General features: G+C 44.2%; 2 protein-coding genes across 2 annotated transcripts in view; both read left to right on the forward strand.

Moving 5' to 3' along the window:
• Positions 1-2960: 2960 nt before the first annotated feature.
• Positions 2961-105580, forward strand: LOC135506529 (glycine receptor subunit alpha-3-like). The gene is made up of 9 exons (XM_064925888.1): positions 2961-3138; positions 54459-54589; positions 56925-56992; positions 64856-65079; positions 69317-69399; positions 75117-75254; positions 96756-96970; positions 100310-100456; positions 105196-105580. The coding sequence occupies exons 1-9, from the start codon at positions 3068-3070 to the stop codon at positions 105514-105516; spliced, it is 1398 nt and encodes a 465-aa protein (XP_064781960.1). The 5' UTR covers positions 2961-3067; the 3' UTR covers positions 105517-105580.
• Positions 105581-110622: 5042 nt separating this feature from the next.
• Positions 110623-120000, forward strand: part of LOC135506982 (15-hydroxyprostaglandin dehydrogenase [NAD(+)]-like) — a 46291-nt gene continuing 36913 nt past the window's right edge. The window contains exons 1-4 of the mRNA XM_064926427.1: positions 110623-110953; positions 111150-111273; positions 112582-112688; positions 113093-113189. Coding sequence (XP_064782499.1) covers positions 110861-110953; positions 111150-111273; positions 112582-112688; positions 113093-113189 — 421 coding nt within the window. The 5' untranslated portion in view covers positions 110623-110860. The remainder of the gene's footprint in view (positions 110954-111149; positions 111274-112581; positions 112689-113092; positions 113190-120000) is intronic.

A 120000-nucleotide genomic window follows, 5' to 3' on the forward strand; every position in this document is an offset into this window, starting at 1 on the left:
ATGCCCATTATTTTGGAATGAGATGTCCGACAAGCAGGTGTCCACATACTCTTGGCCATGTAGGGTATATCTGTGCTATAGACAACATACACAAATGTAGGATCTTAATTTGAGTCCATTTACTGCAGCAGGAAAATAATCATGGCGCAACAGGAAATGTGAATTAAAATGTGGATTATAATTAATGGACATTTGTGTAGGGGTTGAAACATTTTTTGATAGGGCAAATCAAGTCTGACATTTAATAGTGTAAATTACAAACTTTAGAAGTATTTTGAAACCTTGAATGCACTACAAGTTTGTATACCCTGAGGTGCAGGAAATTTCCCAGCAACAAAAGAGTGATCAAATTAAGATCCTACATCTGTAAATACAATGACATCATCTTGTTATTCCTATTCCATTGTCTATCATGTCAATAAACACAGAAGACATTGTAGCATTGTCTTGAAAAGCCCTATAGGAATAAAAACAAGGCTAATAATAACAATTCCATTATTTATGAATCACTCCATATACTTTAGATTCCAGACCCGCTGAACTACAACCATGTCCCACCGACACCTCCAATATAAACCTCTCCATAATATTCTGCCACAGCACACTGGGGGGAGATTTATAATGGCTGGCCACAAAACCACAATTGAGCAATTGATCTTTTCCACAGCTACGATACAGTAGCCATAATCTCTGTCATATGGAGCCCCTCCACTATGTCATGCTTGGCTTTCATCCCGTAGATGAAGAAATATTTGTCATAATACGATCAGCAGCTTGCCTGTTTACTGTGAAGCTGAGATATACAGTGTATTCTGTTTAATGGTGGATGTGACTGGGGGAAGTCGTTTGGCTGCCTGTGTGTAGAATATCGTTCATCACCTGCCTAACAACCTCTAGTCCAGTTGATGGGAGTGTCTGTTAATTCATGCACATGCATATCGTCTTGGCCACGAGGCCAGACTCAACATAAGGAGGTATAATCCACCAGATGAATCCTATTGGTTAAGCAAACGGAAGCATCATCATCCCAGGGAGGGATGCCTGAGAGATGGCAGTTGGTTAATATGCACAATCAAAGATAAGGACGCTGCTCTGTAGAAAGGGTTGCTGTAGATACATTTGTCGAGTTATAATATGGGTTCCTCGTTCGAAGGTGACTGAACCAGATGTCTGGACAGCTTCACAGTGTCATTCTATTCAAAACGATGTGTTCATTTGCACTTACAATGGTAGATTTCAATACTTCTGTGAGACTTTCGAAGGTACTTGTTATTACTCCGGGCAATTTCCATATTTCGCATTTTGTGGGTCTCCGGCAATGAAAGCCAAGTCTATACTCCACTCTGACCACACTCTTCAATCATCATCCAGGGCTTACAGACTATCACTCTCAAGCTCCTCTCTAGTCCCTCTAGTCTCCCTGATGCCACTTAGGTCTGATATGTCCTCCTTATCCTGGCTCTCCTAAATTACATTTTACCAGCAAGGCCATAAGAGTTGTCCAAACTCATACTACACTTTATATAAAGATATGAGTCCCAAGCTCTATTCCTAAATCCACACTAGCAAACCAATTCAAATGAAGCACTGTTTCTGTCATGCATTCTAGTGTGAATATGGGAACATAGTCCCTGATATGACTCTATTACAGGGACAGAGACAGAGACAGAGACAGGGACAGGGACAGTGACAGGGACTGATCAGTCATGGATCACTGGCCTTGCTGAACATCTCTCTCTCACCGAGGAAGGATGGGGAAATTATCAGAGGGTAAATTGACAAGCGGCTGTAGATCAGTATGGATAATAAGATACCAGACCACCCCCTCCTTGTCTCTCATCCTCTCCACCTATCCACAGCATCCATAACATCCCAACCCCTCTCTCTCTCACCTTCTTCATCTGTCATACCCTCTCACCCACCCACCCACGCAGACTTTCAAACTTCTCATCGTCTCTCGTTCTCTCACCCCAAGCTCTTAGCCTGACTGAGAATGTTGACAGTGGCAGACATGGCCTGGCGATGAACTTAGCATCCATAAGAGCTCTCTCTTTCTCACTGTGCGTCAGAAGACGAACATCTGCAGATACCGGCATCAACCTCACACTCACTAGGGTATTCTGGGGGGCGTTTTGAGTTCTGAAGCTATGTGGCATATGCCAGTTTGAGTCACCAGGCACTCTAGGGAGGCAAGTGGTTAAAGGGAACTGTGAAACTGAGTTTATTAGGGTTTATAAATCAACCTCCTCCAAAGAAGAGCTTCTCGTTTTCCCTTAAAGATGCACTCTGGGATCTTAAGAGCAAATTCGTAACAGATAGCATTCTATGTTGTTGTTTCGTAATATAATAGTAAATAGTCACCTGTAAACTATGGCTGCTATAGCTTACACATGAGGCTGATCTGGACAGCAACTCGACAAGTAACATCTAATAAATGACAACAAATTGGATACATATTACAGGATCGTGCTGTAATATGTCAATGAGAGAGAGAGAGAGAGAGAGAGAGAGAGAGAGAGAGAGAGAGAGACCATGCAGTAATGATGTTCCACATCAGTGCTTGTCGAATTGAAGCTATAGCGTGGCTCTGCTGGAACATTTATAGGAGCGAGTGGAATAATTCGCTGTCAGTCACCCGTGCAGCGCGCGTCTGGGGCGGGCTCTCTCTGTGCCCCCGCTCTCCTCTGTGCCCCCGCTCTCCAAGACCACTGAGATGTCTGTGAATGTGTCAAGAATATGTACAGCTGCCGAGCGCTACCCCGCATTACTGGTGTTCCTACTTTAGAGTCGTATTTCAGAATTGACTATGCTCTCTTGTTGATGTCGTTGCTAGGTCGGTAAAAACCTGTCCAGTTATGAGTAGTGAAGTCGATTAGTAATATGTGGGATTCCGAAACTGTTATGCGTTTGCGTTTACCGTGCGCCACGAGCCTGCCGCGTGTTGGATTGTGTCGACATCAGTTGGAGCACTGTCCACGGTGCTGAAAGTCAAGAGTCTTACCCTAAGTGGCGAACAGAGGCAGCTGAGGCGTTCCCGGGTATATGTATATGCAACTCAAATCTTGAGATGACGCGGAAAAGGCTGCAATCTGTAGCTGTATGGGGATTCTTCGCGTGGGAAATAGCTGTGTTGCTAAGGTAAGGGAGTTCGGCAGCAGCCAACATTACGCGGCTTGATTTACTCACACTGATTGTTGTAGTTCCCGAACTGTTTGATTCATGTTAGGTGCTTTGATTGCGCCAATGACTTGAGTGGTTCGCAAATAGGCTATATGACCCTAAAACACTGGAAACGTTTAATGCGGAGTGGATTTTCCTCTCAAATTTGAGGATTAGGCTACAGGCACATAGATATAAGAATCACAACAAGTACAAAAGCCTCTAAGAGAGTCACCTATGCATGATGTCTTATCTCGACAAACACACGTGGTGATCCTTCCGCGAGGGATTTTGGCCATTGCCCAACAAATCAGTCAGAAACGGTACGATCATGATGCACGCGCCCTTTAGTATTCGTGAGAAGTGAATTACCTTTCTGTCTGAATTAAATGTAGACCCTGTAAACTGTCTGCGTATTTCTCAAATCCCCGTTTCCCAGGAATTCGATCGGCATGCTCAGTGTGCTGATCTGATCTTGACGAGGATTTCTCTTCTTACTCTCTCAGTAACAGGTTCCGTCATCGAGAAATCTCATGGAACAGATTTCTGGGCCGAGATCAAAGAAAAAGCCGCTTGAATTATCCAAAGAAATTGCATGCAATCCGAATGAGCAGAATTATCTCTAAATATGTAACACCTTAAATGATTGACAGTTAATTAACGATTAGACACAATGGCCTACTGTGAAAGTGAAGGTATTTGTAGATCAAGTTATAACATAAGCTTTTTCACATAGAAGCAATCTTTATAGTGCAATTATGGTCCCAGCCAACCTCTGTCGTTTGTCATGGAATACAACATGCTGGAGAGGCTGGTGTTTTGGATTTGGTCAAATATTAAGGCTTTAATAGTAAAGCTCTCTCTCTCTCACTCACTCACTCACTCACTCTCACTCACTCACTCACTCACTCACTCACTCACTCACTCACTCACTCACACATAAGCACATATGTCCAAGAAACATGATATGAAACATTGATAGATAACAAAACCTTTTTTTCATGTTGATACAACTCAAGCACATACCCAAATCCACTTACCATCTAGAGAGCAGGTTACACATGATCACCTACACATGTCTGATCCACATATGTTTGCTCAAGCCAAGTGCAGTGTTCAGATGTCCGTTTGGTTCATGTGTAACAAGTTTAATTGACATTATGTCAGGCTTGACAAACAGCTATGCTACAGAGCAAACCATCGGGCCCACTCATCTTTACAAAACACACGGCATGTTGCAATATCTTATTCGTTGTAAGCTGGCTGGACTCCCCTTTCAATAGCTACTCTCTCCCTCTAAGGATATCTCTAGCCCGCCCACTTCAATACTCTCTTCCCACTTCAATACTCTCTCCGGCTCTCATTCCTTCCCTGAGTCCTTCTCAACTAAGCACAGTACAACTCCACAGAGGTAATGCAATTGCTACAAAGTCTAATCCCACTCAAGCCGTGCATCACCCCCACCAACACAAGTCTTCTCATTCAAAGACCCAGTACATGCACCGTCGATCATCCTCCATTATTTAACGACGCAACGCATTATTCTCGTGTGATGTGTCTGTGATAGTAATGGTCCTCTGCTGGCATCCCCCTGTATTGAATTATTGATATCATGGCTGTGTCCCGAAACGCACCGTAAGCGGTCAAAAGTGGGACACTATTTAGGCTATCGGGTACCATTTGGGATACAGGCCATGCCTGTTGCCATGTCCCTGACTGGCACACACTGCAATGTGTATTGGTTTAGTGTCAGCTCAGAGTCCAAGGAGACTGGAGAGTTTTCTATAGGGTTTATCTATGGTCTGGGTCCCAGATGGCACCCTATTCTACTACATTGTGCACTACTTTTGGGCCCTGGTCAAAAGTAGTGCACTATGCAGGGAATGGAGTGCCATTTGGGACCCAGCCCATAGATAAACCCTATAGAATTCCGAGGATATATAGGTCAGATGCTTATTCTAGGTTGAGGGGTCTAGGCTTTAAACACTGTTCTCCCTCATCTTCAATACTCTGGGCATGCATGGCAGCAAGTCCATGTTTGAGGTTTGTCACTTCACTTGAATGGCGAAAGGGACTCTTTGCACACTGTGTAGGGCAAGCTGAGTACTTGCAAATTAAAGATTTATGGAAAAGTCTGTCTATGTTTTGCTGGCCAGATAGATCTTCATCAAGGGAGACATTTCACTTGGGTACCTAGCCTACTGTTTGCAAAGCTTGCACTGTGCCGGGCATTGTGGTCCGTGAAGGGGGCTAGCTTCCCTCTAGAGCAGACCCTTGTCCTGTACTATGGCAATGTGGAGCAACATGAGCAAACGGTCAGAAACCATTGAAGCGGCATCAGACAGGGTTGTAGAGTTGGTGGCAAGGGGCATGGTGAAGAGGGTAGGGTAAGCCCTGGTAGGCAACATACCAGGGCTGGGAGAGGAGAGAGAGGTGACCTGGCGGGCAGCACTGCCAGGAGAAGTAGTGGATTCCATTTTTAGCACTCAAATCAAGTTGTATTTGTCACATGCGCCGAATACAACAGGTACAACCCAATACAACCTTACTGTGAAATGCTTACTTACAAGAAAGGGATGTTTTTCCTGCTTCTCAAAGTTGAATGACCTCCATTTGGGCTTTTATAGGATCTGTTTTTTGAATCCATGTCATTGCTGGACTGCTTACAAAATGGCAGTCTGAGGGAGAGGATATTGCAGACAGACTGGAGTTTTGGGAGGGGGATTTTTGGAAAGCAGAGCTTTTAATATTTCACTGTAGATTTCATGCCTGGACTCATTCGTGTCCCCCTGCGGACGTTTAGGCAGGCAGTCACTATATTTTGGGGAGTAACTCATGTACACCAGGGTTTCCTTAACCTCTCCTGGAGTCAGCCGACTCCCAGCCCGTTCCATTATTCCATTTATTCCACAACTGGAACCTGATTCAACTAATCAAGGGCTACCAGTACTGAAGCACATCAAATAAGTATAGCTACATGGCTGTGTGTTCCCGAAGAGAGGTTTGGGGAACACTGATAAACACTAACTGATAGGCTTCTTCAGCCCAGCCTAGTGAGTCATTAACTTAGGACAAGGAGTCTAAATCACTGATAAACGCAAACAGCTAGACTTCTTCAGCCCAGCCTAGTGTGTCATTAACTTAGGACAAGGAGTCTAAATCACTGATAAACGCAAACAGCTAGACTTCTTCAGCCCAGCCTAGTGTGTCATTAACTTAGGACAAGGAGTCTAAATCAATCAGCCCAGCCTAGTGTGTCATTAACTGGATAAATCAATAAACGCAAACAGCTAGACTTCTTCAGCCCAGCCTAGTGAGTCATTAACTTAGGACAAGGAGTCTAAATCACTGATAAACGCAAACAGCTAGACTTCTTCAGCCCAGCCTCATGAGTCATTAACTTAGAACAAAGAGTCTTAATCTCCAAATCCTCTGTTGGACAATCTGACATGATTGTCACCAGAACCCATGTAGTGTGTGCATCTACTGTGTGTCCTTCCGCCCTCACTGGGACACACACATTCGTTTGTTTGTATCCTCCAATCCATCCCCCTGGGTTTAGTTTAACATGCTCTATTTTACGTGCACTGCTGTTCTGTACGTGCTTGCTCTGTGGGGATTACTAAATGATCTTTGAGGTAAACAGCGAGTGTTCCCACGCCCCACCGGGCATTACCGTGCCAACCAGTGGGCGACACACGCAGGCGGTCTACACCACGCAGAGAGAGCGAGCACACTGGAGGAAACCTATTTAAACTGTCATAAATAGTAATGATGATATGCTCGTTCATCCTAAACGATTTACAGTTCAACACCTGGTCATATTTATACATGTGTCCAATGCAGGAATCAGACATCATAGGGAGAGCACACTGGAGGGAGCCTGTTCAATCTGTAATCTGATAATATCATATAATATGGTTGTTTTGCAGATGTTTTTTTACGCAAAAGTGATTAACAGTTGAACATGTAATTATGTTTAGTGTCCCATGCAGGAAATCAAACCAAATACCAGCTATGGAATTGCAAACGAACACCATGCTCAGCCAAACATACTGAGGTCACTAAGAAGCACCTTCTTGACTGCTGTCACTCAACTTCATCTCTCTCCTTTTACTATTCAGCACAGACAGTTAAGGTCCTGTGTCGAGAGGGAGATGTGCTGCTGTTAGTGGTGGGGGTGTTTTGAGAGGTCAGGTTTCTGTAGTGCGGAACTCTCTCTCTCTCTCTCTCTGTCTCTCTCTCTCTCTCTCTCTCTGTCACAGAGCTTTGACCAATGGTAATATTGTACAGTAATGTGTTGTTGGCTGGAAGATACCTTTAACCATTTAACCCCTATTTGGTGTAAAATTCTAAGTGTAAATGTCAGAACAACCCTTGGGGACTCTGGAATTGGTGTCAATTATCTGGAATCTCTTTGGCTACGTTTACACAGGCAGCACAATTCTGGCCTTTTCTTCACTATCGCTGACCAGCTAGCAAGTGTCTTCGCTGATACTTTCAACCTCTCCCTGACCCAGTCTGTGATACCTGCATGTTTCAAGCAGACCACCATAGACCCTGTGCCCGAGAACGCCAAGGTAACCTGTCTAAATGACTACTGCCCCATAGGACCCACATCTGTAGCCGTGAAATGCTTTGAAAGGCTGGTCATGGCTCACATCAACACCATCATCCTGGACCCACTCCAATTCACATACCACCCCAACAGGTCCACAGATGATGCTCTCTCTATTGCACTCCATACTGCCCTTTCCCACCTTGACCAAATGAACCTATGTGAGAAGACTGTTCATTGACTACAGCTCACTGTTCAATCACTAAGATAAGGACCCTGGGACCGAACACCTCCCCCTGCAACTGGATCCTGGACTTCCTGACAGGCCGCCCCCAGGTGCTGAGAGTAGGCAAACGCCTCCGCCACGCTGACCCTCAACACGGGGGCCCGCCTAGCTCCCTGCCGTCTATCACCTCTATACCAGGCGGTGTCAGAAAGAGGCCCGAAAAATTGTCGAAGACTCCAGCCACCCAAGTCATAGACTGTTCTCTCTTCAACCACACTGCAAGTGGTACCGATGCACCAAGTCTGGAACCAACAGAACCCTGAACAGCTTCTACCCCCAAGCCATAAGACTGATAAATAGTTTAATAGTTAACCAAATAGCTACCTGGACTAACTTTTTTGACTCATCACATACACTGCTGCTACTGCTTATTATCTATCCTGTTGCCTCGTCACTTTACCCCTACCTAAATGTACATATCTATCTCAATTACCTCGTACCCTACACATCAACTTGGTACTGGTACCCCGTGTATATATAGCCAAGTTATTGTTACTCATTGTGGATTTATCCCTCGTGTTATTATTTGTTCTATTATGCTTGACATTTTTCTCGCTGCATTGTTAAGACGGGCCTGTAAGTAAGCATTTCACTGTTAGTCTATTAACCTATGTGAGATGTAACAAAATGTGACTTGATTTAATTTGGTGTTTTTGACCAATCCGATCAGGTACTGATGTGGAAAGATCTGAAGTGATTGGTCAAAAGACCATTAAGTGGAAAAAAACATCAGAATTGGTCTGTCTCTGTAAAAACAGCCTTAGTTCATTAGCCTCCATCCCAAATGACAACCTTTTCACTATAGTGACCTACTTTTGATCAGAGCCCTATGTCAAAAGTAGTTCACTATAAGAACGAATAGGGTGTCATTTGGGACATGGACTTTTTCCTCTAGTGTATTTACAGGCGCGTATCAATCCAATGTGGAAGAATACAAGATGTGACAATAAAGCTGGATGTTGTGATAGTGCTCACCACTTTTCCCCAAAACATAGATTGCCTTAGGATGGAAATTGGTTTTGAATGGTGTGCACTCGTGTGTGTCTGACTTGGTCATGTCTTCCAGAGCTTGCGGTCTCTCTGGCCCCTGCACTTTATTTGTTGTCATGAATGTGGCCACACTGGCTTGCTGACTCATATAACCCTGGTTGTGTCTTACACACACAAACACATACACACACTCACACACAGAGTGACTCAACCCTCTGTATCAGGGCGATTGAGTGAGTGGCCTGTGACGAGGTGCTGGACAGGCCTGACAGGGTCTTCAGTAAGCAATAAGGCATGAGAACCTGGGGATTATCATGTGATAACTCCCGAGGTGAAGCCCTTAGATGGGAGTTACAGCCCTTAGATGGGAGTTACAGCCCTTAGGAGGGGGTTACAGCCCTTAGATGGGAGTTACAGCCCTTAGATGGGAGTTACAGCCCTTAGATGGGAGTTAAAACCCTTAGATGGGAGTTACAGCCCTTAGATGGGAGTTACAGCCCTTAGATGGGAGTTACAGCCCTTAGATGGGAGTTACAGCCCTTAGGAGGGAGTTACAGCCCTTAGGAGGGAGTTACAGCCCTTAGATGGGAGTTACAGCCCTTAGATGGGAGTTACAGCCCTTAGATGGGAGTTACAGCCCTTAGATGGGAGTTACAGCCCTTAGGAGGGAGTTACAGCCCTTAGATGGGAGTTACAGCCCTTAGGAGGGAGTTACAGCCCTTAGATGGGAGTTACAGCCCTTAGGAGGGAGTTACAGCCCTTAGATGGGAGTTACAGCCCTTAGATGGGAGTTACAGCCCTTAGATGGGAGTTACAGCCCTTAGATGGGAGTTACAGCCCTTAGGAGGGAGTTACAGCCCTTAGATGGGAGTTACAGCCCTTAGATGGGAGTTACAGCCCTTAGGATGGGAGTTACAGCCCTTAGATGGGAGTGGCCCTTAGGAGTTACAGCCCTTAGATGGGAGTTACAGCCCAGCCCTTAGATGGGAGTTACAGCCCTTACAGCCCTTAGATGGGAGTTACAGCCCTTAGATGGGAGTTAGGAGTTACAGCCCTTAGATGGGAGTTACAGCCCTTAGGAGGGAGTTACAGCCCTTAGGAGGGAGTTACAGCTCTTAGATGGGAGTTAGTTAGGAGGGAGTTACAGCCCTTAGAGGGAGTTACAGGATGGGAGTTACAGCCCAGCCCTTAGGGAGGAGTTACAGCCCTTAGGAGGGAGTTTACAGCCCTTAGATAGGAGTTACATCCCTTATATGGGAGTTGTAGACCTTAGGAGGGAGTTACAGCTCTTAGATGGGAGGTACAGCCCTTAGGAGGGAGTTGCAGCCCTTAGGAGAGAGTTACAGCCCTTAGGAGGGAGTTACAGCCCTTAGATGGGAGTTACAGCCCTTAGGAGGGAGTTACAGCCCTTAGGAGGGAGTTACAGCCCTTAGGAGGGAGTTACAGCCCTTAGGAGGGAGTTACAGCCCTTAGATGGGAGTTACAGCCCTTAGATGGGAGTTACAGCCCTTAGATGGGAGTTATAGCCCTTAGATGGGAGTTACAGCCCTTAGGAGGGAGTTACAGCCCTTAGATGGGAGTTACAGCCCTTAGATTGGAGTTATAGCCCTTAGATGGGAGTTACAGCCGTTAGGAGGGAGTTACAGCCCTTAGATGGGAGTTACAGCCCTTAGGAGGGAGTTACAGCCCTTAGATGGGAGTTACAGCCCTTAGGAGGGAGTTACAGACCTTAGGAGGGAGTAACAGCTCTTAGATGGGAGTTACAGCCCTTAGGAGGGATTTACAGTCCTTGGAGGGAGTTACAGCCCTTAGGAGGGAGTTACAGCCCTTAGATGGGAGTTACAGCCCTTAGATTGGAGTTACAGCCCTTAGATGGGAGTTACAGCCCTTAGAAGGGAGTTACAGCCCTTAGGAGGGAGTTACAGCCCTTAGGAGGGAGTTACAGCCCTTAGGAGGGAGTTACAGCCCTTAGGAGGGAGTTACAGCCCTTAGGAGGGAGTTACAGCCCTTCGGAGGGAGTTACAGCCCTTCGGAGGGAGTTACAGACCTTAGGAGGGAGTTACAGCCCTTAGGAGGGAGTTACAGCCCTTAGGAGGGAGTTACAGCCCTTAGGAGGGAGTTACAGCCCTTAGGAGGGAGTTATCACACAATAATTCCTTGTTTTTTGGGCCTTATTGCTTTTATAAAATGAACAACATGTTTTCCGAAATGTGGTTATATTGAGTAAATTTGTAAATTAATCTTTCCTCCAAGCAAAAGTCAGTGGTTGGTTTTAGATTGTGAAGTTGTCAGCCAAATGGGCTGGTTGTTAATTCTATATATTCTATTTGCAGTGGGTAGCGATGCTAAACAAATCACTGGCATGCAGCTATAGAAGGGTTAGCTGACAACATCACTGATGCGTGTGCTTCAATGTGGCGGAAGGCCGTGTGTTGTTGTGATTCTGGATGGCCAGATAGCTAGCGACAATGACAAGAAGCTGCCATGTGTGGAGTTGTAGGTGGTTCGTTTTCAGCTAGTTTTATATTTTTCTTTGTTACCATGACTTCTTTTGAAGTGTTTTGACAGATGTCATGTCCATGCTAATATACCCAAAATTTGCTGGCTAGCTAACCAACAACTGTAATGATGTATTTGAGAACCGACAAGTGCTCATTGTGCAAATGTATTTATGTTTTCAATAAACATCGGAGACAAAATCTAGTTTACACGTTTCAAGTTTTAATGTCACAAGTACAGTGAAATGCCTTTATTTCAAGCTCCAGACCCAACAATGCAGTGATCAATATCAATGTAGCACTAAAAATAACAAGGGAGAACAAAAACAAGAAATAAGGACACAGAAAGTAAGAAGCTATATACATTTACAATATGCTGGGTCACAAGAGTGGTAGAGGTAGATACTGTAGGTATAAGGGTAAGGTGACTAGGCATCAGGATATATGAGTGTGTGTGTGTGTGTGTGTGTGTAGTCAGTATAAAGCCTGTTATGTGTGTGTTGGAATGTCAGTGAGTGTGTAGAGTCCTGTGCTTGTGCATATAGACAGTGCAAAAATGTAATAAACCAATCTAAGGCGAACCGTCTGTTTTGCCCCATAGTTGCGCTACGCGTCAGTTTTGTTGCTAAGCAACCATGTTATCTATGCATGCTAGCTGCTTCTCCTTTGCTAGCTAGCTAGCCCACTAAATCACACCAAGCAGCTGAAATGACAGCCAACTATGTGCACTTCCAATTCTTTGGATATATCCATTAATGATCCTGATAAATGAATTGGCGTGGATCGGAGAAGCTGTCAGCCTCCTCACGTTCATATGCATGGCACAGTGGAGATCACAAAAAAGGTCAGGCAGACAGCAAGGTTCAGACAAATCCCAACTATTGCAAACCAAATGCTAGCCTGGTAGCATGGTGAAATATTGTCTAGACACTTTTTTTCCACGGGTGATGAAGCTTATAAATTGACGGCTGAGGGAAAGTGGATGTGCATTGATCAATCTAATGGAACTGTTAACAGGCATTACCTGGATAATTTGGGGAATGTGGTGCTATAACTCCCTGCTATCAACCAATCGGCTTCCAGGATCCAAACAAACCGTTTAAAAATATGTCATAGCAGCTCACATGGTCACTGTGGAGGTCCAGGAGACACGCTCTGGAAGATAGATATCTGCCTGCTAGAACTTCCAACCATGTCCCAGGAGATACGCTCTGGAAGATAGATATCTGCCTGCTAGAACTACCAAACATGTCCCATGAGATAAGCTCTGGAAGATAGATATCTGCCTGCTAGAACTTCCAACCATGTCCCATGAGATAAGCTCTGGAAGATAGATATCTGCCTGCTAGAACTTCCAACCATGTCCCAGGAGATAAGCTCTGGAAGATAGATATCTGCCTGCTAGAACTTCCAACCATGTCCCAGGAGATAAGCTCTGGAAGATAGATATCTGCCTGCTAGAACTTCCAACCATGTCCCAGGAGATAAGCTCTGGAAGATAACTATCTGCCTGCTAGAACTACCAACACTCACAAAGCCTGATAGTGGCTCTTCTAAAGCACTGTTATAAAGGAGGTTTGAAGATGTGGTTATGATCTAAGCTCTGGTAGATATTCGCCTGCTGCCATAGAACTAACAACACTTTTAACACAGTCTGGCTGGTGTCCCAGTGGACGCTCTAATCTAAAGTACTTGTATGCAGCTGAATGGTTTTCTTTGAGATACATGTGACTGTGATGTAAGGTTCTGGATATGAGAGGGAAAAGAGCAACGGTCTGCTTGATGGCTCGTTTCACTGACTTGGCCTGTATTAACATTAGATGGTTTACAAGAGGCACTATGGATTTTTCCCTTGTTGCATATCTACACCAGCTAGCTACTGAACATCACCTTGAGCCTGCCTGTCTGAGTCAATTGGACATATCCCTCTTCCTACCTGAGCTTTAACTCTGAGATATACAGATAGCTAAGTAACTATACATCTGCATGGTACTTGATGTATGAGTGGATACGACAGTATAAACGTCTTCTCACCCCCCCCCCTACATAATGCTAGGGCCGATGTGAAACCACATCTGTGCCCTCTCTCTCTCCAGATAGGGCGACTCACTGGCTGCTCGCTGGAGCGGAATGTTCGGGGGTGCAGGGCAAGGGGCATGAGGCATGAGGCGGGCATCTACCCTACCCGCCTGGGCACAGATAACTGCTCATTTATTGTCTTGGTCTATTCCCTATATAGTACACTTATTTTGACCAGGGCCCAGCCATAGTTCCTCTGCTCCATTATACTGTAGCTATACTTCCAGGTGTGCTTGGGGACAATTCTATAACGTATTTTTATGTCTCGCGCTAACTCATAGTTTCTATGCTTCGGCAGCGGCTCTGCCATTCTAACTCTACTTGAATGTGTGCTTTGGGACAATTCCGTTATATGTTTTTCAGTGTCTGATGTGCCCTGCTCAGGGACATATCCATTATGTTTTACCATTGACTACATTAGCACATAGTAGCCGTACGCTTGACGCCGCTGGCTCTCTGACTCTCAGTAAGAACTCTCTCTGCGAAGGGAGAGAGGAGAATCTGGGGGTCTTAAATTCGATCCGCTCCCTTCCTCCCCCCTCCGTCGGCCTTGTGTCACTGGCTTGCATTTTAACAGACATATTAAGGAGGGGAAGTGTTGAGTTATTGATGATGTTTGCTGGACGCGTCGCTCGTTGCCCAAACGCTCTTTTCTTCTCTTTTCTCTCTCTTTCCCCCATCTCTCTGTATGGGCACTCTGTCCCCCCTTTCTCTCTGTCTCTCCCTTTCTCTGTCTTTTTTGCTGGGTTAAAATCTTCAGAGCTGCCTCTGGAAATCAGAGCCAAAGCAGAAGCAGCTAGCTGGCCTAGTAAGCTGCTTAAAACTCTGTTTATTTAAGTTATCTCAGAGCTATGGAGGATCTGGAGCAGAAACATTCAGGCCTGATTTCACTGTATGGCAGCACTAGCTAACTAATGCTAATGCTATGCACGCACACACGCACGCACGCACGCACGCACACATATATGCATTCGGAAAGTATTCAGACCACTTGACTTTTCCACTTTTTGTTACTTTCCAGCCTTATTCTAAAATGGGGGGGGGGGATAATCGATCGACACGCAATACCCCATAATGACAAAGCAAGAAAAGTTTTTTGATTATTAAAAAAATAAGAATAAAAACAGAAATACCTTATTTACGTAATTATTCATACCCTTTTCTATGAGACTCAAAATTGAGCTCAGGTGCATCCTGTTTCCATTGATCATCCTTGAGATGTTTCTACGACTTGATTGGAGACCACCTGTGGTCAATTCAATTGATTGGACATGATTAGGAAAGGCACACACCTGTCTATATAAGGTCCCACAGTTGACAGTGCATGTCACAGCAAAAACCAAGCCATGAGGTCAAAATAATTGTCCGTAGAGCTCCGAGACAGGATTGTTTTGAGACTCAGACCTGGGGAAGTGTACCAAAAAATGTCTGCAGCATTGAAGGTCCCCAAGAGACCAGAAAATAGCTGTGGAGTGAAGCTCCCCATCCAACCTGACAGAGGTAGAGAGGATCTGCAGAGAAGAATGGGAGAAACTCCCCAAATACTGGTGTGCCAAGCTTGTAGCATCATACCCAAGAAGGCTGTAATCACTGCCAAAGGTGCTTCAACAAAGTACTGAGTAAAGGGTCTGAATACTTATGTAAATATGATATTTCAGTTTCTAAAAACCTGTTTTTGGTTTGTCATTATTCCATTTTTCAGAATAAGGCTGTAAAACCTAACAAAATATGAAAAAAGTCAAGGGATCTGAATACTTTTCAGAATGCTGTGTGTGTGTGTGTGTGTGTGTGTGTGTGTGTGTGTGTGTGTGTGTGTGTGTGTGTGTGTGTGTGTGTGTGTGTGTGTGTGTGTGTGTGTGTGTGTGTGTGTGTATCTGAAATTGTAATGATGCAAAACTCCACCTTTTCTTCTAGAATTATGATGAAACACTCTTTTCATGCAATAAACATTATGTTCTTAAGATAATAGGATGCATGATGGTTTTGATATAGAGGTTAATAATGCCTTAGCTCACTTAAACCCAACTCACCCGTGTAGAATGTGGAGACAAATATAGGAACAATGTTAATATTAAGTCGAAGAAAGCCCCTCTTTTGACAGAGGATATGTTTTTGTGTTGACAGTGATTCAACCCCTCTGTGTTCTGTAGATAACCAAGTGGTAGAGTGAATAGCCCAGTGTTCAGTGGCCTACTGAGTTGACTGAGTGAGCACATCAAGAGTGAGTCAGGGTCAGGCATGGCTGCACTGAACACACACACACACACACACACACACACATACACACATACATACATACATACATACATACATACATACTGTCACGTTCTGACCTTTATTTCCTTTGTTTTGTCATTATTTAATATGGTCAGGGCGTGAGTTGGGGTGGGCAGTCTGTTTGTTTTTCTATGATTTGGGGATTTCTATGTTTCGGCCTAGTATGTTTCTCAATCAGAGGCAGGTGTCATTAGTTGTCTCTGATTGAGAATCATACTTAGGTAGCCTGAGTTTCACTGTTTGTTTGTGGGTGTTTTGTTTCCGTGTCTGTGTTTTTCACCACACGGTACTGTTTTGGTTTTCGTTCGTTTTCACATTTATTGTTTTTGTATTCAGTTGTGTTCATGTTAAGTATTTCTTATTAAAAGAACCATGGACACTTACCACGCCGCATTTTGGTCCTCCGATCCTTCTCTCCTCTCCTCTTCAGACGAAGAGGAGGAAAGCCCTAACATAAACATCCACCAACCAAGGACCAAGCGGCGTCAGCAGGAGCAGCGCAAGGAGGAATGGACATGGGAGGACGAGTTGGACGGTAAAGGACCCTGGGCACAGCCAGGAGAATATCGCCGCCCCAAAGAAGAGCTGGAGGCGGTAAAGGCGGAAAGGCGCTGGTATGAGGAGGCAGCACAGCGGCGCGGATGGAAGCCCGAGAGTCAGCCCCAAAAATATATTGGGGGGTGGAACAGGAAGTGTGGTGAAGCCAGGTAGGAGACCTGCGGCAACTTTCTGGGCAAGAGAGACCGGGCAGGCACCGTGTTATGCTGTGGAGCGCACGGTGTCCCCAGTGCGGGTGCATAGCCCGGTGCGGTACATACCAGCTCCTTGCATCGGCCGGGCGAGAGTGAGCATCGAGCCAGGTGCCATGAAGCAGGCTCTACGCATCTGGTCTCCAGTGCATCTCCTTGGGCCGGCGTACATGGCACCAGCCTTACGCATGGTGTCCCCGGTTCGCCAGCACAGCCCAGTGTGGGCTATTCCACCTTGCCGCACTGGTAGGGCGACCGGGAGCATTCAACCAGGTGAAGTTGGAAAGGCTCAGTGCTCAAGAGCTCCAGTGCGCCTGCACGGTCCGGTCTATCCAGTACCACCTCCACGCACCAGCCCTACGGTGGCAGCCCCCCGCACCAGGCTGTCTCTCCGTCTCAACCCTACAGGTGCTCCCACCTGTCCGGCGCTGCCAGAGCTTCCTCCCCTCAGTCCAGAGGCGCCAGAGCTCCTCCGTCCAGTGCTGCCAGAGCCTTCCTCCTCTCCAGCGCTGCCGGGGTGTCTCCAGTATGCCCAGCGCCCTCTGAGCTGGCCCTCTGCCCAGCGCCGCCTGAGCTGCCCGTCTGTCCAGAGCTGCTAGAGTCTCCCGTCTGTCCAGAGCTGCTAGAGTCTCCCGTCTGTCCAGAGCTGCTAGAGTCTCCCGTCTGTCCAGAGCTGCTAGAGACTTCCGTCTGTCCAGAGCCGCCAGAGCCGACAGTCAGCATGGAGCCGCCAGAGCCGACAGTCAGCATGGAGCCGCCAGAGCCGACAGTCAGCATGGAGCCGCCAGAGCCGCCAGTCAGCATGGAGCCGCCAGAGCCGCCAGTCAGCCAAGATCTGCCAGAGCCGCCATTCAGCCAGGATCTGCCAGAGCCGCCATTCAGCCAGGATCTGCCAGAGCCGCCAGTCAGCCAGGATCTGCCAGAGCCTCCAGTCAGCCAGGATCTGGCAGAGTCGTCAACCAGTCCGGAGCTAACCCTCAGTCCGGAGCTGCCCCTCAGTCCGGAGCTGCCCCTCAGTCCCGAGATGCCCCTCAGTCCTGAGCTGCCCCTCAGTCCAGTGGGGTCATTTAGAAGGGTCGCTGTGTTTAGGAGGCCACGGAGGCGGACAATGAGGCGGAGAAAGACTGTGTTGAAGTGGGGTCCACGTCCCACGCCAGAGCCGCCACCACGGACAGGCACCCACCCAGACCCTCCCCTATAGGTTAAGGTTTTGCGGCCGGAGTCCGCACCTTTGTGGAGGGGGGTACTGTCATGTTCTGACCTTTATTTCCTTTGTTTTGTCATTATTTAGTATGGTCAGGGCGTGAGTTGGGGTGGGCAGTCTATGTTTGTTTTTCTATGATTTGGGGATTTCTATGTTTCGGCCAGTATGGTTCTCAATCAGTGGCAGGTGTCATTAGTTGTCTCTGATTGAGAATCATACTTAGGTAGCCTGGGTTTCACTGTTTGTTTGTGGGTGTTTGTTTCCGTGTCTGTTTTTTTCACCACACTGTACTGTTTTGGTTTTCGTTCGTTTTCACGTTTATTGTTTTTGTATTCAGTTGTGTTCATGTTAAGTATTTCTTATTAAAAGAACCATGGACACTTACCACGCCGCATATTGGTCCTCCGATCCTTCTCGCCTCTCCTCTTCAGACGAAGAGGAGGAAAGCCCTTACACATACATTTTACATTTACATTTACGTCATTTAGCAGACGCTCTTATCCAGAGCGACTTACAAATTGGTGAATTCACCTTCTGACATCCAGTGGAACAGCCACTTTACAATAGTGCATCTAAATCATTAAGGGGGAGGGGGGGGAGAAGGATTACATCCATCCTAGGTATTCCTTGAAGAGGTGGGGTTTCAGGTGTCAGGAAGGTGGTGATTGACTCCGCTGTCCTGGCTTCGTGAGGGAGTTTGTTCCACATTGGGGGGCCAGAGCAGCAAACAGTTTTGACTGGGCTGAGCGGGAACTGTACTTCCTCAGTGGTAGGGAGGCGAGCAGGCCAGAGGTGGATGAACGCAGTGCCCTTGCAGGGCCTGATCAGAGCCTGGAGGTACTGTGGTGCAGTTACAGCTCCGTAGGCAAGCACCATGGTCTTGTAGCGGATGAAGCCTCAACTGGAAGCCAGTGGAGAGAGCGGAGAGCGGGGTGACAATTGGGAAGGTTGAACACCAGACGGGCTGCGGCGTTCTGGATGAGTTGTAGGGGTTTAATGGCACCAGGGAGCCCAGCCAACAGCATTGCAGTAATCCAGACGGGAGATGACAAGTGCCTGGAGAGGACCTGCGCCAGCTTCCTGTGTGAGGCAGGGTGCTCATGGGATGAGCTCCATGAACCTACAGGAACGGGCCACCGCCATGATGTTGGTTGAGAACCAGGGCTGTTGTCCAGGATCACGCCAAGGTTCTTAGCGCTCTGGGAGGAGGACACAATGGGTTGTCAACCGTGATGGCGAGATCATGGAACGGGCAGTCCTTCCCCGGGAGGAAGAGCAGGCCTGTCTTGCCGAGGTTCAGCTTGAGGTGGTGATCCGTCATCCACACTGATATGTCTGCCAGACATGCAGAGATGCGACGCCACCTGGTCATCAGAAGGGGGAAAGGAGAAGATTAATTGTGTGTCGTCTATAGCAATGATAGGAGAGACCATGTCCATGACAGAGCCAAGTGACTTGGTGTAGAATAGGAGAGGGCCTAGAACAGAGCCCTGGGGGACACCAGTGGTGAGGGCCAGGAGACAGATTCTCGCCACGCCACCTGGTAGGAGCGACCTGTCAGGTAGGACGTCCAAGCGTGGGCCGCGCCGGAGATGCCCAACTCGGAGAGGGTGGAGAGGAGGATCTGATGGTTCACAGTATCTGTAGATAATGAAGTGAAGGCAGCCGATAGGTCTAGAAGGATGAGAGCAGAGGAGAGAGAGTTAGCTTTATCAGTGCGGAGCGCCTCCGTGATACAGAGAAGAGCAGTCTCAGTTGAATGACTAGTCTTGAAACCTGACTGATTTGGATCAAGAAGGTCATTCTGAGAGAGATAGCGGGAGAGCTGGCCAAGGACGGCACGTTCAAGAGTTTTAGAGAGAAAAGAAAGAAGGGATACTGGTCTGTAGTTGTTGACATCGGAGGGATCGAGTGTTTGTTTTTTCAGAAGGGGTGCAACTTAGTCTCTTGAAGACGGAAGGGACGTAGTTGGCCAGGGATGAGTTGATGAGCGATGAGGTAAGGGAGAAGGTCTCCGGAAATGGTCTGGAGAAGAGAGGAGGGGTCATAGGGTCAAGCGGGCAGGTCGTTGGGACAATATGAGATTTCATCTGGAGAGAGAGGGGAGAAAGAGGTCAGAGCACAGGGTAGGGCAGTGTGTGAGCAGAACCAGCTGTGTCGTTTGACTTAGCAAACGAGGATCGGATGTCGTCGACCTTCTTTTCAAAATGGTTGACGGCGGAGGTCATCTGCAGAGAGGGAGGAGGGGGTTAAGGATTCAGGAGGGAGGAGAAGGTGGCAAAGAGCTTCCTAGGGTTAGAGGCAGATGCTTGGAATTTAGAGTGGTAGAAAGTGGCTTTAGGAGAGACAGAGGAGGAAAATGTAGAGAGGAGGAAGTGAAAGGATGCCAGGTCCAACCAGGGAGGCGAGCTCCTCCATTTCCGCTCGGCTGCCCGGAGCTCTGTTCTGTGAGCTCGCAATGAGTCGTCGAGACGGAGCGGGAGGGGAGGACCGAGCCGGCCTGGAGGATAGGGGACATAGAGAGTCAAAGGATGCAGAAAGGGAAGAGAGGAGGGTTGAGGAGGCAGAATCAGGAGATAGGTTGGAGAAGGTATGAGCAGAGGGATGAGATGATAGGATGGAAGAGGAGAGAGTTCTCCAGCGGGGGAGAGAGACCGAAGGTTGGGACGGCGCGATACCATCCGAGTAGGGGCAGTGTGGGAAGTGTTGGATGAGAGCGAGAGGGAAAAGGATACAAGGTAGTGGTCGGAGACTTGGAGGGGAGTTGCAATGAGGTTAGTGGAAGAACAGCATCTGGTAAAGATGAGGTCAGTGCGTATTGCCTGCCTTGAGAGTAGGGGGGAAGGTGAGAGGGTGAGGTCAAAAGAGGAGAGGAGTGGAAAGAAGGAGGCAGAGAGGAATGAGTCAAAGGTAGACGTGGGGAGGTTGACCCCAGGACTGTGAGAGGTGAGCCGTCCTCAGGAAAGGAGCTTATCAAGGCATCAAGCTCATTGTGAACTCTCCGAGGGAACCTGGAGGGCGATAAATGATAAGGATGTTAAGCTTGAAAGGGCTGGTAACTGTGACAGCATGGAATTCAAAGGAGGCGATAGACAGATGGGTAAGGGGAGAGAGAGAGAATGACCACTTGGGAGAGATGAGGATCCCGGTCCACCACCCCACTGACCAGAAGCTCTCGGGTGTGCGAGAACACGTGGGCGGACGAAGGCTGTCATTAGCAGTGTTATCTGTGGTGATCCATGTTTCCGTCGTGCCAAGAAGTTGAGGGACTGAGTCCATAGGCGAGATGAACTCTGCCTTGTTGGCCGCAGATCCCCAGTTCCAGAGGCTTGGGGTCGTGCCGCTGGGAGCACCAGTTAGGGTGGCCGCGGCCAGCGCGCCTGGAGCGTTTGTATGGTCTGTCCAGAGAGGAGAGAACAGGGATAGATCACTAGTTGACAGGCTACAGAAGAGGCTACGCTAATGCAAAGGAGATTGGAATGACAAGTGGACTACACGTCTCGAATGTTCAGAAAGTTAAGCTTACGTAGCAAGAATCTTATTGACTAAAATGATTGAAATGATTCAGTACTGCTGGAGTAGGCTAGCTGGTAGTGGCTGCGATGTTGACACTACACTAATCATGTCGTTCCGTCGAGTGTAATAGTTTCTACAGTGCTGCTATTCTGGGGCTAGCTGGCTAGCTAGCAGGTTGATTGCAGACGTTACCTTAAAAGAACGACAATAGCTGGAGCTAACCTAGAAAATCGCTCTAGGCTGCACAATTGTCTTAGATACAAAGACGGCTATGTTGGCTACGATCAAACAAATCAAACCGTTGTACTGTAAGTTTCTACAGTGCTGCTATTCGGGGCCAGCTGGCTAGCACGTTAAAAGAACGACAATACTGGCCAGCTAACCTAGAAAATCGGACTACACAATTGTCTTAGATACAAAGTTTGTGGAGCTGGCTATTGTTCAAACCGTTGTACTTAATGAAGTTTGTGATACTACCTGTGGAGCGGCGGAATGTTGACCGGGTAGTTGAAGTTCAATTTTGGTAGAGGTTGGCTATGTTGACTAGCTAGCAGCATCTCCTACGTTAAGGACGACAAATAGCCAACCTCGGTAAATTAAGATAATCACTCTAAGTCTACACACTCTAAACTACACAATTATCTTGGATACGAAGACAGCGAAGACAACTATGTAGCTTGACACTACGCTTTTCAGTTGAGTGTAATAGTTTCTTTCTACAGTGCTGGTGGACAGTGGATGTTAGCTAGCTGCTTAGCTTATGCTGGGCAGATACAGGACGTTCATGATAATATGCAATTATCTTTGATACAAGGACACTATGTAGCTAGCTAAGAAGAAATTGCTAAGATTAGACAAATCAAAATCGTACTATAATGAAATGTAATGAAAAGTTATACTACCTACATACCGAAGTGTAGATACATACTCCAACCCAACCGGAAGTGCCCGATACCTATTGTCCTACATACATACATACATACATACATACATACATACATACATACATACATACATACATACACTGGTACATACATACACACATACACACTGGGCTTTGTCATATGGCACACTGCCAAAACATTCCCAAGCAGACCTTTATTTCACCCTTTAGCTTTTAGAAATCGAGTGAACTGGACACTGAAGCAGTTATCCTGACAGCTTGTTATATGAATCCTACAAAGATACTAGAAAACAATGGAAACTAACCCAACCTGGGTAGTTTTTATTTTCTACTTACTTCCATACAACTGCATGACCTGAGGAGGTAGGGTCAGTGAGCGACTGAGCAAGCAAGCGAAAGGGCCAGACGGTTAGCCCAAAATAATCATGTCGTGCCACTCCGCAGGCATCTCTTTACCCATGGCTGTGCCTGTGACTCTGCCATTTGAGCGAATCCCAAACAGCTGGGCTGCAGCCTGTCGCGTTCTCTTGTGAGGCAGGCCAGTCCGGTGTCACCCCCGTTGAGTTGTCATCCCCTTCGTCCGTAACCCTCCGTGACACGCAGGGGTGACACAGGGGGCAAGGGGGAATGATGCAAGGTCAATAGGTCATCGGGCACCGCTGGCCATGCTGACATGTTGCCTGAGGGGTTGGAGGGTCGGCCCAGTGTCAGCCTAGTGTCGACTCAGCGTGTGTCTCCGTCTTATTGTATGTGTGTCTTTGTGTGTGTGTGTGTGTGACAGGCATGACCCTCATTGTAATGTCCTTGTGGGAACAAGAGTACAAATGACACTCCGGAGAGGAGAACACGTCGCAGAAGATGAGAAATGCCAGCGAAGGCCCGCTGTTTTGTCACTAGTCATTGTAATCAGACAAGGGAGAGGCCTGGCTGGAGCTCAGGGAAAGAGAAAGCAGTATTTTACCACCACAATACGACGTCAAATACTATTTGTCTCTCAGACTGGATATCTCTTTGGCCTGTTGAATGATATGATATAAGAATTCTTAGATATATAGAAACAATTATCACATAATCCCAAATATTTTCCCCACCATAATATGCATTATACCCTGCTGGAGCAGATCTGAAGGGTTTCTTCTTCGGTGGTTGAGGCGGCAGGCAAAACTGGTGTTATATCGTAAAGGTGAATCACGCTGTGCATTTGACAGGCACTGAAAACAAGGCGGATAAATCCCAAGAGGAGTTTAGTGTGAGCCTGCTTCATATGCAGGCGGATGAGAAGGAAGCAAGGATCTGGAGGGAGGCTTTAAATATACCTGGTAACAATTAGACTTCACAAGGAATCATTTTTTTGACTATGTATCACTTAGGCTAGAGAGACTAGAGCATCGCTATGGCAATAAGACTCGGGGGTGGTTTGTATTCTTGTGGCTTTATGTTTATTAAAGAAATTCATCAATAGCCGTGAGTCATTTCTGAGACAAATTGCTCATCATGTGGGTTGACTGAAAATAAATAAACTCACTGAGAGAGTTCTCCATGCACAAATTAAGTTTACTCAAGTCATTATTGTGAGTTTTTGTCAACATAAATGCTGCAGTTGTTGCTCTTTGGGGTCCTCGAGCTACGCAGTGATTTATTTTACGTTTCAATATGAACTTAATGTTACTGTAGAGACTAGTAGGAATGAAATATAACAACTTATTCGCAACTTAGTTGGTTTGTGATAGATATATTTTTGTAATGATTCCTTGAAAATACACCATGCAAATCATTTGGTATAAGCTACACAAAAAGTCATGCTAGCCCTAATACTGTACATGTATTGTAACTACACTATTATAAGTCATCATAGTCTAGCACTTGTTGTCATGCGCTCAAATCCCCTCAAAAGCACACAGCTGAAGTCAATTCCCCCCTCTAGGGTGTGAACAAAGACCCCGTACTGGAGGAATCTTTCTTCAACAAGTCGGATGGCACGGATTTACACCAGACACCCGACAAGGCCCACATCCCCATCATTCGCAGGAGGAAAAGACGGAGGTATCGTGGACGACGGTCTGGGTGCCTTGTAAGGATCCATTGCAGAGAGGGTAATCTACCATTACCATCGGTCCAATTAGCCAACTTACAATCAATCGATAATAAAATAGACAAACTACAAGCACGTATATCATATCAATGGGACATTAAAAATATATTGTGTTTCACGGAGTCGTGGCTGAATGACGACATGATTAACATACAGCTGCCGGGTTTTAAGCTTATTCGGGCAGGATAGAAGAGCGGAGTAACAAAACTCTCCGTCGTCTGAGGAGGAGTAGGAAGGATCGGACCAATATGCAGCATGGTAAGTGTCCATGTTAATTTATTAGACTGAACACACAAAACAAAATAACAAAGTGAAAGGAAGAAACAAAACAGTTCTGTCAGGTGAATACACAAAACAGAAAACAACTACCCACAACTCAAGGGCGAAACCAGGCTGCCTAAGTATGGTTCTCAATCAGAGACAACGATTGACAGCTGCCTCTGATTGGGAACCATACCAGGCCAAACACATAGAAATACAAACATAGAACAAAACATAGAATGCCCACCCCAACTCACGCCCTGACCAACCTAAAATAGAGACATAAAAAAGGAACTAACGTCAGGACGTGACAAGCGGCCTCTGGTAAGACAAGGGGAGGCGGCCTATGCATATTTGTAAACAATAGCTGGTGCACAAAATCTAAGAAAGTCTCAAGGTTTTACTCGCCTAAGGTAGAGTATCTCATGATAAGCTGTAGACTGCACTATTTACCAGGAGAGTTTACATCTACATTTTTTGTAGCTGTCTATATACCACCGCAGACCGATACTGGCACTAAGACCGCACTCAATGAGCTGTATAAGGCCATAAGCAAACCGGAAAACAATCATACAGAGGCGGAGCTCCTAGTGGCCGGGGACTTTAATGCAGGGAAACTCAAATCAGTTTTACCTAATTTCTATCATTATGTTAAATGTGCAACCATTGGGAAAAAAACTCTAGATTGCCTTTACTCCACACACAGAGACATGTGCAAAGCTCTCCCCCTGTCACGCCCTGGTCGTAGTATATTGTGTTTGTCTTTATTTATTTGGTCAGGCCGGGGTGTGACTTGGGTTTATTGTGGTGTGTTTTGTCTTGGGGTGTTGTTAGGTGTTGGGGGTGTGGCTTAGTGGGGGTATCTAGCATAGTCTATGGCTGTCTGGAGTGGTTCTCAATCAGAGGCAGGTGTTTATCGTTGTCTCTGATTGGGAACCATATTTAGGCAGCCATATTCTTTGAGTATTTCGTGGGTGATTGTTCCTGTCTCTGTGCTTATTGTCTCCAGATAAGCTGTATAGGTTTTCACACATTTATTGTTTCGTTTAGTTATTTCATGTCGAGTTCATTTTATTAAAGAACATGAATAACCACCACGCTGCATTTTGGTCCGCTTCTCTTCCACCAGACGAAAGCCGTTACACCCCCTCCCTCCATTCGGCAAATCTGACCATAATTCTATCCTCCTGATTCCTGCTTACAAGAAAACCAGTGACTCGGTCAATAAGAAAGTGGTCAGATGAAGCAGAGGCTAAGTTACAGGACTGTTTTGCTAACACAGACTGGAATATGTTCCGGAAAACATCTGATGGCATTGAGGAGTACACCACATCAGTCACTGGCTTCATCAATAAGTGCATTGAGGATGTCGTCCCCACAGTAACCGTACATACATACCCCAACCAGAAGCCATGGATTACAGGCAACATCCACAATGAGCTAAAGGTAGAGCTGCCCCTTCAAGGAGCTGGACTCTGACCCGGAAGCCTATAAGAAATCTCGCTATGCCCTCCGACTAACCATCAAACAAGCAAAGTGTCAATACAGGACTAAGATTGAATCGTACTACACCGGCTCCGACGCTCGTCGGATGTGACAGGGCCTGCAAACTATTACAGACTACAAAGGGAAGCAAACCTACCAGATGACCGAAATTACTTCTATGCTCGTTTCGATGCCGGGACGTGTACTCCGAGCATGCACTGACCAACTGGCAAGTGTCTTCACTGCCATTTTCAACCTGTCCCTGAAATACCAACATGTTTCAAGCAGATCACCGTAGTCCCTGTGCCCAAGAGTACTAAGGTAACCTGCCTAAATGACTATCGACCAGTAGCACTCACGTCTGTAGTAGAGGTCGACCGATTATGATTTTTCAACACCGATACCGATTATTGGAGGACCAAAAAAGTCGATACTGATTAATCGGCCAATTTTTATTTATTTATTTGTAATAATCACAATTACAACAATACTGAATGAACACTTATTTTAACTTAATATAATACATAAATAAAATCAATTCAGCCTCAAGTAAATAATGAAACATGTTCAATTTGGTTTAAATAATGCAAAAACGTGTTGGAGAAGAAAGTAAAAGTGCAATTTGTGCTATGTAAGAAAGCTAACGTTTCAGTTCCTTGCTCAGAACATGAGAACATATGAAAGCTGGTGGTTCCTTTTAACATGAGTCTTCCCAGGTAAGAAGTTTTAGGTTGTAGTTATTATAGGAATTATAGGACTATTTCCCTCTATACCATTTGTATTTCATTAACCTTTGACTATTGGATGTTCTTATAGGCATTTTAGTATTGCCAGTGTAACAGTATAGCTTCCGTCCCTCTCCTCGCTCCTCCCTGGGCTCGAACCAGCAACACAACAGCTACCATTGAAGCAGTGTTACCCATGCAGAGCAAGGGAAACAACTACTAGAAGGCTCAGAGCGAGTGACATTTGAAACACTATTAGCGCGCGCTAACTAGCTAGCCATTTCACTTCAGTTACACCAGCCTCATCTCGGGAGTTGATAGGCTTGAAGTCATAAACAGCGCAATGCTTGACGCACAATGAAGAGCTGCTGGCAAAACGCACGAAAGTGCTGTTTGAATGAATGTTTAATCGCCTGCTTCTGCCTACCACCGCTCAGTCAGATACTTAGATACTTGAATGCGTGTATGCCCAGTCAGATTATATGCAACGCAGGACACACTAGATAATTTCTAGTAATATCATCAACCATGTGTTGTTAACTAGTGATTATGATTGATTGTTTTTTATAAGATAAGTTTAATGCTAGCTAGCAACTTACCTTGGCTTACTGCATTTGAGTAACAGACAGTCTCCTTGTGGAGTGCAACGAGAGAGAGGCAGGTCGTTATTGCGTTGGACTAATTAACTGCAAGATTGAATCCCCCGAGCCGACAAGGGGAAAATCTGTCGATCTGCCCCTGAACAAGGCAGTAACCCACCGTTCATAGGCCGTCATTGAAAATAAGAATGTGTTCTTAACTGACTTGCCTAGTTAAATAAAGGTATAAAAATATATATATATATATATATATATATATATATATATATATATATATATATATATATTATTTTTTTTATTTTTTTTAATCGGCAAATCGGCGCCCAAAAATACTGATTTCCGATTGTTATGAAAACTTGAAATCAGCCCTAATTAAGCGTCCATTCCGATTAATCGGTCGACCACTAGTCTGTAGCCATGAAGTGCTTTGAAAGGCTGGTCAAGGCTCACATCAATACCATTATCCCAGAAACCCTAGACCCACTCCAATTTGCATACCGCCCCAACAGATCCACAGATGATGCAATCTTGATTGCACTCAACACTGCCCTTTCTCACCTGGGCAAAAGGAACACCTATGTGAGAATGCTAGTTATTGACTACAGTGCAGCGTTCAACACCATAGTGCCCTCAAAGCTCATCACTAAGCTAATGACCCTGGGACTAAACGCCTCCCTCTGCAACTGGATCCTGGACTTCCTGGCGGGCCTTCCACAGGTGGTAAGGGTTGGTAACAACACATCCACTACGCTGATCCTCAACATGGGAGCCCCTCAGGGGTGCGTGCTCAGTCGCCTCCTGTACTCCCTGTTCACTCATGACTGCATGGCCAGGCACGACTCCAACACCATCATTAAGTTTGCCAATGACACAACAGTGGTAGGCCTGATCACCGACAACGATGAGCCAGCCTATAGGGAGAAGGTCAAAGACCTAGTCATGTGGTGCCAGGACAACAACCTCTCCCTCAACGTGATCAAGAAAAAGGAGATGATTGTGGACTTCAGGAAAAGGAGGACTGAGCACGCCCCCATTCTCATCGACGGGGCTGTAGTGGAATAGGTTGAGAGCTTCAAGTTCCTTGGTGTCCACATCACCAACAAACTATCATGGTCCAAACATGACAGTCGTGAACCGGGCACAACAAAACCTATTCCAACCTCAGAAGACTGAAAATATTTGGCAAGGGTCCTCAGATCCTCAAAAGGTTCTACAGCTGCACCATTGAGAGCATCCTGACTGGGTGCATCACTGCCTGGTGTGGCAACTGCTTGGGCCTCCAACCGCAAGGCACTGCAGAGGGTAATGCGAACGGCCCAGTGCATCACTGGGGCCAAGTTTCCTGCCATCCAGGACCTCTATACCAGGTGGTGTCAGAGGAAGGCCCTAAAAATCGACTCCAGCCACCCAAGTCATAGACTGGTCTCTCTGCTACCACACGGCAAGCGGTACCGGAGCGCCAAGTCGAGGTTCTAAAAGCTTCTTAACAGCTTCTACCCCCAAGCCATAAGACTCCTGAAGAGCTACCTACATGTACATATTACCTAAATTACCTCAACTAACCACATTGACTCTGTACCGGTACCCCCTGTATATAGCCTCGCTTGTTATTTTACTGCAGCTGTTAAATTATTATTATTATTATTTTTTACTTCTTAAAGCATTGTCAGTTAAGGGCTTGTAAGTAAGCATTTCACTGTAAGGTTTACACCTGTTGTATTCAGCTCATATGACATATAAAAACCTTTGATTTGATTTAGTGATAGCGCTGACGTCATCCATGTATTCATATGGAAAACTCCTGATGGCACTTTAAATATTTACATTTGAAGCGTGCCATATTGTTGAAGGTGCCATATTGTTGACTAGCAAAGGATCATGGTCGATGTAGTTGTTTTCATCCAGCCTGAGATACACATGCAAAGAGCGTGCATGAGGGCCCGTGTGACAACAAATGTAGCAGTCAGAATGGATCACTATTTAATTAAATATCTCGACTTGTAGCGAACTTAAAAATAAATCAAACTTTGTAATAGTCGAACTTGATCAAAATAAACACGTTTTAGAGCACAAAACGGCTGTCTAAAAAATATTGTTTGGCCGTTCTGGCGATCGTAATTTACACATGCTTTCTAGGGCAGACCCGGACTTTTGGCCCTGCTAGGTTGCTACACAGTAGCCGACAAGCAGAGCTTGTGACTTCATACTCCAGACCGTACACTGGGGGCCTGGTCTGAATGGATAGTTCAGAGCGTCTTCTCTTTTCTACAACCTGTAGGGAACACAATATATGTAGGTTTCTCACTCATTTGTGGCACACATTGAGATATGGGGGAGGGGTTGGGCAGGGTATATGCTAGTTAAATACTGTAGTATTTACTATAGTTAAAAAAACATTCATGTTCATGACATAACTGTAGTATTTACTGGAGGTTTTTTTGGTGGATAATACTGTAGTATTTACTAGAATATGATACAGTAAGTATTACACATGATCGAAGGATACTACAATGTGCAGTATAGTATTCTACAGTATACTAGTAGTACTGTAGTATTCTATAGTAAACTGTAGTATTTTTTTCATGTGGGAGGTTAGACATACAATGCCTTTTATTACCAGCTGTGTTCTGAAGAGGACAGATTATGGAGAAACCATCCACTAAGAGAGGTACTACAGTAGAGACAGCACGTAACACATGTCCCCCTCACTCTCTTTCTCACTATGAAAGATCTTTCTGACATCAGACATCATGGACATTTCACACAAATTTACTCAATACAGTACATCTGAAGAGATTCTCTCTCACTCTTTCTCTCTGCCTCTCTATCGCTCTCTCATCACCAAACAGCCCAACGGAAGACTTGTCACAGTACCAAGGCAATGGACTCTAGTCTATGTTTGTCTTCAGCCCTGGTACGATTAGATCTGTGTTTTCTGCCTCAGATGGTTGATGTGAGGCTAACGTGCTGTAGAAGAGGATATTAAATTGTCAGAGATATGATGGCAGAGTTGTGCTCTATATCGATGTCCCAGGGAGCCCATCAGTCCTGGCTGGTGGATTGATTGCTCGACTGGCTGAGGTTGGTATTGATGTTGTGGAGCCCCAGTCACACACACACACACACACACACACACACACACACACACACACACACACACACACACACACACACACACACACACACACACACACACACACACACACACACACACACACAATCAGTCTATTGTGCAGACAGATATATTTCAGACAGATATGGAAGCATTAAGTAAATGGATTAAATGAAGTGTGTGTGAGTGTTTGTGATAGGTTGGGCTATGCTATGTTTGAGTGTGTGCACTACTGGTTTTGAAACCGGGTTGTCTGTGAGCCACACTATGTGAGCCTGTTGACCTAAAGCCAGGGAATTCATTGGGGAAGCTAACACAACTCTTCAGGTCTCAGTCAAGTCTGCATGACTTGAAGGAATCCCTTATGTTACATGTGCACTTGTGAAGATATATTGCACAGTTGGAGGCTCTCAGGGTGTGTGAAGATGTATTGCTGAGTTGGAGGCTCTCAGGGGGTGTGAAGGTGTATTGCTGGTTGGAGGCTCTTAGGATGTGTGAAGATGCATTGCGGAGTTGGAGGATCTCAAGGTGTGTGAAGATGTATTGCAGAGTTGGAGGCTCTCAGGGTGTGTGAAGATGTATTGCTGAGTTGGAGGCTCTCAGGGGGTGTGAAGATGTATTGCTGAGTTGGAGGATCTCAGGGTGTGTGAAGATGTATTGCAGAGTTGGCGGCTCTCAGGGTTTGAATATATATTGCTGAGTTGGAGGCTCACAGGGTGTGTGAAGATGTATTGCTGAGTTGGAGGCTCTCAAGGTGTATGAAGATGTATTGCTGAGTTGGAGGCTCTCAGGGTGTGTGAAGATGTATTGCAGAGTTGGCGGCTCTCAGGGTTTGAATATATATTGCTGAGTTGGAGGCTCACAGGGTGTGTGAAGATGTATTGCTGAGTTGGAGGCTCTCAGGGTGTGTGAAGATGTATTGCTGAGTCGGAGGCTCTCAGGGTGTGTGAAGATCTATTGCAGAGTTGGAGGCTCTCAGGGTGTGTGAAGATGTATTGCAGAGTTGGAGGCTCAGGGTGTGTGAAGATGTATTGCAGAGTTGGAGGCTCTCAGGGTGTGTGATGATCTTTTGCAGAGTTGGAGGCTCTCATGGTGTGTGAAGATGTATTGCAGAGTTGGAGGCTCACAGGGTGTGTGAAGATGTATTGCAGAGTTGGAGGTTCTCAGGGTGTGTGAAGATGTATTGCTAAGTTGGGGGGTCTCAGGGTGTGTGAAGATGTATTGCTAAGTTGGAGGGTCTCAGGGTGTGTGAAGATGTATTGCTAAGTTGGAGGCTCTCAGGGTTTGAAGATGTATTGCTGAGTTGGAGGCTCTCAGGGTGTGTATGGATTACGTGTGTGCGTGTGTGACCCTTCAAAAAAGCTAAATATTGATTTCCTGAAAACAATTGAAGCTTGGCCCTGTCCTTCCTATGTACAGTACTACCATCCAATAACTCCCCTAAGCAACCTGATCAGTGTGTCACGTTCTGACCTTAGTTCCTTTTTTATGTCTTTGTGTTAGGTTGGCCAGGGCGTGAGTTGGGGTGGGTAGTCTATGTTCTTTTTTCTATGTTGTTATATTTCTATGTGTTTGCCCTAGTATGGTTCTCAATCAGAGGCAGGTGTCGTTCGTTGTCTCTGATTGAGAATCATACTTAGGTAGCCTGTTTTCCCCATTTTGGTTGTGGGTGTTTAATTTCTGTTTAGTGTCTGTTCACTTGGCAGAACTGTTTAGTTTTCTCTTCGTTATTATTTTGTGTAGTGTTGAGTTTGTTCAATTAAAACATGACGAACACTTACCACGCTGCATTTTGGTCCTCCTCTCCTTCCACCAACGAGAAGCGTTACACAGTGGCTAATGCTGTTAGGAGTCAAAATGACATGGATCAAAATGAACATAAGACGTAATCAAGCCTCAAGGGGATCAAAAAAAGTGTTTATACAAAGGTCTCGTTGGGTCCATCAATCCCAAGTCATCGCCATATGCATGTCAACTTTACAGCAATACATCAAACATCTGGCCAGGAGGATTCACGCAGTCATTGTAATAGCCAGTCAAGGGAAGAGAATAAGAGACTGGAGGCCACACACAGGGAGGTGTTTCTGTGTGTGTGTGTGTGTGTGTGTGTGTGTGTGTGTGTGTGTGTGTGTGTGTGTGTGTGTGTGTGTGTGTGTGTGTGTGTGTGTGTGTGTGTGTGTGTGTGTGTGTGTGTGTGTGTGTGTGTGTGTGTGTGTGTGTGTGCGTGTGTGTAATTCACGCAGACAGAACATGCAATTGTCCAATAGTGGGGGTTTAATCGTTACATTTTAACCTGTAATTTTAGTGACTGATAGCCCTTTGTTTTGGAATCAATGCTAAATTCAAGATGTTGAGCTGAGAGATTTTGTAAAGCACGAGCAGTCTTGTGTTTAAAAGAAATCAACTAAGCGGAGTAGAGGGATGCATCTGGATTTGCCCTATAGGCAATGCCAATATCAGGGTTGGGTTCAATTCAAATTTAATTGGACATTTAAATTCAATTAAGGAATTCACTCGTGAAGTCGAGAATTTATTTGAATTCAATTTGAATTTCAACTATGTTTAAGTTATGAAATTGGAAATGAATTGTAACTAGACAGTTTGGACTGTTTGAATTGAAATTGAAAAAACATTACATCTTCGGAATTTAATTGAATTGGGAATTCAGTATTTGTACATTTCCTAGTTAATGCAATTCATGCATTGGAATTGGAATTTGTGAAATTGTTGGGGAAAATATAACAAATTGGGAATTTAATAATTGAAATTTAGCTAACATTGAAATTGAGAGGAATTTAATGATCTGAATTCAATGACTACCTGGAATATGAATTAAATTAAATGTCATTTACAGGGAAAGGGAAAGGGAATTGAATAAGATTTGAATTTGTGCAATTAACCCTTGCCAATATACCTTTGGTATGAGAAGTAAAACTTAAGTAGTGCCTTCCAGATGATATAAGATATTGGGCATTGTTAGTGCTACTCTCTTGTGTGAACATAATATACAGCTATTGACATTCCATCAGACACAGACAAAGACCCAGACAGTAAACAGGAAATGGGAGAATGTATTGCTGTCTGAAACCCATATCGCATATTACGTTTGCACACTATACAACCTCAGTTATAACCTATTTGTGTGTAGTGAATGGCTTTTCTATTTGGCATTGACTGTGTGTGTGTGTGTGTGTGTGTGTGTGTGTGTGTGTGTGTGTGTGTGTGTGTGTGTGTGTGTGTGTGTGTGTGTGTGTGTGTGTGTGTGTGTGTGTGTGTGTGTGTGTGTGTGTGTGTGTGTGTGTGTGTGTGTGTGCGTGCACCTAACACTGACAGCCCACTTACCATCAACAGTGACAGGTGATTGTAATAGGTCTTGAGTTAGCCAGCCTAGCAGGCTATCACTACATGTATTTTGTGGTTGTGAGCAATTTATTTTCTCCCATTAGCAAGCTGTCAGCTTAGTGAATTCTGCTCCATTATCTTGGTGAAATGAGATCTGTTACTGAAGAGGTGATGTCAGTGGTCGAAGTCGACGCTGAGGGGAGAACAGAGGGTTGTTGCTGAGGGTTGATGCTTTCCCAGGTCCATATTTCCTAATCCCTCTACCATTGTTTTTTGGTTACACGATGGTTTCACTCATAAGCCTAGCATCCTGTACTTTTCTTGTAGTATGTGTACTTGAGACTGAAGTAATCAACCCCTTTGTTATGGCAAGCATAAATAAGTCCAGGATAAAAAATGTGCTTAACAAATCACATAATAAGTTGCATGGACTCACTCTGTGTGCAATAATAGTGTTTAACATCATTTTTTGATTGACTACCTCATCTCTGTACAAACATACAATCATCTGTAAGATCCCTCAGCCGAGTAGAGAATTTCAAACACAGATTCAAAGACCAGGCCGGTTTTACAATTCATCTCATAGAAGGGCACATATTGGTAAGTGGGTAAAAAAAGCAGACATTCAATATCACTTTGAACATGGTAAAGTTATTAATAACTTTTCAGATGGTGTATCAATATACCCAGTCACTACAAAGATACAGTCCTTCCTAACTCAGTTGCCAGAGAGGAAGGAAACCGCTCAGGAATTTCACCATGAGGCCAGTTGTGACTTACAGAGTTGAATGGTTGTGATAGGATGTAACAACATTGTATTTACTCCACAGTACTAACCTAATTGACAGAGTGAAAAGATATTCCAAAACATGCATTCTGTTTGCAACAAGGCACTAAAGTAATACTGCAACATATGTGGCAAAGCAATTAACTTCTTGTCCTGACTACAAACTGTTATTTTTAGGGCAAATCCAATACAAAACATTACTGAGTATCATTCTCCATATTTTCAAGCATAGTGCTGCATCATGTTATGGGTATGCTTGTAAACGTTAAGGACTGAGGAGTTTTTCAAGATAAAAAATAAATGGAATGGAGCTAAGCACAGGCAAATCATATAGGAAAACCTGGTTTGGTCTGCTTTCAACCAGACACTGAGAGATGAATTCACCTTTCAGCAGGACAATAATCTAAAACACAAGGCCAAATCTACACTCAGTTGCTTACCAAGAAGACAGTGAATGTTCCTTGAGTGGCCAAGTTACAGTTTTGTCTTAAATCTGCTTGAAATTCTACAGCAAGACCTGAAATGGTTGTCTAGGAATGTTCAACAACCAATTTGAGAGAGCTTGAAGAATTTTGAAAAGAATAATGGGCAAGTGTTGCACAATCCAGGTGTGAAAATCTCTTAGAGACTTACCCAGAAAGACACAGCTGTAATCACTGCCAAAAGTGCTTCTACAAAGTATGTAATCGCTGCTAAAGGTGCTTTTACAAAGTATTGACTCAGGGTTGTGAATACTTATGTAAATAATACATTTTGTATTTCATTTTCAATAAATTATGAAAAATATCTAAAAACACGTTTTCACTTTGTCATTACAGGGTATTGTGTGTCAATCGGTGAGAGAAAACAACAACAATTTGATTCATTTTGAACTCCGGCTGTAGCATAACAAAATGTGGATTAACTCAAGGGGTGTGAATACTCTCTGAAGGCACTGCAAATCTACACCAAGCATCTACATTTGGCGGATTTATGATTTTGACGCTTTCTCCTGTGACAACCTGACCCCCTGCGCAGTGCCCAAACAGAGAGAGCGATATGGATTAAGCTTCATTTGACAGATCACATCAACGACACAGCATGGGCTTCAGAAGTCTTACTTTCAACCAAAACAGAGCTCATCCAATGGGAGGTGATGATTTATTCACTGTTATGTATTTTTAATGTCCGTCCTCTATTGTTTTGTTTGTTCCATATAGTGCTGAGCTGTGCTGCTCTGTCCTATTTACTAGTGTCATAGAGAATCATACTACATACTATATGAGAGAAGAGTAGAGAACATTGTGATCAAATCCAATCAAATTGTATTTGTCACATGCGCTGAATACAACAGGTACAACCTTACCGTGAAATGCTTACTTACAAACCCTAACCAATAATGCAGTTTTAAGTTTAAAAAAAGAGTTCAGAGAAAAATTACTAAATTAAGATACTTTTTTAAACCTAACACAATAAAATAACAATAACAAGTTTGTATGTAGTACCTGTCAAATGTTTGGACACACCTACTCATTCAAGGGTTTTTCTTTATTTTTACTATTTTCTACATTGTAGAATAATAGAGAAGACATCAAAACTATGAAATAGAAAACATATGGAATCCTGTCGTTACAAAAAAAAGTTTTGAACAGATCAAAATCTATGTTATATTTTAGAATATTCAAAGTAGCCACCCTTTGCCTTGATGACAGCTTTGAATATGGAGATGGGAGAACCTTCCAGAAGGTCAACCATCTCTGCAGCACTCCACCAATCAGGCCTTTATGGTAGAGTGGCCAGACGGAAGCCACTCCTCAGTAAAAGGCACATGACAGCCCGCTTGGAGTTTGCCAAAAGGCAAATATTCTCTGGTCTGAGGAAACAGAGACTGAACTCTTTGGCCTGAATGCCAAGGTTCACGTCTGGAGGAAACCTGGCACCATCCCTATGGTGATGGTGGTGGTAGCATCATGCTGTGGGGATGTTTTCAGCGACGGGGACTGGGAGACTAGTCAGGATCGAGGGAAAAATTTACGGAGTGAAGTACAGAGAGATCCTTTCTGAAAATCTGCTCCAGAGCGCTCAGGACCTCAGACTGGGGCGACGGTTCACCTTCCAACAGGACAACAACCCTAAGCACACAGCCAAGACCACGCAGGAGTGGCTTCGGGACAAGTCTCTGAATGTTCTTGAGTGGCCCAGCCAGAACCCGGACTTGAACCTGATCTAACATCTCTGGAGAGACCTGAAAATAGCTGTGCAGCGACGCTCAACATCCAACCTGACAGAGCTTGAGAGGATCTGCAGAGGAAAATGGGAGAATCTCCCCAAATACACGTGTGCCAAGCTTGTAGCGTCATACCCAATAAGACTCGAAGGCTGTAATCGCTGCCTAAGGTGCTTCAACAAAGTACTGAGTGAAGGGTCTGAAAACTTATGTAAAATTATAAATTATAAAAACCTGTTTTTTCTTTGTCAATGTGGGGTATTGTGCTTAGATTGATGAGGGGGAAAAACTATTAATTCTATTTAAAAATAAAGCTGTAATGTAACAAAATGTGGAAAAAGTCAAAGGGTCTGAATACTTTCCGAATGCACCGTATATGTGTTTACGTGTGTATGCGTTTTGCCTGATACTACTGGGTGTCCACAGTGCTGGCAAAGAAAGCAAATCAAGTTACACGTGTGTGATGCGACATCTGTTTTTCCCACATCTTCCCCCTTGTATTAAAGGAAATGACGAGCAATAATATGAACTGTAGATCCATGAAAACATAGCAACAAAAGGGAGCTATTGTTCATGTTAATTGCAAAGGAGGCAGGCTGCGCTGTTGGATATTCAGTTGGACTTTTGCATCTGCTCTAATTACTCCAGGGACCCGAGGGCACACACTGTACACACACTGTACACACACCAATGACTGGATGTCGGATGTGTTCCTTGTGTCTCCCAGCTTGGCTCTGTCTTTATTTATCTGTTCACTATACTGTAGCCAAGAATGCTGCTATGCTGCTGCTGCTCCAGCTCTTTCTTCATTGTGTTGTCAAGACTGCTGCTACTGCTCCAGGTCTGTCGGCATTAGAAGTCAAGACTGTTGCTACTGCTACTGCTCTATCTACATTATGTAGTCAAGACTGCTGCTACTGCTCCAGGTCTGTCTGCATTAGAAGTCAAGACTGTTGCTACTGCTACTGCTCTATCTACATTATGTAGTCAAGACTGCTGCTACTGCTCTATGTCTATCTGCATTAGTAGTCAAGACTGCTGATACCGCTACTGCTCCAGCTCTGTCTACTTTATGTAGTCAAGACTGCTGATACTGCTACTGCTCCAGCTCTATCTACTTTATGTAGTCAAGACTGCTGATACTGCTACTGCTCCAGCTCTATCTACTTTATGTAGTCAAGACTGCTGATACTGCTACTGCTCCAGCTCTATCTACATCATGTAGTCAAGACTGCTGCTATGCTGCTACTGCTCCAGGTCTATCTATATTATGAGTCAAGATTGCTGCTACTGCTCCAGGTCTATCTTCATTATGTAGTCAAGACTGCTGCTACTGCTCCAGGTCTATCTATATTATGTAGTCAAGACTGCTGCTACTGCTCCAGGTCTATCTACATTATGTAGTTAATACTGCTGCTACTGCTCCAGGTCTATCTATATTATGAGTCAAGATTGCTGCTACTGCTCCAGGTCTATCTTCATTATGTAGTCAAGACTGCTGCTACTGCTCCAGGTCTATCTATATTATGAGTCAAGATTGCTGCTATTGCTCCAGGTCTATCTTCATTATGTAGTCAAGACTGCTGCTACTGCTCCAGGTCTATCTATATTATGTAGTCAAGATTGCTGCTATTGCTCCAGGTCTATCTATATTATGTAGTCAAGACTGCTGCTACTGCTCCAGGTCTATCTACATTATGTATCTTCACTCTTTGGACACTGTGTTAACAACCCTCCAGATGAGCTTCAATGCCATACAACTCTCCTTCAGTGGCCTCCAACTGCTCTTAAATACAAGTAAAACTAAATGCATGCTCTTCAACCGATCGCTGCCTGCACCTGCCCGCCCGTCCAGCATCACTACTCTGGATGGTTCTGATTTAGAATATGTGGACAACTACAAATACCTAGATGTCTGGTTAGACTGTAAACTGTCATTCCAGACTCACATCAAACATCTCCAATCCAAACTTAAATCTAGAATTGGCTGCCTATTTCGCAACAAAGCATCATTCACTCATGCTGCCAAACATAACCTCGTAAAACTGACCATCCTACCGATCCTCGACTTCGGCGATGTCATTTACAAAATAGCCTCCAATACCCTACTCAATAAATTGGATGAAGTCTATCACAGTGCCATCCGTTTTGTCACCAAAGCCCCATATACTACCAACCACTGCGACCTGTAAGCTCTCGTTGGCTGGTCCTCGCTTCATACTCGTCGCCAAACCCACTGGCTCCAGGTCATCAACAAGATCCTGCTAGTTAAAGTCCCCCCTTATCTCAGCTCGCTGGTCACCATAGCAGCACCAACTAGGTATATCAGGTATATCTCTCTGGTCACCCCCAAACCAATTGAGTTGAGTTGAGTTTATTTTTATTTTTACAGGGACAGTGCACATTAATCAACGTTTCAGTAAAAGTGCCGGTTTTAGCCAGCCGGCTAATTTTCAACCGCAGTCCCTGGGCAGGTTATTAAAAACAATTACAATATAGACAATAGCAACATAGAACAAGCAAGACATAGCAACATAGGACAAGCAAGACGTAGCATACAGACAGAGCAACATAGAGCAAAAAGCAGCAAGACAACATTCATAAAAGCAACAAAGTGTTTCCACACCTCACAAGCTACAGACAACAAACAACATGGAAAGCGGCAACACACAGCTAGGGACCATGTTCACAAATCTGATTGACCTTTAGCCATGTCTTCAAGCATTTTGTGAAAGTGTGATATGTGGTGCAGTTATGTGTGTCTGATGGCAGTGTATTCCAGACATGGGAAGCTCTCACAGAGAATGCAGATTTACTAAAGGTGCTTTTCCTTAGGGGAACTATACAGTCACCTCTCATGGCAGACCTTATGGATCTGCTGCCATATGTCTGGGTTTTCTGTTTAACAAAAATATTGAGTGGAGGGGGAGCCAGGCCATTAAGGATCTTGAATAAGAGACATGCGTCGGTGTATTGCACAAGATTTTCCCAACTCAAGAGCTCATGCTTTCTAAGGATGTGACAATGATGATGCTATTGGGCTTCCTATCAAGCACTTTGAGAGCCTGTTTGTAGACAGACTGAATAGGTTTTAATGTTGTACAGCAAGCTTGGGCCCAACTAGTCAAGCAGTATGTTAAGTGGGGGAGTATCATAGAGTTGAAGTACAGTTTTGCTACCTCTGTAGTCAAACAATTTCGTATAAATCGGAAATTAGCTAGGTTGAATTTAGTTATTTGAATTACCTTTTTCACATGCTTTTTAAAAGAGAGGTTGGAATCAAGTATGATGCCAAGGTACTTAAAATCGGATACCACCTGGAGCTTCTCCCCTGACACATCTACATCTGGCTCAGTAGCATCTGTTGCCCTCTTTGTGAAGAACATGCAAACAGTTTTTTTCACATTGAGATGCAAACACGAGTCACTGAGCCACTTTGTAACCTGGACCATTACAGTAGTGAGTTCTTGTGCAGCTTGTTGTTTGCTCTTTGCATGCACATATATCACTGTATCATCTGCGTACATTTGAACTTCAGACCCAGTACAGACAGAAGGCAGATCATTAATGGACAGGCTGAACAGGATTCCTCCTTTGGCCGCCTTTCCTTCCAGTTCTCTGCTGCCAATGACTGGAACGAACTACAAAAATCTCTGAACTGGAAACACTTATCTCCCTCACTAGCTTTAAGCACCAGCTGTCAGAGCAGCTCACAGATTACTGCACCTGTACATAGCCCATCTATAATTTAGCCCAAACAACTACCCCTCCCCTACTGTATTTATTTATTTATTTAGCTCCTTTGCACCCCATTATTTCTATTTCCACTTTGCACATTCTTCCACTGCAAATCTACCATTCCAGTGTTTTACTTGCTCTATTGTATTTATTTTGCCACAATGGCCTTTTTTTGCCTTTACCTCCCTTATCTTACCTCATTTGCTCACATTGTATATAGGCTTATTTTTCTACTGTATTATTGACTGTATGTTTGTTTTACTCCATGTGTAACTGTGTTGTTGTATGTGTCGAACTGCTTTGCTTTATCTTGGCCAGATCGCAATTGTAAATGAGAACTTGTTCTCAACTTGCCTACCTGGTGAAATAAAGGTGAAATAAATAAATGTAGTCAAGACTGCTACTGCTCCAGCTCTATCTTCATTATCTAGTCAAGACTGCTGTTATGCTGCTGCTGCTCCAGGTCTGTCTTCATTATGTAGTCAAGACTGCTGCTACTGCTCCAGGTCTATCTTCATTATGTAGTCAAGACTGCTGCTGCTGCTCCAGGTCTATCTGCAATATGTAGTCAAGACTGCTGCTGCTGCTCCAGGTCTATCTGCAATATGTAGTCAAGACTGCTGCTGCTGCTCCAGGTCTATCTGCAATATGTAGTCAAGACTACTGCTACTGCTCCAGGTCTATCTACATTATCTAGTCAAGACTGCTGTTATGCTGCTGCTGCTCCAGGTCTGTCTTCATTATGTAGTCAAGACTACTGCTACTGCTCCAGGTCTATCTACATTATGTATTCAAGACTGCTGCTACTGCTCCAGGTCTATCTGCAATATGTAGTCAAGACTGCTGCTACTGCTCCAGGTCTATCTGCATTATGTAGTCAAGATTGCTGCTACTGTTCCAGGTCTATCTACATTATGTAGTTAACACTGCTGCTACTGCTCCAGGTCTATCTGCATCATGTATTCAAGACTGCTGCTACTGCTTCAGGTCTATCTATAATATGTAGTCACGGCTGCTGCTACTGCTCAAGGTCTATCTACATTATGTAGTCAAGACTGCTGCTACTGCTCCAGGTCTATCTTCATTATGTAGTCAAGACTGCTGCTACTGCTCAAGGTCTATCTTCATTATGTAGTCAAGACTGCTGCTACTGCTCCAGGTCTATCTTCATTATGTAGTCAAGACTGCTGCTACTGCTCCAGGTCTATCTTCATTATGTAGTCAAGACTGCTGCTACTGCTCCAGGTCTATCTGCATCATGTATTCAAGACTGCTGCTACTGCTCCAGGTCTATCTTCATTATGTAGTTAATACTGCTGCTACTGCTCCAGGTCTATCTGCATTATGTAGTTAATACTGCTGCTACTGCTCCAGGTCTATCTGCATTATGTATTCAAGACTGCTGCTCCTGCTCAAGGTCTATCTTCATTATGTAGTCAAGACTACTGCTACTGCTCCAGGTCTATCTGCATTATGTATTCAAGACTGCTGCTACTGCTCCAGGTCTATCTGCAGTATGTAGTCAAGACTGCTGCTACTGCTCCAGCTCTATCTACATTATGTAGTCAAGACTGCTGCTACTGCTCCAGGTCTATCTGCATTATGTAGTCAAGACTGCTGCTACTGCTCCAGCTCTATCTGCATTATGTAGTCAAGCCTGCTGCTACTGCTCCAGCTCTATCTACATTATGTAATCAAGACTGCTGCTACTGCTCCAGGTCTATCTACATTATGTAGTCAAGACTGCTGCTACTGCTCCAGGTCTATCTGCATTATGTAGTCAAGACTGCTGCTACTGCTCCAGGTCTATCTGCAGTATGTAGTCAAGACTGCTGCTACTGCTCCAGGTCTATCTGCATTATGTAGTCAAGACTGCTGCTACTGCTCCAGGTCTATCTGCATTATGTAGTCAAGACTGCTGCTACTGCTCCAGGTCTATCTTCATTACTAAGCTTAGCACTCAAGTGTACAGTGTAATACTGTATGAGAATCTGCATGTAAGATGGAGATTGATGGAGCACATTTCCTCTGGGCATAGTTTCCCCAAACCATATCTACATTTGAACCTGATGCTTTACAAACATACATATGAATAAGGTTGTCCATGATGTGAATTTGATGCCATATAAACTGCTCTGGATTTGTTCCCTCAATCCAAAATGGTCGCCGCTGTTACTTCCAGCATTGTCGCATCCTGCACAGAGAAGCTTGGAGAATGATAGCGCTTGTTATTGTTATGTCTTCCACCTACAGTACACGTGCATATGGCACCTGTCTTATCTAACCGACCTGCCTGGTGAACGCCTTGCTCCTGATTCAAAGGGATTGTTTTTCTACCCTCCTCCCTTCATCCCTCCTTTCTCCCCTATGCACGCCCAGTGACCACTTTTAATGGCTTGGCTAATGAGAACTGACTGGACATGTGTTTGACTGCAACCAAGTGACCTGTAACGTAAAGAGAGGGTTCTCTCTCTCTCTCTCTCTCTCTCTCTCTCGCTCTCTCTCTCTCTCTCTCGCTCTCTCTCTCTCTCTCTCTCTCTCTCTCTCTCTCGCTCTCTCTCTCGCTCTCTCTCTCTCACTCTCTCTCTCTCTCTCTCTCTCTCTCTCTCTCTCTCTGTGTGTGTGTGTGTGTGTGTATGTGTGTGTGTGTGTGTGGGAGTGAAGCCAGTGAAATGAATGTGACTGTTTGGTTCTGGGTTCCCAGCCTGGGACACTGACAAAGTGGAGTGCTCCTGGCTTCCCATTATGGGTCATCAGGCGGTTACACAGTTGCATGGTATTTCGGCAGAGAGGTGTCATTAAGGGAAAACGTCCCCGTTGGGACAGAGAGACCCCATCCTGAAGCCTTATTCTTTCAGTTTTTACCCCCAATTCCTTTCGACCCACTGACATTCTGGTGTTATAGTGCCTTGGTGATGGAATGTCATTTCAGCAGTTCTCTGCAAGGCATTTCTGACATGGATCACATTTACAACTAGCGCCATGCAGAGAGATGAAACGCTGTGTGTGTGCTCATGCTAGAGCTGGGCGATATGGCCTAAAAATCATACCTAAATTTGTTCAAACTTGTGGACGATTCACAATATATATCTCAGTTTGTTTACTGTAATTCTCGAAATAAGCTTTGTTGCACAACGAAAGGTCAAATACATTGCATTTCAAACAGTCAGCAAAAAGCTAATGAAGTCATGGCTTGTGAAATTATACCTAGGCTAAATATAAGCCTTCTACAACTATAACACCTTGCTAACAAGGCAGAGCAGTTGAATTATTATGAAGACACCCTTCTGTCCGTCTCTAACTGTTTGAACAGCGCTAGCCTGTCCACTTTGTTCAGATGTTCAAATCAAGTGGCCTACCTTACTACTCAGAATGAAAAGGAGTTGCCAAATCCTACAATGTGATTTTCTGGATTTCTTTTTCTCATTTTGTCTGTCATAGTTGAAGTGTACCTATGATGAAAATTACAGGCCTCTCTCATATTTTTAAGTGGGAGAACTTGCACAATTGGTGGCTGACTAAATACTTTTTTGCCCCACTGTATAGAGTAATGACCCTGGTGGTGACAAAACCTTTTCAGTCAAGCAGACAATATGACAGTTCCATAAAGTAACTGCAAAACACATATGGATGGATTGATTATACTGTATAAAGTATATGGTAAGAATGTGCAGGGTTCCGTGATTGCAGATCTATTTCATGGTACTTTAGAGACGCCGTAAAAGAACCATATGGCTTATAGGCCAAGATGTACTTGTGAAATAATGTTATTTTTTTCCCCAACACATAACCCGTCATCATCATCACCATCTCCGTTATGGATACAGTATGTATAACGCCACTGACACTGACAGCATGTTTCGGGAATGACGGAATGAGATTCTCGCCACGCATATAAAGGGATGGGAATGCCAGTCCAGTTGAGAGCATGGGCATGGAATACAAAAGGCAAAGAAAAGAGAAGGTTGCAAAGTAATGCTCCGTGGCATTCTGGCTGCATCGTCTCTCTCGTTGGGCTCAGAAATAATGAGTCGAAATGAAGAGGGAGGGAGGCAGAGCACGGCGTTCACAAGTTATTTTACCTTTATTTTCAAAAAAATCTTTATTTTCTGCCTCGCTTTCAATAGCTTGGCTTCTCATCTAGCTGTGTCCTTTTCCTTCATGCTCCATGCTTCATGTATTGGATTGGGCGATATACAGTACGTTGTTCTATATGGTAGGTCTTACCTCTTCTTTTCTACAGCAATCCTTTGTTCACATCGTGAACATTTGCAGACTAACATAAGAAACATAGGTGGCTCAGGATCTAAAAACACTTCCTCTTCTCCACTGTCCTCCAGTCATTCCTCTGCTGTTGTTTAATTGATGACGTATCATGCTTTTGGAGCCGATTCATTAAAAACACCGCTATCGTTTCATCCAGAAGGCTTGGCAAACATCAGCGGATGGATGGTGGTTACCGTGGTATCCCTCTACAGGTGAAGGGGACAGGGTTTGGTTACTAAGCAACTGTCACTGATTGCAAAGACGCTGCTGGCGTTTGTGAAGCCTCACGAGTCACGACACAGACAGACAGGATGGATATGTATCGGTTGGTATCGGAGGTGTGCAAACAAACTGGTTCGTTCTCTCTCTCTCTCTCTCTCTCTCTCTCTCTCGGACAGAGAGAACTGTGACTCTGTAACACCCCCTCTCACAGGTGGGAAATTATACATCACAGCTGTGCTTGAACGACACACACCCACACACTCTGTTACCAACCCTGTGTCGGCATTTACACCTTCGAACCCGTTTCCCTCTCACAGATCCCAACGGAACCATAGAGCAACTTTGAAGCCGTAGTTCCATAAATGCCAGTGACATATCAGGCCTAAAGTCTCTAATGGTAAAGCACAGCCCATATAATTCATTATACGGTTACAGCCTGTTTTCAGCATGTGAGCTACAGCTTGTCCTCATCCCCTTGTAATGGAACAGGACATCATGTCAGCCTATGGGTGATGTGGAACCAGCTATCGTGCCCCTGTAGTCCACTGGGGAGGCTGTCCGAGAGGGTGAAAGGAGGCACACACCAAGGTATATATATGCTATGACAGGCTATACAATATTGCCATCTCATACTCACACATACAGGTCCCAATGAACAAGACAGAGAATGAAACACGGATGGTATGCTAGCAATACGCTGCACAGGGGAGACAGAAAGGAGTTTGTGCAGAGCGATTGACTGTGGGCATCGGTGGTCGTAGGCTACTTCCCTTGGCAATGACAACACAATGAGACTAAGGCCTGGAAGGGTTCCTGGCTCTCTAGCCTGTTGTCATGCCACTGGGTTACGGGGACATTTCACTGTTACAGAACAGATAGTGCTTTAGTGTTCTAGGCTTTTGTTTCGTGGTTTGATGGTTCATTGTTCTCAAGTATGACACCGGCACCTCCTGCTGACAAGTACTTCTGTTTTCCTAGAATATAGTATTGTCCATAGGGTCACGTAAAGTTGAAGCGCTGCTTATTCTCTACAGGCCTCAAATGAATGCAGAACGAGACGCAACACATGAGCCGTGTGTAATCATAAACTGTGAGAATTTTATGCTATGCATTTGCGTTTTGAACGATAGAAACAACAGACAATGGGTGTATTGTCCGGGTAGATAGAACTGAAATGAATACAACGGTTTGTGGTTTTCGTGTTTTAGAGGGGATGCTTTGATGTCTCGAACAACAAGAGGCACCGCCGGTACACACACATATACACACAGACACACCCGCGTGCACACACACACACACACAAAACCACATACAGTACACACACATGAATTGTGTCAAAATGATCAACAACGTTCATCAGACGTTCCATCACTGTTTACACCTTTCAGAACAACAGCAGCAATCAATGTCATTTGTTTACCGACGACGTGGAAAAGCTGGAGGGGAGAGGTATGATGAATAATTGAACAGCAATTACACCTCACATGTGGCATTTGTATTTCAAGCTGTAGACATCAGCCATTTTGTAGATTTACAAGGTGTGTGTGTGTGTGTTTTGTTTTGTTTGTTTGTACGTGCAAGAGTTTGTGGCACAAGATGCTACATTATTCAATATTGTAAGTGCAATTCTGTCTGGCCTATTGGTCACTGTTGGGATGCAGGGTGTATAGCTATCTGTCAGTTAAACCCTCATCCTCCTCCATCTCTTCCCTCTCCCACTATCTATCAGTTAAACCCTCATCCTCCTCCATCTCTTCCCTCTCCCATCCTCTTCCTCTCTCTCTCATAGCTGGGCTGCACGCTGTTGCTATCAGTTAATCTCACTTAGCTGTCCGCTAGACCGTTCCTCCACGTCCCTCCCCCTCCCTCCCCGATCTCCCCCATCTCCCCACTCCTGAACGCTTCAGCTCGTCTGACTCGCATCCCCATCAGCCAGCCTCTCTGCCACGCCTCCAAGCAGCTGGGGAGGAGAGAGGGATGGAGGGAGGAACTGGAAGGTGGGAGAACAAAGAGATGAAAAGGGAGAGAAAGAGGAGAGGGAGGGAGGAAGGAGGGAGGGGGCAGGGAAGAAAAGAGGGATGTGGAAGTTGGGATGGAGGGAGAGAGGTAGAGAGACAGAGAAAGAGAGAGAGGGAGGGAGGAGGAAGTAAGTGAAAGAAGGTGGGAAGAGGGGAGGAAAGGCAGGGAAGCACTCTCAATCTCTCATCCTGTGCCTCCTCTATTTCCCTCCCTCTCTCTCTGTCAGTGTGACACACTTTTTTATCCCCGTTAGGGAGCCATAGCGTCTGGATGTAACCTTGACACCCGGGGGGGGGGGAGAGAGAGACCCAAATGTGTGTGCATAAGAATATTGGCCTGCGTATTTTTTTTGCTTGTTTACTATGCTTCCGCCAATGTGTAGTGGACTGCAAGCTTCAGACTAACAAGGACTTTGAACTGAATATTATTTCCAATTATGGAGCGCCTTTGAGCCAGAAGGGTTCATTTAAGTCATTCTGCTACTGTTCTATATCCAGTCTGTGACTGTTCTCTATCCAATCTGTGACTGTTCAATAACCAAACTGGGGCTGTTCTTTATCCATTCTGTGTGACTGTTCTATATTATGAGACACACTGAGAAGAATCCCATGAGGATTGCTGTGTTTTAAACAGTTCTCTTACTCGGTCTGTTCAACCGGCTGGTTTGGTTCACAAAAGCATAGCCGACACCGGCGACCTACCACTCCGCTCTGTCGACCACCGCGGTTGCAGCTGGACGTTCCAGCAGCCAGGACAGGGTTGCCATGACGACTGTCCCAACTATCTCTATGGCTCGCCTCGTCTGCCCGCTGCTGGAAGTTTTTTTTCCCAGAGTGCTCCTTGTTTGTTTGGGAGATGGCAGATGGACTGAAACGTTGGCTCTAGACTACACTGTGGAAGGATGGATGGAAGGATAGAGGGACACTGGCCTGACAACGATCTCCCTGGAGGATTATGAATCACAGCAGAGCTTTTCTTTGGGTGAGACGAGGGCACTATGGGACCCTGAGGAGAGGCTTGAGCCTGTCATGGTGCCCAGTGAGGGACCCCGGGTCCCTGACACCAGAGCTCCTCAAAACACCCTGTCTGTCACTGTCATGGAGCTCCACGAGTGAGACCCCAGTCAAGGAGGTTACTTGCTGCCTCAGGAGACCTTGTCAGTAGTCTCTCTATCGCCATCATCAGGGCGTCAGATGCGTCCAGCCCAAACCCCCATGTCAGACATATTGTAGCTCTCTCAGCATTACTCAGTATACATTTTCCCTCAGTATCTTCAGCCACAAGGGATAAATATGCAAATTCCGCATATCCTCATAGGTAACACTGGTGGCTGAGTAATGTGAAAGTATTTAGGAATTTCTCCTGTATTCAGCGTAAAGACAGTCTCCTATCACTGGGTTATTCAGAGAGCAGAGATCTTATGTCAAACTAGGAGGAGATTCACCATGTAGTGCTGACGTGGGGTTGTACAGTAGGCAGTGACCTCAATGTTTATATGTTCAATTTAATTGATGTTAGTTTGTACCCTCCAGGACAATTGTTTGTGTGTACTGTTGTTAAGTCTTTCTGTGTATAAGGATAGGTTCTGGCAGATATCATGTCTCTGTCCTCCTTCAAGAGTCTTTCAAAGTCTTTCAGCTTTCCCCCTGCAGCCACTAACTCCAGCACGAAGTCAAGTTGTGACAAGTTGGACTTACAATGGCTCGTGGTGGGGCTGGTTTGAGATGGGGCTGGAATAAAGATATTGGATTGGGATCAAACGTAGGGGAATATCATAGCTGGAGGTTAAAGGGATAATTCAGGCGACATCTATATTTGGGGGCAATTACCCTTTACCTTAAGATGTGTCTGAAGGCCCATAGTGGGACAATCCACAATATTCCATTGTTGCCGTCTGCCACCGGCGAAGGATCTGTTCATGTTTTCTTCACTGCGAGAACTCCAGAATATTCCAATGCTCCATCAAGCCACGGGTGAGTTTATTCACAGCTGGTAATCAATCCGCATCTGAGTGCCCAGTGGAATACAATACAGTGTAATACAACTTTATTGTCCATGTTACAGCAAACAGAAAGAGATGCGGCTGGGAGTCAACATAAGGTAATCGTTCCAGTTACGAGTGACAAAATTCCAGCGATTATTTCAGCAGTCTGAACGATAAAAATCCCTGCAAATTCCACCAGCTACCAAACTTAGTTTAACGTTGTTTTTTTAGGAAGTTTCAGCTTGCAATGCAGCTTTGCTAACATCGGTGCCGGTGTTTACATTCATGAATTTTCACAATGCTAATTATGCTAGCTCCTGGCTGTGGCAGATGTCCACAATGCTAATTATGCTAGCTCCTGGCTGTGGCAGATGTTCACAATGGATTGTTGTGGATTCTATCATTATAGGGCTGTAGACACCTCTTAAGGTAAGGGTTATTCCACCCAAATATCAATTTTGCCTGAACTATCCATTCAATGGTTGTTTCCTTGATAAAACATGATGTAATCTAGCCTGGGTGCCAGTCTGCATTTCTGCTCTCTTGATAATTAGAAACAAGGAGCCAGGCAATATGTAATCAGTACAACTGGAACGGACAGAAAGAGTGAAGTAAGATCATGTGGACGAGGTACTATATATCCATACGTCACTGAGCCGATCCTTGCTGAGGTAAGTGGGTTGGGGGCTCTCGGGCCTCGGCTAGGGCACAGCTCTGGACACTCGGAATGGAGTAATGCTATAATACTGGAACATTTCGTTCTGCTTTCTCTCCCTCCCCACACATACAACCAGGTCTCACACACACACGTGCAAAAAGACACATGAACGTATCCACACACGCATACTCCAGGGCTCTTCTATTTTTTTTTATTTGTAAGTTTAATTTTGTAAGTTTTAGATTCCGTCTCTCACAGTTGAAGTGTACCTATGATAAAAATTACAGACCTCTACATGCTTTGTAAGTAGGAAAAAACCTTCAAAATCGGCAGTGTATCAAATACTTGTTCTCCCCACTGTATATCTCTGTATGCATGTATATATATTCTACTTACTTGTTATTTTCTTAACTTGACTTTTGATTATTAACGTAATTGACATTTGTACTGCACTGTTGAGGGAGCTTGCAAGTTAGCTTTTCACTGCACCGTTTATACCTGCTGTAAACTGTGTATGTGATGAAACAAGCAAAGTGTCAATACAGGATTAAGATTGAATCCAGCCGCGAGCTGCCCAGTGACACGAGATAGATGCCTTTTTATGCTCGATTCGAGGCAAGCAACACTGAAGCATGCATGAGAGCACCAGCTATTCTGGACTACTGTGTGATAACTCTCTCTGTAGCCAATATGAGCAAGACCTTTAAACAGGTCAACATTCACAAAGGCGCAGGGACAAACGGATTACAAGGACTTGTAGGCAAAGCAAGCGCAGACCAACTGGCAAGTGTCTTCACTGATGTTTTCAACCTCTCCCTGACCGAGTCTGTTATACCTTTCAAGCAGACCACCATTGTCTCTGTGTTCAAGAAAGTGAAGGTAACATGCCTAAATCATAGCACTCACATCAGTAGCTATGAAGTGCTTTAAAAGGCTTTTTTTGGTCATGGCTCACATCAACAGGATCCTCCCGGATCCCCTAGACCCATTCTAATTCGCATATCGCCCCAACAGATCCACAGATGATGCAATCTCAATCACACTCCACACTGCCCTTTCCCACGTGGACAAAAGGAACACCTATGTGAGAATGCTGTTCATTGACTACAGCTCAGCATTCAACACCATAGCGCCCACAAAGCTCATCACTAAGCTAATGACCATGGGACTAAACACCTCCCTCTGCAACTGGATCCTGGACTTCCTGACGGTCCGCCCCCAGGTGGTAAGTGTAGGCAACAACGCGTCTGTTTTGCTGATCCTCAAAACTGGAGCCGCTCAGGGGTGTGTGCTTAGTCCCCCCTGTTCATCCACGACTGCGTGGCCAAATGCGACTCCAACACCATCATTAAGTTTGCTGACGACACCACAGTGGTAGGCCTGATCACCGACAACGATGAGACAGCCTATAGGGAGGAGATCAGAAACCTGGCAGTGTGGTGCCAGGACAACAACCTCTCCGTCAATGTGAGCAAGACAAAGGAGCTGATTGTGGACTACATAACTATAGGAAAAGGCTGTAGTGGAGCGGGTTGAGAGTTTCAAGTTCCTTGGTGTCCACATCACCAACAAACTATCATGGTCCTAACACACCAAGACAGTCATGAAGAGGGCACGACAACATCTTCTCCCCCTCTGGAGACTAAAAAGATTTGGCATGGGTCCCCAGATCCTCAAAAAGTTATACAGTTATGCACCATCGAGAGCATCCTGACCGGTTGCATCACCGCCTGGCATGGTAACAAGGCGCTACAGAGGGTAGTGCGTATGGCCCAGGACATCACTGGGGCCAAGCTTCCTGACATCCAGGACCAAAATACTAGGCGGTGTCAGAGGAAATCACCAAAAATTGTCAGACTCCAGTCACCCAAGTCATAGACTGTTTTCTCTGCGACCAAAAGGCTCCTTAACAGCTTATAAAACCTGCTGAACAATTAACCAAATGGCCACCGGATTATTTACATTGACCCCCCCCCATTTGTTTTTACACTGCTGCTACTCGCTGTTTATTATAGTCACTTCACCCTACCTCCATGTACAAATTACCTCGACTAACCTGTACCCTGCACATTGACTCGGTACCGGTACCCCTTATGTATAGCTTTGTTATTGTTATTTTATTGTGTTACTTTTTATTATTTTATATTGTAGTTTATATGGTAAATATTTTCTTAACTCTTTCTTGAACTGCACTGTTGGTTAAGGGCTTGTAAGTAAGCATTTCACGGTAAGGTCTACACACGTTGTATTTGGCGCAGGTGACAAATAAAGTTTGATTTGATAAACTTTGATTTAAATAATATCAATATTGGAGTATGTGGAATATGAAAACAATAGCATTTTGGGAATGTTTTCTGTGGCTTATTATTAGAGCTGTAAATGTCCCTACTTTGTGCCCTAATTTTTCCCTGACCCCATGACCGGACCAGGAAAACAACTATTTTTAATTTCATGGCATATAAGTGCTCATGTACACTATAACTGGTAACTGAGCACAAATTATATTTCAGAATTGAGGCCATGTGAAATTGACCAATCACGTTGCGTTGCCGTACTGTTCCGTATGTGTGGTTCTTTTGAGTTCATTAAGGATGGCAACGTTTTGTTTGTTCCAAATGTTCCAAATGTTTCCCCTTTTCATATTGTATATTCAGCCGGGGGAAAATGTTGTTCTTCTTGACCTAAATCCCCTTTGGTAATTATTGTTTTCATTTTCAACCAGCTTGTTTTTGTTTTGTCCACGGCATGAGACAGCATGGCATTATGCCCACTGCTGGTTTCTAACACTGAAATGAGTCAATCTAGATGTCTCTGTGAAGTCGGACAGTGTAAGATTTCACACCACTTACATCCTACTTAGTCACAAGGAAACTATGTTATGTGGTCATGCAATTTGAAAATGAATGTTTGATATTTTTAAACTATTTTACTGCCACTTTCATTGTCTGTATTTGTATCCGATGAGAAGGTCTGGTTACACAGGCAGCCCGATTCTGATCTTTTTCTGCTAATTGGTCTTTTGATCAATCACGTCAGATCTTTTTCAGAGCTGATTTAATTGGTCAAAAGACCAATTAGTGGAGAAAAAAAAGATCCGAATCAGGTTGCCTGTGTCGACGCAGCCTTAGTGCAAGGCAGGAACATAACCTGTTCACCCTGGGGGTCTCCAATAACCAGGTTTAAAGCACATCAGATTTTTACCACTTTCCAGGAAAAAACTGCTTGCCTTGTCCCAGGTGTAAGGGCTTAAAGAGAGCACCGGTAGCACCGTCTAACATGAAATCCATTGGGGGAGCGAGAGGCAACTACATGCTGTCTGCTTAAAGCAAAGGGGGTGGAGTCACAACAGGATACATGTACGGGTACCGCTGGTAGCTACCGAACCAACACGTGCAAATAGGGGATGAAATAAGAAACGGAGACTGTCTGTATTGTGGCTCACATTAATTAATCATTCCTACACGGGCCTAGCTCACTTACGAGAAGACTTTATATTCTTCTACTACCTGTAATTTTCCTTAGAAGAGAGAAAGAGCGAGAAGATCCCAGGCTTTGATGTTTTAATTAGTCATTTGGCTATCGGGGCTCGCAGTCCCTCCCTCTAGCAGGATTTTACTTTCCCTGCCAACGTGGGTTGACAGCTGTGAATAAATACTTGATGGAGGATGTTTGTGCTGGCATTGTGATGGGCTCGGGAGGAAGAGAATCTTGGAGTTTAATCACTGTTTATGTTTTGGTCCTCTCGTTGTCAACAGTTTTTTTTTTTTGCCAAAACTCTGTCTAAAAAGACAAGATGAGGGTTGTGTATGCCGTTTGCTCTGGGCTATAGCACAACGTACTTGAGCATATTTGATGAGTTACCCAGGCATTCTCTCAGGGATTGGGGTTTAGCAATAGAGGGCACAACGTTAGACAACGGGTCCCAATCCAATGCATGGTAAATAAGTGTGTCCTCCCTGAGCTTCTCTCTGGATAATGAATAAGGACTTTCAGTGGATGGGATGTCTAGGATGCCGTATCAAATGTATTTTTTACCTTCTAGGTTTTTGTGCCTTTGGGAAATTCATATCGACAGCTATTTATATTTCAGCCATGTTCAAATATTTAGTATGGAGCGTTATTGGTGCCACTAAAGACCCCTGTTATATTCAGCTGTTGTATCTAAATTAACAGATTGAGGTTTGCTATAATATAGAGCCTTTTATTGTATTGATACAGTGAAAGTCCTGCGAGAGGAACTATAATTAACACACACATTCAATATTAGATGGTTCCTATATCTGTCTGGTCAGCCACTCTGTCTTTCTCTCTCTCTCTCCATCTGTCCCTCACTATCTCTTTCTCTCTCCATCTCTCTCTCTCTCTCTCTCTCTCTCTCTCTCTCTCTCTCCCCCTCTCTCTGCCCCTCTCCTTCTCTCTCTGGGAATCTAAATACATTTCTTCAGCCTCCGCTACTTCGGCCACAAAAGAGAAGTCCTGAATATGCATTATGATGTCAGGGGACATTAGTGTTAGTGTGTACATTAATGGCCTGGGTTACCTCTGCTGCACATTTCACTAAAGTCTGTATTTTGTCTGTGTGCCTCTTCTCTCTCTCTCTCTCTCTCTCTCTCTCTCTCTCTCTCTCTCTCTCTCTCTCTCTCTCTCTCTCTCTCTCTCTCTCTCTCTCTCTCTCTCTCTCTCTCTTTCTCTCTCTCTTTCTCTCTCTTTCTCTCTCTTTCTCTCGCTCTCTCTTCTTTTAGTCTGGTGGCGTCTAAAGAGCCAGAGAGTCCTCGGGGGAGAGCAGTGCATCCTCCGTCACCCTCCGACTTCTTGGACAAACTCATGGGGAGAACCTCTGGCTACGATGCCAGAATTAGACCCAACTTTAAAGGTACAGTATGGGCCTACAGTTTGTTTCTGGCCAAAAGTAGAACTGGCAGTTACAAGTTAAATTCAGGCCAAACATTAAATGTAACTTTCCTCTTTACCCAATGAGCAAGTCAGTTCATCCTCGGTTCATCGACTGATGTGACGTATTTACATGAATATCCACAATAATACTTTCCAGAATAAAAAGTTCCCATTTCATCCCCAAAATCCTTTCGTTATGTACCGTCTTACAAGTAACATCCAACATCACAACGTCAGGTGGCTGTTAGCTGCTGACTGAGGCCGCAGTGAACAGCTCCTAAAATGGATTCAGAACAGACGGTGTTTACTCTCCCGTTTAGCCAAGAGGTCCCCTCGGTTCTACTGTTTACCATACTGCTGGCCAGGCCCAGGGACCGACTGCCTCCAGCCCTGGCCCTGTCCCTCGTGGCAGAGGCCTGGCATTGGAATGGGAGTTAACAGAATGGTCTGTCTGGAAGGAAAAGACACGTTCGGTTTCTGTTTGTCACTTTTTAGCTTGGCAAACACAGGGAGTAGAAGGCCGTCCACGAAAGCTTGCCATCACACTCTGTTCTGAGCTGTCCTGATTGACATCATGTAGGCCATGTTCAATACAATGAGTAAAGAAAGTGTCCATGATAGGATGCTTGTGATAAGGCCATGGTCTAGAGAAGGGTTTGTTAGCCAATCAAATTGCGATTCAGCTGAAAAATAGGACCATCCACAGGTTATGTGATCTATCAGTTCTGTTTGCCACATGTGGCCACATCCATCCACACATTTGAGCAGGAAGGGGAAATGGGATGGAGTGGTCAGTGGAGTGTTCAGTTGGACCAGCAGAGAGAAACACACACACACACACAGCAAAGTGAAAAACCCACACACTCCCTTATCTCTTCTTTTGTCATCATTGTCGATGACAGTGTCACAGAACGCAGAAAGCCACGGGAATACGGATCACCCGGCTCTGCTTGACAACTAGACTCCTAGGAAAAAAACATACCTGTCATGTATGATTTGACATGCACTAACCACTTACTGACATCACTGTACATGCTGCTCTAAGTGTATTGCTGTTTCTATTGTAGTGTAGAAAGCATGGCCACAGTTTGTATGCTGGTCACATACAGTAATGCAACAGTGAAAGGACTTTGTCCTTAAGACATGCCAATCATCTTGAATGGAAAAAAGTGAAATTATGAAATGAAAATGACTGCTAATGTCGTAAAAGCACATCATGTTGTCAGATGTCATTGATACAGACGTAGGATCTTAATTTGAGTCCGTTTGCGACAGCAGAGAAATAATCCTGCAGCAACAGGAAATGTGAATTATTTCGTGGATTTATAATTCATGGACATTTGTGCAGAGACATTCTTCTTAAGGGAAAATCAAGTTTGACATTTTGGCAACACTTCACTTGACACCCAGCGTCATAACATGTTGTCACATGGTCATAACCATATGATAATATGTCATAACAGCTGACATAACTTGTCATAACACTGTCATGACACATACTGTATATTTAGACCTGTTGTGACATGTATTGCATTGTATGTCTGGTTAAGACACCTACATGATGTGTCAAAACCCACAAAACCTACAACACAAAAACATTCCATTACACCATAGTTTGTTGTATAACATTTTCTGAAATGTAATATTGAATTATCATTGTAATTGCGTACAAATTGATGTCGGACATGCGCCTACCACAATGCTCTGTTGCTGATGAGGTGGGATAAATGCAGGAGCAGGACAAGACACCCTCCTTTTGACTGATGACTTTTCGCAGTCCAAGTAAAGTGACACAGGAGAAAGTTATTCCAAGTATGATGGGGAAAAAAGCATGACTGAAAAAAATGAATTACAACAGCAACAAAGGACTTAAGAAAGAAACTTTCAAACGAAAGGAAACTTCTTGGCAGAGACAAAACACATTTGGAGAGAACTACAAGTTTTACATTTCCTGCATTGTGGGAAAGTTTTCCTGCAACAGCTGATCAAATTAAGATCCCACATCTGTAGGTTAGCATATATTTTGTTTTGAGGGGAAAAACAGATCATTTATCAAGAATGGGAAGTAGATGAAGATATATAATGCCTCCAGGGCTACAAGGCTGTGCAGGATCTATTCTATTACATCATGTATAAGGCCATCGTGGCATGGATTGATGGAACCACAGTTTTTAATATTCATGGGGGGGGTTTAAGTGAAGAGCCATGTTTCTCAAAGACATTGAATAATCCCTGTATATGTGTTTCTATGCTTACATGTTTTAAACTACTTTGAAGCTATATCATATTTCCTAATGCTATTTTCCTCTGTCTAGGTCCTCCTGTGAACGTATCATGCAACATATTCATCAACAGCTTTGGCTCCATAGCTGAGACTACAATGGTACGTATATATTCATATATTCATATAAATACATTTACTGCCTTCATTCCAGTCAATGTCAAACACATTTATTTGAAAGCCAATGAATTCCAAAGGGTAGCATTGCCAAACGATGACAAACTACGTGACAGGGTGGGGGTAGTGTGTGTGTAACATGGGGTAGTGTGTGTTTCGCGTGCCAGCGGGTTACCAGCTCACTTTGTCTCACACACAAACACACACACACACACACACTGATAATGTGGACGAGGAAGCATCATAACGCAGCGTGTTTCCCGGAAAAGCATCTCTCAGACCTCTTCTCCACTCTCTCCTGGGGAGAATCTCTTAAGTAAGAATCCATTTCCCTTCCTCTCCCACTGAACGGATGAATTGAACAAGCACCATTAAGCTATTAGTGAGGGTACTTTACTGAAACAATAAACATCCCCCTGAAGAAGATATCGTTTTCTAAGAGGGTGTTTCCTATTTGAATGAGATCATGAACGTGCCTGATGGAGAGGTTGTTCCTTAAAGAGGAAGGTGTTATTTTAACCTGCGTCTGGGACGTGGATCAGAGATGAAGTTGATGGGTTTGGATGGGGAATGGAGTTAAAGGACTAGACAATGGATCCCCTGGAGCAAGGCTTTGAATGTCTACTGAAAGGCACAGACACAATGGCATAGGCACACATGCACACACTCTCACACACACACCACACACAGTGGATGTGAAGAGGGGACATCTGCGTCAGTCTGCCAGCGTTAACTTTGCAGTGACGCGTCCACTTGTCACTCACTCACACACTCACACACTCACTCACACACACACACACACACACACACACACACACACAAAGCCCTGTCGCCTGCCTCCCCGTCCCGATCTGAATAAGTCGTAGCCTCAGGGAGCTGACACACAGGCTTACAAGTCATTACCAGTGATGAGACAAGCAGGACACACACACACACACACACCACTGCGAGGCTTCCTGCTTTATAGATACCCAAACAGCAGGCACCTCACAAATCATTCAGCAATTACAGAACTACCTTAGGAACCACAGACCCAGTGGTGGTTGTAGAAGTAGAGATCTCCCTATCTTTCCCTCAAGATGAAATAATCAATACACCCAAATGGAATGTGGTCAGTGAAGCTGGACGTAAAGATGATTTAAAAGACAAATTGGCTTGGTGGTTCTTGGGCTCTGGGACGTTTCTTATGAGTCGATGTAGATGGAAATGTTTTTACTACGACCCATAAAGGATTAAAATTGTCTCACTGGCTTTGACTCTGTTTTGCAAGTCTATAATGAGAAGTGACATGCATATGAGTGATTTAGTTTTTATAATGTGGTGTTTGTATGAGTACCCCTTCATGGGGTGTACAAAGGTGCCAAATGATGATGAAGTCATCTGAAGCTCGGTGAGAAAACAGAAGTGAACACAAATTCTTCCATTTCTTAGCATTAGGCATCATTTGGGATTAATGGAGTGATGTGATAAGTTTGATGGTGAACGAGGACGATGTGGAGGTCTCCAATATATTTGAACAGGGATAGCATGGAACTGCAAGATATGGAAAGAGTGAGAAAATGGAGGGACTTCAGAGTCCAGTGTAGCTGTGGGGGTAGAGGGGATGTGCAGTGAAGGACAGAGGGGCCATACTGGAGAGAAAGGAAAACAATTGAGAGAGAAAAAGACAGGAGAGGGGGATCATTCTCCTCCGTATGTCACCGCTGGTTTAGAGAGGCTCAGGGGCAGCAGCAGCCCGACTCCCACCATCACCATCTGTCCTCCTCCACACACAGGGAGATGATGTAACATTGGTCGGAGGAGGGAGGGAGGGAGGGAGGGAGGGAGGGAGGGAGGGAGGGAGGGAGGGAATTTACTGAAGAGCACTAAGGCCTGACCCGCAAGGCGTTGCTCATGGCCCATCACAGGGAAAAGGTTTCATTCAGAGACAGACCGAGAGTGGGTGGGTTAAGTCTGTTTGAGTTACATGGAGAGAGTGGATTGGAGAATTCTGTTAGAGACTTACAAGGGAGACATACAAAGATGTGATGCATTCCTTTCTAGGTCTGATATGATTAGATTTGAAAAGGACTCTGACTCTGTGTGGCTCTGATTCCTTTCCAGCAAGCAGCAGACCAGACGACAAGCCTTTCTGACTGTGACATAACTTCTGATAGCGCAGTGCTGCTTTGACATGGGGATTGAACTGCTGTCAGTGATGGATGGAAACATTGTGTCATAGAGTACAAAGGAGGAGGCTACACACTGCCACGTCTTATTTACTATGGCGTGTGTGTGTGTGGTGTGTGTCCATCCTCCCCCTCTCATCTCAACCAATGAAGGTTGGTTTGACAGATCAGATCTGAGATTAAAGCTCAGTGGTCAATCCTATAGTACCAAGCTATAGTGACCACATTAAATATGGTGGTTGTGTTCATGTTGGACCACTGCATCATTCTAGGTAACATAATTCAAAAAATACAGACAGCAGACAGGTCAGACAGCAGACATGTTGGGGCTGAAAGGGTAATAAGTCAATCAGTTTAAGATCAGCCCCAACTGTTTATTAGGCTGCTTTGTTTTGAGGAGGGCGGGGTTTGTGAAAGGCATTTCTGTTGGTCAATTATGGAATAAAACCTAGTTTTACTCTGCCTCACTCAGCCTCTCCCCAGACTTTGTCACAGCCCCAAAAAAACATCAATATTTCCTGAGCTGTCTTATCTTCTAGATATACTGTAGGACAGTCACCCCGAAACCTTAGGTTTTTTAAAACTTTGTTTTGCCATTTCTGAATGTGTTACTTAATGTGTTTCTGTGGGCTATAGTAGTAAAGGAAATAGTAGAACCCCCCCCCCCCTCCAAAGGCTTAGGCTTTTAGAGGTTATTAGGAGCGTTCACCATGCAGCAACCACGCGGACAAAACACACACTGAGTGTACAAACATTAAGGACACCTACTCTTTCCATCAAGTAGACTGACCAGGTGAATACAGATTAAAGCTATTGATCCCTTATTGATGTCACTTGTTAAATCCACCAATCAGTATAGATGAAGGGGAGGAGACAGGTTAAAGAACAATTTATTTATTTTATTTGAGACATGGATTGTGTGCCATTCAGAGGGTGAATGGGCAAGACAAAAATGTTAAATGTCTTTGAACGGGGTACGGTAGTAGGTGCCAGACCTAGCGGTTTGAGTGTGTCAGGAATTGCAACGCTGCTGGGTTTTTTCACACTCAACAGTTTCCCGTGTGTATCAAGAATGGTCCACCACCCAAAGGACATCCAGCCAACTTGACACAACTGTGGGAAGCATTGGAGTCAACACGGGCCAGCATCCCTGTGGAACGCTTTTGGCACCTTGTAGAGTCAATGCCTCAACGTATTGAGGCTGTTCTGAGGGCAAAACTCAATTATAGGAAGCCATTTCTAATGTTTTGTACACTCAGTGTATATGATGTCATGCTACATAGGTCGAGGTTTGCATCATCAGTTGAGATCTGGAATCGACCACTTCTAGCAACATGTGCCCTAGCTTACAACCATGAAAGTATGGTTGGCTTGTTTGTTATGATAGGGCACATGTTTTCCCTGACCGTGTGACCTGACCTGGAAAAACTCCTGGCCCTAGTTAGGATTGATTTGCACTTTGACTTCTTTCCTTAAGTTAAGTGTTGTTAATTCAGGTCAGCAGGTCAATCTGTGAGTGCTGTGCCTTCCAGTCAGTCATCAAAGTCAGTGATGCAGTGACATAGGAGGCTTCCCAGGAGAGAGTTCCACTGTGTCCGGTGGTTCTTCCTGCTTATACCACAGATTACCCGTGCTCCACTAAACCCGTATGTGCTGCTGTGCCCACAGCCATGAGTCGTGGTCCTCACTGGGACACATACATGGAAAGGCGCTCACAACGATAGCAGAGGTATGTAGGGAGTTGTGGTTGAGGGGGTATTTGGTACCATGTTGAGATCTAAGTGTGTGTGTCCTCTGAGATCCGCCTGACCTGTGAGTAACATTTTTGTCCTTGTTTATTAAAGCGGCGGGAGTGGTATGGTACATGGTCACATGGTAGACTAGAGTCACGTGGTAGACTAGAGTGACATGGTCACATGCTGGACTAGAGTCACGTGGTAGACTAGAGTGACATGGTCACATGCTGGACTAGAGTCACGTGGTAGACTAGAGTCACGTGGTAGACTAGAGTGACATGGTCACATGGCAGACTAGAGTCACGTGGTAGACTAGAGTGACATGGGCACATGGTAGACTAGAGTCACATGGTCACATGGTAGACTAGAGTCACATGGTAGACTAGAGTGACATGGACATGGTAGACTGGAGTCACATGGTAGACTAGAGTGACATGGTCACATGGTAGACCAGAGTGACATGGTCACATGGTAAACTAGAGTCACATGGTAGACCAGAGTGACATGGTCGCATGGTAGACTAGAGCCAGAGTCACGTGGTAGACTAGAGTCACGTGGTAGACTAGAGCCATAGAGTCACGTGGTAGACTAGAGCCATAGAGTGACGTGGTAGACTAGAGTCACGTGGTAGACTAGAGTCACGTGGTAGACTAGAATCACGTGGTAGACCAGAGTCACGTGGTAGACTAGAGTCACATGGTAGACTAGAGTCACATGGTAGACTAGAGTCATAGAGTCACGTGGTAGACTAGAGTCACATGGTAGACTAGAGTCACATGGTAGACTAGAGCCACATGGTAGACTAGAGTCATGTGGTAGACTAGAGTCACGTGGTAGACTAGAGTCACATGGTAGACTAGAGTCATAGAGTCATGTGGTAGACTAGAGTCAGTCATGTGGTAGACTAGAGTCAGAGTCACGTGGAAGACTCGTCACATGGTAGACTAGAGTCACGTGGTAGACTAGAGCCATAGTCACGTGGAAGACTAGAGTCACGTGGTAGACTAGAGTCACATGGTAGACTAGAGCCATAGAGTGACGTGGTAGACTAGAGTCACGTGGTAGACTAGAGTCACGTGGTAGACTAGAGTCACAGAGTCATGTGGTAGACTAGAGTCAGTCATGTGGTAGACTAGAGTCAGTCATGTGGTAGACTAGAGTCAGAGTCACGTGGAAGACTCGTCACATGGTAGACTAGAGTCACAGAGTCACGTGGTAGACTAGTCACGTGGTAGACTAGTCACGTGGTAGACTAGTCACGTGGTAGACTAGTCACATGGTAGACTAGTCACATGGTAGACTAGAGTCACATGGTAGAAGGGGTCCGTATAGACTACAGTAGTAGACTACAGTATGTGTACCATAGGACCTCAAGGGGTCCGTATAGACTACATGTGTAAGGGGTCCATAGGATGTGTACCTCACCTCAAGGGGCCCGTATAGACTACAGTATGTGTACCATAGGACCTCAAGGGGCCCATATAGACTACAGTATGTGTACCATAGGACCTCAAGGGGCCCGTAGACTACAGTATGTCCATAGGACCTCAAGGGGCCCATAAGACTAAAGTATGTGTAGACCATGTGTACCATAGGACCTCAGTGTCCATAGTCAAGGGGTCCGTAGACTACAGTATGTGTACCATAGGACCTCAAGGGGTCCATAGGACCATCCTCAAGGGGTCCGTATAGACTACAGTATGTGTACCATAGGACCTCAAGGGGTCCGTATAGACTAGGACCTCAAGGGGTCCGTATAGACTAGTATGTGTACCATAGGACCTCAAGGGGTCCGTATAGACTACAGTATGTGTACCATAGGACCTCAAGGGGTCCGTATAGACTACAGTATGTGTACCATAGGACCTCAAGGGGTCCGTATAGACTACAGTATGTGTACCATAGGACCTCAAGGGGTCCGTATAGACTACAGTATGTGTACCATAGGACCTCAAGGGGTCCGTATAGACTACAGTATGTGTACCATAAGACCTCAAGGGGCCCGTATAGACTACAGTATGTGTACCATAGGACCTCAAGGGGCCCGTATAGACTACAGTATGTGTACCATAGGACCTCAAGGGGCCCGTATAGACTACAGTATGTGTACCATAGGACCTCAAGGGGCCCGTATAGACTACAGTATGTCTACCATAGGACCTCAAGGGGCCCATATAGACTACAGTATGTCTACCATAGGACCTCAAGGGGCCCATATAGACTACAGTATGTGTACCATAGGACCTCAAGTGGCCCATATAGACTACAGTATGTTAGTGTGTCTCTATAAGAAGGCTTAGAGATGGACTGAGTATTGCAGAAAAATGTGGGACGATCACCGCTGCTAGATATTTCCCAGATGGGTTGGAGGCCCTGTCCGCCTTCACAGATTAGAGAAAAAAGGATGTTTGAATAAGCGCCGAAATTGGACAGCTTTTCGCGAGCACCAATGTGAGGTGTGTTACCCTGTTCAGTCTGTCTGTGTCAGAGAGCAGGAGAGAGCAGGCTCAGTGCCATTATTCATGATCAGCTGCTGCTGAACGAATACACATTGTGGAACTACCGTTAGCAACTGATCTGGGATCAGCTCTCCCTAGCCGAGTCCTAACGTTAACCATTATGAAAACTAATAACTACACAGGCCCCTGGACCATGAACAAAACAAACACCGTCATGCCTAATCAAACCTATCCCAATTTTCCCAGCTGTCATTCTCAGTGGTCTGTCTGTCTTTTCAGCTCTGAATGAGCTCAAGTGAATAGATATTGTCATTCCCTTTAAAGTGATGAGTGCTAATGGTAATAGTGCACCATATGTTTGATAGCAGGAGAGCTGCTGTACTGACGTTGTCTCCGAACAGCAGATGCCTTCAGATGGGATATGCCAGTCCTTTTCTCTCCACTGCACTTTATGTAACATCTACTCTAAATGTTCAGGTAAAATCTAATAAAAGCAAATCAAAAAATGTCTTGCGTTTTCACCCGGCTGAGGTAGACAAGATATGTAATTACAGCTTGGTATTTGCTCAGCAACACTGGTAAAAAAGAAAAAAGGCAATTTAGATTGATGTATCCCCTAAAATGAAGTATGATTTTTTTATATATATATCACCTAGTTGAAAGTAAACAAAGGCTGAAACAGATGTTTATATTGTTGGAGCATTCATTAAAACATTTTTAACCTGAAGTGCCTTTAGGGCATGTCAATTTTGACAGGGCTTTTCCCCCTATGGAACATCAAATCTGTGCAGTACTATACATGAATTCAACTGGACAGGGCATGGACTATGGGGGATCGGACGTAGAGATGTAAGGGACATTTTTAAGAAGCAAATCCCTATAAAGCATCAGCTTCATTAGAAAGCCACGGTGGCGTGTGGCTAAGTGACCGTGACGACAGCACAGAGAACAGGGAAAGGAACTGATAGAATAGGGGAGTTGATCCCGGCAGCACCAGAGGCATCCGACGCATCTGCGCCCCTGGTCCCCACCATATGGGGACTTCATGGTCCTCTCTGCCTTGGTTCATTGATGTCAGCACTCTGAACATCAGCAGGAACCACCAGGACCTTAGAGGGGAGGATATAGTACTGACTTTGGGTCCCCAAAGTGTCACCACCATATGCGGACTTCGCGCCCCTGTAGGTGCCCCTATGCCTGGTTCAGTGGTGTCTGCTCCATGAGCATCCGCTGGGACCACGAGGACCCTAAACTCGGACCTCTGGGGGAATGTGATGAATGCAGAGGGGCAGGACACAGTACTGTAGCTCAGTGTACCATGTTAAACCCCTGCGGTCAACTGCAAATCACAACCTGTCACTAATTCCCTACTCCTCTTGCTCCCTCTCCCTTCTCCCTCTCCCCTCTCCCTTCCTCCCTCCCTCTCCCCTCTCCCTCGCTCCCTCTCCCCTCTCCCTCTCCCCTCTTCCTCCCTCCATCCACTAGGACTACAGAGTGAACATCTTCCTCCGTCAAAAGTGGAACGACCCCAGGTTAGCGTACACAGAGTACCCTGACGGTTCTCTGGACCTGGACCCCTCTATGTTGGACTCTATCTGGAAACCTGACTTGTTCTTCGCCAACGAGAAAGGGGCCCATTTCCACGAAGTCACCACAGACAACAAGCTGTTAAGAATATTCAAGAACGGCAACGTCCTCTATTCTATACGGTGAGTGTGTACAAGTATGGATCCCACTAACAACCTTTTCACATTATAATACCTAATTTAACCAAACTGGGCTCAGATAATTCCATCAACTATGGTGGATTCAATTCCAGGCTAGCTCAGTACAGCTTGGTTTGGCTCAGCTCAGTTTGGCTCAGTAGTGTGAAAAACCCTCAAGAGGTGTGGGCCTACGCATCATCAAATGACCATCTTACGTTGATACATCAATCACATAATCAGACTATAGGTCCGTTGAACGGCCCGTAACTCACACCGAGTCTTATCCCAGCTCGAAACATTCACTCCACGACACTCTTTAGAATAAAAGGTGCTATCTAGAATCTAAAAGGGTTCATCGGCTGTCCCCATAGGAGAACCCTTTGAACAATTTTTTGGGGTTCCAGGTAAAACCCTGTTGGTTCCATGTAGAACCCTATTGAGTTCTATGTAGAACATGGAACCCAAAAGAGTGCTACCTGGAGCCTGGAACTAAAAAGGGTTCTCCTATGAGGACAGTTGAAGAACTCTTTTGGAACCCTTTTTTTTGCCACACCCTCAATTAAGATGGGACACTTCTCATCTTCTGTCATTAAACATAAAGCCAGAACGGGGGGTGTCACAATGTTGTGTAAATCTCAAGGTGGAGCGGTGAATTGTTGAAAGCCTTGAGTCGACGGCATCAGTCGGGTTGAGTTATGGAGTTGTGTAGTGGCGGGGCCGTAGGAAAGCTGTGATGGAAGGCTGAGAGGATATGACACGACGGAGCGGAGGGATCCCATCGGCCATGGAGTCCGTCCGCCGCCTGGCGCCTCCGGGGTGGAGGACGTAATTAAAACATGTCCAATTTGCAACCGTCAGCCTTCTTAGTTTTGTCTCTATCCTTTTGCTCTATCTTTCATTCCCTCTCTCTCCATCCTTCTCATCTCTCGGCCTCTCTCTTTCTCTCCTCTCTTGTTTTTCCTCTCTCTCTTTCTTTTTCCTCTCTCTCTCTCTCCTCTCTTTCTCTCTCTCCTCACCAGCGATTTGCAGGACTACTGGTTCAACACTGAGCCAAGTGTACTTGACACTGGACAGGATTTGTCCAGGCACGATACATGTGAATGTACACTTAGGAAAAAAAGGGTTCCAAAAGGGTTCTTCGGCTGCCCCCATAGGAAAGCCTTTCTGGATCCAAGGAGAACTATTATGGGTTCCATGTTGAACCCTCTGTGTAAAGGGTTCTTCGGCTGCCCCCATAGGAAAGCCTTTTTGGATCCAAGGAGAACTATTATGGGTTCCATGTTGAACCCTCTGTGTAAAGGGTTCTTCGGCTGCCCCCATAGGAAAGCCTTTTTGGATCCAAGGAGAACTATTATGGGTTCCATGTTGAACCCTCTGTGTAAAGGTTCTTCGGCTGCCCCCATAGGAAAGCCTTTCTGGATCCAAGGAGAACTATTATGGGTTCCATGTTGAACCCTCTGTGTAAAGGGTTCTTCGGCTGCCCCCATAGGAAAGCCTGTTTGGATCCAAGGAGAACTATTATGGGTTCCATGTTGAACCCTCTGTGTAAAGGGTTCTTCGGCTGCCCCCATAGGAAAGCCTGTTTGGATCCAAGGAGAACTATTATGGGTTCCATGTTGAACCCTCTGTGTAAAGGGTTCTTCGGCTGCCCCCATAGGAAAGCCTTTCTGGATCCAAGGAGAACTATTATGGGTTCCATGTTGAACCCTCTGTGTAAAGGGTTCTTCGGCTGCCCCCATAGGAAAGCCTGTTTGGATCCAAGGAGAACTATTATGGGTTCCATGTTGAACCCTCTGTGTAAAGGGTTCTTCGGCTGCCCCCATAGGAAAGCCTTTCTGGATCCAAGGAGAACTATTATGGGTTCCATGTTGAACCCTCTGTGTAAAGGGTTCTTCGGCTGCCCCCATAGGAAAGCCTTTCTGGATCCAAGGAGAACTATTATGGGTTCCATGTTGAACCCTCTGTGTAAAGGGTTCTTCGGCTGCCCCCATAGGAAAGCCTGTTTGGATCCAAGGAGAACTATTATGGGTTCCATGTTGAACCCTCTGTGTAAAGGGTTCTTCGGCTGCCCCCATAGGAAAGCCTTTCTGGATCCAAGGAGAACTATTATGGGTTCCATGTTGAACCCTCTGTGTAAAGGGTTCTTCGGCTGCCCCCATAGGAAAGCCTTTCTGGATCCAAGGAGAACTATTATGGGTTCCATGTTGAACCCTCTGTGTAAAGGGTTCTTCGGCTGCCCCCATAGGAAAGCCTTTTGGATCCAAGGAGAACTATTATGGGTTCCATGTTGAACCCTCTGTGTAAAGGGTTCTTCGGCTGCCCCCATAGGAAAGCCTTTCTGGATCCAAGGAGAACTATTATGGGTTCCATGTTGAACCCTCTGTGTAAAGGGTTCTTCGGCTGCCCTCATAGGAAAGCCTGTTTGGATCCAAGGAGAACTATTATGGGTTCCATGTTGAACGCTCTGTGTAAAGGGTTCTTCGGCTGCCCCCATAGGAAAGCCTGTTTGGATCCAAGGAGAACTATTATGGGTTCCATGTTGAACCCTCTGTGTAAAGGGTTCTACATGTAACTCGAAAGGGTTCTACTTGGAACCAAAAAGGGTTCTTCAAAGGGTTCTTCTATGTGGACAGCTGAAGAACCATTTTAGATATCCCCTTTTTTCCCTAAGAGTGTAGGTTAGGCTGGACAATGTTAAATTACTGTTTAATGGATGCCCCGCCTCACTTTTCTCAACACCCCAATTTAAAAAAATACTTATAATCAGATGTGTTATTTTTTGGCTAATATATGCTGTTTATAATGCACTGTCCGCTCTTTTTTGAGGCTTTCCCAAGAGACCAAACCAACTCAGATCACTGGCTCAGATCATGTTCCAGCCTCGGATTGGACAGTGAAACACACACGCTGGCACCTGAAGTCGACGTGCAGATGTTTAATTCCTCTCTCACGCCTTCAAGGCTGAAGCCAGCGCAAATTCCTACTATTTATGTGTCCAGGTTAAATGTGGGACGTCCCTCATTATAAACAAACAGTTTCATGGTTATTGCATCGGAGATCAGGGCATTCATCAGCAAAGACGCAGTGCAAGCTGATAGTATTGTGGACAGCCAAATTGAAGTCAAAATGATTGATGAAATCAAAGTGTGTCAGCTGAATGGCGATTTATAACTTACTACTGGTAGTACCGGTAAAATGTAAGTACCGATAACACCACGACGGAATGCGTTTGAAGTGATGATGCGCCGTCAAGAACAGCTAGCACGTCGAACAAAGTGCATCGCCAGTGGCACGCACACACTTCGTGCAGATCAGCAGGTGGGGGGATATTTGTGGCAGCCAGACAGTCGAAGGAGGAGGCGGTGAGAAGTTACTGGGCTCGCATTTGGTCACGTTTGATCTATGTAGATTGATGCTTCTAATTGTGCATGTATGTATTGTTTTATGATGATGAAAGGTTATACTGTATGGCTGGATTGATGTATTTTATCCACTGCTACATTCATTTGGCAGACCTTACTCTATGAGAGGCCTAATGTGTATGACTATGTTGTCAACGCCTCGGCTATAGAGATGCATTCAGGTAATGAACTCATTATTGTGCATCAACATTTGAATTTGATTACAATTATTTACTGTTAATCATTCTTGAATTTACAATTAAGCAGATGAATGCACTGATAAAACATTCATACATTCATAACTTTATTTCTTTTCCATCATATTTGAATATGATAGAATATTGCATTCTATTATACATCCTATGTGAATAATGTTCATTAATGTTAATTTGTGTATTAGTAATGATAATCTGATAATCAGTCTGAAATTGAATATTGTGCATATTGTTCATGTCCATATAGCCAAGGACAATGTGGTAAAGTCTTGTAATTCCTTATCCTCCTGAATGATTATTCTTTTTTTATTTTTTTTGCTCGCTCGCCTCCCTTTTCTGGGGGGAAAATCCGTTCAACAGTGAATCAATTTTCTCTGGCCTTAGCAGAAAATCTGCTACCACCTAATGTGATGGGTACCTACATAACGGAATTCAAAACACATTCATAACCCATCCTTAACACATTCAGAACCCACACATTCATAAGGCACGTGATAATGCTGATGAATATGCAAAGTAGTTATGAATGCTTAATGTGTAGCCCCTTTCAAGTCAAACGATACCTATGCCTTATAGTTGGGATGTATACTCAAATGTTTTTATTTTCTATGGTCTGTTTTCCAGATTGACATTAACCCTCTCCTGTCCGATGGACCTGAAGAACTTCCCCATGGACGTGCAGACGTGTATCATGCAGCTAGAGAGCTGTGAGTACAGCACTATAGTATTACTGTAGTAGTACTGCAGTATAGCAGTATTTAGTATGTTATCCACCCATTATAGCCCTGTGACTGCAGTATCCATCGTGGATATGTGGAATAAAATGACAAAAGCCTGTTACGTAAGATGTTCAGATTGAATTTTTCATCTGACGGGCAGTAGGGAGCTTTTTATAGTTCCAATAAATAATGAGGTCACTGGTAAAATGATATGATAAGATTTGTGGTTGAGAGAGCGTGGGCATGTGTTTACCTGGGTAGGATAATAATGGCTTGTCATGCCAGTGTGGGTGGTATGTCCTCTTGTGACCACACAGATGCACGAATGTAAGCTCTCACTTATACACATACACACACACGCATATACACACACACACACACACACACACACACACACACACACACGCATATACACACACACACACACACACGCATATACACACACACGCACACACACACATTCTAACACACACACACACATTCTAACACACACACACACCACTGACCTAATACTCTAGGGTCTCTTCCTGCCTGGACTGTCTATATGGCCTTGTGGAATGGACTCATTCAGGCCAGTAGACCAGTCGTTATTGGTTATGAAGGCTGTTAGTGGAGGGTTATTAACATATATTTAGATATGCAAAAGTCTGCACTTCTAATAAGGGAGGACATGTATAAGCATATCAAGTGCCGGCTGAATATGTGCATATAAGGAGCATTTCAAGACCCAATCACTCCATCCATCAAGATGAGCCGCTTCAGTTTGTGAGTGGGGTTCCTACACAGCAGAAATCAATCCCTGTGGACCATCAATCGCTATGCGTTCCCCATCTCCCTACAGCACACTCCCCTATTAGCATTTACCACATGGAGGAAAGGAAGTGCTCCGTCACCTTGTTAAAGATGTGTGGACTTGAGGAGACACAGCACTGGATGTGTCCGCTGTCCACTAAAAGACGTAGCAAATTGGCAAATACTTACAATACTTAATACTTATTTTCCACCATAATTTGCAAATAAATTCACTAAAAATCCTACAATGTGATTTTCTGGATTTTTTTTCTCATTTTGTCTGTCATAGTTGAAGTGTACCTATGAGGACAATTACTGGCCTCTCATCTTTTTAAGTGGGAGAACTTGCACAATTGGTGGCTGACTAAATACTTTTTTGCCCCACTGTACATTTGCACAGGGGCCCGAGTTTGTCGCAAAATAATTCATGCCGATTGCTGCTGTGTCGCAGCTGCAGAGGCTTTTAGCCAGGACATCTATGTAGTACTTCCCTCGCTCTCTCGCTCTCTCTAGTCAAAACATGACTGTGACAACGCCAGTCACAAGATAACACTTTACTCCCACTGAGCTAGCAACAGTGGCGTGGACACACTGTACACACACTGTACCCCACGAAACTAAAGCCTGCTCTGCTCAGCCAGCCGCTGAACGGCTTGGATCAGATAGGCCAAGCACGTTAACCCACAGAAGATCATGTAGAAACACTTCAATCAGCAGGAATTGGAGTCAATGACTTGAGGAATATATTGAAGGAATACAGAGGGAGCACATATGATATAATATGAATGATGTATTAACAATCTGTATGATGTGCTATAACTTGGCCTGAACTTGAAGTGACTCTATTTTTAATAAGCAAGGTAGTGTGTTGAGGAAAGCGTATAATTTGACTTGGGTATAGGCAGAGGTTAACATACATGGTCAGATATGGAAGAAACTGCAGTGAGTGGGAAGTGAATCAATGTCCGGTAGCGAGTAGGAAACCCTCCTTTATGTCTCCCTTCATTACCTACAAATTAAATATGCTCAGAGGGGCGGCAGAGGGTGGATTCATTTATATTAATAGTAATGACCTTGCTAAATTACCCCCCCACCCCCCTCCCTCGGTCTCCTCTAACTTTCCTGTCTCCTCCCCGTCCTCTCTCTCCTCCCCCCTCTACACCTCTCTAACATGTGGAAAGAAGTACAAAATGGACACAGAGACGCGATAATTACATTGAGCTCCATCATTAATTGTTGTTATACATTTTTACACACCCTGTCCTTTCCAGTGCAGTTGCGGCCCGGGGGGATAGTTACCATGGCGCTGTACTGTTTAATGCTTGGGGAGGTCATTTGTCTTCTTTTTGTACGGCCCCGGGGTTATTTCATTATTTTATGTACCACAGTTGGTGAGGCCCTTCTGGCTGGCTTTAGCCATCTGAAATGTGAGTTCAAATGTGAAAAGGGAATGACGTTGATGGGTCGATGCCCGGTGTCTGGAATGGAGGGAAATAGATAGGCATGCCTATTTCATGTCATTTATGAAATCTTATCAATTATAATGACTGGTTATGATGGTCGGTCTGTTGGGATACTGTAGCATCTTTAGAGTGTATGCATGGCCAGTATTTAGCCTCTTAATGTCATCATTTATTGGACAGTGTGTAGAGCTTTTCCAGATGCTCCAAGTGTTTTACATAGGGGGAAACGCACCTCATCCACCACCTAAGGCATAAACTGCCATTCGAAAATCATCCATTAGTGCGAACCAATAGGAATGTAGGAGCAGAGGAAGCTCTTAGTCATGTTGTGACTACAGTACATTGACTCATACTGCGGAGTCTGCTTTGTCTACTTTCATCTCCCAATATTAACCGAAATGTCTGCACTGCCTAGTCCCCTGGGCTGGTGAACTGCATCATGGGATACGTCGGGTTAAAGATAAATAGCCTACATGCAGGGTGCAGATATATTCAAGATGCTTCTATATCCAGCTGCAGATATTTCATATAATTTCTCTTGATTATTTAACTCTTGTCGGTATCTTTCAGTGTCCTTACGTTCAAAGATATATTTTCCTACTGGAGACTGGATACTTATTTCATCTTGCACAATAGTGCATAGCTGTTAGCATGCCCGTTCCCTACAGCTATGGCACGATCATCGTAAGGAACGGACCTAAATGCAGCGTGGTATATGTTCATGGTGAAGTTTTTAATTAAAGAAAGCACTGAGCACTGAACACTGAATACAATAAACGAATAACGACCGTGAAGCTATAATGAGAACTGTGCTGACACAAGCAACTAACATAGACAATCACCCACAAACAAACAGTGAAACCCAGGCTACCTAAGTATGATTCTCAATCAGAGACAACTAATGACACCTGCCTCTGATTGAGAACCATACTCGGCCGAAACATAGAAATACCCAAAATCATAGAAAAACAAACATAGACTGCCCACCCCAACTCACGCCCTGACTATCCTAAATAATGATAAAACAAAGGAAATAAAGGTCTGAACGTGACAAGCTCGCTGATGGACACCATAGGAGATGTTAATGCTTCAAATGGAAAGAGGTCATTAGCATGACTAGTACTCAGTTAACTGGGACCTTATTCCGAGGAATAAACCAATAGATTCCTTTTTTTCCCCCATTTCAAGGTCCCAGTTTTACATGCCGTTCCTGAGATATTATCGTCGAGTCAACATGGTTTTAGAATCAGACCCAGTTTTAGTCACCCCATTATCTGTAAGGCCTCAGTCACACGTTCCATTCCTCCTCCTTTCACATCAGTCACTCCATTATCTGTAAGGCCTCAGTCACACGTTCCATTCCTCCTCCTTTCACGTCAGTCACTCCATTATCTGTAAGGCCTCAGTCACACGTTCCATTCCTCCTCCTTTCACGTCAGTCACTCCATTATCTGTAAGGCCTCAGTCACACGTTCCATCCCTCCTCCTTTCACGTCAGTCACTCCATTATCTGTAAGGCCTCAGTCACACGTTCCATTCCTCCTCCTTTCACGTCAGTCACTCCATTATCTGTAAGGCCTCAGTCACAGGTTCCATCCCTCCTCCTTTCACGTCAGTCACTCCATTATCTGTAAGGCCTCAGTCACACGTTCCATCCTGGGAAGTCATTGCCTGAATTACCCATTATTTAAAGGATAAACCATCATAATCCAAGGTTCCTTCCTGGATTGGCACTAAGTCACTCCATTATCTAAATAGTGGATTGGCCATTATCTAAATTCCATCCTCCTCCTTTCACGTCACTCCATTATCTGTAAGGCCTCAGTACTAAATAGTGGATTCCCTCCTTTCTCACTCCATAGTTTGGCATACTAAATAGTCATTGGTATACATTATCTGTATTCCCTCCCTCCTTTTTCAGGCCTCAGGGTTCCTCCCTCCTCCTTTCAGTCATACTAAATAGTCCATTCCATCCTAAATTGGTCAGTCACTCCATTATCTGTTGGCATACTAAATAGTGGATTGGTATACTAAATAGTCAGTCACTAAATAGTGGGTTGGCATACTAAATAGTGGATTCCTTTCACGTAAATAGTCACTCCATTATCTGTAAGGCCTCAGTCAATAGTGGATTCCATCCTCCTCCTTTCACGTCAGTCACTCCATTATCTGTATACTAAATCACACGATTCCATCCTAGTGGATTGGGAAGTCATTGGCATACTAAATAGTGGGTTGGCATACTAAATAGTGGGTTGGCATACTAAATAGTGGGTTGGCATACTAAATAGTGGGTTGGCATAATAAATAGTGGGTTGGCATACTAAATAGTGGGTTGGCATACTAAATAGTGGGTTGGCATACTAAATAGTGGGTTGGCATACTAAATAGTGGGTTGGCATACTAAATAGTGGGTTGGCATACTAAATAGTGGATTGGCATACTAAATAAATGGTGGGTTGGCATACTAAATAGTGGATTGGTATACTAAATAGTGGATTGGCATACTAAATAGTGGATTGGTATACTAAATAGTGGATTGGCATACTAAATAGTGGATTGGCATACTAAATAGTGGATTGGTATACTAAATAGTGGATTGGTATACTAAATAGTGGATTGGCATACTAAATAGTGGATTGGCATACTAAATAGTGGATTGGCATACTAAATAGTGGATTGGCATACTAAATAGTGGGTTGGCATACTAAATAGTGGGTTGGCATACTAAATAGTGGGTTGGCATACTAAATAGTGGGTTGGTATAATAAATAGTGGGTTGGCATACTAAATAGTGGGTTGGCATAATAAATAGTGGGTTGGCATACTAAATAGTGGGTTGGCATACTAAATAGTGGGTTGGTATACTAAATAGTGGGCTGGTATACTAAATAGTGGGCTGGCATACTAAATAGTGTGTTGGGATAATAAATAGTGGGTTGGTATACTAAATAGTGGGTTGGCATACTAAATAGTGGGTTGGTAAAATAAATAGTGGGTTGGCATACTAAATAGTGGGTTGGCATACTAAATAGTGGGTTGGCATACTAAATAGTGGGCTGGTATACTAAATAGTGGGTTGGTATACTAAATAGTGGGTTGGCCCATGAAGTCTGCCCGTGCTTATTCCTTTAGCACAAAAGACAGTGGGACATTAACAACATTGACTCCTGGTTGATCTATTGAAAGGAACAACTTATCCTTGATGCAGTGTAATCCACACTTGGTATTGTATGATACAGCATATAACACGAAGGGTATCCATGATATTTGGATCTTCCCATAAATCTGGTCTCGGTGGAGATATGAAATGTAGAAATCATCAATTGAATATGTATTTATAAAGGCTTTTTTACGTCAGCTGTTGACACACACAGTGCTTTCACTGTACAGTAACCCGGGCCGAGGCTATATTATCTGATTGCAAGTCCCGCCTCTCTTCTTTTCCAGTTGGCTACACAATGAACGACCTGATCTTTGAGTGGCAGGAGAATGGACCAGTCCAGGTAGCTGATGGGTTGACCCTCCCACAGTTCATAATGAAGGATGAGACGGATCTGAGATACTGCACCAAGCACTATAACACAGGTAAGATACAATGGGAGTGTTTGAGGTCGAGTCCATTGCAGTCGGACTGTGCAGAAACACAAAAATGATCTTCCATCCCAAATTAGGCTACTTTTTATGTGATGAGGTTTAGTGAATATGCACCAAGCCTTCCTCCGGCTGCTCCACACAGTTAGAGTTGAAAGATGGGACCTTAATTGTGAAATCTAATTAGGTTTTCATATGGCATCATGAACACCAACGCTAAGAATAATGGTGGGACGCCTCCCGGGCGGCGCAGTGGTTAAGTGCCGTCAGAGACTCTGGGTTCGAGCCCAGGCTCTGTCGTAACCGGCCGCGACCGCGAGGTCCGTGGGGCGACGCACAATTGGCCTAGCGTCGTCCGGGTTAGGGAGGGCTTGGTCGGTAGGGATGTCCTTGTCTCATCGCGCACCAGCGACTCCTGTGGCGGGCCGGGCGCAGTGCGCGCTAACCAAGGTTGCAAGGTACACGGTGTTTCCTCCGTCACATTGGTGCGGCTGGCTTCCGGGTTGGATGTGCGCTGTGTTAAGAAGCAGTGCAGCTGGTTGGGTTGTGTATCGGAGGACGCATGACTTTCAACCTTCGTCTCTCCCGAGCCCGTACGGGAGTTGTAGCAATCAGACAAGATGGTGGATACCACGAAATTGGGGAGAAAAAGGGGTAAAAAAAAGAATAATGGTGGGACAAGAGTCTTCACGCTTCTGCTTTGTAAATCTGTGACTCATTCAAAGAAAACAGAAACAAGGTAATGGTGACCTGTTAATCTTAGTGGTATAATAGTTTGACGACGTTGAAGGAATGATCACAATTCATGAATTTACATTTATGAATGTACATTTACATCTACATTTGAAAACTAGAAAATTCATAGTGCTCTTCTAAATGGCTTTGAGCCGAAACAGTCAGGCTTATTTTTTTTTTACTCCGTTCAAGATGGTTTCGATATTCACAGATTGCATATAAACACGCAATATGGCTCACAACATTCTCGACATCAGCAGAGCTCTATTACCATTTCTTACAACCAGCAATGTCAGAGAACACGGTTCCAATTCGGGAATTCAACCTTGGTCTTCTTTCACAAAACAGAAAAAACAACTGCAGATCTCTAACTCCACATCTCAAGCTAACGGCACCACTATCTAATATTATAAGTTTGGCCTTATTATCATTTTTTACTATTACCATTTGGAGAGCAATGTCACGAAACACAATTCTAACTCAAAAATCAAACTTTTTCTTCCTTCTCATGACAACACAATCACTGCAGGCTTTCACAGTGAGGCCTTATTCAGCTTCTTTGGCTGTGTTTAGACATGCAGCCCAATTCGGATATTTTTCCCACTAATTGGTCTTTTGACCAATCAAATCAGATGTTTTCACGTCAGATCTTTTTTAGAACTGATCTGATTGGTCAAAATACTGTCTAACGCAACTATAGACTTGTTTACAGACAGCCAGCCAGACAGCCAGCCAGCCAGCCAGTGAAGTGTGATGCTCCAGTCTACCACAGCACTATCTGGAGTGAGTGTGTGTCCCAAATGGCGCGCATATTCCCTATATAGTGCACTACTTTTGACCAGCCCTATTTCAGATGCAGCCTAAGTGTGGCCTTATTCAGCCAGTGACGTAAAGTGCACAGTGAAGTAGGAGGCATTGCAGGCTGAATAATGTAATTTCTTCTACCTGCATCTTTCATGGGCCTGTCATGTCCTTATTGCCAACGCTAAGTCAACCTTAGCACGCCCGCTTCCTCACTGCTGGCTAATCAGGATTATGTTGTGCTTCAATTAACGAGAGGGAGACAAGGAAACGAAGATGTATTTTTAGATGACTGAGAGCAGCAGAGAGAATGGAAGAGGCTTGGATGGGTGGGTGGGTGGATGGAGGCAGGGAGAGAAGTGGGGGTGAGAGAGAAGTGGGGGTGAGAGAGAAGTGGGGGAGAAGGGGTGGAGAGAGAAGGGGTGGACAGAGAGAAGGGGGGACAGAGAGAGAAGGGGAGTACAGAGAGAGAAGGGGGAGACAGAGAGAAGGGGGAGTACAGAGAGAGAGGGGGGGTACAGAGAGGGGGACAGAGAGAGAGAAGGGGGGGGACGGGGGAGTACAGAGAGAGAAGGGGGGGACAGAGAGAAGGGGAGTACAGAGAGAGAAGGGGGAGTACAGAGGGGGGACAGGGAGAGAAGGGGAGGGGACAGAGAGAAGGGGGTACAGAGAGAGAGGGGGGACAGAGAGAAGGGGGAGTACAGAGAGAGAAGGGGGAGTACAGAGAGAAGGGGGAGTACAGAGAGAGAAGGGGGAGTACAGAGAGAAGGGGGGGAGTACAGAGAGAGAAGGGGGAGTACAGAGAGAGAAGGGGGAGTACAGAGAGAGAAGGGGGAGTACAGAGAGAAGGGGGAGTACAGAGGGAAGGGGGAGTACAGAGGGAAGGGGGAGTACAGAGGGAAGGGGAGTACAGAGGGAAGGGGGAGTACAGAGAGAGAAGGGGAGTACAGAGAGAGAAGGGGAGAAGGGGGAGTACAGAGAGAGACAGGGGGAGTAAAGAGAGTAAGGGGGAACAGAGAGATGGGGGATAGAGAGGGGGGGACAGAGAGAGGGGGGTACAGAGAGAAGGAGGCGACAGAGAAAAGGGGGTACAGAGAGAGAGGCGGGTACAGAGAGGGGGGACAGAGAGAGAGGGGGTCAGGAGAGGGAGAGTCAGAGAGAAGGGTGGAGAGTACAGAGAGAAGGAGTGGACAGAGAGAGAGGGGGGTACAGAGAGAAGGGGTACAGGAGTACAGAGAAAGGAGGGGGAAAAGGGGGGGGACAGAGAGAGAGAAGGGGGGGTACAGAGAGAGAGGGGGTACAGAGAGGGGGGTACAGAGAGAGAAGGGGGACAGATAGAAGGGGGGTACAGAGAGATGGGGGACAGAGAGAGAGGGGGGACAGATGTAGGAGAAGGAATGTCATCTGATAATTGAAAAAGCTTGTTTTTTCCTCCTTTCGCTACGTTAATTATATATAACAAGCTCCTTAGTGCATGTCTAGGCTTCCATGGTTGTCACGTCAACAGTGCTTAGAGTGAGGCTGAAACAGTCCCCTATCAATAAGAGGTGTTTTGGCTGCTGACTACTTGAAAAGAGATTCAGTTTTAATACCAGTATCGCGTTTTCTTTGGCTATTATAGTCAATTCAACTTATAAAAAGAGTAAGAGCATAAATGAATACATTTTGGTTATACAGTAGCTATGGAATTGTTATTCCACTTGCTTTTCACTCCATGGTAATGGTTTAATGTGCAGCCTTGGTGAACTGGTTTACCACCAAACAGTCTCTAAACTAAAGCCCCCCTGAGAACTGTCAGGACCTCATTTTAAGTTCTTAGAAAAGCTTCATCTTTTAGTTTTGTTATATGCACAAAAAAGCCAAAGTGTATGAATGGAGAAGGCCAGAACATGCCTCTACCCAGGCTGCTATTTTTAGAAGCTGTCAGCTCTCTGTCCTGTCTCACATAAGGAGAAGGGGAGAGAGAGGGGGGGGAGTCAGGCAGGAAAGACAGATAGTGCTCTGTGTTGGAGGAGACGGTAGGAGGACAGGGGGAGGCATGCAGCACTCCAGAATTTCTCTGTGTTTGTTTTCAAGACATGGTCTTGAGGAATAAAAAGTGGGAGAGTTGTGTGTATAGGTCGAGGGCAAGTCAAGGAACACCAACATTCACTCATTTGCCAGGCGTGCACAGTGAGTGAGTGAGTGAGTGAGTGAGTGAGTGAGTGAGTCGTAGAGAGAGACGTAGAGAGAGACGTAGAGAGAGACGTAGAGAGAGACGTAGAGAGAGAGAAATAGTTACTTCACTAGAATCTATGGAAACTGGAAAATATATTTTCTGAGGCTGAATTTTTTTGTAGCTGGGGATTTTAACAAAGCTAATTTGAGAACAAGTCTACCTAAATTCTACCAACACATTGACTGTAGCACCTGCGCTGGCAATACACTTGATCACTGCTACTCTAATCCATATAAGGCCCTCCCCCGCCCTCCCTTTGGAAAATCCAACCACGACTCCATCTTGCTCCTACCGTCCTATAGGCAGAAACTCAAACAGAATGTTCCCGTGACTAGAACCATTCAACTCTGGCCTGACCATGCGTCAAGATTGTTTTGATCACGCGGACTGGGAAATGTTCCGGGAAGCCTCAGAGAATAACATCCATTTATACACTGACTCGGTGAGTGAGTTTATAAGGAAGTGCATAGGAGATGTTGTACCCACTGTGACTATTAAAACCTACCCTAACCAGAAACAGTGGGTAGAACTGAAAGTGCGAACCTCTGCATTCAACCATGGAAAGATGTTGGGGAATATGGCCGAATATAAACAGTGTAGTTAATCCCTCTGCAAGGCAATCAAACACGCGAAATGTCGATATAGGAACAAAGTTGAGTTGCAATTCAATGGCTCAGACACGGGACATATGTGGCAGGGTCTACAGGCCATTACGGACTACAAAAAGAAAACCAACCTCGTCAAGGACACGGATGTCTTGCTTCCAGACAAACTAAACACCTTCTTTGCCTGCTTTCCCTAGCCACGTCCTCACAGCATGCGCAGACCAGCTGGCTGGTGTATTTAGAGACATATTCAATCGCTCCCTATCCCAGTCTGCTGTTCCCACATGCTTCACCATTGTTCCTGTACCAAAGAAGGCAAAGATAACTGAACTAAATGACTATTGCCCTGTAACACTGACTTTTCTCATCATTAAGTGTTTTGAGAGACTAGTCAAGGATGATATCACCTCCAACTTACCTGCCACACTAGACCCACTTCAGTTTGCATACCGCCCCAACAGATCCACAGACGATGCCATCGCCATCACACTGCACACTGCCCTATCCCATCTGGACAAGAGGAATACCTATGTAAGAATGATGTTCATTGACTACAGCTCAGCATTCAACACCATAATACCTCCAAGCTCATCATTAAGCTTGAGGCCCTGGGTCTCAACCCCGCCCTGTGCAATTGGGTCCTGGACTTCCTGACAGGCCGCCTTCAGGTGGTGAGGGTAGGAAATATCTCCTCTTCGCTGATCCTCAACACTGGGGCCTCTCAAGGGTGCGTGCTCAGACCACTCCTGTACTCTCTGTTCACCCATGACCTCATGGCCATACACGCCTCCATATCAATCATCAAGTTTTCAGACGACACAACAGCAGTGGGCTTGTTACCAACAACTACAAGACAGCCTACAGGGAGGATTTGACAAGACATTTGACTTGTCACCTAAAACCTTCACAAACTTTTACAGATGCACAATTGAGAGCATCCTGTCAGGCTGCATCACCGCCTAGTACGGAAACTGCACCGCCGACAATCGCAGGGCTCTCCAGTGGGTGGTGCGGTCCACACAACACATCACCGGGGGAAAATTACCTGCCCTCCAGGACACCTACACCACCCGATGTCACAGGAAGACCAAAAAGATCATCAAGGGCAACAACCATCCGAATCACTGCCTGTTCACCCCGCTACCATCCAGAAGGCGAGGTCAGTACAGGTGCATCAAAGCAGGGACCGAGAGACTAAAAAACAGCTTCTATCTCAAGACATTCAGACTGTTAAACAGCCATCACTAACACAGAGAGGCTGCTGTCTGCATACAGACTTGAAATCCTTTGCCACTTTAATAAATGGATCACTAGTCACTTTAAATAATACCACTTTAATAATGTTTACATATCTTACATCACTCATCTCATGTGCTGTATTTTATACCATCTATTGCATCTTCCCTATGCCGCTCGGCCATCGCTCACCCATATATTCATATGTACATATTCTTATTCCATCCCTTTACATGTGTGTGTATAAGGTAGATGTTGTGTAATTGTTAGATTACTTGTTGATATTACAGTACTACACTGTCGGAACTGGAAGCACCAGCTTTTCGCTACACTCACATTAACATCTGCTAACCATGTGTATGTGACAAATAACATTTGATTTGATTTGAGTCTTTTTGGGTATGACATTACAAGCTTGGCACCCCAGTATTTGGGGAGTTTCTCCCATTCTTCTCTGCAGATCCTCGAAAGCTATTTTCAGGTCTCTCCAGCGATGGTAGATCGGGTTCAAGATCGGCATCTGACTGGGCCACTCAAGGACATTCAGAGACTTGTCCCGAAGCCACACCTGCGTTGCCTTGGCTGTGTGCTTAGGGTTGTTGTCTTGTTGGAAGGTTGAACCTTCGCCCCAGTCTGAGGTCCTGAGCGCTCTGGAGCAGGGTGTCAGCAAGGATCTTTCTGTACTTTGCTCCGTTCATCTTTACCTCAATACTGACTAGTCTTTCAGTCCCTGCTGCTGAAAAACATCCCCACAGTATGATGCTGCTACCCTCATGCTTCACTTTAGGGATGGTGCCAGGTTTCCCCCAGACGCGACGATTAGCATTCAGGCTAAAGAGTTCAATCTAGGTTCCATCAGACCAGAGAATCTTGTTTGTCATGGTCTGAAAGTCTTCAGGTGCCTTTAGGAGAACTCCCAGCAGGCTGTCATGTGCCTTTAACTGGGGAGTGGCTTCCGTCTGGCTACTCTACCATAAAGGCCTGATTGGTGGAGTGCTGCAGAGATGGTTGTCCTTATGGAAGGTTCTCCCAACTCCACAGAGGAACTCTAGAGCTCGGTCAGAGTGACCATCGGGTTCTTGGTCACCTCCCTGACTAAGGCCCTTCTCCCCCGATTGCTCAGTTTGGCCGGGCAGCCAGCTCGGGGAAGAGTCTTGCTGGTTCCAAACTTCTTCTATTTAAGAATGATGGAGGTCACTGTGTTCTTGGGGACCTTCAATGCTGCAGACATTTTTTGGTACCCTTCCCCAGATCTGTGCCTCGACACAATCTTGTCTTGGAGCTCTACGGACAATTCCTTCAACCTCATTGGCTTGGTTTTTGCGCTGACATGTACTGTCAACTGTGGGACCGTATATAGACAGGTGTGTGCCATTCCAAATCATGTCCAATCAATTGAATTTACCACAGGTGGACTCCAAGTTGTAGAAACATCTCAAGGATGATCAATGGAAACAGGATGCTCCTGAGATCAATTCAAGTCTCAATGCAAAGGGTCTGAATACTTATGTAAGTAAGGTATTTCTGTTATTTATTTGTAATAAATTTGGAAAAAGATCTAATAAACTATTTTTGCTTTGACATTATGGGGTATTGTTTATAGATTTCTGCAGAAATGGTTTTATATAATCAATTTTAGAATAAGGCTGTAACGTATTCAAGGGGTCTGAATACTTTCCAAAGGCACTGTTGTTACTAAGAGAGAAAAAGGGAGAGCCTTATTGACTGAGTTTCATTGACAGAAGGTCCCAGGTAGGTCATGCTGAGGTCCCATGGCGCAACCAACTGTCTGTCAAACACATTCCTGTGGGTGCCCCTCCACAACCCTTTTCACTATAGTTGAATCAGGGCTTGAAAAACACCTATCGATTGGACCAGTTGATGGCGATGCACAGAGCCCTGCATAACTGATTTAAGGAAAATACCACATACCACTTGTGTATAAGACAGTAGTTTTGGAATTGTTAGTTAGATTACTTGTTGGTTATTACTGCATTGTCGGAACTAGAAGCACAAGCATTTCGCTACCCTCGCATTAACATCTGCTAACCATGTGTATGTGACAAATAAAATTTGATTTGATTTGATTCTTACCAGACAACTGAGGAAATGTGTTGTTTAGGAGAAGGACTATGTTAAATACCATTACCAGAGTGTTAGATCAAACTAAATGCACTTAGATCTGTCTGGTACAGTAACAGTAGTGACCTTGGCAAAAACATACACCACCTACCGTTGCAAACCATTGAAAAATGTTTTGCCATGGCTTGCCCTAGTGAACACAACCCAGACGTCATTCTCCAGAGGCTTTCTTTCCCCCTCACCCATTGATGTCTAAAGTGCCCCCGGTGAGATCAAACCCAGGCAGGATTTGACCAATCTCCCTCAGCGAGAGATATAATGCTTCAACATTAAATTCTGTGGGGCCAGGCTTCACAAAAGGGTTGGACACGCTCCCATAGGGTGCCATGGCCCCTAGCCAGTCTGCATTGCTGTGGAACTCTATTTGTAAGATTTGAACGCTTCAGTCCATCGAGCACCAGCTGAGCTGAGTGCCATTCCAACGGATAGAACGTTCCTCCATCTTCTTTGCGCTTCTGGTCTACACGGTGGTGATTCAGCTACCAGGTGTTGGATCCTCTGGTCTCCTTCCCTTGTCAAGTTCCTAGTAAAAGAGGAGTTCATCCACAAGGGATTAACCATCTTCCTGGTTAAATAATGGTTAAGATAGGTGGAGTTAAATCTCTCTCTCTCTCGCCCGCTCTCGCGCTCTCTCTCTTTTTTCCACATCGAAATATAATGCTTGTACAGTAAGCTAATCCAATGTCTCGCGATATAAATGCTTGTGTCACCTCATACAGTCTGTTCTCCTCTGAAACTGTCAGCTAGCGATCCTTTTGCTGCAGGATTATTTTGCTGTGACAATCCTGGTCAAATTAAGATCCAACATCTGTATCTGGAGTAGCATGGGCCCTGAGCTCCCTATGAACCCTGGGTAAAACTCACTGAAGTGGCTAATAAGAAAGTGGAGAGACAGATGTAAAGCAGGTATTTTGAAGAGCCTGCAGTGATTGATAGCCTGTGGTTGTTCATCTAGTTGGATGTACTGATTTATAAGTGGCTCTGAATAAATGTATGGGTTAGATAGGAGGGTGTTTTTACATTATTTTCCTCTATGGTTGCAGACGCAGCATACAAAAAGGATTAAACGTACTGTAATTCAATCTAAGGGAATGTTCTCCTCTTTAACGGTATAACGGAGGTTGTGTGTCATCCTGTGATGACGAATCATGACAACCAATGTCACAAATCCCTCAACGTTTGTTTTGGTTTCAGATTTATTCATGTTAGGTTTGTTTTGCTTGTTTTTTTTCCTTCTCTGCTATACGAGTGGAGCGCTTGAACCCTGCCATCCCTCCCCCGCGTCTGTTAATGTTGTAAATTATATCCAGGGTAGAATCATCTCCCTCTCTCTGTCTCATAATCTTTTTAAAAGGATATCTGGCAAGTAAATAGACGTAACGGATGGTAGTGGGGGTGACATCCTAGATCTCTGCTGAGGCCCTGGAAAGCAGTCAGTGATGATTTCCTACTGTTCTACGAGGTTTTAATTCTAGATCCATGATTACTAGAACTGATATCCCCATTCATGTTGACGTTCTGTGATGAGTGATAATTCTGTTTCTATGGAGCTCAACTCACTTTGTCGGTTTAACACCGTCTGCTGCAGATGGTTGATCATCGTCAGTGGAAACGTGTCAGTCTAGTCAACAGAGACAAATATTTGATTTTTCACCAAGCGAGAGGAGGGGTGCCGAGGTAGTGCTGCAGAAGCCGTGTGTGGTGGTTGTGTTTTGGTGCCAAGCATTGGAGCCCTGCCATGTTTGTTTGGTTACACTGTGAATGGCTGTGAGCAGTTAATGGCTGTGAACAGTTAATGGCTGTTAATGGCTGTGAACAGTTAATGGCTGTGAACAGTTAATGGCTGGAACAGTTAATGTTCAAAGCATTAGGAACACCTGCTCTTTCCATGACACAGGCTGACCAGGTGAATCCAGGTGAAAGCTATGATCCCTTATTTGATGTCACCTGTTAAATCCACTTCAATCAGTGTAGATGAAGGGGAGGAGACCGGTTATAGAAGGGTTTTTAAGCCTTGAGACAATTGAGACATGGATTGTGTGTGCTTCTTTTTTTATTTAACCTTTATTTGGACAGGGAAGACATTGACACCTAGGTCTCTTTTTCAAATGTGCCCTGTATGAGATATATACAGTACCAGTCAAAAGTGTAGACACACCTACTCATACTATTTTCTACATTGTAGGGGGAAAAGATCAATTGTTCGCCTCCTGTGGATTGTTGTTATCTATTGCCAGCAAAATATCCAGGTATTATTTTTCTGTAAATGGCCTAAAAGACAAGCTTTGTCTATAATGTCTCTGATTATCCAGCAAGTTTCCCTTATCAGCATCCAGACCAATATAATAGTGAATGGGCTTAGAAGTTATTTCAAAGAGATAGCCCACTTAAATAAAATGGTGATTAAATGCATCAATTATGGATTTTTTTTCCATAATGAGGCCAGTGAATACATTTGTTGTGGCAGAGAGGAAGTAGAACTCTTCAGGGATTTGACAGTTTTCCAGAATTTTGCCAGGTTCCCATTACAATCTGAAAGAGCAGTTACACAATAATCCGAATTTCCGCTTTTTATGTGTGCCGTTCAGAGGATGAATGGGCAAGACAATAGATTTCAGTGCCTTTGAACTCGGTATGGTAGTAGGTGCCAGGCGCACAGGTTTGAGGGTGTCAAGAACTGCAATGCTGCTGGGTTTTTCCACACACAACAATTTCCTGTGTGTATCAAGAATGGTCCACCACCAAAGGACATCCAGGCAACTTGACACAACTGTGGGAAGCATTGGAGTCAACATGGGCCAGCATCTGTGGAACTCTTTCGACACCTTGTAGAGTCCACGCCCCGAAGAATTGAGGTTGTTCTGAGGGCTAAAGGGAGTACAGGGTGGGTGCTCACCTCAATATTAGGAAGGTGTTCCTAATGTTTTATACACTCAGTGTATTTGTTTATTTACGCAGAATATGTACTGTTGAAGTTTATTGTACATAATTCAACTCCACAGCTGTTTCTGAAGCCGTGGTGCTTAACTTACAGCAACAGACATGAAAGTCCAATCCACCTATAGGGTGTCTCCAAACATACCCTAGTCTCAGTCTGTCATTCTGTGACCCTCAATAAGGTCTAGGCTTTTCTTTCTGCTTGATTTCTACTTGATTGAGATCCATGCTCTGTGTGTGTTGTGTGTTGTGTGTTGTGTGTTGTGTGTGTTCTTTCTGCTTTGTTGGCATCGACTTTGTGTCCAGACGGTGTGTACTATTTATCCCGCAGGAGATCAATAATTTACTGGGTCACTCTGGAGAGATGGACACTCTGTCAATCAGCTCAGTGGAGATGGCACGGCTGGGGTCACACACACAGCCGCGCATGGACGGAGGCCCTCACACAGGCACATACGCACATGATAGGGTCGAGCGCACTGCAGGCAGCGTTCGAGCTCTCTCTCACACACACACACACACACACACACACACACACACACACACACACACACACACACACACACACACACACACACACACACACACACACTGATTTGGCCCATTTATCTGTGATGGCCTTGTCTGCCATTCCCATGGCCTCATTTACTGTAATATTGCAGTTACTGAAAGAGCTTCTGAAGTGCTGTGGATCTGATTGATGGAAAGATTAGACACAGTCATGCATTATCCTTAATGAGAGATGATGGAGATGAATAACATTGGCAATAGGTCATTTTACTCTCTGTGAAGTTAACATCCATATTAGATTCACTCGCCTAGTTAAACTGACCCGACTAGTTAAATAAAGGTTAAATAAATAAAAATTCACTCAGTTAACCTATTGCAAACATGCGTTCTCAGAGCACCAGAATGCAGACTTGCTGTAGAGTATACAGCCCATCTTTATATTCTTCTTCAACACCTCTGCGTCAATGTTCTTCTGTTTGCCTGAACCACTCTCCCAAGCCAACCAGAGAGACGTTGTTTCCCGACAGCTTCCATTTAAACTCCAAGGCCAACTTCCTCCATTCTTTCCAGTCATAAAGGATGCTGCCTGAGGCAAAAGCGGTGCTCTGTCTGGCTCTGGTGAATGCCAGTGTGACATGTGTTTATGAAAAGGGAGACAGAGAGGAGAAAATGTACTCTACTGATGGGTTCAATGTTCCGTGCTTATAGACCACTCTCCATAGGCTACCATAGCATACCAGTCAGCCTTGTCAATCACACTGACTGGCCACAGTGTCTCCACGCTGGTGTCACAGGGGCATTGACCCACGCAATTCGAGGGTAGGCATCAAAACCGGCCAAGCCAATCAGGATGCAGAATCAGCAGCACTTCCTGTTTATTATTTGGTTTCTTCCTGTGTGTCCTGTTTATGTGTGTGTGAGCAGGCAGTGGGGTTACTTATGCTTGGTGACTACAGTACAGCATGGGAGTGTTATCCTCTATGGCATGGGCTCTTAACCTTTCTCAGCCTGGGACTCAAATGAGAAATTCTGTGTTTTCCTGGGACCCAAGCTTAAGAAAATGTGCAACTTTACGTAAATATCGATACATTTCATTGCCATTATGCCTAGAAAAATATGCAAGATAGACAAAAAATAAATAACAATGAAAATCCCATAAATCTTTTCATGTTTATTCTTCCCCATTAACAACACTCTTACATACCTGTCTAGGTTAGAACTGTTGCTGTTAAACACAACAATTCATTCTGAACGGGAATAAACAGATTGATCACATCACACACACACACAGGCTTTTTGATCGTGCAAACCTCAGTTACAGTACAGATAAAATAATTATCAGGCCTGCTGTACATCTTACTGTAGAAATGATAGTTGATAGAAAGTCTAGGTTGGAACTGTCGCTGTTAAAATATATATGTTTTATTCTGAACTGGAATAAACTGATTGATCACATCACACAGATGTAGACCAGAAAACACATACACACAGTCATAATGAGAGGTGTGTGGCTGGTTGAAGTTAACAAGTAGGTCTATTCTGGACTCAGTTTTTGACAGTACAACACTGAGGTGATGCTCAGCATTGACACTGTTTCTGTACTTGAGAGCCCTGACATGCATAGGTATGTGGTGCCAAACTGGATCAGAACATCTACTGCTTTCTCAGTCAGGCAGGAGACCACTTCCTGCTGTAGATGAACAACCCATAACTGTGTGAGTGTTTGCCCCAAAAAGCATCTTGCTTCAATCAGTTTATTCCCGTTCAAAATAAAAAGTATTACTTGTATTTTATCGGCAACAGTTCCAACCTAGACTTGTTTTCAACAAGAATTTCTACAGTAAAATGTACAGTAGGCCTGAATTTCTCATCTTCATCTGTACTGTTTCTTAGGGTTTTACTCTCAGTAGCTAGTTAGCTTGCTTTGGCTAACGTTGGCTATTAGCTGTGTAACGTTACAAGGCCAGGGGATTGTTTAAAAGATAAACTCACATCTACTACTATGAGAGATAGTCAAATCAAATCAAATTTTATTTGTCACATACACATGGTTGGCAGATGTTAATGCGAGTGTAGCGAAATGCTTGTGCTTCTAGTTCCGACAATGCAGTAATAACCAACAAGTAATCTAACTAACAATTCCAAAACTACTGTCTTATACACAAGTGTAAGGGGATAAAGAATATGTACATAAAGATATATGAATGAGTGATGGTCCAGAGCAGCATAGGCAAGATACAGTAGATGGTATCGAGTACAGTATATACATATGAGATGAGTATGTAAACAAAGTGGCATAGTTAAAGTGGCTAGTGATACATGTATTACATAAGGATGCAGTAGATGATATAGAGTACAGTATATACGTATACATATGAGATGAATAATGTAGGGTATGTAAACATTATATTAGGTAGCATTGTTTAAAGTGGCTAGTGATATATTTTACATCATTTCCCATCAATTCCCATTATTAAAGTGGCTGGAGTTGAGTCAGTGTGTTGGCAGCAGCCACTCAATGTTAGTGGTTGCTGTTTAACAGTCTTATGGCCTTGAGATAGAAGCTGTTTTTCAGTCTCTCGGTCCCAGCTTTGATGCACCTGTACTGACCTCGCCTTCTTAATGATAGCGGGGTGAACAGGCAGTGGCTCGGGTGGTTGTTGTCCTTGATGATCTTTATGGCCTTCCTGTAACATCGGGTGGTGTAGGTGTCCTGGAGGGCAGGTAGTTTGCCCCCGGTGATGCGTTATGCTCCATTATTTCTGCTGTTATAAAATGACAACAATGTCTTGTTAGTTGACTTACTTTCCCACTTTCGAAGCAGTTTCCTGAAGCATTCTGCCCTGTTCTGAAAGAACTCCCTGGGTTTACCATCATGCTGTGGATGTTTGGTCAAGACGTGTCGTTTTATTAATATTGTTCGTTTTGAGAGACTCATTACTAAGCACTTCCCCACACAAAACACATTGTGGGCGCTCCTCGTTATTCCTCAAAGTTTGTATGAAAGTGACAAAAAGTCAACACTGTATTTGCGTTTCATGACGATTGAGCTCAGGCAGAACTTGTGAGTTCTAGCATGAGTCTATTTCATGACAGCGGTGACTGATGGCGACTGGGAATAACAAGTCAGTGGCTTGAACGACAGCGCTGCAGCGTGCGGAATTATCTTAAATAAAACTGCAGAAAAAAATCTGGTGAACCGCGAAGCACAAGGGCATCTCCCTCTACGTCTCCCTCTCCCTCTCCTACTGGCGCAGCTGCCAAACTGAGCAGAGACCGCTGCTAAGGAGAGAGCGCACTGAGCCGAGAGCACAGTTGCACTTGGCCAAATCAAATCCAGTAATTAATGAAATATTTATACGTTATTTGGGTCGTGACCCATACTTTAAGAAACACTGCTCTATGGGGCTTACACGCTAGCCTCCCAGCTGCCTGACTGGCTGCACTCCTTGGCTTGTTGTGATTGCAAACATACATATACAGACACACACCATACACAGGGATGCTGGCCCATGTGCCCATTGTGTCAGGTTGGCCTGATGTCCTTTGGTTGGTGGACCATTCTTTATACACACGGGAAACTGCCATACTACTACTACTACTACCATACTCTGTTCAAAGGCACTTAAATCTTTTGTCCTGCCCATTCACCCTCTGAATGGCACACATACATAATCCATGTCTCAATTGTCTCAAGGCTTAAAAATCCTTCTTCAACAGGTCTCCTACCCTTCATCTACACTGATTGAAGTGGATTTAACAAGTGACATCAATAAGGAATCATATATTTCACCTGGATCCACCTGGTCAGTCTGTCATGGAAAGAGCAAGTGTTCTTAATGTTTGGTATAGTCAGTGGAGACCTACAATTGATTCCCATTCAAACGTCTAGTTCCCAAGCCTAACCCTAAACCTCACCCCTAACCCTAATTTTAAACCTAACCTTAAAATAGCATTTTTTACAAGTGAGGACTGGCAAAATGTCCCCACTTCTCTGAATTTTTGTTGGTTTACTATTCTTTTGAGTGCTTTCGGTACTCACAGTGATAGTAAGATGTGTACATGCGCACACACACACCACACATCAGTACACTGAGGTTGTGTCTACACTTCACACTTACATGCGACTTCTGCTATCAGAATGTGAAGATCACATTGAATAGACGGGTCTAGACGCACAAAAGTGGCTTTGTGGTGTGATTGTGTTCAGATCTGTCTGACCACTTCAGGAGCTGGTCAGGGATGCATTGTGTGTGGATTTCTCCTCAGTCTGGACACAGTCAGGCTAACGAAAGTGCATACAGTGGGCGACATCATCAGCACTCCTTCCACAAGTCTCCAGAAAATGTGTGTTTTGGGACCGAGAGACACCTTTTCATTATAACGTTGGAAGAAATGCTATCCAGCTAGCTAAAAATATTTTTGGTTTTGCTAGAGTTATGCTAACCCGTTTGCAATCCCTTTAGTGTTGCTTGCTAGCTAGACACAGAGGTTAGCTGGTTAGTTTGCTACAGTAGTTAACTACTGCCGTCAGGTGTGGTTGTTGTGTTACTATCATATTTAGCCTATTCCACCATTTGTAGAATACATACTGGCATTTGAATATAGCGTGTTTGGAATTCCATGATCAGAATACTAAAGCTGCATGATCTGTCAAGCCTAGACATGGCCTGACACACACACACACATCTCTACTGCATGCCTCCTCTCCCTCAGAGACCTAGACCAGAAAGAGAAGGAACGGGGGAGCAGAAAGAGTCAGAGAAGAGGATGAAAAGAAAGGAAGACATTTGATATGATCAGAACCCAGCAGAGAGTGAGTGAGAGCAGAAGGAGTCGTTTGTGGGTGTTTTGTTGTAGGGCGGCGTCATGTGGTGTAGAGGTTATAGCAGTGACTCATGGGACTAGAGAAAGTGCATTAAGGGCCACGTGGCGTTTGGCCCTGAAAACCCAGCTGGCCATGGAATTCATTCAGAATTATTGCAGTATATTCCTCAAGAGACTACAGAGTCCTATTGTGAGAAATGAATAACGGTATCTATTCGGTACAGATATCAGTGAGGCAGGCCGTGTCCCAAAAGAGCCTATTCCCTATGTGGTGCACAACTTCTTACCAGAGCTTGGGTCAAAAGTAGTGCACTATAAAATCAATAGGGTTGCCATTTGGGACACAGTCATAGTTAACCTAGCTAATGGTCATGTCTCGGTTTTCTGTAGGCGAAGGAGAGTCGGACCAAAATGCGGCGTGGCTACAGGAGAGGAGGAAGGCTCTGGCAGTGCTAAACAGGCGGGAGACTCCGGCAGCGCAGGAGAGGAGGAAGACTCTGGCAGCGCTGAACAGGCGGGAGACTCTGGCAGCGCAGGAGAGGAGGAATGCTCTGGCAGCGCTGGAGAGGCGAGGCGCACTGTAGGTCTGATGCGTGGTGCTGGCACTGGTGGTACTGGGCCGAGGACACGCACAGGAAGCCTGGTGCGGGGAACTGCCACCGGAGGGCTGGTGTGTGGAGGTGGTACAGAGTAGACCGGACCGTGCAGGCGCACTGGAGCTCTTGAGCACCGAGCCTGCCCAACCTTACCTGGTTGAATACTCCAGGTCGCTCTGCCAGTGCGGCAAGGTGGAATAGCCCGCACTGGGCTATGCAGGCGAACTGGGGACACCGTGCGCAAGGCTGGTGCCATGTAAGCCGGCCCAAGGAGACCCACTGGGGACCAGATGCGTAGAGCCGGCTTCATGGCATTTGGCTCGACGCTCACTCTAGCCCGGCCGATACGCGGAGCTGGAATGTACCGCACCGGGCTATGCACCCGCACTGGGGACACCGTGCGCACCACAGCATAACACGGTGCCTGCCCGGTCTCTCTAGCCCCCGGTAAGCACAGGAAGTTGGCGTCAGTCTCCTACCTAGCGTCGCCATACTCCCTGTGAGCCCCCGCCCCCAAGAAATTTTTGGGGCTGACTCTCGGGCTTCCATCCGCGTCGCCGTGCTGCCTCCTCATACCAGCGCCTCTCCGCTTTAGCCGCCTCCAGTTCTTCCTTGGGGCGGCAATATTCTCCAGGCTGTGCCCAGGGTCCTTCTCCGTCTAGGATTTCTTCCCAAGTCCAGAAATCCTTATTACGCTGCTCCTGCTGCTGCCCGTTACCACGCCTCTTGGTCCTGTTGTGGTGGGTGATTCTGTCACGGTTTTCTGTAGGCGAAGGAGAGTCGGACCAAAATGCGGCGTGGCTATTGTGATTCATATTTTAATGAAACAAGGAAAAACACGAATCAATACGAAAACAACAAACGAAAACCGAAACAGCCTATACTGGTGCAAACTAACACACGACAGAAACAAGGCCATAAGGACAATCACCCACGAAACACTCAAAGAATATGGCTGCCTAAATATGGTTCCCAATCAGAGACAACGATAAACACCTGCCTCTGATTGAGAACCACTTCAGACAGCCATAGATTAACCTAGAACACCCCACTAAGCTACAATCCCAAATACCTGTGAAAAAACCCAAAGACAAAACACACCACATACAAAAACCCATGTCACACCCTGGCCTGACCAAATAGATAAAGAAAACTCAAAATACTAAGACCAGGGCGTGACAGGACAATTACATTTTATGTAATAAAATTAACATGGGAAATTGTCTCGCTCGTCCGATTCAAAAGGTCAACCATCCCTGAAATGAGCCAAAATCCAGAGACAAAAAATGTGAGGTTTCTTTCTGTCCATCCGGTCCATGTACAATGAAGTCTGTTTTACAAAACTGGTTTAAATAAACTGTTCCTCCATTGTCCACCCCAAGGCCTGCACTGACAGCTTGTCACAATTAATGCTCTGTGAGTGGCAAGGTGCTGTCAAGTTCCAGAACAGACACACACAGATGGACATACACACAGATGGACATACACACACAGATGGACATACACACACAGATCGACCTACACACACACACACAGATGGACATACACACACACAGATGGACATACACACACAGATGGACATACACACACAGATGGACATACACACACAGATGGGCATACACACACAGATGGGCATACACACACAGATGGGCATACACACACACAGATGGGCATACACACACAGATGGGCATACACACTCAGACGGCACACACCAACCTGGTCTTAGAGCATTTCATATTATTTTGTAAGAAAATCCGAGACACTAAAATTAGTATGATATGTTACGTTTTGTATGGTATGTATTATTTTGTGGATGTTCATCACCCATTTCAAATCAAATTGTATTGGTCACGAACACATGGTTATTGCGAGTGTAGTGAAATGCTTGTGCTTGTAGTTCCGACAGTGTAGCAATATCAACAAGTAATCTGACAATTCCACAACGAACTACCAAATACACACAAATCTAAGTAAAGGGATGGAATAAGAATATATACATATAAATATATGGATGAGCAATGACCGAGAGGTATAGGCAAGATGCAGTAGATGGTATAACAGTATATACATATGGGATGAGTAATGCAAGATATGTAAACATAATTATTCTTATTTGTTAGAGTGGCCAATGATTTCAAGTCTGTATGCAAGCAGCAGCCTCTCTGTGTTAGTGATGGCTGTTTATCAGTCTGATGGCCTTGAGATAGAAGCTGTTTTTCAGTCTCTCGGTCCCAGCTTTGATGCACCTGTACTGACCTCGCCTTCTGGATGGTAGCGTTGTGAACAGGCAGTGGCTCGGATGGTTGTTGTCCTTGATGATCTTTTTGGCCTTCCTGTGACATCGGGTGTTGCGCCTTCTTCACCACACTGTCTGTGTGCGTGGACCATTTCAGTTTGTCCATGATGTGTACGCCGAGGAACGTAAAACTTTCCACCTTCTCCACTGCTGTCCCGTCGATGTGGATAGGGGGGTGTTTCCTGAAGTCCACAATCTTCTCCTTTGTTTTGTTGATGTTGAGTGAGAGGTTGTTTTCCTGACACCACACTCCGATTGCCCTCACCTCCTCCCTATACCGTAGGCTGTCTCGTCATTGTTGGTGATCGAGCCTACTACTGTTGTGTCGTCTGCAAACTTGATGATCGAGTCAGAGGCGTGTATGACCACGCAGTCATGGGTGAACAGAGAGTACAGGAGGGAGCTGAGCACGCACCCTTTTCAATATTTTACCCAGATTTTAGGGGAGATGTAGAGAGGCATATTTAGTCAATACATTTTATTTTTATGTAGTCAGGAGGATACAGACAGCACAAGAGCTTAGATATCTTGATCTACTTCTCCAGAGTCAGATTAACTCGTGGATACCATTTTTATGTCTTTGAGTGCAGCGTTAACGCAATGACGAAGTCTATGGTAACTGCTAGCATGCTAGTAGATACCATAGACATCCAGTATTGCACTAATGCCAGTTAGCATTGGCGCTTAAAACTGCCTCTAACGTCCTTCCTACTGGATGCCGAGATATAAAGATGGCATCCATGAGTTCATCTGAGCCGACTCATCGCCAAAATCCCTAAGTATCCTTTTAAGTATAATGAGTGCGGCTGTAATTGCAGGAAAACGCTGTCTTCAGGATGTGGTTTTTTTGTGTGCAAAATTCACCAACTCCCAGACTGGGGGGCCTTGTCCCCCTCCAGATCACCCACCAGCCATCCAATGTACTTTGTGTCCCCTGAGATGTTTGGGGTGCATGACGCCCCTGTCTGTTAGGCTATAGTAAACAAACACTACAGGAGGGAAGGCATTTCTTCAAAGTTGTGTGGGTCGTTGCATTGTATTGCTCACTAACCCCACTGACTTCATCCTTTTGAAGCGACTATTATAGAGGGATTTATTCTCAAGGGAAATATTGAGGCTGGCAGAATCCTTTGCAATGCAATATCTCAAAGGTCAAAGGTTTACTTTATGGAAATAATGGCTTCATTCAAGTGCATTGACTCTGTACATTCATTTCAGTGCATTGGGTTCATATGTTTATTTGAGTCCATTGGATATACATACATTTTAGTAAATTGAGAGAATTTGTGTGTTGGGTACATATGTTTACTAGAGTGCATTGGGTGCATGTGCTGATCACATATGTAGGAGAACAGGCCCAGGGGCGTGCTTTGGGCAAAGTGACCACTCAACTCCTAGTATTAACTTAAGGGGGCTGAATAATTTTGCACGCCCAATTTTTCAGTTTTTAATTTGTTAAAAAAGTTTGAAATATCCAATAAATGTCGTTCCACTTCATGATTGTGTCCCACTTGTTGTTGATTCTTCACAAAAAAATACAGTTTTATATCTTTATGTTTGAAGCCTGAAATGTGGCAAAAGGTCGCAAAGTTCAAGGGGGCCGAATACTTTCTCAAAGGCACTGTATCGCTCCAGTGTTTAATTGCTATATTGTAATTATTTCGCCACTATGACCTATTTATTGCCTTTACCTCCCTTATCTTATCTCATTTGCACACATCGTATATACACTTTTTCTATTGTGTTATTGACTGTATGTTTGTTTATTCCATGTGTAATTCTGTGTTGTTGTTTGTGTCACACTGTTTTGCTTTATCTTGGCCAGGTCACAGTTGTAAATGAGAACTTGTTCTCAACTAGCCTACCTGGTTAAATAAAGGTGAAATCAAATTTTACACATAATAAATCTGTGGGGACGTCGTCTATACACTTATTGATTAAAACCGTGACTGACGTGGTAATCTCCTCAATGCTATTGGATACCGGAACATATCCCAGTCTGTGTGCTAGAAAACCAGTCTTGTAGCCTGGCGTCTGCCTCATCAGACCACTTCCGTATTGAGCGTGTCACTGGTAACCTATGAACTGAGGGTTGGGTGTGTGTGTGTGTGTGTGTGTTTGTGTGTGTGTGATGGTGGGGAGATCTGACAAAACGTTGACGCATCAAAGGCAGAGAGCATGACTGGCATTTTCATCTCAGGCCCATGCACTGAGCTTTGAGGATCAAGATAACCACAGCTGCGTGGACCGACTACATGGAGATTGATTTCAACTCCTCCACAGCTTTTGCATATTATATGGCTTGCTAGAATTGAGATTTTCTGAGAAGCCACGTGTGCAGTTTGTGTGTGGGCTTGTTTACATGTGCAGTATACGGTGTGTATGAGAGGAGGAAGGCTGACGTCTGTAAGATATGGTCGACAGAGAAACCTAATCGTCTCGGAAGGAGTACGCCTCATCTTGGCTATACACTTCCACGGTACGTTTCCAAGTATGTTATTCAGGCAGACTTTAACACGAAACAAAGGAAACATAGACGCTTGTCTCAGTCGCTCTCCTCCCCTTTGTCTCTCTCCTCCTCCTCCACACAGGGAAGTTCACGTGTATCGAGGTGCGATTCCACCTGGAGAGACAGATGGGCTACTACCTGATCCAGATGTACATCCCCAGCCTCCTCATCGTCATCCTCTCCTGGGTCTCCTTCTGGATCAACATGGACGCCGCGCCCGCCAGGGTGGCGCTGGGCATCACCACCGTGCTCACCATGACCACCCAGAGCTCCGGTTCTAGAACGTCTCTACCTAAGGTGGGTCGGGGGGGGGCAGAGTGTGTGAGAGTGTGTGTGTGGGTTGGCAGGAGAGTGTGTTGTGTACATCACCGCTGGTGCTCGCGCAAAAAGGTGTCCCTCCTTCAGGACTGACTGTCCGTTGGTGATTTATGGTCTAGGTACAGGGTGACTTTTTCCTGTTTGCTTAACGGAGGGTTGCAGAGATCATACGAGATTGAATGTGTTGCATCGTTTATACACCTAACTGATCTCAAATAGACTGTATAAAGAGTTACCTAAGGAGAGATATCCATGAAGACATTTTAAATATAAGCGATGTTCTGAGATATATGTTAAATGCCCCTGCTGGTGTTCAGAGACTTTCTGTCTACATGGAGCATCTCGGTACTGTTTAATACATCTCCTCCCAAAGGGCCTGTGTACATATGTTTGGTATTCGCCCATGTAGAAGAACAAAATACTGGCACTTACTTGTTAAATGACAAGTTCAGTATTTTTAGACTTTACTGTAAAACCGAGGATACAATTTTCTCCTGGGCCATAGACTACTGTCAAGGTTAACATTTAAAATAAATCTACATTTAAAAACTATACCTAACGTGTCCTTTTACCCTTGAGTAGTATTTAGTGTTCTGTATGTGCTAAAGAATAATGCAGCATAGTGTATGGAATGTTCCGTCACGTAACTAATTCAGCAAGAAGACATTTTTACACCGTCATGATATCAGTGATTGCATATCGATCTCCTTGCAAGATAAAATGGTAGCATCATGACAGACTAAATGTTAAAGGTTCAATGCATCTGTTACCTCCAATATCAAACTTCTGGGTTAACAATTAAAAGAATATCCTCTTAGCAAAGTTCCATTTCTCAAGCAAGGATTTCGCTAGGACTGTCTGGGAGTGGGTCTGAGTGGGGAGGGGGAAACTGAAAACTAACTGTTATTGGCAGAGAGGCTTTGAACTCTCTTTCTTATTGGTCTATTAACTCATTTACCACCTGGTGATGTCACCAGAGATGCTATAACGCCATCCCACCAAAACAGGCTGTAATTCCAGGTGTTCTTTTCAAGCAGCTCTTACACTAACAGGGCATTATCATCATTTTCACAATTTCACGGCATTATTCCAACCTATCAAGCTAAAAACAACTAAATACTCCATGACACATATTTGATATATACATGTATTATGTATTCTCATACACTCCTAACATACTCCAGATTATGTAACAGCATCGATCCAATCTCTGTGAAATGACAACATAAAACAAGCTGCAAACTTGGCCAGACAGTTGAAATTCTATGAAATTCTGCCAGATAATGTCAGACTATTCATTCTCCCAACTCCTTGGTCTCCGTCTGTCTGTCGGTCGGTCTGTCGGTCTGTCTGTCGGTCTGTCTCTGCTCTCTGACTGTGTGACTATGGCTTTCTGTCTGTCTGTCTGTCTGTCTGTCTGTCTGCTCTCTGACTGTGTGACTGTGACTTTCTGTCTGTCTGTCTGTCTGTCTGTCTGTCTGTCTGTCTCTGCTCTCTGACTGTGTGACTGTGACTTTCTGTCTGTCTGTCTGTCTGTCTGTCTGCTCTCTGACTGTGTGACTGTGACTTTCTGTCTGTCTGTCTGTCTGTCTGTCTGTCTGTCTGTCTGTCTGTCTGTCTGTCTGTCTGTCTGTCTCTGCTCTCTGACTGTGTGACTGTGACTTTCTGTCTGTCTGTCTGTCGGTCTGTCTCTGCTCTCTGACTGTGTGACTATGACTGTCTGTCTGTCTGTCTGTCTGTCTGTCTGTCTGTCTGTCTGTCTGTCTGTCTCTGTCTGTCTGTCGGTCTGTCTCTGCTCTCTGACTGTGTGACTATGACTTTCTGTCTGTCTGTCTGTCGGTCTGTCTCTGCTCTCTGACTGTGTGACTGTCTGTCTGTCTGTCTGTCTGTCTGTCTGTCTGTCTGTCTGTCTGTCTCTGCTCTCTGACTGTGTGACTGTGACTGTCTGTCTGTCTCTCTGTGACTTTGTCTCCGTCTGTCGGTCTGTCTGTCTGTCTGTCTGTCTCTGCTCTCTGACTGTGTGACTGTGACTTTCTGTCTGTCTGTCTGTCTGTCTGTCTGTCTCTGCTCTCTGACTGTGTGACTGACTTTGTCTCCTGTCTGTCTGTCTATCTGTCTGTCTCTCTGTGACTTTGTCTCTGTCTGTCGGTCTGTCTGTCTGTCTGTCTGTCTGTCTGTCTGTCTCTGCTCTCTGACTGTGTGACTGTGACTTTCTGTCTGTCTGTCTGTCTGTCTGTCTGTCTGTCTGTCTCTGCTCTCTAACTGTGTGACTGTGACTTTCTGTCTGTCTGTCCGTCTGTCTGTCTCTGCTCTCTGACTGTGTGACTGTGACGTGGTCTCCTGTCTGTCTGTCTGTCTGTCTGTCTGTCTGTCTGTCTGTCTCTGCTCTCTAACTGTGTGACTGTGACTTTCTGTCTGTCTGTCTGTCTGTCTGTCTGTCTCTGCTCTCTGACTGTGACTGTCTGTCTGTCCGTCTGTCTGTCTCTGCTCTCTGACTGTGTGACTGTGACTTTCTGTCTGTCTGTCTGTCTGTCTGTCTGTCTCTGCTCTCTAACTGTGTGACTGTGACTTTCTGTCTGTCTGTCTGTCTGTCTCTGCTCTCTGACTGTGACTTTCTGTCTGTCTGTCCGTCTGTCTGTCTCTGCTCTCTGACTGTGTGACTGTGACGTGGTCTCCTGTCTGTCTGTCTGTCTGTCTGTCTGGTCTGTCTGTCTGTCTGTCTGTCGGTCTGTCTCTGCTCTCTGACTGTGTGACTGACTTTGTCTCCTGTCTGTCTGTCTATCTGTCTGTCTCTCTGTGACTTTGTCTCCGTCTGTCGGTCTGTCTGTCTGTCTGTCTCTGTCTGTCTGTCTGTGACTGTCTGTCTGCTCTCTGACTGTGTGACTGTGACTTTCTGTCTGTCTGTCTGTCTGTCTGTCTGTCTGTCTGTCTCTGCTCTCTGACTGTGTGACTATGACTTTGTCTCCGTCTGTCTGTCGGTCTGTCTCTGACTGTGTGACTGTGACGTGGTCTCCTGTCTGTCTGTCTGTCTGTCTGTCTGTCTGTCTGTCTGTCTGTCTGTCTGTCTCTAACTGTGTGACTGTGACTTTCTGTCTGTCTGTCTGTCTGTCTGTCTGTCTGTCTCTGCTCTCTGACTGTGTGACTATGACTTTGTCTCCGTCTGTCTGTCGGTCTGTCTCTGACTGTGTGACTGTGACGTGGTCTCCTGTCTGTCTGTCTGTCTGTCTGTCTGTCTGTCTGTCTGTCTGTCGGTCTGTCTGTCGGTCTGTCTCTGCTCTCTGACTGTGTGACTGTGACTTTGTCTCTCTGGTGTTATAGGTGTCCTATGTGAAGGCCATCGACATCTGGATGGCGGTGTGTCTGCTCTTTGTATTCTCCGCTCTGCTCGAGTACGCCGCCGTCAACTTTGTCTCCAGGCAACACAAGGAACTCTTAAGACTCCGCCCGCGGAGAACGAAGAAGAAGGTAACGTTTACAGACCAATCTAGAACACGTTCTTCGAATCAGAGCGTGAACAAATAACTCCGTGCAACAATGACTGCATATTGCCGTTATGGTCTGGTTCCTTAAGGAGCTCTGAGGCTGAAGTAAGAGGTCACAAAGCACTGATGAATAACTCATATCTCAATGCTTTAGCCACTAACAAATAATGAAACAAGCAATTCTATAGTTCACAGATATATCTATCTCAGACATGCACTGAGTATAACCAAACATTAGAAACCTAACAAATAATGAAACAAGCAATTCTATCCTTCACAGATATATCTTTCTCAGACATACAGTACATGTACACTAAGTACACCAGGCATCAGGGACACCTTCCCCTTTTGCCCTCAGAACAGCCTCAATTCGCCGTGACTTTACAAGGTGCCAAAACCGTTCCACAGGGATGCTGGCCCGTGTTGACTCCAATGCTTCCCACAGTTGTGTCAAGTTGGCTGGATGTCCTTTGGGTGGTGGACCATTCTTGATACGCATGGGAAACTGTCGAGTGTGAAAAACCCAGCAGGGTTGCATTTCTTGACACAAACCATTGCACCTGGCACCTACTACCATACCCTGTTCAAAGTCACTTAAATATTTTGCCTTGCCCATCTTTTGCCTTGGCACACATACACAATCCATGTCTCAGTTGTCTCAATACTTAAAAATCCTTCTTTAAACTGTCTCCTCCCCTTCATCTACACTGAAGTGGAATTAACAAGTGACATCAATAAGGGGTCATAGCTTTCACCTGGATTCACCTGGTCAGTCTATATCATGGAACGAGCAGGTGTTCCTAATTATTGCTGAGGGTTTATACCATAAATTGTATTATATTGGATTGCTAATGTGAAGGGCTTGTAGCACTGTAGCAAACCACAACTAGTTGTGTCAAAATCCATGAAACAAGCAGTGTAACATGAAATGTTGTCTGAAGACTGTCTGAGGATGTTGAGAAATGTCAAAAGATGAGGTTGACAGAGGAGCTCTGGGAATTAGTTGGCCAAGAATGTGACTTGACGGATGTGGGGGCGGCTTAGTGGCCTTGACTCTGTGGTTAATTGGGTTTCTGGCCTTTTGGACATTTTAAAAGATTAAGACGGAAAAGTCCAATTATACGCTGTCTGTCACTAAATCGGGCCCTAGCTTGGACTCTGGGCCTGGGTCAGATATATCATGTCTCTATGGTCAAAAGGCTTGCTTATTTAGGTTATTGAAGCTATTTATCCAGGCAATTCAGTTGCGAACAAATTCTTACTCATGAAAGTAGACTATAGAAAGTTAGCATAATCTTTGTATTCTGACACAAAGTAAAAGTTGAGGCACAACAGCAAAGCAACTTCCCCAACAGGTGCAATGTTCTACCATCCACCTTTGAGTCAACACTGCTCCCCGGTGGCCATATACTGTTACTACACCAACCTGTGGTACACCAAGGATAAAACTTCCAATGTTTACTTCGACATGTTTACTACAAAGCTTCCTGAAGGACAGAACGGGTCAGTGTCTGAACATTTGGCTGATGTCTGTGTTTCTTCCTATCCCTCATCCATTAATATAAAATGGAGACATACAAAAAAGACTGCCTCTCTCTGTACCAGGGGAAAAGGCAATTTGCTTTATACTGTGTGTATTTTTACCAAGGGAATACTCAGGCCAATAAAATCAAAGAGATGGAGGGAAATCTGTATAGAACACGATGAGATAAAGATGAATGAACACTGCTGGTAACCAAGAGGAGGAAAAAGTCACTAAGTGGATAGGGGTCATTGTCAATTCAAACATGCAGGGCTCAGCCTTTCTCTAACTAACTTGAGGTAACGAACTTGTCTAGAAGTCAAATACCAACACACACACACAAAAATTATGTTATGTTCAATTTCAGCTCGCCCAGTTTCTTAAAGCAAGGCACAATGTGTTTCTGGCATATCCACAGGGTTTCAGGCATATCCACAGGGTTTCAGGCATATCCACAGGGTTTCAGTCATATCCACAGGGTTTCAGGCATATCCACAGGGTTTCAGGCATATCCACAGGGTTTCAAGCATATCCACAGGGTTTCAGTCATATCCACAGGGTTTCAAGCATATCTACAGGGTTTCAGGCATATCCACAGGGTTTCAAGCATATCTACAGGGTTTCAGGCATATCCACAGGGTTTCAAGCATATCCACGGCGTTTCAGGCATATCCACGGCGTTTCAGGCATATCCACAGGGTTTCTGGCATATCCACAGGGTTTCAAGCATATCCACAGGGTTTCAGGCATATCCACAGGGTTTCAGGCATATCCACAGGGTTTCAAGCATATCCACAGGGTTTCAGGCATATCCACAGGGTTTCAGGCATATCCACAGGGTTTCAGGCATATCCACGGCGTTTCAGGCATATCCAAGGCGTTTCAGGCATATCCACAGGGTTTCAAGCATATCTACAGGGTTTCAGGCATATCCACGGCGTTTCAGGCATATCCACAGGGTTTCAAGCATATCCACAGGGTGTCAGGTATATCCTTGGCGTTTCAGGCATATCCAAGGCGTTTCAGGCATATCCACAGGGTGTCAGGTATATCCTTGGCGTTTCAGGCATATCCACAGCGTGTCAGGCATATCCACAGCGTGTCAGGCATGTCCACAGCGTGTCAGGCATATCCACAGCGTTTCAGGCATATCCACAGCGTTTCAGGCATATCCACAGGGTTTCAGGCATATCCACAGGGTTTCAGGTATATCCACAGGGTTTCAGGCATATCCACAGGGTTTCAGGCATATCCACAGGGTTTCAGGTATATCCACAGGGTTTCAGGCATATCCACATGGTTTCAGGCATATCCACAGGGTTTCAGGCATATCCACATGGTTTCAGGCATATCCACAGTGAATTCCTCTATATTGCATGATTCTCATCATCATTTTAGTACTTTGTTTGTTTATGTTTTCCATTTGCATGCTTCTCCTGTGATGAAAGAATGGTGATGAGGATCACTCCATTGATCCCAATGAGCTGGCTGAGTCATTGAGACGCTTTCATGGTTTGAGAAACAACGACACGCCCATATATGGATCTATGGGCCACATCTACAATTCCTCTTGACGGGGTAAAGAACATTAGGACCCAGCTATAAGAACCCCGCACTCCATCTGGTCATACGTTTGTGTGTTTGTGTTTCTTGTAGTTGTGTGCTGTTCCTCTGCTGTTTGTCGTTGTTGGTGTTCTCTCCATATTCATATTGATTTTCACACCTAAGTATGAGAGCTTTACAAAGACAGCATAGAAACAGACATGTAGTTTTTATTTTATTTTACAGTATTTCATCAAAGAGAATGTGTTGTTAAAATGTGTGGTAATTAAATCTCCCCTGGAATCAGATGACCTTGTGGATCCCATTTTTATATCTCTGCATCCAGTATGAAGGAAGTTGGAGGTGGTTTTGCGAGCCAATGCTAACTACTGACTGGACGCCTATGGTAAAAGCTAGCATGCTAAACGTTACCATAGAAGTCTAGTCATTGTGCTAGCGCCAGTTAGCAACTTCCTTCAAACTGCATGAAGAGGCGTAAAAATGGTCTCCAGTTCATCTGACTCTTGAGAAGTGGAAAAAGGGCTTCATTGCCGATTTCCCGAAGTATCCCTTTAAGCATAATGTGACTCACAATGCTGATGTAGTGACTCATTGACTCTGTGACATTCTTCATTACACTAATGGCATTCCATTATTCTTCATAATGTGTTTAATGTCATAATGGCCTGTTGTCAACTTGTCACACACACACACACTCCCTGTTTTCACTCCCAGTTCCTTGTTCCTTTCAGTTGGTGTTGCTGTTTGTTTGTTTTTATTTCCCTTTTATTTCCCTCTGTAGAAATTACATTTCAGCCTGGAAATAAGGAAAATATCCAAACATTTCCTGCTTTCCTATTTTTCCCTCATGTCAACATATCATTTGTTGTTCATTGTGAATTCGCTCATGGAAAAATGATTGCTCAACTCGTATTGATCCTGTTTTCATTCCATTGAAATCATTTCCATATTGGTCATGTCAAATAAAACGATCACGTGCAGGGCTTTGTTTGTGCATAGGCCAAAGGTTATACCCCTTCATTCATATGATGTCAATTGCTTATTAAAGAGAATTTCCAGTTCTGAGCTCTTTTTTTTCGACCCTAGTTTTGACATTTGAGGGAAAAGCCCAGGGGGTTGCATGAGTGGTGGCGACTCTAAAGGGTACAGGAATTAGTAGGTGTGAGGGGTGTTTCCTAGGATAACACCAGAGGCATTATGGGTTATAAAAACAATAATAGACAAGAGGTTTTAAGCAAGGTCTCATGACGCACAAATCACTCCATGTTCTTGTTGCACTTTGATAGATTTATTGCGTTAGGGAGAATAGGCATTGACTCAACATGAAGTCAAAGGCTGGAGTTTAGTTGAAGGCCAGTTTATTTGGAGTGTTAGCAGGAGGGAGACTGAAGTGTACTTGGCTGGGAGACTTAGTCAGCTTGTCATATTGCTGCTGCTGCTGTTGCTATGGCAAGCGATCCTCCATGGTTAAGAGAGGAGGGAGAGCAAGATCAATTGAGGGAGAGGGATGACATTTCAGTGTCCCTCTCTGGAGCACCTCAAGGCAGTCCATCGGGGGAGCCGTTCCCGTTCGGGGAGTTCATTCATCCTTGACCTGTGACCCCTATCTAACTAACTCCCGCCTTTCCTGTTCGTAGGACGACGACGTGAGGGAGAGCCGCCTCAGCTTCACCACCACGACCGGCGGTGGCGGCACTACTGTCAAGGACGGCACCATCCCCAAGGCCGCCAACAACGCCGCCACCACCCCGGGCAACACGGGGCCACAGCCCGCCCAGCAGCCCAAGAAGGACCCGGCCGCCAAGAGCCACGAAGAGATGAGAAAGCTGTTCATCGACCGCGCCAAGAAGATCGACACGGTATCGCGGGCGGGATTCCCCCTGGCCTTCCTGTTTTTTAACATTTTCTACTGGGTCCTGTACAAGATTCTCCGGGCTGAGGATGTGCACAAGGACTAGTACAGAACACTGCAGTACAGTAGGGTACAGTACAGTACAGTAGGGTACATTACAGTACAGTACAGTAGGGTACAGTACAGTACAGTAGGGTACATTACAGTACAGTAGGGTACATTACAGTACAGTACAGTACAGTAGGGTACATTACAGTACAGTAGGGTACATTACAGTACAGTAGGGTACAGTACAGTACAGTAGGGTACATTACAGTACAGTACAGTAGGGTACATTACAGTACAGTACAGTAGGGTACATTACAGTACAGTACAGTAGGGTACATTACAGTACAGTACAGTAGGGTACATTACAGTACAGTAGGGTACATTACAGTAGGGTACAGTACAGTAGGGTACAGTACAGTAGGGTACAGTACAGTACAGTAGGGTACATTACAGTACAGTAGGGTACATTACAGTACAGTATAGTACAGTAGGGTACAGTACAGTAGGGTACAGTACAGTACAGTAGGGTACAGTACAGTAGGGTACATTACAGTACAGTACAGTACAGTAGGGTACAGTACAGTACAGTAGGGTACATTACAGTACAGTACAGTAGGGTACATTACAGTACAGTACAGTAGGGTACATTACAGTACAGTACAGTAGGGTACAGTACAGTACAGTAGGGTACATTACAGTACAGTAGGGTACAGTACAGTAGGGTAGGGTACATTACAGTACAGTACAGTAGGGTACAGGGTACACAGTACAGTAGGGTACATTACAGTACAGTAGGGGGTACATTACAGTACAGTACAGTAGGGTACATTACAGTACAGTACAGTACAGTAGGGTACAGTAGGTAGGGTACATTACAGTACAGTACAGTAGTACAGTAGGGTACAGTTCAGTACAGTAGGGTACATTACAGTAGGGTACAGTACAGTAGGGTACATACAGTACAGTAGGGTACAGTACAGTACAGTACAGTAGGGTACAGTACAGTAGGGTACAGTACAGTACAGTACAGTAGGGTACAGTACAGTAGGGTACATTACAGTACAGTACAGTAGGGTACATTACAGTACAGTAGGGTACAGTACAGTACAGTACAGTAGGGTACAGTACAGTAGGGTACAGTACAGTACAGTAGGGTACAGTACAGTACAGTAGGGTACAGTACAGTAGGGTACGGTACAGTACAGTAGGGTACAGTACAGTACAGTACAGTACAGTACAGTAGGGTACAGTACGGTACAGTACAGTACGGTACAGTACAGTACAGTAGGGTACAGTTCAGTACAGTACAGTAGGGTACATTACAGTACAGTACAGTACAGTAGGGTACAGTACAGTACAGTACAGTACAGTACAGTAGGGTACAGTACAGTACAGTACAGTAGGGTACAGTACAGTACAGTACAGTAGGGTACATTACAGTACAGTACAGTACAGTAGGGTACAGTACAGTACAGTAGGGTACAGTACAGTACAGTAGGGTACAGTACAGTACAGTACAGTACAGTACAGTACAGTACAGTACAGTACAATGACACAAGGGGGAAGAAGACCCCGGTCCCTCCTTACAATGTGGGAACTGTTTGACATTCACATTTGGCAGTTCACCAACTACCTGGGGTTCCAAAATAAAGTCCTGCCAAGGTCTTAAAAAAGAGGATTAAGGAGATGACTCGGGAGATGAACTGAGTATTTACAGAGCAGAGTTACGTCCGTATCGCCCACCAACAACAAGACAGGACAGACACCGTGCTCACTATGCAACGGGAGACCAGTTTGGAGTATCGGACGAGTCCCACTTCACCACCTTACACAATGTGCAGTCAGAACAGGAGCGATGCTTTTATTCACCTCTGCAAACCCTCTGTCACGAACACACACACACACACACACACTTGTGTCTTATAGCTTTACTGCCAATGTTCTGTTACAGTACAGTTTCCATACAACACTGGTAAACAAGTGAAAACTTCCAGTACACTCAAGTCCTTTGTAGATTTTCCACCAGATTATAGTGTATCTTTATTATAAACCATCAGATGTTTGTTATAATTCTCAGACATAAAAAGCTGCCACTTTGACACATTTCCAAGCTCACTATTGTGGGTTAAATGTCCCGTTCCTAGTGCTACTCATCACGTACAGAAACGTAATTAACCTCTTTGTGACTTTGTTGAGTGATTCAACTCCCCAGGTCCACGCTCAGCACAAACTCAACTACGATGTTAACATGTTTTTTTCTCACCTTCATTTCCTTCATTTCCTTATTTCCACAAAAATGATTATTCACTATTCACTGTTCCGTTCACTCGGTCAAACAAACTACTGCTGAAACACTCAAGTCAAACAGGGGGCCAAGTATGTGAAAGCATCAACCTTAAATTACCTAGAATCTCAACACGAGCTAACAAAGGATCGACCAAAGAGGTAACTGACTGAGAAAAACTGAATGAACAACATGAATATAAAAAGAGAGATTTGATACCGATGCATGAGTCCCCACTGTGAATTTGGAAGGCTGAGGATATCATTAAAGTAACTGCCGAGTGTTTTCAGATTTCTATTAAATATGACCTATCATTTCTTACAATATGAGTGAAATCGTTTTCTAAATGTTTTAATTAAGTATGTTAAAAGAACAGGTTTTCTGTGTTTGAAGGGTGTGGACGTACCCCACCAACAGAATAGTATGGGTACATAAAAGTATTAACTCAAGTCGACAGTTGATTGGCCAGCTCATCCTCCTCAGGGAGATGACATGTTCTATGAGGAAATAGCAAGCATTTTTTAAACGGTCTGTTTGAGATACAAGTCTGAGGTGGAGTTTTTTACGTGTTTTTTTTTGTTCTGTCCAATTTATGCTTTGTTTACAAATACGAGTATAGGATGAGTCAGCAACATTATTTGGAAATGAGTTAACAGAATATGAACTTTTAAAAGGGAGATTTTCACTAGGCAGTTACTTTAACAGTATATAGCCATAATACTATACACAGCCTGGATCAGGCCTTTCACTTCTTGGTTTACAACTTGCCTTTCAATATAATCTTTATTTGATCATTTTTGTCTTATCAAATGCTCTCAAATTACTATTGCTCTGGTGTCACTGAGGGTATCACTCAGAAACTGTGTTGGTAGCAGTACACAACCCTGGAGAGCACCATCACAATGAAGTTATAACTGATCTAGGTTCAGTATTCAGAGTACCTATATTTGAATAGTTACATGTATGGGATGTAAGACTTTTAAATTAAAGGAATTCGCACACTCCATAAGTTGGGGGATCAAAGTCAATGTATAGAGATGAAGAAAGAATTTAGAATAGATTGTAATTGTTATGATGAGGTAAAATTTTATTTAACTATTTAAAAATAATTCTAGAAATGAGGGGTTGTTTACTTTGTACGGTATGTTGATATACTGAAATGATTATCAACAACAGAGCTGTATGAACAGACAAATTATCGGAATATCGGACAAATGGGCAATGATTCAGTCGTATCATATTCTTGTGTTCAAACCTGATGACACACAAGAGGCAGTATGAAACTGCAGTGTAAAGACCTGACCTAATTTTAAGTTGACTCACAATGGAGAAGACAATCAAATAAACATATTTATGGATACATCTATGAAACGTGCAATATATCAATCTCCTCTCCTTCTTCTAGATGGTTGACGGGTTCTTGTACTCCAAGACAGTTGTGATGTTTTTTGAAAGATATTTAAAAAAAAATATTTGGTAAGACATTTCCAGAATTTTACACTATTTAAAAACAACTACTGATTAAATCTAGGAAGGGATACTGTGCCATATACTTTTGGTAAAAACATATCTATACTCCCACATTCCTTCATAAAGTGACAAAGCTTTCATATAGTTCTACAGATTTTAATACCACTTCGACATATTAGTATTTGACACAACTAAACACAATGTGAAGGATGAATTAACATACGTTTCATGTACATTTCTATTGCAAGTGTATTTAAATACTTTATTTTGTACAAAAGAAATACAGTATTATTAAATGTTAGATGCATGAACTGAATTCTATGTTAATAGATTTATTTTTGAACTTGTGTTCGACCTGTGTTTTAGTTGCTGCTGTGATGACGAGAAGAACAAATGTGCTTTTTCTCCCAGTATAATGTACATCTGTAGATACTTTTCATAAATCTAATAAAGGTCCTTTGGAGAGAAAGATAGAGGGGGAAAAAACAATACATTTCTAAATGAAGATTTTGTCATTTGTGTCTTTGTTACTGTATCAATCCAGAGGATCACACAGAGTGGGTATAGAACCTTTTACCCTGCTGTGCCCTGTTGTTCAAATCACATTGTATTGGCCACGCACACCTATTTAGCAGATGTTATTGTGGGTGTAGCGAAATGCTTGTGTTCCTAGCTCCAACAGTGCAGTAGTATCTAACAATACACACAAATCTAAAAAGTAAAATAATTAAATTAATAAATATATGCATCTTAGGACAAGCAACAAAAAAAAGTGTGTGTGTGTGGGAGGGGGGGGGGGCATTGACCAAAATACAGTATACTGTATACATATGAAATGAGTAAAAGAGTATGTAAACATTATTAAAGTGACTAGAGTTCCATTATTAAAGTGGCCAGTGATTCCATGTCTATGTATATAGGGCAGCAGCCTCTAAGGTGCAGGGTTGATTAACCAGGTGGTAGCTGGCTAGTGATGGCATGTCTATGTATATAGGGCAGCAGCCTCTAAGGTGCAGGGTTGAGTAACCCGGGTGGTAGCTGGCTAGGGATGGATATTTAACAGTCTGATGGCATTGAGATAGAAGCTGTTTTTCAGTCTCTTGGTCCCAGCTTTGATTCACCTGTACTGACCTTGCCTTCTGAATGATTGCGTGGTGAACAGGCCAGTGACTCCAGTGGTTGATGTCCTTGATTAAGTTTCAGGCCTCTTGGCAGAGGCAAATGGTCACATAAAGGGATATCATATACTGCAGGTCTATATCTCAACGTCATAAAATGTATTCCCAATCTAACGTTAAGCTATTGCCTTTCAAAACAGACTGTAGGCCTGCCAATAGCGAGTGACGTCACTGCATGGTTGCCCAATATGAAGGGCATAGCAGTAGATATTCCCTCATGCTGTTTGTTGCTAGTCACAGAGATGAGTCATTCTATGATGCCAGTAGTGAGCTTCTACTGTAGGCCTATCTCATTAGGAGGTCGGTTTGGAATATGAAAAAGGTGAAAGACGAGACGGCGTAATTATCCACCGTGTGTTTATTTAGCGCTACATACACCACACGCCCCTTTTCTGACAACTAATATACCAGATGATATAGGAGCCTACATAAAGCAGCACGCGGTGTCGCAGCCATATGAAGCGTAAAAGATGACTCTGCGAGGTAAAGTGGCTCTCGTTACGGGCGGTGCGCAAGGTATCGGTAGAGCCGTCGCAGAAAGCCTTCTGAAGAATGAAGCAAAGGTTGGTGTTTATATATAAAGTATTAGCCTAATGTCGCCCGTAAATGGACGGTGGTTTTGGTTACTTTACGCATTTTACGCGCGGCGCTTGTACCAATCTATCGTGGTTGTATGGAGCCAAAACCAACTGTGTCGCACAGGAACCGCTTTAAATATTTGTACATAGTTTTGTAGATGTTCTGATTTTATACCCGCAGGTTGCACTTGTTGACTTGAATCAAAGTGTCGGAGAGGAATGCAAGAAGATTTTAAATGGAGAGTTTGGAGATGGGAACTGCATTTTCATTCAGTGTGACGTGACGGACAGATTGAAACTTAAAGGTAATGGTTGCCTGACAATAAAACTGTGATACTTCTGGTTCATAGTCTGAGATGAATGCAATTAATTTGTTTGGAACATTTCCTCTCACAAGCTCTAAGCGCTGGTACTGCTTTCTATCACCTGGCACATGCACGAAACAATATAAACACGTGTACGAGTTCGGAAAGTATGCAAACATCGCTTGCATGTATTTACATCGAGTGAGCAGCTTTCAGGTGATCAACATCTGAACCCACTACCAGCGGTTTGAAAAGTTGGTTTGGTTATACATTCTATGGACATTTTATCGCCACTGCCTTTCGGTAAAAAGGACCAACAGTATGGACAACCGGTAAAGTAAATGTACATATCATTTTATTCAACATTCTGGCTTGTAAAGAATATACTGTCCATGAGGTAACCATGGTAACAGTCTGACTAGGCAAAGGTAATTGCAACTTTACTATGTTACTGCTATTTTTTCTTTAGAGGTTATTAAAGGTTATTAGCCTAACCTACTTTTTTAAAGTATCGCTATATGCCTAGTCTAACTTTAGCATTTTGGCTAAATGCATAATAGTCTATTTTATTTCATGCTGCGCAGTGGTTTAGAATTCTGAATATTCTCATTTTCGATCACCTTTAGGCCTTAGGCTTACCTATTTTAACACATCATTCACCTCTGAAACAGACTTTCATTGTGTGGAAATTAATTAGTTACTTTTGAAATGATTTTCAAAACGCCACAGGCAAAAGACATTGGAATGTTCTTGGATGTAGCCTTACCTAAATATCTGTGCGTATAAGAGTCCATTCAACCAACACTGAACACTGTCAATGCACGACTGAAACGTAAACATCGACACAGTCCGTTTAGTCTTGTAAGACTGGACATTTGTTAGACATTTGTTGTTCAAGTAAAGCAACGTACTTGACTTGTTGCTCCTACCTTGGTTAAGGTGATTATTATTATTATATATATTTTTTTAATTGAAGGTTTTCTTGCGGAATGTTTTCAGCTGAAAGGCAGGTGCTGGTGAATACCTGTTATACTGCAGTTTTTGTGGCTTAGATAATTTTTTGAATGTACTTGTTTACTTAGATAGACAAAGAGGCAGTGTTCTTGTAGTAATTATAGCCTGTATAATCAACCTAAGAACTAGATGTTCTTCTTTGATATCGAATCGAAATGACAGTTTAGATGTAAATAAACAAAGATGCAATGTTCTTGACAAATGTCCATCTCGTATGGTCTGGTTGTGTTCTTCTGGTAGGGGTTCATCTATAGTTAATCAACCTAAGTGTTGGACTCTTCTTTCATATTGCAGATGCTTTTCAAAGTATAGTCGACCGGTTTGGAAGATTGGACATTGTTGTCAACAATGCTGGCATCAACAATGAGAAGGACTGGGAGAAGACCATCGATGTAAATCTGGTAAGAGGGGTGTGTGTGTGTGTGTGTGTGTGTGTGTGTGTGTGACTAACACAAGTAAATGTTAGATTGAATGTCATTGAATGTCTTGTCATTGAGATAGTTTTGAAAATCAGTTTTTCCAAAACAATCTGTTACTTGACTAACTGCAAAATCAATCTTGCATTATGCTGTATTTTAGCCTAGATTATATTACATGATGCTGTAGTTTAGCCTAGTTTACATTATATTACATGATGCTGTAGTTTAGCCTAGTTTACATTATATTACATGACGCTGTAGTTTAGCTTAGTTTACATTACGTGACATCAGCGAAGAGTTCTACCACAGTGTAAATAAGAGCAAAACAGTGTGCCTGTTGTATGTGTTGGATATTGAAACTCAAGCCCTCTTGTTTCTCTCCATAGACATCAGTCATCAAGGGGACTTACCTGGCCCTGGATCATATGAGCAAAGAGTATGGAAAAGAAGGAGGAGTCATCATCAATGTCTCATCCATGGCAGGTAAGGCTGCTCCATACATGCATCAGTACTTTATGTGCTGTACGCTGCACGTCAATACATTGAAGCGTTCACAGACAGAAGAAAACGGGAAGCAGTGGTGTATGTGGGTGTGGGAATGACTTGCTATGTCTTTGGCAATGTGGTTGCTTTCAGCTGATGTGAGCAACCCCTATGTAATGGAATATGTTACAGGTCATCAGCTATAAACAACCACATTGACTTCATTCACTGTTATTGTTCAAATTCCCAGGCCTTTGTTTTGGTACGATATGGTTACACGGTGTACCATAACACATCACAGGTGTAAAGCAAACATTACAACATCACCGCTTGATAGATTAGAGTTTGATGATGTTTTCACAGTGGACAATAAGCATTGCTGTGTGCGTCTCCTATTTGCTTAGTGGGGTAGGTTAAGGCTGTTCCATCACCTCAGTCGGCAAACTAACAACTACAGTACTTCTCATTTTTCAATCTTTCTCCACGGCAGCATGTGGAGATTGAGAAAGCATATTATTGGTGCAATCCAAGTCATCTAGCGCAAGCACTTTGTGCAAGAATTGTCTGAATGTCTGCCTGGTGATTCAATGGCTTACATCTTGATCCAGCAGTAAAATCATTAAACTGACAAGGAAGTGGGGGGTGGTTCAATTTGGTGGGCTGGTGGGCTGTGTTGGATTGGGATAGATTTGTTCAAGTGGAGACAGTAATGCCATGACAGACAGCCCACTGACTGTGAGACTCAGTCAAGTGTCACTAAATCTGTTTTCATATAAGCAGCACACCTGGGTTCACATACTATTCAAAATCTTTCAAATGCTTTCGGCATTTTCTCAAGTCTGCCTTGAGTACCAGCTGGGTGGGGTTTGGACTTTTGCGATTATTCCATTGCAACAGGCAAGCTCAATCAAGCACCACTAAAGTATTTGAAATTATTTCAGACAGTATTTGAACCCAGGGCCTCATTTATTAATATTCGGTAGAAACTATTCTAAAATACTACTAACAAACAGAATTTAGAATGTTGGTACCCATAGAAAAATCGTGATTTATCAAACAATCCTACAATCGTCATACCCACACTGGTAGGAGATAAAATAGAGGTGCTAGTGTCAGAGTACAACCAAAAGGTTTTATTTGGCTTACTCAGTTGTGACTTGACCAGTAAAAATAAAAACAACTACAAACAGAGGACCGTTGGGAGAATTCAAGTTGCCATAGCAATGGCAAATACAGTGGGGCAAAAAAGTATTTAGTCAGCCACCAATTGTGCAAGTTCTCCCACTTAAAAAGATGAGAGAGGCCTGTAATTTTCATCATAGGTATACTTCAACTATGACAGACAAAATGAGGGGGGAAAATCCAGAAAATCACATTGTAGGATTTTTAATGGATTTATTTGCAAATTATGGTGGAAAATAAGTATTTGGTCAATAACAAAAGTTTATCTCAATACTTTGTTATATACCCTTTGTTGGCAATGACAGAGGTCAAACGTTTTCTGTAAGTCTTCACAAGGTTTTCACACACTGTTGCTGGTATTTTGGCCCATTCCTCCATGCAGATCTCCTCTAGAGCTGTGATGTCTTGGGGCTGTTGCTGGGCAACGCGGACTTTCAACTCCCTCCAAAGATTTTCTATGGGGTTGAGATCTGGAGACTGGCTAGGCCACTCCAGGACCTTGAAATGCTTCTTATGAAGCCACTCCTTCATTGCCCGGGCGGTGTGTTTGGGATCATTGTCATGCTGAAAGACCCAGCCACGTTTCATCTTCAATGCCCTTGCTGATGGAAGGAGGTTTTCACTCAAAATCTCACGATACATGGCCCCATTCATTCTTTCCTTTACACGGATCAGTCGTCCTGGTCTCTTTGCAGAAAAACAGTCCCAAAGCATGATGTTTCCACCCCCATGCTTCACAGTAGGTATGGTGTTCTTTGGATGCAACTCAGCATTCTTTGTCCTCCAAACACGACGAGTTGAGTTTTTACCAAAAAGTTCTATTTTGGTTTCATCTGACCATATGACATTCTCACAATCTTCTTCTGGATCATCCAAATGCTCTCTAGCAAACTTCAGACGGGCCTGGACATGTACTGGCACTGCAGGATTTGAGTCCCTGGCGGCGTAGTGTGTTACTGATGGTAGGCTTTGTTACTTTGGTCCCAGCTCTCTGCAGGTCATTCACTAGGTCCCCCCGTGTGGTTCTGGGATGTTTGCTCACCGTTCTTGTGATCATTTTGACCCCACGGGGTGAGATCTTGCGTGGAGCCCCAGATCGAGGGAGATTATCAGTGGTCTTGTATGTCTTCCATTTCCTAATAATTGCTCCCACAGTTGATTTCTTCAAACCAAGCTGCTTACCTATTGCAGATTCAGTCTTCCCAGCCTGGTGCAGGTCTACAATTTTGTTTCTGGTGTCCTTTGACAGCTCTTTGGTCTTGGCCATAGTGGAGTTTGGAGTGTGACTGTTTGAGGTTGTGGACAGGTGTCTTTTATACTGATAACAAGTTCAAACAGGTGCCATTAATACAGGTAACGAGTGGAGGACAGAGGAGCCTCTTAAAGAAGAAGTTACAGGTCTGTGAGAGCCAGAAATCTTGCTTGTTTGTAGGTGACCAAATACTTATTTTCCACCATAATTTGCAAATAAATTCATTAAAAATCCTACAATCTGATTTTCTGGATTTTTTTTCTTCTCATTTTGTCTGTCATAGTTGAAGTGTACCTTTGATGAAAATTACATGCCTCTCTCATCTTTTTAAGTGGGAGAACTTGCACAATTGGTGGCTGACTAAATACTTTTTTGCCCCACTGTATACTTGAGTAGGCAACACTCGCCAACAAGCCAACCATCCATCCATTTCTGTTTACATAGTTGAACTAGTTTAGGCTGGTGATGTTATGCTGATGAGGGTGACGTCTATTGAGCCGTTCATGTTTGGGAACCAACCTGTTTTGAGATGGTGCATGGAAATTGCACGTGTTAATGTTTGTTTTGCTGATGATTGCATCGAAAATATTGGCTCACCGGGGGCTGTGATTGGCAAGCCCCCAGTGAAAAGTGTCCGTTGCCAAAAACCAGAGGGTGGATAGCACTTGGATGTGCACCGGAATGGTATCCTTTTTAAAGTACGTCTTAAATCTTCCAAAAAACAATCTTATAGGATTTTTGAGAAAAGATATCTGACAAGCCAACCTGTACTTAATGCAGAAAATGTGCCATCTGTCTCTACAAACTCGCTCTCTGCAAAATGCAGCGTGTGCCAAATCTTCCAACAGAGCAAGGTTAGCCGTCTCTCATGCAATTTCCCATTATCTCAGTCTTATAGTATGTCAACAATGGTTTCACTTTGACTCATACCTCTCATTCTAACAAATTACTGTACTTTATATGCATTATTATTGTAACAATTGCACTGATGTGGTCAAATTATACAGCCAAGCAATGTTTCATGAATTGAAATTGAAAAATTATTTAATTATTACTGTCACAATTTCAACATATTTTCCACATTCTACACTTGACAAGCAGTTTCCTTAATCCACCACTTGATTCTTACACATGGTCATGGCTGTGTGTACATTTACAAACACTCTCAAGCAAACATTCCTATTGATCCATTTCCATTTTTACACACATGGTTTACACACAGATTTGTGCCTATGCATGGTTGATAAATGAGACCCCTGGTCTGCTAAGCAGCAGAGATTTCCCTTCCCGTGACCCCTTTGGGTTCTTGAACACGCAGTCACAGGGAGCTAACATGTATGCCGACAGAGGGCGGAGTCCAGACAGGTGGACAAGCCTCACACTGGGCTGTTGTGGTGTTGTGACTTCTGTGCCAAGATCCACAGTTTGTGCATTAGTACTCGTGGACTTGAGTCAAGTGCTCTTGTCTAATTTCAACATAATTGCATCTATTATCATTGGTCTGCGCAGGGCCAGTTCCAGGCATAAGTGACATAAGATTATGCTCCCCCCCAAAATAATTATCTATCTGTGTTTATTTTAAAAAGTGTACTCAGTCGGGGTCTCCTCTTAGTGTTAAAGGTTAGAATAGTAGAATATATAAGGTGCAAATTCGAATAATTTGGTTATGCATCAGCAATTTGTCTCTTGTTATGTCCGTCACTGACAGTCACTCAATTAGCCATTTCCGCAAAATGAAAATGGATTGGTAAGTTAGTCTAGCCAGCTATCTAAACTTGTGGTAATCATGGCCGAATACCAACCGGGAATGCTGGTGTCGTGCCCAGGGCCCCTGACCTCCAGATGGCCCCCATTTGATTTTGTTGGTTACTCTCACTCATATATTATTTACATGGCATAAGTCATTGAAAAATGGTAGAATTGCAGGAAATTTACTTTCAAACGTTCATTTTCTCTCTGCTGTCGGGGGGGGGGGGGGTCAAGTGAGAGAAACGTTGTCATTTCTTCAAACTATCATCTCTATTCAATATCGATTTAACTTCTTGAAACTCCCCATCCCGGATCCGGGTTTGTGACTAAAGCCTCAGGCTCATTAGCATAACGCAACGTTAACGATTTCTGAAAATCGCAAATAAAATGAAAATAATGCGTCTGCTCTCAAGCTTAGCCTTTTCTTAACAACACTGTCATCTCAGATTTTCAAAATATGCTTTTGAACCATAGAAATTGACTAATTTGTGTAAGAGTATGCAAAGCTAGCATAGCATTTTGAGTAGCATTTAGCACGCAACATTTTCACAAAAAACAGATAACCAAATAAATAAAATCATTTACCTTTGAAGAGCTTCTGATGTTTTCAATGAGGAGACTCTCAGTTACATACCAAATGCGCAGTTTTTCCTGAAAGCGTCTGTGTGTAGGAGAAATCGTTCCGTTTTCTACATTGCGTCTGGCTACCGAAACGAACCGAAAATTCAGTCACCTACAACGTAAAACTTTTTCCGGATTAACTACATAATATCGACCGAAACATGGCAAACGTTGTTTGGAATCAATCCTCAAGGTGTTTTTTCACATATCTCTTCATTGATATGCAGTTCGTGGAAGCTTGCTTTCCTCTCTGTATCCCAAGGAAAAATACTGGCAGGTGACTTTTGCGCACCAATTTCGGCGCAGGACACCGGGCGGACACCTGGTAAATGTGGTCTCTTATGGTCAATCTTCCAATGATCTGCCTACAAATACGTCACAATGCTGCAGACACCTTGGGGAAACGACAGAAAGGGCAGGCTCATTCCTCTCGCATTCACAGCCATATAAGGAGACAATGGAAAACAGAGCCTCAAAAATCCTGTTCATTTCCTGGATGCCATCTCATCTTGGTTTTGCCTGAAGCTCACGTTCTAGGGCACGCACAGAGAATATCTTGGTAGTTTTGGACACGTCAGAGTGTTTTCTTTCGAAAGCTATCAATTATATGCATAGTCAAGCATCTTTTTGTGACAAAATATCTTGTTTAAAACGGGAACGTTTTTCATCCAAAAATGAAATAGCGCCCCCATAGATGTAAGAGGTTAATTATTGCAATAAATAGACTGGTCAACCCGAGAGACTAACCTTTACAGAAATGCAGAGTTCTTTATATAGCTGACACTAAGAATGCTTAGTCATGGCTGGTTCAGAATGCTTAGTCATGGCCCGTGCAGACCAAGGGGCGTCATAAGATTTCATCCGGTCGTTATCTGCACGGGGTTGTTGTCTTAACCCCACCTGGCTTAGTTTCCCAGATGCAAGGATGATTTTGAGACAATGAGAGATTGATATACTCTTAAGCTATCTCTAGTAAAACACATTCCTGTCTATGTAATGCAGTGTTTAACTCATTTGTCAGCTCAAGCCATCTCTAGTGACCATATGCCCAGATTAGCTGCAGGGAACTAGAGTGGAGACCATAAAAACACAGCATTAGTAGGACAGAAATATCTTACTGTTAGTTAAATATTCATTGTTAACCATTAATATAAAATAAATAAGGTAAATACGTAATGTTTTTATCACAGGGGCCACTAAAATGATTTGCCCTGGGGGCCCAACTTGGGGCAGCATGTAGCCTATGATATTGTCAAGTAGTATTTCAACAAGCAGACCCAGGGGTCGGCTCTGGCCTTTGGGGGGCATAAGTGAGATTTAGAGCTTTGGGCCAGTAACCGAAGGTTGCTGGATCGAATCCCCAAGCTGACAAGGTAAAAACCTGTCGTTCTGCTCCTGAACAAGGCAGTTATCCCACTGTTCCCTGGTAGGCCGTTATTGTAAATAAGAATTTGTTCTTAACTGATCTGCCTAGTTAAATAAAGGTTAAATAAATAAATAAAAACGTTTTTTTTACTACATCTCACTTATGCCCCCAAAGGCCAGAGCCGGCCCCTGGGTCTGCTAGTTGAAATACTACTTGACAATACCATAGGTAATACATTTACGTTTCAGTAATAAAACAGTTGTCAATACAACTGGAGAATATTATGCTTGAAATCTCCAGTGCGAACGCTAAGCAATTATAATAATTTGATCCGAAAACAGACTGTATCGTTGGGAGGCTGTTCTCAGGCCTTTGGAATGTAAACATCAGTGCTGAAAACATAGTTGCTTGTGTTTGATTAAGGTAGAACAGTGTATAAACTGAGGATGGTGACTTCTCTGTTCTTTCTTTCTTTCTCTCGCTCTCTAAATTCAAAGGGGTTTATTGGTATGGGAAACATTGCCAAATCAAGTGAAATGGATGATATAAAATGAAAACATTATACTCACAAAGGTTCAAAGAAATAGAGACATTCTATATGTCATATTATGTATATATACAGTGTTGTAACAATGTGCAAA

This window comes from Oncorhynchus masou, chromosome 20, assembly GCF_036934945.1.
Source record: "Oncorhynchus masou masou isolate Uvic2021 chromosome 20, UVic_Omas_1.1, whole genome shotgun sequence".
In the NCBI taxonomy this organism is placed as follows: domain Eukaryota; kingdom Metazoa; phylum Chordata; class Actinopteri; order Salmoniformes; family Salmonidae; genus Oncorhynchus; species Oncorhynchus masou.

Excerpts from the sequence above, each read along its gene's own strand:
- LOC135506529 (XM_064925888.1), top strand. The coding sequence starts at position 3,068 with ATGACGCGGAAAAGGCTGCAATCTGTAGCTGTATGGGGATTCTTCGCG. Across the intron at positions 56,993-64,855 it reads CCATAGCTGAGACTACAATG|GACTACAGAGTGAACATCTT; the intron begins GTACGTATATAT and ends TCCATCCACTAG. Across the intron at positions 100,457-105,195 it reads CGCGGAGAACGAAGAAGAAG|GACGACGACGTGAGGGAGAG; the intron begins GTAACGTTTACA and ends TCCTGTTCGTAG.